The following is a 133677-nucleotide window of genomic DNA, read 5'->3' as shown; positions in this document are numbered from 1 at the left end:
TGCTAAAACTCTGTCTGATTCTATTCAGGCCTCGAAATCAACACATGTTTCATGTGCTTCAGTAGGTTGTCAAACCGATTATACATGGGCTAGGACTTCTGCTCCTACTTTGATATCTGCTGAAATTCAAGCGAGAACGCCAAAGGTAACTTCCAGTGCTGAAACGACGTCTTCACAAACCATTCAGTCAAAGGCAACTTCTGCGAAAAATACATCTGCATCTCAGATGCAACCATCAGTGAAAACTGTGAAAACTAAATCCAAACCAAACATTGAAAACAAAAAGAATCAAGGTAACAGAGCCCCAAATGGGTCGAATAACCAGGTCCAACTTTTAACAAGTTTGGATTTCTTGAGGACATGCTTGTGTCCGACCATAGCCATGGTAGGACACATAGCTTGTCACCCTCAAGGAAGGTAAGGGGTAGATCTCCTGTTCATCCGCCGAAGAAGTAATGTCTTCACCTATAATCCAATGGAATTGTAGAGGACTCCGGAATAATTTAAACAATTTACTATTAAATCAAGATTTTAAACCGTCAGCATTCTTCATCCAAGAAACTTATCTGAAACAGACAGATAACTTTGACTTCCGTCAGTTCAATGCATATCACTGTTTTTCTCCTCCGGGTGATAGAGCTTCAGGTGGATCATCAATCCTGGTGAGGAGCAATGTTATCCATAGCAGTGTTCCACTTAAAACAAATCTTCAAGTCGTTGCAGTTCGACTTACATTACAGGTTGCTTTTACTTTATGCTCTTTGTACATTCCGCCTTCATCGGCTGCCCATCTGCAAGTTCTTTTATGATCAGCTACCTAAACCCTGTTTAATCATGGGTGATTTAAATGGCCATAACCCGCTCTGGGGTGGCAGTAATACAAACACCAATGGTAAATTACTGGAGGATTTTATTTCAAACAACGATTTATGCATTTATACTGACAGTTCAAATACGTATCTTCATCCTGGCACAGGAACATACTCAGCTCTTGATTTGTCAATTACTGACTTCAACCTATTGAGTGAATTTGAATGGTTAGTCCACGACGACCTCTGTGGAAGTGACCATTTCCCAACATTACTAAAACCTGTGAATCAATCTGATGTTCCTCCATCATCAAGATGGAATTTTAATAAGGTTAACTGGGCTTTATATGAAACTCTTTGTCGTGCCAAACTAAAACCTGAACTTTTTAATGATATTCCTGATGCCATAAAATGTTTTTCAGATGAACTAAATAGCATAGCTGACGAGTGTATCCCAAAGTCCTCTTCAATTCCTCATGGAAGGAAACCATGGTTTAACAATGAATGCAAACAGGCTAGGAAGGCTCGGAAGAAAGCCGAGCATTACTTCCGTGGCCACGATTTAGACAAATTTTAAATTTTAAATGCTAAAGCACGACGTACTTTCAAGCAAAGTAAACGCCAATCTTGGCGAAACTATGTATCAAAAATAAATTCGCGCACGCCGATATCAAATGTGTGGAATATGATGCAGAAAATCAAGGGTAAGGGCTCTAAATCTAGTACTCACCATCTGAAAGATGGGAACCAATTATTGACGAACATATCAGATATTGCAAGATATTGGTGAGAAGTTGGCCAAACATTCTTCCTCATCTAATTATGTACCTGAATTCCAAAAATATCAAAAACAGCAAGAAAAGAAATCTCTTAATTATAATTCAGAAAATGGGGAAGATTACAACAAAACTTTTTCGATACATGAGCTTCATACTGCTCTTGACCAGGCTCACGATACTGCTTCAGGAGGTGATAACATACATTATCAACTCCTGAAGCACTTTCCTGAATCATGTTTAGAGACGTTCTTACATGTTTTTGATGACATCTGGACAACTGTTAACTTTCCTTCCTCGTGGCTTGATGCTATAATTGTTCCCATCCCTAAACCTGGACGTGATCATACTGATCCTTCCAATTATAGGCCCATTTCACTAACTAGCTGCGTTTGCAAGACCATGGAACGCATGATAAATAATCGACTTGTTTGGTACTTGGAAACCAATAACCTAATAACAGATATTCAATGTGGTTTTCGTAAAAACAGAAGTACCATCGATCATTTAGTGCGTTTAGAATCTTTTGTGAAGAATGCCATAATTAATAAACAACATGCAGTGTCGATCTTTTTCGATCTAGAAAAAGCATACGACACAACATGGAAACATGGTATTTTAAAAGATTTACATGACTTTGGATTACGAGGCCGTTTGCCTCAATTTATATGCAACTTTTTAAATGACAGAATATTTCAAGTCCGAGTGGGTTCAACCCTGTCTGACCATAGCAGTATATTGTCTGTCACATTCTTTAGTATTAAGAATAACAGTTTATCAAAAGTTTTAAATGGTTCAATCTATGGATCACGTTTTGTGGATGATTTTAATATTTCTTGTCGAGGTAAAAGTATACATACTATTGAACGGCAAATGCAGTTGTATTTAAACAAAATCGGGTAGATCTCCTGTTCATCCGCCAAAGAATTAATGTCTTCAGCCTTAATTCAATGGAATTGTAGAGGAATTAGGACCAATTTAAATGATTTACAGTTATTAGTCCAAGGTTTAAAACCGTCGGCATTTTGCTTACAAAAAAAAAACTTATCTGAAACAGACAGACAAATTTGACCTACGTCAGTTTAATGCGTATCACTAATTTTCTCCTCCTGGTGATAGAGCGTCTGGTGGATCATCTATTCTGGTGAGGAACAATGTTATCCATAGCCCAGTTCCGCTTAAAACAAATCTCCAGTCTGTTCGGCTTACATTACAGGTTGCTTTTACTTTGTGCTCTTTGTACACCCCGTCTTCATCAGGTGTTCAACTAACTGATCTGCAAAATCTCTATGATCAACAAGCTAAACCCTGTTTAATCATGGGGGGATTTAAATGGCCACAACCCACTCTGGGGTGGTACTAATACAAACGCCAAAGGTAAATTACTGGAGGATTTTATTTCAAATAATGACATATGCATTTATAATGACGGTGCAAATACTTACATCCTGGCACAGGAACATACTCAGCTCTTGATTTATCTATTTCGAACACTAACCTGTTGAGTGAATTCGAATGGTCAGTCCACGACGACCTTTCTGGAAGTGACCATTTCCAAACAATACTAAAACATGTGAATCCATATCACGTTCCTCCAATTTTTAAAAGGCTAACTGGCCTTTATATGAAATTCTCTGTGCTGACAAACTCAAATCTGAACTTTTTTTATGATATTCCTGATGCCATAAAAACAATTCAGATAAACTACATAACATAGCTGACGAGTGTATCCCCAAATCCTCTTCAATTCCTCACATACGAAAATCATTGTTTACAGATGATTGCAAACAGGCTAGGAAGGCACGGAAGAAAGCTGAACATTACTTCCTTCGCCATCCTATGGTGAACAATTTGGACTGTAAATGTGTCTATTCACAATTATGTGATAATCACACAATATCATTGGATAATCTTCAACTCAAGTGGGAATCTAAGCTTGATACTGTTTTATCCGATACTTATCTTGCTGACTGTTATACAATGATTAACGCTGTTACCATAGAGATTAAAGCTAGGAACTTTCAATTTAAAATAATGCACAGAATAGTCTCAACGAAGTCATTTCTTTGTGAAAGAGGTATTAATCAGGATGACATTTGTACTTGATGTGGCAGAGAAATAGAAACACTCGAGCACTTATTCTTTATATGTAAGAAAAGTAAACATCTAATCTCTCAGTTTGCAAACTGGTACAATTTGAAGACTGGCAGTCGACTCAATGTTGATAGCACAACGTTTTTACTGGGGGACCCTGAGGCAAGTGTATAAGTGAACAACGTTTTTATCATTATCAAGCAATATGTCAACAAAACAAGATATACCTCAGCGGAATTAAATTTCGATTAAATTATTTATTTTATAAAACATCGCTACCATTTGGAAAAATATATCTTTGGTGAAGATCACTCAGATTTCAAAAGAAAATGGTTATCTCTCTTTATTAAAAATGATTAAACCAACAAATTGACATGGGAGTTTTCTAATGCCTTGTTTACATGCACCCCTTTTACCCCCATTGGTATTTTGCCCCTGGGGGTAAATTTACCCACAGGGGCAAAGGGCAAAATTATGCCTGCGTTTACATGGTGGGGGTATTGATATTTCTTGTCACTTCTCTATAATCATGGATAACTATAGACGTTTGTCCAAATCTAGAAAACGGAAGAGATTCGTTCAAACTCTGTGCGTGGGTATATCACTAGAGAACGCCTTGTTTGGGAAAAGGAAAGGAGTAGATATTGGTGGGAAGTAACGGTACCACGTTTTGATGAAACTCAGTGTAAGGAAAACGTCAGAATGTCAAGGGACATGTTCCAGCGCCTCTGTGAAAAGTTCGATCTTCACATTCACATTAGCAGTGGCAATATACTACTTGGCCACAACAGTAGAAGATCGCATTGTTGGTAATCTGTTTAGGATTCACAGGTCAACAGTGTGTTGTGTAGTACATGAAGTGTGTTATGCCACTTGTACACACGTGTTTCCAGATGTTGTGAAGTTTCCTATAGGCGAGGAGCTAAGGAAAGTCAAATCAGGGTTTCAGGACAAATGGAAATTTCCTAACTGTGCTGGCGCCAGATGCAACACATAGCCCGATCATTGCTCCGCAACAGTTTCACGCCAACTACGTGGCCAGAAAAGGATGGTACTAAGTGATCCTGCTCTCTGACAAGTACTAGTTTACAAATGTGTGCATCAGGTGGCCAGGTAGAGTTCATGATTCCATTCTCTAGTTCAGAGATTCAAAGCTTCAGCAGATGGTGTCCCATGTTACCACAGTCCCCAGAGTGGAAGAAAAGAGTGGGTACTGCTAACAATGATGGTGACATGCCTGTCGTCATCATTGCAGATCCGGCCTGCCACATGTCTCACTAGCTCTTAACGCCTTACGGCAACAGAGGAACCCAATCAGATGAGAAGTCATACTTCAACTTCCGCTTCAGCAGTGCCCGGATGGTCATTGAATATACATTTAGGCGCTTCTAAGGAAGATGTAGACGCGTAACATGTGTGAATCAGACCACATGTTCAACCCTGACTGGCTGGATGAGGTTGATGAGGTACATGATGGCGACCAAGGACCACAAGGTCAAGTTGATACCACTGGACAAGAATGTTGGACATTGGATGGATGATGGATCGGCATATGGTTGAGGAGTGTTCATGATGAACTGTAGCATACGCAATTGGTGTTCTCTGTCAGAAACTTTCTGTCTTTCTCCTTTATCCAGTTTCCTAACTGCAAACTCTCTATTTTCTTTCCCTCGTCATTTTTCTCATTTCCCGCACAATTGTTTCTTTTCCAACTCAATCTGCCTTGCTTCAATATCTTCATTAGGTTTAGCAAACTAGTCCATGACAGTTTTCAAAGTTGTTTGCAGTTTGGGTTTTCTTTGTTTTCCTTTTTGTTTCTTTTCACATGATCATTTTGTTGGCCATTTTTTACATATTCATAATCTCCTGGCTCAGCAAGTTCGACATCATCAGCAATGTTGTCGGTAACATGATCATCAGTAACTTCAAGATCAGATATGTCTGTATCTGATGCAACTGACTGCTGGAGACTTTGAATGACCTTTCCAGGTGATGTCGCAGGTCTTGTATCCAAAATTTCATTTAGCTGTTCATAAAATGTGCAGAGTTTTCGGGTCTGTCCACTCCTCTTAAGTTAGAGCGTCTGCCGGAGTGTGGAAGGTCGCGGGTTCGATCCCCGACCTCGTCATACCAAAAAACGTTAAAATCTGGTACTTGTTGGTCCCTGCCTGGCGCTCGGCTTTAATGGGTACAACAAGGACTGGTCGGCTCGGAGTCAGTATAATGTGTCTGAGTGGGGTATTGATGCTTCACTGCGGCATGGTATCTCAGTGGGCTAGCACTATGAAACCAGCTTCAGTCTGGACTAGTACAAGCAGCCGCACATACACATACACACGCACGCACGTCGTCATATGAGTGAAATATTCTCAAGCACGACGTTAAACCCAATATTACCTCATCTTACTCCTCTTAAGTGAATCCCTACACTGTCTATATGATTTTTAAGTGTTTTCGTTCGTTCTGTGCATTGTATAGCCGTTTTCTCAAATCCAAGTTCATGCATTACTTTGTTCACCCTTGAATAAACAGCTGTATCAGCTTTTGAGGGGCTGTCCAGAAGGGACTGAATGGGCATGTCTCCGCAGATACTGGATGGGCATGTCTCCGCAGATACTAAGCAGACCCTTTGTCTCATCATCTGTCCAGAAGGGATTGGATGGGCATGTCTCCGCAGATACTAAACAGACCCTTTGTCTCATCATCTGTCCAGGCTTAACCATGTTGTAAATGCTTATTTATCGGAGGCATGTTGTTTCCAGTGTAGAGCTACAAATTAATGACAGGGTGGGTAGTGCATACCAACAACATACACACCAACATGTCTAGATTTGCTGGAAAACCATTCCATTATAAGAAAGGGTCTACAAATGTACCCTTGGTTGGATTTAGCTTGATAGACCGTTTACATGACACTTTTACCCCCAATGGGTAGAATACCCCCGGGGGTAACTGAATTTGCTCCACCTCTTGACCAGGGGCAGAATACCCCCTTGGGGGTATAATTTACCCCCCTGTTAGACCCGTTTATACGACAAAATTTGCCTCTCGGGGGTATTTTACCCCCGGGGGCAAAGGGGTGCATGTAAACAAGGTTTAAGCCGCACTCTGCACTCTTTCATCTTTTCTTATCTCTCTTTCCTTATCTCTCTTTTCTTTCCCATCTTTATAAAAAAATTGTTTATATATGTTGTGTATGTAACGCGAGAGAAAAAAGAAAAGAAAACAGCAGAATACAGGCTTCCACCATAAATTTCAAAAAATTGAATCTGAAAAATGTATACTGTAACTCGTGAAATGTGTTTTCAGCCTCTGTTCCGTGTGCAATAGCTCTGCCTGGCAGGGTAGCTTGTTGCTTGAGGGTTTGCGTGGGGACTGTGTTCCTTTTGCCACGAAAACAGGACGTGGCGCCATAGCCGCCGATGTTACATGCCGAGCACCTGTGTGCATAACGGCACGTCTGACCCCTATCGCAGGCGCCCCAATTAAAGTTCCTACACACCTCAGAAGACGCGCTGCTTGGTGTAGTTGGAGGATCTGGCTGAGTAGGAAAACGCCTGCTGCTTGTGGCTGGGGAGCATTAACTGCAGCCACAGCTGTCCATCAATGGCACCCCATGACCGAGATGGATCCCTCTCCATTGTTTGGCGAAACTGTAGATCGTACTGAGACCAACAGTCACCACCAAACCGTCTGGCGGCACCGCGGATCGTCTCCATGTACGAGAGCATTTGTTAGATCTTGTTTACATCCGCCTGTCACTCTATTACCACGCTGATGTATGTCAAGAAAGCAGTTGTCCAAGACCCAGTGTTTAACTGGCGGGTGGACTGCTGCTTAGGTTTAAAGACTACCTGGCCTGCAGTGTCGAGCTCCATTGTGAAGTTGGAACTCTCCTAAGACTTACAACTAGTCTCTGAAATGAACATATTTTACTGAAAAAAGTTCATACTAAAAAAATATAAAATATAATGAAAAGGAGCCCTGAGACTTTCTTCATTTTCAGAAGCTGAGGAAATCTATATTTGCCACATTTTCTAGACTTGTGTGGGCTTTCTTGGATATATTTGCTTCAGGGTCTGTACGACAGACTAGAACTCTCCTGTGCTGCCTGGTTCTCTGATGGCAATAGCGACCTCATGTCTATAATTTCCCCACGGTGGATTTTTTTCCCTCACTGCCTGTTTTACATGGAAACTTATGGTCTCCGCCCTGGAGTTGAGTGGCTGATTTGCCAGCGTCTCTGAGCTGCGTTAACCAGTGTCCCAGGGCTAGGGAAGGGTTGCCCCTGTGTGCTGAAGTGTGGCGTAGAGGGGAACCTGCGGTTGCTGTAACTCAATATCAGGCCCAGTACGGCGTGGGATCAACAACACTGGCAAAATATTAAAGTGTATTACACTCGCCAGGGAAGATTTAGAACTGTGCAATTGAATTGTAAATGCTGCCTATCAACCCATTTAGCGAAATAATGCTAAATGTCATTAAAGCAAGAATAAAATACATGTAACATCATTCTGACAAACATTTCTTTCAGACTGAAAAAAAACAACTTAGTGAACAATATGAAATTACTGTGAATGAAAAACGGACAAAATGCTTGTCATGATGATATAAATATACCTTTATATTCTAAATATCTATGCAATTTTGCAAACATGAACCCTACCTTTCATATTTGTCACACGTTTCAACGAAAAGATGGAAATCACTGTTATGAATTGTAATCCGAAAGATTTCGGTGTAAGTCGATGCAGTTCGCGTACGTGTTTACTGTTTTGTAAGGAAACCATTCGTCTATATAGAACATTTTCTTATGGATAACAACTTCTTTATTTCGTGAGTGCGACTTTCGATACTGGTTCTTGTACCTTTGTCAAACAAGAGTGGTACATGAACTGGAGGATGTATATATAAATACTGAATATAACAATGACACAACATAACTGACAAAGAAACACAACATAATTGCCATAATTGGTTAAGCAGTAAGCTGGTGAAGCCAGTGAGTACACAAAGGGTAGTGAATGGAAGCCAGAGATGTACAAATACAGGGAGAGTTACATTGAAGCTGGTGTGTATACAATAGGTAATATGTTTATACAATAGATTGGACTTGGTGGAGGAGTGAATCAAAAATTGTTCTATATTGTACGTCTCAACTTCTAAAATGCCACTGAAACAATTTAACCATTCAACTGTTGGACTTTGGTAGAATCGGTCTCCACTCTCATTCATACTCAGGAAGCGATGTTCCTTCACATCCGTTGCGTTTTGTTGTACAGCATTTTCAGATACAGTTACCTTGCGTTGGTTAATTGTACAATTGAAGGTTTTAGAACTTTCCCCCTAACGTTCATCCAGACACCGGATTAAACAACTTGACATTGGAGTTCCATACTAGACCAGCAATGATTCTGTTCTCGGACTCTGTTATTGGCATGAAGGCTGTGTAGACAGCAGTCTGGCGGTAGACTTGTATAGTCAGAATAGTCAAGTACAGATCCGTTTCGGCATCTGAGGTTATTAGCTAAATTATCATCACTTCTTCTTCCATCCAGACGACAGATTAACCAACTTCACGGTAGAGGTCCATACTTCTGACCCGATGACCAGCAACAACTCTGGCCTCCAACTCTGTTACTGGCATGAAGACACAGTAGGCAGCGGTCTGACGGTAGACTTGCCCTGTGCCGTCAACACTATCGGACGTTACGTCAGAATCGTCAAGTACAACTCCGGTCTTAAGCCTTTGACGTTGTGCGAAGTTGTGGTCAGAGGAACATCTTTGCATGGCACATGCAGCGGTAAGGAAATCCAAATGAATGGCCAATTGACTTCACTTGTACTTGACAAACAAGATTCGGTATTCTAGCATTACTAAACTTGAATCATACACACATCAATCCTGGAGTGACAACCTGGTTAAGGCAGTTGGTCCTGGGATCATTGAACCAATGTCAATATGTCAATACTTGAAACCAGCTCATTTCCGGCAAGTGTGTGTGTGTGTGTGTGTGTGTGTGTGTGTGTGTGTGTGTGTGTGTGTGTGTGTGTGTGTGTGTGTGCGCGCGCGCGTATGCGTGTTTGTGTGTGAAGGTAATACTCGCAATTCGTGCGTGCGGTCTTTCATAATTAACAACTTTAAAACCACAACGCTATAATACTTACATTCTATTTTTATTTACACATTATATAGATGGCGATTTGCTTCTGCCACTTACATCTGAATATATTTCAGAGTCATCTGTCGTGTTCAGTCGTCAGAGGACAGGGGCCAGAGAGCCTGACTACATCATCGCCAGTCATGAAAACATCGGGGAACTCGACTGTGCCAACATGTGTCTCAGAAAGGCTTCTTGCAACGCTTTCAATGCAAGGTCTCCGTCCGTGGGCGTGGGCGTGGTCAGTTGTGAGCTTCTCGCTGTGAACCTTAACCCCGTCAATGATGGATCATGGGACATATATGAGATTTTTATTTAAGTGTTATGTACTTGAAGGAAGGTAAGGCCTATGACGTGCAGCAGAGGGCGAGTGTTCAGCTTATTGCTGAGCAAGTGAATGGTTTGTACGCCACCTTCAGAACGTGCCACTGTTAAAAACTCTGGTGTTGTTGGACTAGTTATACGCAAACTGTGAGGATAATGACACCCTAGGACTGTACAACGGGACATATATTTCCTTGTTGAGATCAGATGATTGTATGTATACTTTTCCTTTCAGTTTTCTATTCATATGATATAACACGTATCCCTAACATTCAGATGATTCAAGAGAGTAGACATCTTTGGGTACCTCGCTGTATCAAACGCTTCATAAGAAGTCCATAAACGCTGCGTACATCCTACCTCTTGTAATCACGTTTTTTCAATAACAGAGTTAAATATGAATACATAATCTATTTTTGAATAATCATATCTGAAGACTCATACTCGAGATTCTACATTTTATTACATATAAATGTCAATATATGCATTCAATAAACCCAAAAAACCTTATAAATGAACAGGTTAGGCAGTTATTTGGAACGGCAGCTGGACCACTCTTGTATAATGGAATTATGATAGATTAAACCATTCATCTAGGTATCATAGTTCTAAAATACGTCATATTTTCCTCAATCTTATATAAATAATTGTGACTTTACAAAATAGGACTAAACAGCACATTTTGTATATTTAATTCAATAACGAGAATACAAAACGCTGTCTCAGTTAGTGTTGATCTTCATTTTCCAAGTGGTAAGATAATTAGCATTATGTGTTTAGCTTTAAGACTACATACATGCATGGTCCGTCCCAAGTCTGTAGTCTGTCAGTATCGATATACGCTCGTGTTGATCGCAAAGTTTTCTTGATAAGCCTTTTGTACTAACTGTTAAGACGACATGTCCGGAGAGAGAAATAAACATTACTCTATGATAACACGCTCTCCGAGAAAACTGTTCGATAATTTAGTAATTTCTGCATTCTCAAGTCTTTCAAAGCTACGAGGTAATCTCAAGATTTAGATAGTCAGCGGTGTAGATTAGCAGCATTTGTAAGTATTCTTTAAAGAAGTGACCGTTGAACGTGCCACCATATCACGAACTCTGAGAGCATCGGTGGTATATATAACGGCCTTTATTCGGGGTATTTCACTCATGAAATGCACAGAATAAGGACTGGCCACTAATCGATGCTTCTCTTGGTTATTTGAAGGTAAGCCATGTTCATTTCATTCATTGTATGTTCTTGAATTATGTTAATATGTTCTCTGTTTTCTGTGGCGTTCCATAATGTTAGTTTATACCAATATTATCATTTAAACTATGCAGTATTGATTAAGTACAACAGGGAATATTTTTATCATAGTTGTGTCAGACCATGTAGAACCAATGTAACAATTTCATTTACATCAAAATAGTTTACAGTATAATATAGTAACGTTAAGACATAATATAGGTTCAGTAAATCACAATTACATATAATCGGGCTCGTGGAAGCAAAGTAATTCTTGTGCACGTGTTTTATATTTTATTGCGTGTTTACAATCAAAGTGAATGTCAGTGAATCATTTCTAAATGATTATTATATGTGTTTAACTCAAATGTTCCATGCTACCTTTCATCAACCAACGTTTAAACAATGTACATATTATGTGAAGTTGTACTGTACACGCAAAACTAGTGAGCGCACATAAACCTTGTTGTTTTATTCAGTAGCTCACATATTGCTACGTTCTCAGTATCGTTAAGCTCTATTTATGTATACGTTGAACACTTTCAATAACATGCCGTTCGGCATATGATCTTTAGTAAATCACGATAGTCTAGATATTCAGATGTGGTCATATCATTCAACTAGCAGACTGAACATTTATGTTAGTTATGTATTCTTATTATTCTGTTTGAGTATTCTGTTGGATTGTAGCAAAGTCGCGCCTATCATTTACAACCTCCATAAACATAGATTATTATTTTAGCAATTGATAACACATGTACTACGTGTCTTGCTGATGAGTTAGCTCATCATTCTCTACGCATATCTCTCAGCTGCGCTATATCACGTGTATTAGGTTTTCCAATATAATATGAGTGAGTGAGTTTAGTTTTACGCCGCACTCAGCAATATTCCAGCTATATGGCGGCGGTCTGTAAATAATCGAGTCTGGACCAGACAATCCAGTGATCAACAGCATGAGCATCGATCTGCACAATTGGGAACCGATGACATGTGTCAACCAAGTCAGCGAAACTGACCACCCGATCCCGTTAGTCGCCTCTTACGACAAGATAGTCGCCTTTTTATGGCAAGCACACAATATAATATGAAGTGTCCTCACTTCAGTGTAATCTTTGCAATTGTTTATTGTAAGGTATATTGTCAGTAAGGTTTATGTAATTATTAATTCACATGATTTTCATATGTATTAATTGTCCAAGTTTGAAATATTGCTAATGTTTTATTATATATATTTCACTCATGAAATGCACCGAATAAAGACTGGCCACTAATCGATGCTTCTCTGTTATTTGAAGGTGTTGCGGTCCCAAGCTAATTCCCCGACAACAAATTCTAGGTATTATAAATTATCCTAGACCAAATATATACCCTAAAAAGATTACTATAACGTCACAGGACCGGGAAAGAATATCACAGTGTGGTGCATGAACCGTTCGTTGGTGGTCAATGAAAATCCAAAATATATGAACATTCGCTACACCACTCCTTACCTCAGGTAAGCTTTCAAAACGTTTTAGTGCAGACATGTGAAGGCTTGTTTCAAGACAAGACACAGAAGTGGCAAAAGTCTGCTGTCATTCCCTATCGTGACTTATACCACATGCATATGGTGTAGTAGGAATCTTACAATGGAATCTGCTTTGAGCAATGATTTCCTAAGATCATGGAAATGAGTATAATCAAATCCATATCTGTAATTGTCATTGTACTGTCCATCTTCGACATGGTATTACTTTGTACTGTGTTTACACTAAGAACATATACTATTGTAAAAAGTAGGGATATTCCATTTTGGGCAATATTATTTGGGAACCAAGTTGTGTGATTATACATAGGCTTATGTAAGACTTGGGTAATTGCTGTTATTGCGTAACAATTACGTCTCACGGGAAAAGGGATGGGCAAGTGTGTCTATTGCGCGAAGTGCTCCAGTCAAAGATGACACTTTGCCCCACGTTGGGCGCCAATGTAAGACTTGGGTAATTGCTGTTATTGCGTAACAACTACGTCTCACGGGAAAAGGGATGGGCAAGTGTGTCTATTGCGCGAAGTGCTCCAGTCAAAGATGACACAACACAAAAAGACAGTAATAATATATATTGAAATAAAAGTCTTGGTAACAGAGTTGCAAGTTCCGACTGCACAGTCCAGGTGAACCCTAAAAAACAAGCTGGCTTGTTGTCACCTCGACAGTGCAGGCAGAAAGAGCCATTTTACAGATACAATAATGAAAATAAATAATAATCCGACTGATATGTAGGATGTGACGACAATACTTAATAGGGGCAACAATATTATTAAAGGACAAATAAATACAATATTGGTACAAAAGTATATGTGCATATATGAGCACACAATCCCAAAGAGTATTTACAAAAATACCTTTAATTACATAACCCAAAAGAATCGTCACACCCCTCCTATCGGAGGATTTACATAGGGCCCCACCTGAGGTGAGGTGAAAGTCACATTAACTTTAGGGGCCAATGGGAAGTATAAAAATACATATATATACACAAAGTGGGGCAATATCTATACCCAACACATTTGGAATATATGATACAGAAAACCGGTTGATTGATATACACAATAGCCACGACAGGACACCTGGCCTGTACGACACATGTGGCTAAGGGAAATGGGGTATGACTGCCTGTTGGATGATCATACTAGTCAATATGAGGCTAGCTCCAACAGAATGTCGATACACCCAGTAGGTACACCACTTGGGGCTACCCAGGATAAACACCTAATTGTAGTAAGTAAATTGACAATATGTAATAAACGGATATTACATAATTTACATTACTACAATTTGCAGGTATATTATATTATTATTGAATAAACTGTGACTTCACTTTCACATCAAGTGGGAAAACATACTAAAATATTATTGATATAGTTGCATGGTACCGGTAGTCGATGCCATGGTTTCCATAGCAACAGTTTTTAGCCAATCCTCAGGGGCTATGTTGTCACATGACAGGGGCAAGAGGGAGCGTGGGACCCCAAGCCTGAAATCTTCCTCTTCTGCCTGCACTGTCGAGGTGACAACAAGCCAGCTTGTTTTTAGGTAAGAACCCCAGTTTGCTTCGATATTGCAACTGGGTCTTCTGTATTAAATTCCTATGTATAGTTATGTTGTTAGCAGGATAAGTAATTATCTGCGGGTTTTAAATTAATGTATTATTTAATTTGATAAATCACAATTAAAACAATTGTTGGGTCACTGTCATCAATTATTCTTGCTGTGCCAAACTGGCGAAAGGTCACTCATCTGTGACTGTCCAAACGTGCACTCGATGGCAAGAATAAATGACATGTACTCATTGTAATATATTTTCATCTAAAAATTCATTTTAGTAAAGTACTTTGTGTGTTTAGCATTAATTTGCTTATTTGACCTGCCAGTCAAAATTGTCTCTAGCTCATTGCTAAATTCAAAATTCCATTTATTTACAACTTGTTGCTGTTAACAACAGAACTCTTTTGCCATTTTAATCTAAATTAAACAGTGGCTGTATCACTGTCCCGGTTTCCAAACCATGTGTTCAGTTGGAGTATCACGGTATCAGCTGGAACCAATTAGTGGCGGTCATGCTCACTGACCAGTGCTGACCTCTCCACTGAGCAGCACACAGCCTGGGCTGTCTTCGGCTCTCCTCGGCATTCTCCGGCTCCCATCCGGCTCCATTACAAAATGGCTGCACCGGATGTAAACAAAACTAGGGTCCGTCGTCTGCTTCATGGTTATCTCAACATAGCATTGACTACCGGTACCATGCAACTATATCAATCATATTTTAGTATGTTTCCCCACTTGATGTGAAAGTGAAGTCACAGTTTATTCAATAATAATATAATGTATTATATTATATGGCCAATAATATACCTACAAATTGTAGTAATATAAATTATGTAATATCCGTTTATTACATATTGTCAATTTACTTACTACAATTAGGTGTTTATCCTGGGTAGCCCCAAGTGGTGTACCTACTGGGTGTATCGACATTCTGTTGGAGCTAGCCTCATATTGACTAGTATGATCATCCAACAGGCAGTCATACCCCATTTCCCCTTAGCCACATGTGTCGTACAGGCCAGGTGTCCTGTCGTGGCTATTGTGTATATCAATCAACCGGTTTTCTGTATCATATATTCCAAATGTGTTGGGTATAGATATTGCCCCACTTTGTGTATATATATGTATTTTTATATTTCCCATTGGCCCTTAAAGTTAATGTGACTTTCACCTCACCTCAGGTGGGGCCCTATGTAAATCCTCTGATAGGAGGGGTGTGACGATTCTTTGGGTTATGTAATTAAAGGTATTTATGTAAATACTCTTTGGGATTGTGTGCTCATATATGCACATATACTTTTGTACCAATATTGTATTTATTTGTCCTTTAATAATATTGTTGCCCCTATTAAGTATTGTCGTCACATCCTACATATCAGTCGGATTATTATTTATTTTCATTATTGTATCTGTAAAATGGCTCTTTCTGCCTGCACTGTCGAGGTGACAACAAGCCAGCTTGTTTTTTAGGTTTCACCTGGACTGTGCAGTCGGAACTTGCAACTCTGTTACCAAGACTTTTATTTCAATATATATTATTACTGTCTTTTTGTGTTGTGTCATCTTTGACTGGAGCACTTCGCGCAATAGACACACTTGCCCATCCCTTTTCCCGTGAGACGTAATTGTTACTTAATAACAGCAATTACCCAAGTCTTACATTGGCGCCCAACGTGGGGCAAAGTGTCGCAAGCGTTCATAGTACTCCTCAACGGTCAAAGATATACACTCATTGGCACATAAGGCATAATTTTGTATCTATACTCCTACCCTTAGTTGCCTTAGTCAACTAAGATTTCTCAGTACCTCATCTCCGATTTGTTGTCAACATGTCCTCGCTCACGAACTCTGAGCTCTTGGACACTATGTTGTCAATGAAAATTGACCCCAAGCGATCAATTGGAATAATTGGGCTCCCGGAGGAAACAAAAAACGGAGTCGGTTGAGGAGGAGTTGTCCCCTTGCTATGGGAAGGTGCGGGTTCTCCAGGTGCCTGATTCTATTCATCAGCTGCACCTCGTGGAGTTCACGAGCCCTCAAGTCCCTCTGAAGCTTGGGGACACTGTACTCATCAGAGAGGAGGAGTATCAAGTTATGAAAGTGAACTTGGTTCGGGAAGGATCCTCTCTAGAAGATGTCGTGGCCAGGGCAGTAGATCAGGCCCTGGACAGGAAGACAGCCCTGATGATGGAGGCGATGAAGTCGCAGATTCTGGAACAGTTCCAACTGCTATTACAACAGCTTCCATCAGCAACGACCAGCGCCGGATCCATTAAACCAAATCCACCAACTCCCACACCTGTTCTGGCGGCTAACGAGGTTGCTGCTGCCCACTCAGAATCCCCAGCCGCTAGCGACTCTAATGTTGCAAGCTCGAGTGCTGGGGTTGTGGGTAGCGGTAGCACTGTACGCCCAGACCCACAACAGGTGCTGGTGAATTGGGATCGTCCCTCATCCAGCTACTTCAGACTGAAGACCTTCTCTGGTGCAAGACCCATCAAAGCCGGAGAGGTAGCCTTTGAAGAATGGGCCAAACAAGCGAAGATCGTAATGGAAGATCAGGCCCTCTCAGAGACCGGGAAGCGACAGAGACTCCTCGGCAGCCTCCAGTCTCCAGCCTTCGATATGGCTTTAGGAATCGGAGAGGACAAGACAGCAGTGGACCTCGTCACCTACTTAGGGAAGCTGTATCTAGGATACAATGACGGAATGAGTACACTGAAGGAGTTCTTTGCCATGACACCCAGGCCTGCAGAAAGACCATCAGAGTACTTAATCCGCCTGGAGCTTGAGCTACAGAAGGTTTTGGCCCATGGGGGGTGTTAGACGGGAAGATGCCAACAGCACGCGCCTTCATCAGTTCCGGTCTACCAACAGGAACCAAAGTGTTTATGGGCTCCTTAATCTAAAGTTCCCAAAAGGATCATCCCCAGACCTCCCTGATCTCATTGATGCTGTCAAAGAAGTCGAGATGGACGATGCCATGTTCACGGCGAGTAAGGTTCGGAGTCATGTCCAGAATGCATCACCTGCTCTGGGCTCCTCAGAATATGAAAGCCTCAAAGTTGAACTTAAGGCATTGCAATCCTTGATGTCTAAGTCCCACATAACATCTGGCACGAAGACTTTAGATGCTCCAACCTCAAATCCCAAGGACACACGTTCCAAGGGCGGTAGGAGAAATAGAGTCTGGAGCTTTTGTCACAATTGTGGAGACTATAATCATCAGAGACAGGGATGCCAAAGTCCAGCGAATCCAGCTTTGGTCTGGGAACGAATGAAGGCAAGAGACGAAGAGAGACACAATCGCTCATCTAAAAAGAGTGATTTAAACTCCACCGGGCCTCTGAAACAGTAAAGGGACCAGAGGCCCAGACGATACCAACTCGTCCCAAGACAAACAATGACCACACGATATCTATTGGACCTGTATGTCTGCGCCAGAATTGTAAGATCGAGTTGCCACCTGAGAGGACCATGGAGCTCAGGGGGCAAGAATATTTCCCCATACCTGGAGGAAGTTGAGCTTCGAAAACCTGAGCCCCATCAAGTACCTCCCAAACTTAACATCATTTCAACAGGAGTGGACAATTCTGGCTGCATCATTGTCAAAATACAAAATTGTGGAAACAAAACTTTGACTATTGGATCAGACCAAGTGCTGGCTAGGTGTTACACCCAGGTCAAATCAGATCTTCAAAGTGAAACACCTGATGACCTCATAGGCTCACTCGTTGGCCCCGCTTGTGAATCAAGACTTAGGGTCGAACGAAAACCTTGTACTGGACTTCTGGACAGTGGTTCTCAAGTGACTACCATTTGCCGGTCTTTCTACAAGAAACATCTGTCCCATTTGCCAGTCGAAAGTTTAAAGAACATCCCATTGAAAGTAGATGGTGCCGGAGGTCAACCTGTTCCATATGATGGCTTTGTCCGGCTTACTATGTCACTGCCAAAGGAAGTTGCTGGTACAAATGAGGAGGTACATACCATCGCCTTGGTGTGCCCAGATACCTCCTTCTCTCGGAAATCCCTGTTGTAGTCGGCACCAACACGTTCCGGAGGATAGCAGAAAAATGCCAGAAGCGAAGAAATCAGCCCTATTTATGCACCCTGCCAATAAAGAGTGAAGTGGCCCACATCTTCAGCAGCATTGTTTCTGACCCTTCCGGACGCCTAGGAACAGTACGACTAACCGGGAGGAAAAGGATAATTGTACCAGCAGGACAAACTATGGAGATCCGCGGCACGGCAAGAAAGGTCAATATTCCATCTACTGCACAAACAGTTCTGATCCAGGAAAGCATTAACCATCAGCAGTTGTATGGAGACAGTCTTCAAGTCATGAATGCTGTTGTGTCTGTCACAGGAAGTGTCCCAAGAATAAGAGTATTAGTCCACAATGTATCATCTCGTGACATAACCATCTCTCCTCGGGAAAGCACTGGCTGACTTGTACCTCCCCCAGGACGTCACCCCCCTTGACTGGGTGTATAACCGTCTGAAGAAGGAAGAAGCAGCCAAGCCACCTGTTCACTGCAATGCTGCCCAGATGTCCACAGGGGAGTTATCACCAGAACTGAACTTTGACTTTGGTGACTCACCCTTGCCAAAAGAAGACAGGGAAAGGATCATCGGGAAGCTTCATGCTATGAGAGATGTGTTTTCTACTCATGATTATGACATTGGGAAGACAGAGCAGGCCACTCATGCCATTAAACTGACAGACAACTCACCATTCAGGGAGAGAGCTCGCCCAATACGACCTCAGGACTTTGAAGATTGTCGCCGCCACATACAACAGTCAATAGATGCCGATATCATTCAGCCTTCATCAAGTCCCTTTGCGAGTCCAATAGTCCTCATTCGCAAGAAGTCAGGAAAGCTAAGACTATGTGTGGACTACCGGAAGTTAAATTCTAGGACAATTCGGGATTCATATCCTATTCCAAAGGTTGAAGATCTCTTCGCAGCACTACATGGATCTGCATGGTTCACCCAGCTTGACGTTAAATCGGCCTTCTATGCTGTCCCAATGGATGATGAATCAGCAAAGTACACTGCCTTTGTGTGCCCATTTGGACTGTTTGAATACAAGAGAATGAGCATGGGTCTTGTGAACAGCCCTCTAACGTTTCAACGCCTGATGGACCGGTGTGTAGGGGACATGAATCTTAAGGAGCTGGTCGTCTACATGGATGACCTCATTGTCTTCGCTGAAGATATCCCCACACATGAAGATCGCCTGTTCCAGACTCTTGCTCGACTTCGCAAGTTTGGCCTCAAGCTGGACCCTGAGAAGTGCAAGTTCTTCCAAACAACTGTGACCCACCTTGGTCATGTGTGTTCCAAAGAAGGAATATCACCAGACCCTAACAAAATTAACGTTGTAAAGGAATGGTCTGTCCCAACCAACATTGGTGAACTGAAAAGCTTCCTTGGGTTTGCAGGGTACTACCGTCGCTTTGTGGAAGGATTTAGTCGTCTCTGCAAACCATTAAATGCACTGACAGCCGGCTACATTCCAAGGAAGACCATGCTTAAACTCGGAAGAACTCCTGGGAAGAACAACCTCACCCTGAAGACGCCTTTTGGGGATAAGTGGACAGAGGAATGCCAAACAGCCTTTGAGAAGATCAAGGAAAAACTAACCACTCCTCCTGTGTTAGGCTATGCTGACCTGTCTGCCCCCTTTTGAACTTCACACTGACGCCAGTGGCACTGGACTCGGAGCTGTCCTTTACCAACAACAATGTGGTAGCCTGAAAGTCATCGCCTATGCAAGCCGAGGTCTTTCTAAAAGTGAGGCAAATTATCCAGCACACAAGCGCGAATTTCTAGCATTGAAGTGGGCTGTTACTGACAAGTTCCATGACTACCTGTATGGTTCGGAATTCACAGTCGTAACAGACAACAATCCCCTTACATATGTCCTGAAGTCAGCGAAAGTTGATGCCATGGGATACCGATGGTTAGCAGCCCTAGCAGCCTACAACTTTAACATCAAGTATCGACCAGGAGTGCAGATGACTGATGCAGATGCTTTAAGCCGCTTGCCACAGGAAGCTCAAGAAGAAGATCTAGAGTTTAAACAGGACACTGAAAGAATAGACTGGTTGATTGCTCGGAGCACACCCCTCGATGCTCCAGAATCTGGAGTGGTGGAGTGTTCCTCATGCTCAATCCGGGCTATTCTTCAATGTCATGGCATTCACAGCAGTTCAGAGGGTAGGCAGCAAGGGAATCTCAAAGAAATAAGCAGGCAAGAAAAGAAGTGCATGGCATACTCTCAAAACGCTGTCATGTCCAGCACGGAAGAACCTGTTCTGGTGGAAGCTCTTTCCTGTTCCAAGAAAGCAGTTCCTGACAGTTTGGTCACGCCACCTACAGTCCATGATCGAGGGATGTCGTCAGTGGATTGGAAAACAGCGCAAGGCCTGGATTCAGAAATCTGTCAAATCATGTCAGTACTCCAATCAAAGGAGGGATCATGCAAAGCAAAGACATCCAAACTCCATCCCGACATGCATGTCTACCTGCGAGAACTGGAGAAGCTTGTTATTAAAGATGAAATCCTCTACAGAATGGTCACTGATGCCAAGGGTATAGAACGACAACAGCTGGTCATCCCCAAACAATATCGCAAGGAGGCAATTCATGGAGTTCATGATCAAGTTGGACATCCCTGCAGCAACAGCACTTTATCCCTTGCCCGCCAGAGATTTTTCTGGCCATTCATGGCTACCTCCATCCAAACTTATTGTTCAAACTGTGAAAGATGCATCAGGAGGAAAGCCAGGAAAGAAACTGCACCACTGGAAGCCATCTTACCATCTGTCCCACTTGAACTAGTCTGCATTGACTACCTGTCCATCGAACCAGACAAAGGTGGCTTTGAAAACGTACTGGTGATCACGGATCACTTCACAAAGTACGCAATGGCAGTTCCAACAAAGGATCAGAAAGCTACCACTGTAGCCAAAGCTTTATGGGAAAACCTCATCTGTCACTATGGTTACCCTCAGCACCTACTGTCGGATCAAGGACGGACTTTGAATCAAAAGTTATCAAGAAGTTGTGCGATATGGCTGGCATCAAGAAAATAAGAACGTCACCATACAATCCAAGGTGCAATGGTGTAACCGAAAGGATGAATCGTACCCTCTTGGATATGCTCGGCACTCTCAACCACAGCCAAAAGAAAGACTGGAGAAAATATGTTGGACCTCTAGCCCATGCATACAACTGCATTGTACATGACACCACAGGCTACTCTCCATACTACCTCATGTTCGGCCGTCATGCACGCCTACCAATAGACATGGTGTTTGGAACAGATCCTGACAGCAGGACTTCAAAAGGACCTCAACAGTATGTCAAAGATCTGCGGAACCGACTCCAGTTTGCATTCCAAGTGGCCAGGGAGAATGCCCAAAAGTCAGCGATTCGCAACAAGGGCTACTATGACCGAAAGGCTCATGCAGCAGCATTGGAACCAGGTGACCGGGTTCTTGTCCGTAACATTGGGGTCAAAGGAAAACATAAGATCGCTGACAGATGGAAGTCGGGAGTCTTCATTGTCGAACGTCACCAAGGTGAACTGCCTGTCTATGTTGTTCGACCAGAAAATGGAGACGGGCCCTCAAAGACTTACCATCGCAACCTCTTACTTCCTGTTGGTTCATTGCCCCTAGATATGGATGAACCAGAAAGACACCAGTGTCTGAGGCGGCCTGTTACCAGATCCAAAGCCCGAAATCAACAACCGGAGGACATCTTGGAATCCTCTGAAGACGAACTACACACTGTCAATGTATGGTACCCACAGCCTGAACCTATTAGAGCTGTACCCACTAGCAGCTTGAACCCTGAGGCTCAACCCTTTGAACCACAAGAGCAGGCGCTGCCATACTCACAACCTACTGTAGAGGAAGTCCCCGCAATCCAAGTGGTTCCCGGTATGCAGAATGAGGCAACCACTGCAGGACCCCTCACCTGGGAAACGGTTGCAGTGGAAGCTGAAGCTGCTCCATCAGAACCCATGGAGAGTGGGGACTCAGGAGAACTACATCAAAAAGAAGATAGGCTGCCTGAAGATCCGGACAATGAGGATACATCGCTCATCGCCCCTTGTGATCTGGTAGAATCCTCTGGTGGTGAGCCAGACCTATCTGAGAACTCTGTGGACTCTGCTATAAGTGATCCAGTTGCTGCGGAGGAGCCACTCCAGTCTCTCCCCTGTGAGGAGATTCTTATCATGACCTTGCCGGTAGCTCCTCGTAGATCCCAGCGCCAGCGACGAAGCACTAGGTTCTTTTCCTGGGATCCATTTACGAAGAAGTATTCTCAGGTCATACATGTGTGATACAAGAGGGTTACGAATGATTGTTCAGCTGAAGCATTGTTTAATCATGTATTTGTATTTATCAATTTCAATCCGGGTTACAAAATTTCCTTAAAGGGGGGGAGAGTGTAAAGGCTGGATATTTTGTCCTAGTCTTTGCACAAGTAACCCAATATCCTGCCCTTTACCAGTTATCTGATAGGGTTCTGGGGCTCAAGGCACTGGTGCCATGGTTTCCATAGCAACAATTTTTTAGCCAATCCCCAGGGGCTATGTTGTCACATGACAGGGGCAAGAGGGAGCGTGGGACCCCCAAGCCTGAAATCTTCCTCTTTCTGCCTGCACTGTCGAGGTGACAACAAGCCAGCTTGTTTTTTAGGTAAGAACCTCAGTTTGCTTCGATATTGCAACTGGGTCTTCTGTATTAAATTCCTATGTATAGTTATGTTGTTAGCAGGATAAGTAATTATCTGCGGGTTTTAAATTAATGTATTATTTAATTTGATAAATCACAATTAAAATAATTGTTGGGTCACTGTCATCAATTATTCTTGCTGTGCCAAACTGGCGAAAGGTCACTCATCTGTGACTGTCCAAACGTGCACTCGATGGCAAGAATAAATGACATGTACTCATTGTAATATATTTTCATCTAAAAATTCATTTTAGTAAAGTACTTTGTGTGTTTAGCATTAATTTGCTTATTTGACCTGCCAGTCAAAATTGTCTCTAGCTCATTGCTAAATTCAAAATTCCATTTATTTACAACTTGTTGCTGCTAACAACAGAACTCTTTTGCCATTTTATTCTAAATTTAAAAAGTGGCTGTATCACTGTCCCGGTTTCCAAACCATGTGCTCAGTTAGAGTATCACGGTATCAGCTGGAACCAATTAGTGGCGGTCATGCTCACTGACCAGTGCTGACCTCTCCACTGAGCAGCACACAGCCTGGGCTGTCTTCGGCTCTCCTCGGCATTCTCCGGCTCCCGTCCGGCTCCATTACAAAATGGCTGCACCGGATGTAAACAAAACTAGGGTCCGTCGTCTGCTTCATGGTTATCTTAACATAGCATTGACTACCGGTACCATGCAACTATATCAATCATATTTTAGTATGTTTCCCCACTTGATGTGAAAGTGAAGTCACAGTTTATTCAATAATAATATAATGTATTATATTATATGGCCAATAATATACCTACAAATTGTAGTAATATAAATTATGTAATATCCGTTTATTACATATTGTCAATTTACTTACTACAATTAGGTGTTTATCCTGGGTAGCCCCAAGTGGTGTACCTACTGGGTGTATCGACATTCTGTTGGAGCTAGCCTCATATTGACTAGTATGATCATCCAACAGGCAGTCATACCCCATTTCCCTTAGCCACATGTGTCGTACAGGCCAGGTGTCCTGTCGTGGCTATTGTGTATATCAATCAACCGGTTTTCTGTATCATATATTCCAAATGTGTTGGGTATAGATATTGCCCCACTTTGTGTATATATATGTATTTTTATATTTCCCATTGGCCCTTAAAGTTAATGTGACTTTCACCTCACCTCAGGTGGGGCCCTATGTAAATCCTCTGATAGGAGGGGTGTGACGATTCTTTGGGTTATGTAATTAAAGGTATTTATGTAAATACTCTTTGGGATTGTGTGCTCATATATGCACATATACTTTTGTACCAATATTGTATTTATTTGTCCTTTAATAATATTGTTGCCCCTATTAAGTATTGTCGTCACATCCTACATATCAGTCGGATTATTATTTATTTTCATTATTGTATCTGTAAAATGGCTCTTTCTGCCTGCACTGTCGAGGTGACAACAAGCCAGCTTGTTTTTTAGGTTTCACCTGGACTGTGCAGTCGGAACTTGCAACTCTGTTACCAAGACTTTTATTTCAATATATATTATTACTGTCTTTTTGTGTTGTGTCATCTTTGACTGGAGCACTTCGCGCAATAGACACACTTGCCCATCCCTTTTCCCGTGAGACGTAATTGTTACGCAATAACAGCAATTACCCAAGTCTTAAATGTAATTGACAACAGCAGTGCTTATTAATTTATGTATACTCAAAGCACAGACTATATTACTCCGGTCAATGGTTCAGTGTGCTCTACCACCCAAGCTGCCTGAGAGGCGCTTGAAGGTTAACAGTCATATGACCTAAGGTCACTTGCCTAAGGTGTGATCACATGTTTTACATTTGCTTCGTTGTGTCAAAAAATTTGGCTACTGGAAACTCTCCTGAAACTTGCATTTAGGTCACTTTCACATGTAAAAAATTATTCCAAAGTCGATTCATCCTCTTGGCGACAGCAGCTATCTGCAGTACCTGGTCATAAGTATTCGTGATTTTGGAAATGATGTTGTTTTTGCTAAAACGAATGCGCCGTTTAGATTCGCACCGCGAGACACATTCAGTGTTCAGAAACGCTGATTTTCTAAAAATAGATTCCCTGTCATGTGCCTGTCACGTGACATGCCTACAAGTTATCGTCTGCTTGTTTACTTCCGCTCTGGCAATGGTCTGCGCCAGTGGGTCGTATGAATCCACCGCTCAATCCGCCTACGAATCCACCAGGATTTCCACGTCTACGAACCAGTCTGGTCTACGAATTCACCTACAGCCGTAAATCACATGAATTGACAACTGACACAAAAGAATTGATTTTAAAATTATACAAAGAAGACAGAAAAATTACAGAAATTGCTCAGCTGTTGGATAGATCTTGGTCAACTATAAAAAGTGTGGTAATAAACTATCAAGCGACTGGTTCAGTTGAAAACAAGCAGCGAAACGGACGAAGAAGACTATTCACTGATCGTCGTTGATCAGGTGTGTCAAAAACAATCTTCGTGCAACATTTGGAAATATTACAAACAAATTAAACAAATATGACTCGAACATTCAGTGAGAGAGCTGTCAGAAGAAAATTTAATTTCCAAGGATATAAACGACGGATTGCCAAAAAATCAGTGTCAACTCGGGACGTTAACTTGAAAAAACGCAGATTGTGGTGTGGGGAATGCAGGAATTTCAAGGTTGATAATATTTGGAGTACATACATTTTTTCTGACGAAAGTCCGGTTGCTATATGAGGTGACAAGCGTGTGTATGTTTGAAGAAAGGGCGATGAAGTAAACCGGCCACATTTAGTGTGTCGGCCCTCGCAACGTACAGTGTCTTTGATGATACGGGTGGGGTGTCACCTTCACTCTTACCCCAGTAAATGGTAACATCAATGCTGCAAAGTATATAGACATCCTTGAAACAATCTTTGGCCAGTTACAGCCCGTCATTATACAAACGAGCCATATGTATTCATGGACGATAATGCTCCCGTACATCGGGCCAGAATTGTGAAAAACTACAAAGAAGAAAATGGTATTATTGACACAGAATGGCCCCCACAGTCTCCTGATCTCAATATAATTGAAAATATCTGGTTAAAAAATTAAGAGGCGGTTGCAACCCGTCGCACATCGCATCAACAAACCTGACGAACTTTACGCGGAAATTCTACGTGTGTGGGAAAATCTCTCACTGGATTATGTCAGAGACTTATATCGGACTTTACCTGACCGTGTACGGGAAGTGCTGCATATGAAGGGTCAACTAACAAAATATTTAAGGTAAGACTTTAAAGCGTTGTCAAGTTACACTGTTTTGAGTTTCCCTCCTTTTCCAGTGCGCATGACATCGTGAACGTCAAAATCACGAATACTTATGGCCAGGTACTGTATTTCCTCGGCATGATACGCTATACAGTGTTCATACCACCAGGGTTAGAATTGGTTTTCAGCAACCCATGCTTGTCAGGTTCCCTGACTTGGTCGACACATGTCATTACATTTCAATTGCATAGATCGATGCCCATGTTGTTGATCACTGGATGGTCTGGTCCAGGCTTGATCATTTACAGACCGCCTCCATATAGCAGCGTTAAACAACAACCCTACAAACCATTTGCCATGCAATCAGTTTTCCTGACTTTCATACCTTTGTAACAAGATCGGAGTATGATTTTACGCTGCTTTTATCAATATTCCAGCAAAAACACGGCGGGGGACACCAGAAATGGGCTTCCCACATTGAACCCATGTGGGGAATCAAACCCAGGTCTTTGGCGTGACAAGCGAACGCTTTAACCACTTGGCTACTCTACCGCCCCATATGTGATATGAACAATTTCTAAAAAAATGATTTCTCTATTTCCTATCTACTTAGAACACAGATTTGTACTATATAGGCATGTGGCCTGTCAGTTTTAACATAACATTCCCTATTCTAGGGAAAGTTACAAATTCTTGGTTCACTTATCCAAAATATTTGTGTTGCAGTGTGGGGTAAGCATCTGGGAAGCATTTCCTTTTCCACATTCCGATTTTAAACTAAATGTTCCTTGTGAGTAGTATGGTTGTATAATCTTGTAAAAAGTTAAACTATTAAAGAATAAATCTGAGACAGAAAGACAGAAACTATATTAAATACTCTTCACCACCCCGTTCCTTTCTTCTCTGCATATGTATCATAAAGTTCTCGGAGATGTACCAGCAATTGCTTGATACCAACTCGCTCTCGGGCTGACACAGCAAATATGGGCAGAGTCACATGATCTCGGAGAGCTTCAAGGTTCTTGTCAGCTTCAGGAAGGTCGACCTTGTTGGCCACAACAGCGCATGGTCTCTTTGAGAGACCTTCCTCGTACTGATCCAGCTCAAACTGGAGGTCATGTAGCTGTTTCCAGGGTTCATCAACAGAGAGGTCAAGGACATATAGAAGGCATGTACATCTTTGAATGTGTCGTAGAAATGAGATTCCGAGACCTCTGTTGAGATGTGCGCCGGAAATCAGTCCTGGTATGTCAGCAACTGTGAACAAAACATGAATGAGTGAGAAGGGGGCTGACAGACAACAGAGAGAGTGAGTGAGTTTAGTTCTACACCGCTTTTAGCAATATTCAAGCACCAGAAATGGGCTTCACACATTGTAGCCAGACAGACAACAGAACTCAAGTAAATATTTCTGAGCATGTTTTAAAATATCTGACACTCATCATTCTCACCACTTCCCCAAACTTCCAAAACAACCCACAACCACATACAATACTGTGCTTACAACCATTGATAATATCAATATAAATCATGAGTAAACAGAGGCTACACTCTTCTGGGAATGCGTTACCTCCCTTACATCAATAGCCCTACTTTGAACATTGTACGAGTAATACTGTGCAGATGAGGACATATGGTGAATCTGGTAAGATTGGGAAGACGGTGACAGCCAATTACCCAGATAATGTATGAGTATTGAGTATTTACTAACACAAAATCATTAACATGTGGAACTGATGTTGAAAAAATAAGTAAATAATTCTGCTTAACACATTGTTGTCACACAACCTGAAAACATTGATCTATGTGTTACAATCAGCTACTGCCTAGTGGATGAACCATCTGTCTTGACAGTGGTAGTTTGATCCTTGACTCAAACCTAACACAGAAAATGCTATTACCCAGCCTGGCTGCCGTTGTACAAAACAACTGTGGCCGAGATGATTTTATATTTGTTTTGTAAATATTTAAGAAATATTTTTAGAATACAAGCTAGAACACTTACACAGTATACAGAAAGTAACAATAGATTTACCACAGCAATTATATAACTCTTAAACTTCACCATAGCCACTGTCACTCTAATGACAAGCGCATTGCATTGTCTGCCTTGTCCCATATCCTTATTATGTAAGTCTCCTTACCTACAGTTCAACTTTATTTCATCAAGCAGTTGTCAGATACTACTCTTACAAGTCAGAGGTCTTACACATGTAATGCTGAGAAATACTTTGGCTTTTTGTGGACCGAGTGGCTGTGGACCTCACTTCTATTTATGCATATATAAGGTCAGTTTGTGTTTTGCTTTCATATTTATGTATTTATATATATGTCTGTATAGTTGTATATGAATAATGCATTGATAAAATATATTTCTCTGTTGAACCAACAAATTAACTTGCCATTGAGTGTGTGTTATTGACTAGTAGTTCATAATTAGTATATAAGTATATTTAAATGTTCAGATATTCTACTAGCTTTGAAGGTAATATAATTTCTCTTTTAATCCATGAACTTATGTCCTATATTTTTATTTCCATTTTTCCTGGTTGCTCATCATTGTGTAAAATTTGTAGAATATCCCGATTGGACACTGCCACCTTAATAAGCTGCCAGCTCATTGCCACACAGTGGTAAGTCAGGTGTACAGATATATTGACTATATATCTTGACAATTTGTGGAGACAGTAATGTGTCAGCTTCCTAAGTATACATTGTAATCTGCACGAGTTAATCTTTTCAGTTTAACTGTATCCACTGTTCCCTTTTGTATATTATCCATGTATAATTCATAGATGTTGTGTGATATGGCTGGTGTAATTAATTTATCAGATATTTTAATAGTAGTTTTGTATAATATTTACAGAGCTGGAAACTGATTAGTAAACTTTGTTTACACAATAAAGAGATTGCTGTCGACTCACAACCCAGTAGCTGTTCTGCGTTATTCTTTCAACTGGAACCTCGTCCGCTACTACACAACCTTAGTGCTAAGACTACCTTAAGAGTATGTTAAGGGAGTTATTGTCACCTTAGCGCTAAGATGACTTTGTACAACGGCACCCAGGTGCTCAGCAATAGCTCAGTCAGGGGACAAACTAGGGACTGGTGGGTACAGAGTCAGTATTTTGTGTCTGATGGTGCATGGTATTGCATAGCACTACAAACTGGAATAATCTTGAACCCATCTTGAACCACAATTTAAACCCCATTATGCTTCAAGTATTTATCCTTTCCATTTTTATCAGATTCCATGGGATGTGGATTTTATCGTCACATATAGTGCTGAGAATGTTCACAGGTTCACAAGTGTCTGCTTCAGACATAAGAGACAGGAGATTTATTATTGGGCTGGCAGGGAAAACAGGAGGTTAACAAAAACTAAAACTAATAATGATATAGCCACTCATATAGCGGTTAACTTCACACCGAAGGGACAAGCCCTAAACACATACAACACGATGGACATCCAGGTGGCAGGGAGAAGCTCTAAGAACATACAACACTATGGACATCCAGGAGGCAGGGACAAGCTCTAAGCACATACAACACAATGGACATCCAGGAGGCAGGGACAAGCTCTAAGCACATACAACACTATGGACATCCAGGAGGCAGGGACAAGCTCTAAGCACATACAACACTATGGACATCCAGGAGGCAGGGACAAGCTCTAAGCACATACAACACAATGGATATTATTACCCCTGATAACCCAAGATGCCTGTGAGGTGCTAGAAGGTTAACAGTCATATGACTTATCCCACCAGGAACCCAATTTCTACTGGGTAAACAGAAGCAGTTTTGAACAAACTCACTTGCTTAAGGTGAGATCACATGTATGCTTCGTTGTGGGGCAGGACAGAAGTTCTAGAGAGTCAAGCTGCCAGACATGGTCACCTATCCAAGGACTCTGTGACCAATGTTGCTTAACTTCAACTGATTTGCGGGTACACCTACAGAATAGCGGATACCTACCACCCTAACCCTAACCCTTACCCTAACTCTAAGTAAACCCGCATGCTTTCAAAGATGGCGGAAGGTAACCGGTATTCTGTAGTCTTACTGATTTGTGTCCCCCTCTATGCACAAGACTATACACCATCACACATGTGGGAGGGTAATGAATAATTCAACATGCTATTATAAAATATCAAGTGGTTCTGTAGTGGTTCTTCCTGGGAGGGTAATGAATAATTCAACATGCTATTATAAAATATCAAGTGGTTCTGTAGTGGTTCTTCCTGGGAGGGTAATGAATAATTCAACATGCTATTATAAAATATCAAGTGGTTCTGTAGTGGTTCTTCCTGGGAGGGTAATGAATAATTCTACATGCTATTATAAAATATCAAGTGGTTCTGTAGTGGTTCTTCCTGGGAGGGTAATGAATAATTCTACATGCTATTATAAAATATCAAGTGGTTCTGTAGTGGTTCTTCCTGGGAGGGTAATGAATAATTCTACATGCTATTATAAAATATCAAGTGGTTCTGTAGTGGTTCTTCCTGGGAGGGTAATGAATAATTCAACATGCTATTATAAAATATCAAGTGGTTCTGTAGTGGTTCTTCCTGGGAGGGTAATGAATAATTCAACATGCTATTATAAAATATCAAGGTTCTGTAGTGGTTCTTCCTGGGAGGGTAATGAATAATTCAACATGCTATTATAAAATATCAAGTGGTTCTTCCTGGGAGGGTAATGAATAATTCAACATGCTATTATAAAATATCAAGTGGTTCTGTAGTGGTTCTTCCTGGGAGGGTAATGAATAATTCAACATGCTATTATAAAATATCAAGTGGTTCTGTAGTGGTTCTTCCTGGGAGGGTAATGAATAATTCAACATGCTATTATAAAATATCAAGTGGTTCTGTAGTGGTTCTTCCTGGGAGGGTAATGAATAATTCAACATGCTATTATAAAATATCAAGTGGTTTTGTAGTGGTTCTTCCTGGGAGGGTAATGAATAATTCAACATGCTATTATAAAATATCAAGTGGTTCTGTAGTGGTTCTTCCTGGGAGGGTAATGAATAATTCAACATGCTATTATAAAATATCAAGTGGTTCTGTAGTGGTTCTTCCTGGGAGGGTAATGAATAATTCTACATGCTATTATAAAATATCAAGTGGTTCTGTAGTGGTTCTTCCTGGGAGGGTAATGAATAATTCAACATGCTAATATAAAATATCAAGTGGTTATGTAGTGGTTCTTCCAGGGAGGGTAATGAATAATTCAACATGCTAATATAAAATATCAAGTGGTTATGTAGTGGTTCTTCCAGGGAGGGTGATGAAAAAATGTACAAGGACATTGGTCCTCAACAGTCCTGTTATAATTTAGTGTGCGCATTCGGTGAATTGAAGTATCGTATCTAAAACAAGTATTTGACACTAACATGGCAATGTCCCCACTGCTAAAGAAGATTGAAAGATATTGGATACAACAGTGTATGAGATATCGCATTAACAAGAGTTTGAAAAGTGGTCAAAGTGTCGTGGTGACCTTGAAAACGAGGCCAAGGTGACCAAAATCGACTGGTGTCTGCGTAATCCACAAATTTAGGCTGTCACCAATTTTGAAGACATTGGGTACAACAGTTCATGAGATAAAAAAAATCAGCACGTGCGTACAGACACGGACACGCCTGAATACATAATATTTGAAAATTTGTGAATCGAATGTATTAGGGGTGACTATCAGGGGGAATGAAGTATTGCGATAGTCTATTGTGGCCAACTATTGCAATAGTTCCTTTCTCCTTGAATTGACTCATTTGAAGTCATTTCCCAAATGAAAATATAGGTCATATGAAGTAAAAACAAGCTGAAGTAGTTTCAGTTTCATTTAATAACTGACAAGAAACTTGAAATCCAGATCAAGTTTGTTTAAGAGGTAACAGGGGCAGACATTTCTAAATCAAAGTGAATGAATCTGGTACTTTCTGTATCGATAGTTTTTCGCATTTATCAAAAGAAGTCAGTTACTAAACTATCGATAGTCACATGTACTTTCTGGATCGATAGTTTTTCGTTTATACCATTAAATTACTATCGGAGACTCAACAATTGCAATCCATCGATAGTTTGATGCATCATTACAGCCCTAGGACATATCCCTTCATGAATTCAATTCACTTTTCAGGTCATTAGAAACAAATATTTACGCATATGTTTCAAAAAGTGTTTTTACTAATAACTTGTTTTGTCTGTTTGTACTCTACACATAGTTAGTTGTTTATCTAAGTGAATAAAAGAAAAATGGATTATGTCCCAGTTATGCAGTAACTCATGTACCGAAGTATATGTTTGGTATAGAAACAGGGGCTGAGGTATCATAAATGATATCCTGTTCAACATTCTCACCAGCGATCTGTTCGAAGTCATCATACATCACCATGCCGACATGAGGGTTGAGGGTTGTGAAAGGATATGATGCCACCTTTGGTCGTGCTCGTGAGATTGCCCGCAGAAGGGTAGACTTCCCAGCATTCGGGAACCCTATCTAACATAAAAAAATATTTGAATTTTAACGATAAATTGTTATATTATTATATTGTTATTATTCATAAATACTTATCCTATTTCAGGTTATACACTTTATCTTGTTCCTATGACCACAATCTGGAACAAGTTTTCAACCTCTTAAACACCTTGACCAAACACACCCCAGCTCCATCTGTTGATGTAGGCCTTCACACCTAACTCATGGAATGCATCCAGTCATACTCCACTTGATCATGTGACTTCTTTATCTTCATTCAGTTTCTCGTTTTCTGAGATTGAAGACGTCCTTTCCTTTGAAGATTCTCCCTTGACTATTCTAAGTGTTTCTATGTTGAAAACTTCACCATATAAGCAATATCAGTATGGAAGGGGTCTGCAAATAATCGAGTCTGGACCAGACAATCCAGTGATCACCAGCATGAGCATCAATCTACTTAATTGGGATACATGGCCATGTGTCAACCAAGTCAGCGAGTCCGACCACCAGATCCCATTAGTCGCCTCTTAAGACAAGCATAGGTTGCTGAAGAAAACATTCTAACCCGGATATTCACCTCGAATTTAAAGAATGGAACTCATGACCAAAACCATGTATCCTGGAAGCAAGGGGTGCCTATCAGCACAGCAACCAAAACCTTGTATCCTGGAAGCAAGGGGTGCCTATCAGCACAGCAACCAAAACCATGTATCCTGGAAGCAAGGGGTGCCTATCAGCACAGCAACCAAAACCATGTATCCTGGAAGCAAGGGGTGCCTATCAGCACAGCAACCAAAACCATGTATCCTGGAAGCAAGGGGTGCCTATCAGCACAGCAACCAAAACCATGTATCCTGGAAGCAAGGGGTGCCTATCAGCACAGCAACCAAAACCATGTATCCTGGAAGCAAGGGGTGCCTATCAGCACAGCAACCAAATCCATGTATCCTGGAAGCAAGGGGTGCCTATCAGCACAGCAACCAAAACCATGTATCCTGGAAGCAAGGGGTGCCTATCAGCACATCAATCAAAACCATGTATCCTGGAAGCAAGGGGTGCCTATCAGCACAGCAACCAAAACCATGTATCCTGGAAGCAAGGGGTGCCTATCAGCACAGCAACCAAAACCATGTATCCTGGAAGCAAGGGGTGCCTATCAGCACAGCAACCAAAACCATGTATCCTGGAAGCAAGGGGTGCCTATCAGCACAGCAACCAAAACCATGTATCCTGGAAGCAAGGGGTGCCTATCAGCACAGCAACCAAAACCATGTATCCTGGAAGCAAGGGGTGCCTATCAGCACAGCAACCAAATCCATGTATCCTGGAAGCAAGGGGTGCCTATCAGCACAGCAACCAAAACCATGTATCCTGGAAGCAAGGGGTGCCTATCAGCACAGCAACCAAAACCATGTATCCTGGAAGCAAGGGGGGCCTATCAGCACAGCCAGATGTATTACCTTCAACTACTGTCGACCAAGTCAAAACACTGGTAAGACGTATACATTCAACCTTACAATCAGGTTGCATCTGGGATCTGACAATAAACAGATCCTAGTATTTCTACAGGAAGAAACACTGAACTACAAATTAACACCACAGGCAAAATGGTCAAATTTAATTTCCAAATCATAAATGCATTCCAAATCAACCATTAAGAGAAAACTCCTCACCAGTCCTGCATGCGCCATTGTTTTCAGTTCTACTAGCAGAACTCGTCTCTGGCCCTCAGCACCTGCTTCTGCATATGCAGGGGCACGATTCTCATTGGACAGGAAGAAGTGGTTACCATGACCACCAGCACCTCCCCGTGCAGCCACAAAGTACTCCCCACTGGCCTCCAGGCTGGACAGCATCTTCCCATCCTCATCTTTCACAACAGTGCCAACTGGAACCTTGAAATTGGTCTTTCAAACTTAATTAAAAAATTTATTTATGTGATTTTCACCCCACCCATTTCCTTGTCAAACTCTCCGTCTGTACTATAAAACACCATATACTGAGTCAAGTCAAACATTAACACAGGCAGTATGAACAGTTTTGAATAATTACTCACTACGTCCATTTTTGTAACATTTAGAAGACAATCAAATCATGAATTCTTTGTAGAGAGTCAGGGACTGTTGAGCTAAGTATTTCAGCTGGTCTATACTAAGTTGCTCTTTTTGAGAATACACTCACTTTTTGCCTAAGCTAAACAATCTGTTTTCACACAGGAGCTTATTTACTTTGTGCTAAAATGCACGTGTTAATATATCTAATATTTATATATTATCTAAGACATATGCCATGTGCCATCAAAAAAGCATTGGGTGTGAGCACATATGCAAGTGTTTCTTGTTACTCACGGCACCAATAGCCAATATTTTCACTGCAATGTGCATGCGTGAGGGTACGTACAAAAATACAGAGAATGGTATTATGAGCATCGACCCAAGCTGCTGGGGCACACTGGCATGTGAAGCCACTTGGCCCAATAACCTGATCCAACTTACCGTCAGATTTGGTTTTACACCACTTTTAGCAATATTCTAGCCACCTCACCGCGTGACGAGTGGACGCTTTAACCACTAGGCTACCCACCCCACTGCCTCTCAATCCAACTTACAAGCATAGCTTGATTGGGACCAGTTCAAACCTGTCCCCAGTCCACTCATTCCCTCAGACAAGCACTGGGTGACTGGGACCAGTTCAAACCTGGAACGCCCACCAGTCCCCAGTCCACTCATCCCTCAGACAAGCACTGTGTGACTCGGGATATATTCTATGAGGGTCCTGACTTGAATCCAGTCCGAAGTGTGCAGTCAACAAACATACCAGCAGACATCGTCATCCTTTATCAAGTTAAGTTTTAAAATGTAATCAGAAGCGGATCTGTTTTAACAGAAACTGAACAGGCTTATCAGAATACACCTCCTCAAAACAACAGGTTTCTAGTTTTCATGAGTTCCAACCCCCACGAGAGAAAACGTTTGAGATGCCGGGATCCAAGGGCCATCATCCCTAACTGGGCTAATCAAACGTATAATTGCAAATTGCAAGTTACTGAAGACAATATATTTTGTGTGATTTTGAATGAATTTGTATTTCTATTTTTCATATGAACCCAGTTTAGCATGAGATTTATCAGTTTTGTCGTGAGAGCATGACATTAGTTATAAATGCGTGGGATTTGACAGGTATGCATATTTTGTACTCGATCAAAATATCAGGATAGAGGGTAAAATGATAGGAACTCCAGTTCTTGTGAATCATATACATAAAGTTACTGGTTAGAATAGGTTTTCAGCAACCCATACTTGTTATAGTAGGCAAGGGGGGTTGGGGTAGCCCAGTGGTTAAAGTGTTCGCTCGTCACACCGAAGACGGGTTTGATTCCCCACATGGGTACAATGTGTGAAGCCCATTTCTTGTGTCCCCCCACCATGATATTGCTGGAATATTGCTAAAAAGCAGCGTAAAACCATACTCACTTACTGTAAAGGGCAAGTAGCGGAATCAAGTGGTCTCACAAATATTGTGAATCATCGTCCCCAGCAGTCAAATATGATACCTTATTTCAAGCTGACCGTCACATCAAAACCTACCTCTACCATCAAGTGTTCTGCATTCTTGCCATGGCAGTGTCTGGCACGACCTTTGACACCACCCTCTGCTCTAATCACAGGGTCAAGGTCAGCCAGAGACTTCCTGTTTACAGAAGCTGCAACAATCATGTTACATACCTATAGGCATGTGCTTAGATCTCAGCCAACCACAAGATAAACCATGAATTTGGAGAAGAATGTGTATCTTCAGATTTTCAAATGTAATAGAATATTTCACACAAGGTTTAAATTGGTGAAATACATTGGCATTTTTCATAACACCAGCAATTTAGCAAGCATTCCAAACTGGAACTTTTCAAAAGTTCTCATTTTCTAAAATAATTTTTAATAACATTGCAAAGTAAAGTTTCATTCCATGCAATTATGTAAACAAAATCCCTAATTCTGTTGGTTCTGATATCAGTACAATACGATTCACCTTGACAAAGCTATCACAGTTATTATTTCTACAGGTATATCACAGGTATGTTAACGTAAATGAGGAAATCTTAAATTCCCATTTGGAATTTTTTCATTACAACTGGGGTAGACTTGGCACTGAATTTCAGCCTATGAGCAGGACAAGATAAATCTCTTAACACACAAAGTTTACCTAAACTTTCAACATGGTGAACACCAACATTTTCAACATCTGCACTGCGGTGATCACACTGACAGCAGGTCAAATATAATGTAAGGTTGTAAAAGACAAATAAACTAATCAGTGGATTGGACGACCATACTCTGCGTCTCGATTGAATGTCACGGCACTGGAATGTTACTCACAATGTTAATCACTGGCTTGTTGGATTTCAGTCGAAAAAATGACAGGACACCATTAGTTTTGACTTGATTACAGCATATTGCATACACCACGTAACACAAGGCTGTACAAAACCTACCCTGTCTCATAAATAACATGATCACAATCTGAACTATGATAATCTTCAGCAATAACAACCCTCACCTTTGAACACAACATGGCCTCCATTGCCACCATTCCCGCCATCTGGTCCCGCCCACTCTTTTCGAGGGAGACTTGTGAAGGCCATACAGCCATGCCCTCCATCACCACCAATCACCTCAACCTTCCTGAAGTCCACAAAATGTTTGGCCTGAAACCAACCAAAAAACACGTTATTATTTCTCATTATTTTGGTTGTCATGGTTTCCTTTGCTATAGCCACTACTCTACTGGTCAATATATGTCTTCACTGAATGCTCTCATTGGCGATTTCCATGTAGGTGGGAAAACACTATTTTCATATTTCCCGCAATAATCGCACAGGTGGAAATGGACCAGTGAGAGCAGTTTTCTGTTTCACAGTCGTTCAGAAATTTACAGAAACTCGATGTTTACTGAAGAGAGGCTAAACGTTTGTTCAAAACAGACGTGAGTTGAGTTGAAATGGGATTTAACAGCACACTTAAGAATATTTTGCTCATATGATGACGTGCATGGGTGTGTATGTGTGGCTGCAAGTACTAGCCCAGACTTGAGCTGGTGTTATAGTGCTAGCTCACTGAGACACCATGCACCAAATAAGCATGAATACCCCACTCAGACACATTATACTGACTCCGTGCCGGCCGGTCCTTGTTGTACCCATTAATGCCAGGCAGGGACCATATTTTAACATCTTTTGGTGTGACGCATCCAGGGATTGAACCCACGATCTTACCCTCTCCGGGCAGATGCTCTAACCACTACACCACAGAGGCGGTCTGTTCAAAGCAGAGGGTAGTGGTAATGAGAGGGTCAGTGCTCAAATATGAAATGCAATTGGACAAAATGAATACGATGAGCACAAAGGTAAAAGAATGGCCTACAAGCTCAGCACAGTTTTTGTCGAAAAACGTAAGGTTTGATTGAACCGCACCTTAAAATAGTTGGGCTGCCTGGTTTTCGATCAGGCTTTTAGCATCAGGAGTGTCATCCCTTTGTATATTTTATATCACGGCTTAACGGTAGAATTTTCTAAAATCTATGTTTCTCCACCAATTTCGTTCAAAATTGAAATACTAGTACGTAACATATACAAACAATATATGATTGCAATAGTTTAGATTTTTATCTTTAAAACCTACTGCCCAAACAGTGATTGGAACCCCTGTGAATATATCACTTGTTATGTGGCAGTGTTATTCATTGTGTAACAATGTTCCAAGTGTAATACATATATAGAACGTCATGCTAGTGCATTTGGATGTTTTGTATTGAACGAGACGATGTCATGGGTGCAGAGAAACAACGAAGTTCGAAGAACAAGTTGTTTCTCTGCACCCATGACATCTTCGAGTTCAATACAAAACATCCATATGCACTAGTATGACGTTCTGTATTTATTATATACCCTCAGATCTTGCATTAATCTGTTACTTAATAAAACATATCATAGCGTAGCAATGTAGAACCGGCAGGAGTTCAATTCGGAATCTGGGGTGCAATACAGAATTTGATGATGTCATCCGTATTGCACCCCTGTATTGCTATCCTAAGTTTACATGGGTATGTAATAAAGACATTTTCAGCGCATGTAAAGGTAAAACCATGAAATATATCTTTTAACAAAGTGGAAATGTATGGGTACACAGATTTCAATCTGTCTCTACTGTCTCTGTTCCTGTGTTGTTGGCTTGGTTTAAGGTTTGGGAAACTAAAGGAGTAGCATCAGGTAAAACTTATTGATACATAAACAAGGATTGCTCCCTTGCCCCATATACACATTGAAAACAACATCAGGGGCCCTTATTTAACAAATAGTCAGTGAGTGAGTATGGTTTTTTCGCCACTTTTTGTAATATTCCAGCAATATCACGGTTGGGGACACCATAAATGGGCTTAACACATTGTATTTGTACCCATGTGAGGAATCGAACACAGGTGTTTGGTGTGATGAGCAAACACAATAACCACTAGGCTACCCAACTGCCCCTATTAAATAAATAAGTGGCATTTACACTAGTGTAACCATGGTTATGTTGCCCAGATGACACGAGGATTTTGAGATAAAACATCACTAGACATAATGATTTTTCCATTGAAATTATAATTTCTATAAATATAAATACTTGCAATGAACCATACTAAGCCATGTATAATACATGTATCTGTTTTCTGTCAGCTAAAGTGAATTTTAAGGTGTCAATAGCCTTCATTTCACCATGGTTGCTGTAAATAACAGTGAGTTGTACACTGCCAACAAATTTACACATGATTTCGTTGAATTTACCGTAAACAATACTGAATGAAATTTGAATAAAATTAATGAAATAGATTAAAGACATAAATGAAGACATACAGTTATTAATAACCAGGCAGTGTAATTACATATTAACATTGTGTATTCAAATTAATATTAGTTGACAAGGTATTTTGGGTGCCACATGCTCATGGTAATGAGTGAGTGAGTTAAGATTTCTAGTCACATCAGCAGTATTTCACCCATATGGTGACCAAAACAAATTATACATTTATGACACATAAATCAAGAATATAAAAACCTGTTGAAGAACTACATTAAAAATAACCAGAAAATCACACATACAAATGTAAAACCAGCATGTAAATCTGAAACCATAGACAATACAACATATAAAACAAGCTAAGGAAGGATAACAATATATGGATGAACAACTTCTTTATTGCTGTGACAGCGACATTTCGGTGTAGGTTCTAACACCGTTATCAAGTAAGTGATGAACAGCATCAAGCTACAGTCGTCAACAACTGAAGGTAGATCACCATACTAAGGACCACTTATTTAATTATAACTGACCAGGTCAAAAAGATCCTTAATTATTTTTACACTGAAATATTGATCCCTTGTGATGGTAAAATCATTACAGTCAAGCAGGACATGCTTCACTCTGATTATTTCATCACTCACCTTTCAACAGGTACTCATGAGTATATCTTGAATGACTTCGTATTTATATAAATGTTGATTTCCAGTTACAATAAAAGTTCTCTGGTTGCATAGCATGCAATTTCCGGCCCTGCATAGAGGCATGAGTAATAGTCACAGCAGTGAGTCACCATGGTCATAAAGCCACAAACACGCAGAAAAAGACTATATACATATATTCACAGCCTCAGATGTCACCATTTCACTCAACAAATTCCAAAATTTTCTGAGCCCTCACCCCCTAAACCTACACCAATAAGGTTGCTACCTCCCCTACCCACACCGACAACACTGTTTGGTTGACCAGTACCTCATTGGGGCACCAGTGTTGGGAGTTGACCCACTCATATCTAACTGCATGGGTCCAGGACCCTATTCAGATAAATGCCACAAGGATCCCTGCATAAATATTGAGAACAATGACATCCCTTCATTACTACATATTTTTTATGGGCCCTTACTACATATCCATATGACCTGACACTCAAATACCTGGGATTCCTTGCCTTTTGCTTTGTTTGGATTAAGAGGCTTGGCTGCAAGATGACGAGTTTGGGAAAGTCGCACCAGCTGCCGCAGAGCTGTCGACAACAGCAGCGATGACCTTTTCATCTGCAACAACATCAGTAGATTAAAAGACTACATGCTAAAGTTCATTGTTTATTGCCTAAAACTTTTGTTGCAGTACCTGCTGTATATAGAAAGAGCCAATTTTCACAAATGTAGAAAGAGGCAATTTTCACTCTACGTATTAAGAGTCAATTTTCACTCTCTACTTAGAAAGATACTATTTTCACTCTCTACATTGAGAGAGGCAATTTTCACTCACTCATTATGTATTTTACTGATTTTAGCATCTGCATATGTTACTTCATCAAAAATCCATTTTATTTAAATACATTTTGAGACCTCTGATCGTGTAAAACAATCGGATCAAAGACTCAATTCCCTTTTTCAAATCAAAACTTTGAATATATATATATATTAGTCATTTTCATACATCCACACTGAAATCATCAGCTAAATAACTTCCACTTGTATATTCAATTTCATTCTGAATGGCTTATAACAGTTAAACCACTGTGTCTTACCCCGGAATAATATTACTGGCTATTATGAATCACTGTCACTTAATCTCTTGATAAAGTCGATGTTCAGTTAGTCTCAGTCTGTGTGTATGTTTATAACAGGTGACATGAAAATATTATCCCATACATGTATTTATTATGCACTGAGTTGATAAAATCATTTATATCAATGATTGATACCATCCTTTGCAAAGTGAAATGGGCTACTTAATGTCTGTGAATGGGCTGCTTAATGTCTGTGTGAAAGTGAAATGGCTACTTAATGTCTGTGAAAGTGAAATGGGCTACTTAATGTATGTGTGTGAAAGTGAAATATATCAAAAACTATTCGATCAACACCAGCATAGTTTCTTTAAGTTATCTGCATTAGCCCATGCCCCTATTGCCTCACCCTCAACCACGGGTGACGGCATTTGTACCTTTGGACAATACACAAAGTGAGAGAGAGTGAGTGCTTTATCTCATTTCCCTATATACATTCATCGAGAGACCTTAGTTGTCTAAACATGATATCTTTTCATAATTCACACCTCAACTGATTTGATTTGACTAGTGTGCATTCACACTAAATTGTATTACACTGTAACAATCGTTAAAAAGCATCATTTTAATTATATATCAAAAAGCATTTATAATAGAACCTAGTACGAATTTCATAACGTATTGAGTTAAAAGTGGACAACATGATCCATCGTTTGTCAAGGAATGATCTGCTTCATTTTATATTGTGGGAATTTAACTATGATAACTGATTGATCAGCACCTTTATGATCTGGCGATAGATTCACAGGCTTGTGCAAGACTCATAGCGTATCCGTGAAGCTTGTCACGTTACAGGTAAACTTCCTGACGAGTGACGGCACATGTAAGCCTAAAGGTTGAGGTCATAGGTCGAAAAAATCTCACTGCGGAATGCCTCCTAAAAGTTTCGATGTTCCATAACTACTATTGATTAAATTTTGACATCCAATGCATATCATTGGAACGGCAAAATGACTCTGAATTGCGTCAAATATGTTTTATAGTGTTTTCAGCAAATAGCTTCACCGTTCAACATTTGCTGCTGGACATAAAATCAGGCGAGGTCAGACTTCCGGTGTGTATTCCAGACGGCGGCCAGTAACACTAATCATGGGTCTCAAGTCAGAGGACGAAATTTTACACAATTCCATGACGGAGGACGACCCAAACAGTAACATTCAGTTTAACAAAGCTGCGAAACAAACAAGATGGGGCCCCCGGCACGCCGGAGCAAAAGAATTGGCGAGCCAGTACACGGCAGGTAGGTCAGCTGTCAAGTGTCAGAACTTGCTTGGCAACCTACAAATAATTCTGATAGTGATGCAAGCGCGCCAAGTACTCCATTGCATTGCTATAGAAATGATAGCTTTACATAGGTAATATTCCCGACCCTATACGTCATGTATTAAACAGTGTGTTTCGCAAAATCGTAGATCGCCTTTATATAACAATATGTTCACTTCCTGAATGTTATAGGCCAAGCTATGCTTACAATATGCATATTTGGGTTGTTTGTATCAACTGTTGGTGGATTGAATCAGCTGTGTTATTTGTGGATTGAATCGTTTCTCTAAACCGCAGGGTCTCGCCCATTATTCACCACTGCAGAATGTTCAGAATGGGATTACATGACTGATGTTAGTTATATAACTAGAGCGGTAGGATAGCCTTGTGGTTAAATGTTTGGTCGTGACACCAAAGACCAGGGTTCAATTCCCCACATGGACACAATGTGTAATGTTGTTGAAAATTGCACAAACTGGCAAAAAACCATACTCACTGTTGTATAACTAGTAATGGTAGCATAATCATTGCCAGTATTTGTTTTGACCACTGACACTCATTGAAATCCCAAATTATTATTTGATTTATTTTCTATTTCTAAACCCTACTGTTAAGTGCAAAACAATGATACATTGTGGACATTGATATACTGTAGTAAAGATAACTTTGACAATTGTTTTATGTGTTTCTGATCTCCAACCTCAACATGCTCAACCATAAACAGGCAAGTGGGTGAAAAAGAATTAAAAGTTAAATTTCTTCTGTAACTTATGTTATATTTGGGATTACACTTTCTCAGTAAAGGACAGATTCTAGTACTTTTGTTGGGTTGAGTCCCATCCGGGATTCGAACCCACACCCTCAGAGTCAAGCACCTAATCGCCAGCACACAAAGTCAGCCACCAAATCCACTCAGCCACCGCTACTTCCAATAGTTTACACAGTCACTGATCATGGTGATTGTGTAAACTATTTTATGACATTTTAGAGTTCAGAACCCTTGTTACCTGTCTTAAACATATAATTTAAAAGAATTTTGTTATTTTATGTAGGGTCAGCTGGAGATGGAACACACAGAAACGAATGTGGAAAGGCATTTGTGTGTGTATGTGTCTAAGAGATGATTATATGTTTTTCACTTAACATCTGTCCTTTATATATATTGCCCTTTACATTGCCCCTGTCAGCATTTTTTAATTTTAATGTTTAGATTGTGGCACATATGCTTTTTTTTCAATAATCAATATTCACATGCCACTTGTGAACATCTAACATATTGTTCAAGTTGTACTATTGAATCATGTATAGGTCAAATAAGTATGCACCAGCTTAAACCTTCAATAACTCAAGACTTTCTTGTATGACCATGTTGATATTCATCCAACTAGCAATGCATGTTTTCCAGGCAGCAGAAAAAAATGTCTAGGTGATTTAATTGCAGAGATCCAGCCTGTCACAGTGTCAGGTGTGATGTGAAGTTATGAATATGTAATTTGCAGAACATGTTGCATTACCATGATTATTCAAGAGAAATTAGGCAGGAAAAACAACTGGTATGCATTGTCATAAGCCTTATGTTACAACTTTCAGTTTTTGTCCTAAGATTCATTTCTATGCTTATACTATAGCAGCTAGTTCCAAGTATCCCAGGTGTTGCGGAGGATGGACCCCCTGTTTTGGTTTAAAAAACATTGTACATTGTATTTATTAACATATTATGGAACATGGATACCGTTTTAAGTTTTTCCCTCTGGATCTGATTTGAATGTATCATGTCAAGGTTGGAATTTCTTTGTTGTTCACAGTTGGTTAAAAAGTAATATTGGGAACACTCAGAACAAACCTGGTCTGGAAGACACTACAACATAGAATTGCTTTACCTTACATACATACATACAAACATTTGTATAGCGCCCATATCCAGTACATCTGCTCAAAGGTGCTTTGTTTTTCCTCGATCATTGGATGTCCATCACAACGGCACATCATATTTTCAATCTCAACTCCCTGGGGATCATACAACTCTTGCTGCCTACTAGGCGCACCGAGTTAATGTGGCTTTCCCATCCTTATGAGGTACCCATTCACAGCTGGGTGGACTGGGACACATAGTCACAGTACTTTGTCCAACTTTACTGCACGTTGCTGTACCCGCAACTAGGTGTTTGCACGTATTCATGTGGCCACCATCTGGTCATATGCCAACGGATTCGTGGGTTCTTTTAAGTGCACAGGGTTGTGTACTGTACACTAGGGGTTGTGACAACACTGAAAGAGTCTGCACACAAAGTTGACTCCAAGGTTTTTACACCCGGTCACAGGTGGGCTGGATCCCGGCACCTCCAAGCTCGCTGGATTACTAGTAGCCTGGCTGCCTTAGACAGCTCACCCACCGTGCCCCTTACATAAGTTCTCACATCCGGACCCCCTAAAGATTCAAAGTGATCCAAGTTCATGTGGATGTTAAAATTGTATGTTAGTATCGTTTTCAGTTTTTGAGTATGAGATATAAATAACAGCTGTGGGTATCATTATGCGATACATAATTTATATATTCCTTTTTAATCTCGATCCAATCAGTCTGATGTTCACTTAGAATGTTTAGTCTGGCGATGTGATTCATGTTCTGTGTTTGAACAGTTCACAAAAATGATGGGATGATATGAAAGACTGATGAAGCAGTCAACTTGACAAACAGTAACTTATATACCCAGTTATCCATCTAATACAACTTACAAGCCCAATCCAACAAACACTGTACCCTTTAACACATAGATTTGGTTCAGTATGTTGCACATTTATATTTGTGTAGGAAAAAGTAATTCTATTAAAGTATTATCGTGATTATGATTGATAAATAACTGATTTGTGCAAAAACAGCACTAATTATTGCCAAGTGTTAATTTGATCACATACATTGTACAAACACAGGATTTAATCATTAAATTGTAACAATTCAACAGACTTTTGATAGTATGTATTTTCTTTTCCATTTGTTCTATATGCATGATCTAATGACTGATGACAATATGTGAGGTCATTCAGCTGTACTGAACAATTGCAAGGCTCATGTAAACAGCAGACCTCCTGTCACCTTTCTTTGGATCACTTGGATGCTTCCAGCTGCTCAGCAGGTTCAGTAAAACCTAGCATGCAAGGAGAGTGTAGTGTTAGCAGTATTGCTGTAAATAGCACTTGTAGTTTATGGAGACTTTCAACATCTGTGCCATGTCTACTGCATGCAAAATAGGAGGACAGCCCTTTCACATACCAGGATTCTACGATACTGGGTTCAAATCTTAGACTACACGAAAATTATCAGGGCTCCAGAAAATGTTTTAGTACTGGATATTAATTGTTGTATTTGGTTATTCAATATCATCTGTACTTCCCTGAGGTAAATATATTCGGGAATTTCTCAGTAGGTAGATATATTTCTCAGATTTGTGATGGATTGTTCACTGCAGTAGAGGTAATGCTGCAGTCCATTGAAACAAAGATGGGAAAGATCACATGTGTGCAAGATGAAAAGTATGCAGTGGGTTATTACTAAGATTATGTATTTCCAAAGAAATATCATAGCAATGTTTTACAACACAGGTGTCCAGATTGCATTGTATTGTGATATGTTCAGAGGTAACATGTTTGACTGTGATTTACACTGTTTGTTCATGCATGATCCTATTTGCTTCATACTAGGGCCCAAAAAATATATCTTGCAGTTTTGTTGACAGCACTTTCACAATGTCAAAGTTATTGTTGTGAAGAAGCCTCTTGGGGAGAAACGTGAGAGAGAAGAATCGCTTCCACATTTCTGCCATTTTGTAAATTTATTTCGATGGGAAACACCAGCTGTGAACAAGTTGCTGCGTAAATTTTAATTTGAACCATTGAGATCAAAACAAAACTTGTTATAATTTTATCCAATATGATATTACACAGGATATATTTTTACAAAACATGTTATTAGAAAATTGTAAAGTGGTATATCAGTATAGAGCTGATGCCATGCAGTCCAAGTTATAACATCTGGCCCAGACTCGATTATTTATCAACTGCCGCCATATAGCTGGAATATAGCTGAATACATGTACAGCGTTAAACAACCAACCAACCAACCTACTTATTACAAAATATATTTTACTATATGTTGGTTTGGTTTTTTTCAAATTTTCAACCATATTTGTTCTCAGCTTGCCCACACAAGTACAAAGTAATTGGGTAATGGTGATGTATTTGGCAAATTATATTCACAGTACCACATTATAGAGGATTTCAACAAAGTAATAAGCACTTGCATCAGTCTCTGTTCTCCTCTTCCATGAAGCTGACAAATTATGATGATGATGATGATGATGATGAAACTGAAACCATGTTAATTGCAGAGTGTTACGGTTAAAAATTTGCCGTGACAAAAGTTTAAAAGTCCCCTTTGAACCAGCAAAATAGAACACAGACAAGTCTAAAATATTCAATAATATATTGAATAAACAATGAGCAAACTACAATGAATGACAATACAGATATCTAGTACAATGCAATTGAGTCACAAATCTAAAATATTGGGTGACAAATATAAAATATTAACTCACCAGAGTCTTGACATTCACAGTGAGAACAGATATACTGATTGAAGGTTGTTTACAATGACAACAGTTGAATATAGGCAAGCACGGTCAGTCTTGACGATGTTGAGCAACCTCGACGATGGCAGACAGATGTGTATAACTCCAGTGATGTGATAAGTCCGTGGCACAACACAACAACCAGCCTTTATATAGCTCTTACAGAGTTCTCGAGCATTCTAGCAAAGCTAGGCTGTGTCATTATCCACTCAGAAATAAACAAGATTGCCAAGGGAGGCTATCAAACGTGCTGCTAAACATACTATTGCCATTGAACATATGTGATGCAAGATGTGACACACAACCCACACTCAAAACATTTTAAACATAATATTTATCACTTAATCAATGTGATATTACAAATTACAAAAAAAAACACTCTCATAACAAGAGTTAAACCCAGAGTTAATTTCTACCTATGTCAATAATGATATCTGTCAATAAAAGGGCTGGGACGATTCACAGATGCACTGATACATCACGATACATTTAAATTTGATACAGCTATCGTATCGTTGACTTGTGTATAGATACAAAATGATATACAACATTTTTTCAAAACAGTATTATCTTAAACATGTGAAAGTACCTATTTAGAGAAAAAAACGCAAGTATGATATTTACTTGTTTGTTTATAACAATAGTGTTATTGTTATATGCAAATACCTTGAAATAAATCATTTTAGATCTTAATACTGTATCATTCTTTAAATTTGAGGTCAGTTTCCAGTATTACACACTCATATGACATGGATGATTGACCACTGTTAACATAATGTTCTCTCATATAATTAACGTTAGTTGATAGTGGATGAATGTATCCTTAATGTCATACTTTAACTCATTAAAACTCATATTTGTTGGAGCATGACAATATTATTTCAGTATTGCATTTTCATAATAGAAATAGGGCCTAGGGAAATATATATGATGACCGATCAAGCTGTGCTATATATCATATATCCAGCAATAGCTATCAGTTGTACCAAAATGGTATGCTCATAGTTATTGTTATTTCAGGTATATGTGTAAATTAAAATTGCAACGTAACATGATATTGGAATATATTATTCCTGATATTAAATTCATTTCTGATTCAATTCATTTTGGCCATTGTGTCAAGCTTTGTGGTGATATGTTATTGGGAGAAAAAGTGTGTTCTATCTGTTGTAGGGTGGTTTCCCTGTGTGGCACTTGGGTCTGTCACACATCACTGATTACATGTGCCACACAGGGAAATTGTGTGGAGGGCATGTGCCAGACAGGGACAGCTCACCCTTTCAGTTAGTTAGGTGTAACGAGGTATGAACTCATGTGTGGAGTACAGCACGTGTGAGAGAGACATTCAGTCATACCCTAACAATATTTACATTTTGAACAATATTTCTCAAGATATTTACTGAGTAAACTTCAGTATTTTTTGTTTATATGGTATTCAAATTCAGTTGAGATTGATAGATGTTTATCATTGTAATGTAGCAAATGCATGAACATTTTCTGTTTCTCGTCTTTGTAAATACTTACCTGAATGGTACTTACTAATTGGTGTTATTGCTACCTTATAGTAATAAGGTTAATCAAAGATGTTAATGCAGGGCTCCAGATAAGGGCCGTATCGGCGTATGTACGGATAAAAAATATGCACGATACGGAAGGAAATAATTGAGAAAACGTAGCAGATACGCACCACGACAATGGTATATGGGCTTAGAATCATTTACAGACGTATTTATCTGAAAAAATATTGTTTTATTGTTTTTTTTACCTGTTTACACAAGACAAGCAATGTTGTGGTGCATACATGAAACGAAACATAAGACTACTGATACTCCATTAAATTCCATTCAGTACTCTAAATGTACTCCTGTATTGAAAAAATCAGGAGTATGTACTCCTTATGTTGAAAAATTATCTGGAGCTCTGTGATGACCTCGCCTTCAATCAGTTACAGCTAGCTGCACACATGTGCCACACAGGGACATAAGAAACACTTGCATGCCACACAGGGAATCTTGACCCAGATCAATTAATTTGCCAAGTGCCACAGAGCGCATAAACCCTGTTGTAGGTTTGTGTCAGAATTCACATCAATTCATATTTGGCAAATATAAAAGATGCATGACATGTTTGTTTTCTACTGTTCCTTCACATGAAATCACTGAAGGATACAATGTAGCTTTTGACTGGACATAACACATGAATAATATTATGTATTATATAGTTGAGGGTGGCTGGGGTTTTTTTTGTGCTTAAATATAATTTTGGGAGTGAAGTCATTCAGCTATCTTGAAATTCATTTATCTATACAATATTGAAGAAAATGAAAGCGTATCTAATAGCAATTCAGCTGTATGTACGAAAAGTACTTCTGTTGTTAAACATGACCAAAAGCATACAGTAGACAGACAATATACATATTGAATAATTCACGTTCTAATGACATGTGATAAGTAATCCTACCAGGTGTTTGGACCTGGGTTTACGTCACACATAGCTAGTGGGTGAGAGTATTATTTTACGCAGCTTTTAACAATATTCCAACTATCACGGCGAGGGACACCAGAAATGGGCTTCAAACATTGTGCCTATATGGGGAATCGAACCCGGATCTTCAGACACTTTAACCACCAGGCTACCCCACCACTCCCTTGATATTGTGCCAAGAATCTACAAGCTCATCAATTATGCCTATCAGCTCCTCTGCAGAGAAAATAGTAAATTAGGTGCAAAATCACCATTCAAAATTGGAAATTGTTTGTTCTTCTAAGGATATTGTAGTCTATGTAGAGTGACCACCGACCTTTTTCAGCAGTCCAGTGTCCAATATACATCTTAGTTAATTGCCCGAGCTAGACAATAACAAGAGAGCTTGAGTGGGCTAGGCTATGGTGTTAGATAAAGCGCAGGGCGAGAATTATGCGAATTAACCAAGCAGTGATCATGTTGTGTAAAGGGCTATGACGAATATTGTAATGTAATAAGGTAAGCTGTGTATCATATGACAAAATATGATGACTAAAACTATTAATAAGAAAAGCAATTAATTATGAATTATACCGAGCATGTGATTGCAACAACCATACAAAATCTGTATTTGCCAAATGCTTGCTATTAAGACAGTGCCTGCAGGTGGCCCGCAGGCTGACATTTGAATCCTGGCTACGTATTTCTCTTTACGATCATAAATGGGTCACATACGGAATGAGCCACGATTTACTGTGCAGAGTTACATCACTTACTCATGCCGGGATTTTGATTCTCAGATTCACTGTCTAAGAGTTGTCAACACATATTGTCCATGCTTTTGTTTCCCCAAAGACTTTCTTTCCACATTTAAGCTGACTCTCTGACTTGGTTGACACATGTCATCGGTTCCCAATTGAGCAGATTGATGGTCATGCTGTTGATCACTGGATTGTCTGGTCCACACTCAATTATTTACAGACCGATGCCATATAGCTGGAATATTGCTGAGTGCAGCGTAAAACTAAACTCACTCACTCACTCATAAATTGCCAAAAGCTAAACACTTTCAGTATTTAAAAGGAATATTACTTTGACTGGTCATTTTTATTTATTTTGCCCTCCTGCCTTTAGGTTTTCTGAGGACAAAAATCCTTAAAACAAGAATTATAATTGGTCTGGCCTAAGCAAAGATTCAACCCTGAAAATAATCCATACAATGAGTGAGTGAGTGGCTGACTGTGGTTTTACACTGCTTTTAGCAATATTCTAGGCAGGGGACACCAGAAATGGGCTTCACACATCGTACCCATGTGGGAATCGAACGCTGGTCTGCGGTGTGACAAGTGAACGCTTTAACCACTAGGCTACCCCACTGCCCCTCCATACCATGCGACATGTTTACTATCTACATTGTGCAGACCAGTCTAAGTAAACTTAGGCTCAGTATTATTCGTTACACTGCTATACTGAGTCCAACAAACCCTAGTAGAAGGTCGTGTCAGCTAACATTTGAGCAACCTATGACCGTCCAATCAAACACGAGATGGCAGAACGGATTTAGCCAATCAGACAACGACTACTTGTTAGGGTGTGGCAGGACTTACAAAACGGTTTTTGGATTTTCTCTTCCCTGGTCGCTGACACTGATCTATCAACAAACGAAAATCCACAGTAAGCACAGATATTTGACCTGGCTACTATTAGCTTATATTCCCGCAAGATGACATCCTTGAATATTGACAAAAACGTTATTTTCAGCGACTGTTTACTCATTGCATCCTCCATGAGTATCACTCGGAAGCGATCGTGCGAAAATAGCATTCGGAATCGTTCAAGTTTTTTAGGTAAAGTTTCAAACGGTATACACATGTGCGAATGTTAACTTTCGCAATTTGGTAAGCTGTGTTCTGATTGGTCAGTCCAAAAGGTCAGCTGATGCGACCTTCTACTACTACTAGGGTTTGTTAAACTCAGTATAGCAGTGTAACAAATAATACTGAGCCTAAGTTTACTTTTTTAGACACTTGTACAGACATACCTTGAGCTGTCCATTTTCAAGTCATCAGGACAGTCTGCCTGATCAGTTAAAGTGTTTGATGGTCCAAGCCATAACATGGTGCTCCCAGGCTGGCTTCTAGACAAGCTTAGTTTCTGAAATGAACATGTTTTACAGGGGAGGAAAACAGTTCTAAAACTGTCTAGATAAAATTAAATAAATAGAAGCGCTAACAGGATCGGGTGGTCAAGCTCGCTGACTTGGTTAACACATGTCATCACATCCCAATTGCGTAGAACGATGCTCAGGATGTTGATCACTGGATTGTCTGGTCAAATGTTGTTGAGTACGGCGTAAACCTAAACTCACTCACTTGCACATGTATTTTCTGCCATTTGTGTCTGTGATTTATTTATTTAGGACTGATGGTCATAAATTTGTATGGATGTACCATCAATCCTTTAAATTTAGTGATACATCAATATCATAATATACAGAAACATTCACACCTATAATACATGTGGATTTCAATGTAAGATGGAAAAATACCCCCAAAGTTAGGAAATCTTGTGTTTTCTTCATGTTATTTGCTCGTTGTTTAGGTGGTTCATGATTTATCGTACTCACGCCATACTGATACAGCGTTTGTTGTTTCAGGGAAGCGACTGCAGGAGGTGGGGTGTTTCTACCTGACTCTTATACTGATGGCCTTCAATGGTATACAGTTGTTACGTTACTTTCAAATTGAAAACTGGTACTACATACTACCTGCAGCACGTAAGTATAAACTTGATGTTCTGTTAGTATTTAGCTTTGTCAGTGTTGCTGAGTGGATTTTGTGCCACCTGTAGAATTTTTCTAGAAATATAATCATAGGGGAAAATAAAAATGCATGTTTCCATGGTTACTGTGCAGATGTGGGCCCAGGTTTTTGGCTTGATTACCCAATGCATAATATGACTATCAAACATGTAATTTGAGATTGTGAGAACTGCGAGAATGGGTCCATGGGTTAGTATATGGTAGATTTACTAGAGCTAGAAACATAGAGGATGGTTTCCCTGGTGCATGCCAGAGAATACAAAAGGGTTTCCTTGTGTCATTAAAATGAACATTGATTTGACTTGTGTAATGCCTATGTGCTGCCATGCTAACATAAGATTGAGAAAAACTATTGATGGTGAAAGGCCAGAGGATGGCATGTTATATTGTGATAATGATTGTGGTTTTATTTGTTTCTAGTTCTAGGAATTTTATCAGCAGACTTTTTCAGTGGTCTGGTACATTGGGCCGCCGATTCCTGGGGCTCAGTGGAACTGCCGATTATTGGCAAGGTAAGACAAACTCCTTCCTGTGTAGTGGGATATATAACAGTAACACAAGAAGTATATGCAGTTTTATTGGTCCTGTGTTTGGATTATCAAGAGAATTAAGCGAGTCTTACTTTAAACACATGGATGGACGCATTAGACCACATATACATCATGTGATACTGCTGCAACAAATTTATGTTGCGGCCATGTTTAAATCTGCAATTTTAAAGAATTAAAACCAATTGATAGAAAACTGATGATTGACTGAGCTGGAGTTTACTTGTGCTCCCAGATGTCAGGTGACTTACACCTCTGACGATTACGGCACCTCTGCCTCCTCCAGCATCGGTGCCTATCCTGTCTACTATGTCAGCCCCTGTGCCTACGCCAACGTCTCCCGTTACTTCCACATCTTCGGCAGTCGACCATAGGTCGAGACCTCCGAGCAAGGCGTCTTTTTCTAAGGCGTCGTCTGCACGTAGCCGTTCCCCCTTGCTGTTTCGTTCACCGTCCTCAGAGAGAGACTTTGCCCCAGACTACGAGGAAGACATGAGCTCTAATCACCTTGGTTTTGATCACGTGTTTGACTGGATTGCTGATCGTTTAGTAGCCTCAGTCCCTTCACCAGGACCTGATGTTGTTGCAAAGTCGCTTACTATTTGGGACTCGCCTTCCTTAATGTAGCCAACACATGAGGCGGCCAACATGAAGTAGGTCAGGGAGATTCTATCTACACTTGATGAAGATTTCGCGGGGATGTCTCTCAACCCAACTATTAAAGCGCCTAGAGTCCGGCGTGATGACTATCCTATTCATGGCTTGGACTTTGCCCAGACAGTGACTAAGGTGGATGAGGAGATAAAACGTGTGACAGGCTCTTCTTCTGTCTCCTCCTATAAAGTTCAGGACAGAAGGGTAGCTGCTTTGGACTTAGAACTTAATCGTATGCTCCGCCCTATATCGGCATTGGCGTCAGCGACTGATGCCATTCACAGGATCTTAAGGAAGTAAATCCTGATCGACTGGATCATCTCACAACTATGATGCTATGGCAGGGCAAAGTGCTCACTGACCTGCGTGAGCACCTTCAGTCAGCGCTTGCCAACGCATGCGTAATTCGTCGGCAAAGCTTCCTCTCCTTTTCTTCATGGGATTCGGAGTTTCAACGGAAATTATTCCACCAACCCTGGTCATCGTCGACACTGTTTAACAACGCCATTCATGACATTTATCGGGAGGAGTGTGAATTTGCCAAAGGGGAGACTGCCTTGAAAGCTTTTCAAAAGGGACAACTTCCTTCCTCCATGCCATCCAACACCTACCAGCCTCGGCAACCGTCTGTTCGGCGTGCCAGAAACACAGCGCCGTCTCGTGGCAGGGGACGTTGTGCCAAGCCTAGATCAGACAGGGGAGGATATCAACGTCGCCGTGCTCCCGCCCAGGGCGATGCATACCTCCATGTTCCAATACGCCCCAGCGACAGGAAGTACCTGCGCTTTATTTTCAACAATCAACATTTCCAATGGGCTGTCCTCCCATTTGGAATTTCAACGGCCCCGTGGTTGTTCACGCGTATCACAACTCCTATTTCCGGTATCTTCATTTGAGGGGCATCAATTTCGACCTGTACCTGGACGATTGCCTTATGCACCTGTTAGACCGTCTGCTTCTTATACAACAACGGGATTTCACCCTTCGTCTGTTGCGCCAACTAGGTTGGCTGGTCAACTTGGACAAATCGGAGCTTGTCCCATCTCACTCTCTGACATTCATCGGAGGCCATTTCCAGACGGACAAGAACCTAGTTCAGATTCCTCTGGACAGGTGGGACAAGGTTCAGTCTCTAATTCCATGTGCGCTCTCCGAACCTCTGTCTCTCCAAAAGTGGCAGGCACTCCTGGGATTGTTGACGTCGGCGCAGGATCTTACCAGCAGAGGGCGTCTTCAACTTCGTCCTCTGCAGCACTTTCTTCAACCATACATTTGTCGGGCAGACATTCATCAACGGTTTTGTCTTCCACCTCAGTTACATCACTATCTTCTTTGGTGGACTCACCCATTGAACGTCTTAGAAGGAGTCTCTTTGACAGAGCGGCCTCCGGATTACCAACATTTCGTGGGACGAAACACCGTGAACACTGCATCCATGCAGGGTTAGACAGAAGCGGCCTCCGGCATTTAACTTACTTACGCGACCAGACAGCCGCCGCCTTTGGTCGGGTCAACACCAAAGCTGGCATATAAACAGTCTGGAGTTGGAGGCCGTGATCCTCGCTATTCATCACTGGGCGCATCGACTACGAGGAACTTGTCTTCTGGTGGCCACAGACAACACCACGGTGGTATGGTACGTCCGGAAGCAAGGGTCGACACACTCACAGTTTCTTCTCGATCAGACTTTTCGGCTCTTTCAACTGGTCGACGATCTCCACATTCTGTTGAGAGTTCGGCATATTCCGGGGTGCCGCAATATACTAGCAGACGCTCTCTGGAGACCCGACAGAGTTGCTCCCACGGAATGGATGCTACACTAGAGGCCTTCACTCTCCTAAGTCACGCACTGGGTTCTCCAAACATAGATCTGTTTGCCACCAGCCAAAACCATCAACTGCCAGTTTATGTGTCCCCAGTCCCAGATCCAGCGGTTTGGGCGGTGGATGCTCTCAGCCTATCGTGGGAGGGGCTTCACGCGTATGCTTTTCCGCCACCAGTTCTACTACCCAAAGTTCTCGCAAAAGTCAAGGAGACAACTTGCCTGCGGCTGATTTTGGTCGCGCCTTGGTGGCCGGCCAGGAACTGGTTTCCCGGTTTAAAAAGTCTAGTAGTAGGAGATCCCTTCCCTCTACCCACGTGGAGGAACGTTCTCGTGCACCCTCACAGCCGTCTCCCGCATCCTGCTCCAGATCGGTTGAATCTGCACGCATGGACCATTTGCAGAAAGCACTGAGTGCTAAGGGGTTTTCGGCCAGAGCAACCAAAGCCATTGCGACGGCGCACAGAACTTCTACTGGACACTTGTATGACGACAAGTGGCAGTCATTTGAACGATTTTGTGTTACCAGGAAGCAGGATCCGCTGAAAGTGTCTCCTCAGTTCATAGCAGACTTCCTACTTTATCTCCGAACGTCCAGGCGTCTGAAGGGAGGCACCATTGCCACGTATTTGGCGGCAATTAGCTCAGTTTTAGTGGTTCCCACTGACAGAAGGATTTCCAAAATCCCAGAATGACAGGCCATGCTTCGTTCGTTCAGACTTGAAGACCAGAAGTTGAGTTTCGTCCGCCGGCATGGAATCTCAACACTGTTTTAGACCATCTCCGTGGTGCACCTTATGAACCTCTTGAGAATGCTTCCCTCGCTGATTTATCCAGGAAGACGGCTAAGCTTTTGTCTTTAGCGACTGCGGCTAGAGTGAGTGAGGTTCACGCCCTTGACGTGACTAGGGTCAAGTTTGAACGTCTTCGTCATGGTTCTGTGCATTTGGGTCTGTGTTGGGATTTCATCGCTAAAAACCAACTACCAATTCAACGTGATTGACAGTTTTTCCATTCCGCCATTATCATCTATTGTTGGCACTGAAGACGATGCTGAATTGCTTTTAAGCCCGATTCGTGCGCTCAAAACTTACATTGATCGCACCAAAGGCGTCCGTGGTACAAGGAAACGGTTATTCTTCCCCTATCCCGGGCGTCACAGTCATCTGTCAGCAAAAACAATTGCCTTATGGTTAAGAACGACCATTCTTTAGGCATATAAAGCGGCTGGGCTGGACCCTCCTACGTCCTCTCATATACACGAGATTCGAGCACTTGCTTCGACTATGGCACTTCACAGTATTTGTATTGTGTCATCCATTATGCAAGGTTGTTTTTGGCGGTCGGACACAGTTTTTGCCAGTCATTATTTGCGTGACATGGCTGTCAAGGACGTTAACGATGTCCACAGCTCCGGACCATTGGTGGTTGCTCAGCAACTCGCCATCCCCTGAAGAAAGTGACCCTCCTGCCTTGTGTGTTCTTCCCACGGACCACCATGTGGGGAATGAGTTGTTTTCTTCAGAAACAACTAGGTATGTCAGTTAAGGATTTATCCTTGTATTTCAAGTCCATGCTTTTTACTGCATTCCTTAAGCTTCGCCAGATTTAAAATTAGTGGTTTCTTTTCATTTAAGACTCGGTCTTATTTGCGAATTACCACTACCTGATCGTCACTCGCTGATTCGCTGTCTGTTATAGGCGCATTACCAACGCTTCCCAGTTCTACGTATTTTAACATTGTCTGGCAAGCCATGCCTTTCGAGCCGTAAGCAAATAGTGCAGGAAGTAAGTAGTGCAGGATAAGTATACAAATATAAAAAATATTTAGATTTTACTAATTTGGATTGAAAACAAGCCAGTCCATTGAAATTGAAAGGAGATTTAGCATGTTTAGTGAGATGAAAGCCGGTGGAAAATCTGGACTTGATCTTACTTCAAATAATGCAGTAGCATTTCAGTAGGTGTTGCTGTAAGGGTAAACAATATGGTTCAGGATCTGTGAGACTGGTGTAGGACTGTAATCTGACTGGATTTGTTCCTTGCTCGATCATCATCAGTATTTTGCGGGTTTGTTTACACTAACTTTTCCAGTACCAGTGAATATGTATGAATGCTATGCAGCGTAGGTCTTGTTAACTAAGGAATCAAGCCTCCCCTTAGTCATGGGCATCTTCTTTACATACTGCTTCGATGTTGGCACTAGGTCTGCAACGATTCACCCAGACCTCGATTCTATTCGATTTTCGATAATGGACCCTCTGTTCAATCATTTTATATTCGATTTTTTATACAAGTAAAAACATTGATTTCATTTTACTCTCAGAGTCGGCTTTTTCAGCGTGAAAACCATCGTCAACTTGGCGATGTCTACTAACAACAATTTTCATTGCATAATTAGCCTGGCGTCAACCAATCATGTTTCGCCATATTTCAATGCTCGAAACTGGAGTCAAAGTTAGGTTCTGGGTGTGTCGAAATTTTTAAATAGGTATTCAAATAGTGATACTCAAAAAAACAGCGATACTGGTTATCAAAACTAACATGTCAGATTCGATTTTCGGTGAATCGAATTGAATCGTTACAGCCCTAGTCGACACCGTTCACTTTGCATAGTTCCTGGGGATGCCAGGAACCAATGGGTTTGAATCCTGGTTCTGAGGGTGATGTTTGTATTAACAGATTAACAGATTATACAAACCTGGGAAGTACTAATGATTAACAAGAAATGGAAGGAAGCTTTTTATTAATCAGTTGACAAAACATTCTTGAATGTTGGAATTAACCAAAACTCTCAGGTGACATTTTAGAATGGATATGTAGCACTAAAAGGGCTACACTAGGAATTAAATTCAAGAATTCAGAACTTTATCTTTTCTTTGGAGAAATCAAACATTTTTAAATGTCATACTGGTTGAGCTGAAGCTTTTTGTAAAAAATACATTATCTTATATAGATCTCTAAAATGAGAAGATACTTTGCATGAATATTTTTACATTTGCCTCACATGACATGCCTATTGCAACACTTTAGGGTCCAAGTGACATGGGGGTGTGACCCAGATGAACTGTGTGCCCTGTGACATGTTGACCATGCTAGTTTATGAACTTTGACACTGTGACAAGTGCCAGATGCCATGTCAAGTCTGTGTTATCAAGTGACCACAGCTCCAGATAAGCTGTGTATGTGCCTATAATGTGAAAAACAGATCATCAATACTAGTATCAGCTTTCTTTATAGTACCAAATGGTATCACAACACTGATTATTTACTTAATATAGCCTCTTCAGCAGCCATACTTGTAAATCTTCTCTCTGTATTTTCTTCATATTATTTGCCGGCGGTGGGGTAGCCTAGAGGTTAAAGCGTTCGCTTGTCACGCCGAAGACCCAGGTTCGATTCCCCACATGGGCATAATGTGTGAAAGCCATTTCTGGTGTCCCCGCTGTGATGTTGCTGGAATGTTGCTAAAAGCGGCGTAAAACTAAACTCACTCACTCATATTATTTGCTGATGAAGTGTTTGCATCACATTTTTTGTATGTAACAATAAGTTGACAACTGGTTATTATTGGTAGAAAACATCATTAGAATTGCCCAGAGTGAGCCAAACTATATTGAGACCCTGAGAGATAACTAATAATAGCCACTGTGAATGATAGCGTGTATAAACTCATCGAAGGTTCAAAAGGTTCAAAAGCCTATGTGTTAGCCAGCACATGTGGCACATGTGATAAAACAAATGTAATAGGAGAGCAGTAGGCTAGGTTTAGAGTCGACTTAATGCCCCCATCTCTTGTATGGACATATTATAGCTCTTTGGAAAGCTTATTGTATGTAGATTATGATGTGGTGGTCAAAAGTGGTCCCATGTTTCAGAAGTAGAGGTCACGTGACAGCACCCTGTTTTGTTTTGTTTTTCCTCTCAAGTCAGTTGCTCATTATACAATCTGTAATGATGAAATACAATGAAGCATACATCAGATACTCTTTAATGAGTTTACCTGGAGCTAACGAACTACCCCAGTCATTGAAATTTGTCAGAAATAATGTTTCTTTGTTTTTTAAATTGTTTGATTTTTTAGTAAAACTTTGAATTAGTCAATTTAATTCTTCTTCATAATGCATACAAAGATTATACTTTTATCATTATTTCAAATATCCTATTATGAAATGCAATGACTCATTTCACAATGTATTAATGCCCAGAAAGTAACAATAAAAAGTATACTTTCCAGAAGGTGCGCACAGTCTTGATTTTGGACATTTTACCCTACCAAACTCCTAAATTCGTTTCAGTCTTGAAAAGGCCCTAATGACACATTACTTAATGAACGTTTAATGTCACGTTAATGCTTCATTAAAGTTTGATACAACTGGGTCCAGTGATTTGCAATAAAATGCAAAAACTTGTCAAGTATTTGCTTTTGCAGGGAGCTAATACGTAATAAACCTACCTTGCAGTTACAGTGGGCGTGGTAATCTCCACCGCAAAGCAAAACTAGCCCAGTGCAGCGATGTAGCTAAATGTTATTTCCCCGAATGGTCGGTGACACATTTGACCAAGCTTGTATGTATTCAACTACTTATGTGTTAGATGTGTTTCTATAGTTCCTTAAAATTGTTGAGTGGGTCTTGAATAGCCCCTGAATAGGCCTTAAAATTGATAGCTGAGGATCTGAACGAACCCAGTTCCATTTTAGTTTAAAGAAACAAACTGACTGTATATGTCATCAATGGCATTTTTAATTTGTAATTTATGAACAGTTATTTTGGTGAAACAATTGAAGTAAAACTGACTGTATATGTCATCAATGGCATTTTTAATTTTAATGTACACTTTCATTGGGGAGTTGGAGGACTGACACAAGTCTTTGAAGTGTTCATGTCTCTCTTCTTCATGGCTTTCTTTAGTTGGTATAGAAAGAATACTCTGAAAGATGTAAGGGTGTATTTCTGGGAATCTCTTGTGGTATCATGGCAGATTTATTTGAATGGCGAAATGGAATCTAAGAAGATGACATCCTCATGACAAAGTTTATTGAATGTCAGCAAAATAAGTCTTCTCCAACCTTTGCACTTTGACTAAACTTTATCGTGGCGCTACAAATCATATTGCAGAACATAAGGCTGAGAGAGAAGGTAACTGGGACCTCCACATGCTTACCCAAAATGCATTGCTCCCACATTTTTACAGTGCAAATCCAACAAACTATGATTGTTGGCTACCAGTCGATATTCTTGACATGGTGTACCTACATGATGCTGTCAAAGATACATTTGAAACAGGACAGTTCCCTTTGACGTAAAAAACCTGGACGATAAAATGGACTGACATGGGAGTCGACAGAAACCACCTGGGATTCAAAGAGTGAAGGTGGACTTACTAGCCTAACATGCAAGACATCGGCACTAATTCGATGGACTCTGACCAGAAATACCATAGGTGATTATACGTCTAAGCTCACAGAAAGAGGTAGTATGTTAAGCATCAGTGAAGACAACACCCATGAGGTTTGCAAGACGGCCTGTATGAAGAACATATAAGTGATCTAATCAAACACATTCAGAATGACTAATCCCTTAAATACAGATTCTCATCCTGAAGTTTTTCTGAACAGCGCAACAGATTTACATGCATCAGCTGAAGTGCAACAGTCGCTTCTGTTCATGAAAGGAACAGGAGAGAAATTGTTTTGAAAGATTTGTAAATTCTGCATTGACAACAGATACAAGTCGGAGCTTTTACACTCCCACTACTAGATCAGGTGTCCAAACATTTACTGACATGACAAAGGCAACTAATTCAACAGCAAAGTAGGAAACATCTTGACTAGAAATCATATTTCGTCGCGCTCTGTCACTCTGGAAACTGTTCTCAGGCCTCCTATAGGTTCCGTTTTAACTTCACTTTTCCATGAAGAAGGCGCCATGAGGAAATCTGCAAAGAGTGACCTTGGATACTAACTAGAGAGTGAAGTGTCAAAGCATAATGAAATATCTTCAGGTACATCCAGTCTGACAGTCAAGATGGCATGGCAGTACTCCAAATGATGTCAGGGAACATCTTTTCCAGTTTACAACTCAGCAGACTCAGCTGATGTACTGCTTCAACAAGCAGATATTGTTGTAGATGTTTTAATAGGTACGACCATAATGAGTCCATAATGAGTACGACCATAATGAGAGAGAAACAGAAGAAAGATAGAAGATCCATGCAGCCGGTATCAAATAATTAGTGGTCGATGTGTACCACCATGGAAGAAATCCATGAACGTTGACATAAAAGAAAAACAGTCCCTGGTTAGAGTTCTTTGTGACTAAGCAGTACTTCATGGCCTGGACCATATTTGTGGACATCCAGAAAGATGTTGATGCTAGCTGTGGGATTCAGCAATAGTGACAAGACTGGTTAAAAGGAACAAGATGCCCTCTCCATGAAGAAGCAGACCCCTGTATAATTCTTCATTACAAACATGTAGCTATATGGAATTTGCTTCGAGGTCCATTCGAGGCCGGATCAAACTGAAAACACCTGCCAGTGATTTTACTTGTTTTTAATGGCAGGGTCGAGTTTAGAAGATGCATTGTCTGCAGTTAGAATCATCACAACACAATTATATGAGCCTAAAGGAAAACATCAAGGCAGACACAGTAAACTGAACACTCTGGGAGCACAGAAACGATGTGAGTCTTGCATGTGCCTCCATGCGAATACAGTTTCACATGACTTGTACGACGTGCATGTTGGCAAAGCAGAGTATGGATATCTTTCCGTATTGCAAAACAGGTTTTGGATCTCCCTTGGCCATTGGCTTAAGGAAAGAGAATGACAATCTGGAGCATGTGTACTTTCAAGGGGTGATGGCATAAGAGATACCACAGTGTTGTCTCTGCTCCTGAAAGAACTGAAAATTCGGACTGGACGTTTCGCCTCCAAATAATGGAACCATATGCCTAAACGTGCACTTGTCAGTGAGATACAAAGTGGCTGAATCAGTTGGAAAAGTAGACATTCACAGAACACAGAAAGCTGTAGATAAACACTGACAATGCTGTATGAAAATAACCTTGAAAGATTTGCAACATCGTGCACCTCAAAAGGTTATAATTCTAGGAGTCAAAAAGGAATATGTCTCATTTCATTGCAACGTTTGAAGTCTTTGCCCTAGTGTTATCTGATATTTTATAAAAGTTTCCTGACGAAATTGATGCGTAAATTTCCGTAGCGGACGATTTCCCCCAAAATATGATTTTCAGGTATTTATCTCTATTATTGTCTTTTGGTTATTTGATTAAATATAAACAATTCAGAATATGCCTTAACACCATTGGTGATGGAAACTTAACAAAAAATTGAAGGATTTATATATCTAAATTAAACGTCGTAATTATATATTTTGGGGCTTTGGTGGGATCACGTGACATGATTCTTTTTAAAACTGGACCATATCTGGCCACCACATCATGGCCTATGTTAAAGTAGGTACAATAGGCTTTCCAATGAGCCATAATATGCCCATACAAGAGATGGGGGCATTAAACTCCTTAATTTGGCCACTTTTCTTAAAGTCGCTGCTCTCCTATAAGTGATCTATTGATGTAGTTCATGAGTAAGAGTGAGAGTGAGAGCAGAACATGAGAGTGCGTGACAACCCTGAAGCTAAAACCTTCATAATTGTGTGCGAATCCACACATGTTCAATGCAATAAACTGTTGTTTCACATTGAGTTGTACGGGTGCGTAAGTCCCAAATCAATCAAAGTAAATTTAAACCTACTACTATTAATTTTAACTCACTCACTCACTCACTTGAGTTGTACAGTTCGTTTGTCCAGTTGTTGCTCTTGATTTCAGTCACATGATTGACAGGTACAAACTCGGCACTATGTTACAGAGTTTGAATAGTGCTGAGTGTGGCTTTAAACAAAAAACTTTACCCACATACACAGTCATCCATGGGCTCAGTTCAACATGTTCAGTGTTAGAGACTTCGAGAGTCACTACCTTCCATTGCTATAGGGGGCAGTGGGGTAGCCTTGTGGTTAAAGCATTAACTCGTCAAGCGCTGAAGGCCCAGGTTTGATTCTCCACATGGGTACAATGTGTGAAGCCCATTTCTAGTGTCCCCCATTGTGATATTGCTGGAATATTGCTAAAAGCAGAGTAAAACCATACTCACTCACTCATTCATTGCTATGGGAGCAGAACAGACTCCAGGCCCCGATTTCTCGAAACAAACTTAAGTTTTTACTCAAATTTCAAACTGAGGCTGACAATTTGAAACAGCTGAATTTTTAACTCAGCTGCATATTTTGAATAAAAAAGCCCAAACAACTTAAGTATTCTATTCACCAAACTCAAATTGTCTACTATTTTGAGTTTAATATCGATTTCAGTTCATTCTGGGAAATGCAGTTTCTCAAATTTAAGTCAAAACTCAGACTTTAGTTTGTTTCGAGAAATCGGGGCCAGGACCATCATAACACTGCACATGCACCCTCCACTGATTGTGAACACTCAGTGTTAGTGAGGTGTTTATCCATGCACTGGTTCAAGTAGTAAGTCAATATAATTTTTTAGTGTTGTCAATGACATGTTGATAGTGAACTGGGTATAGGTTATCATGGTATCATTGAAGTTATCAAGATAACGATGATGTTGATATGATGTGTGTCACACATGGCCGGTATTACAAGGCTGTTATCACATGGACATGTAATATAGAATGTCAGGACTGTGTGTATGTGACCTGTAGCACTTGTCTTAACATGTTCAATCAGTTCATAATAACTAGCTGTAACTACGTGCTGTACAATAATCTGTTTATATATGAGATCCAACAGTTGTTACACTCATGACTTCACAACAAATTGATTACATATTCATGGAAACCAGAAATTGATTTTTCATTTTGTGACGGCTAGTTTGTGTTGGAAGTTGAAACATGAATTCTCAGCTGTGACAGCCCTTTGGGTTATCCTTGGTGAGAATAGGCCACCGGCATCCTCTACTTGAAAGAGATGACTGTGTCTAGCAGGTTGTCAGATTCAGTTGATTGTGTATTGTAGTTCCTAGATGGCATGGGGAGTGAGTGGTTTGTACGCCGCTTTTAAGAATACAGTGGAAGTTGTCTAAACCGGCACTCGTCGGGACTGAAGAAATAACCCAGTTTAGACAGCGTGCCAGACTGTGGAGCTGACAAGGTTACCTCAGACTAGAACTGAGCTCATATTCACTTTTATTCACTTAATAACATAAACATGATAAATCAACACATTTGAATACAAATCAGACATTTTGGTTTGTTTCTCCTGAATTGATGATTTGAAAGCGATCCGGAATTGACAGCTGCCGGATTGCAGAGCTTTTATATGATGATACATGTACTAGACACGGACGGGACTGAGATTTTATACCGGTGTTGACAACTTGCTGGATGGGACAGCTTCCACTGTATGCAGCAATATCATGGACTTCACACATTGCAGCCATGTGGGGAATCAAACCCAGGCCTTCGGCATTACTAGCTAACGCTTTAACCATTAGACTAGCCAACGCCTCCCAGATGGCTTGGGACCTTGTTCATAGAATCAATCACTGGTTTGTGTGGCCCAGAATTGATTGTGTACAGGTTTTCATCAGATGGCAAGAATTTGAATGACTGATGCTTCAAACAATAAGCGTGAAAATGCCATAAATTGATGCCCTTGTTGACAATATGTCCCTAAACCCAGGTATAATGCAGTTAATAGCCTAGTGGTTAAAGCATTCGCTCGTCTGGCCGAAGACCTGGGTACGATTCCCCACATGGGTATAATGTGTGAAGCCCATTTCTGGTGTCCCCGCCATGATACTGCTGGAATATTGCTAAAAGCGGCCTAAAACTAAACTCACTCACTCACTTGTGTTTAATGTAACCGAAAAATGCCACATTGAACTTAGACCCCTTCTAATTATTGTTTTATGATACAAAAAAATGATACAAAAGTAGATTGAACACATCAAACTATGTCAGCTACAGCAATGCAGTCTGTGCAAATACTATTCAGAGTTTAATAAACCACACACAATTCTACTAGCCTCTGGCTTCAGACAAGCAGCTGAAGTCACAAATTGGGGCATCTGATGGGCTTAGGTTGGGGAGTGCAGTGTTACTTATCGGTAATTCTCATTCTATTTATAGTAACTCAGATGAAGAGATTATGTGTTTCTGAAGAGATTATGTGTTTCTGTTAAGGACACATGACATTTTATAAGGAACTGAATATTGTTGAAATCTTTGCGTCATATACCCGTAATAATTTTTGTTCACACTCTCCAGGATTGGTTTGCACCATCCATTTTTGATTACATCCTACATATTGCAGTGGCACAGGAACTCCTTCAGTTAAAATTGTCACTCAATTTCACCAAGTTTCTCCAGATAACTATATATCCTTTGAATTTGTAAAATTCAAAGTAAAACAGTTAAACATTAAAAAATAGTGTAAGAGGTATTAGTTTTTCTGAATAGTTATTAGTTACAGATGTAAATGTCCTTGCATAGGACACTTTTCATCAGTACTAATCTCTGTTCAGTACTTGGGATTATCATTTTTATATCATGATCCCCTCCTTTATTTGAAGAGTAGGTTTGTTATTGGTTGTGACATAAGTCGCTCACAACAATATTCTTGTATCCTGCAGGCATTTATTCGTCCATTCCGGGAACACCACATCGATCCCACGTCCATTACTCGCCATGATTTTATTGAGACCAACGGTGACAACTTTGCAGTGACTATTCCAGCCTTAGCCAACATGGCATTCAAGTTCCTGACCTACTCACCAGAGGAAATCATGGCCACCTACAACTGGGAGTGCTACGTCTATCTTTTGGCCATTTTTGTCAGCCTGACGAACCAGGTGGGTGATATCAAACACAATCAAGATCATGCAGTTCACTGCAGAGTTATGTCCCTTTCTGATGACATGCTTTATAGATCACTGGTCAGGCTCGCTGACTTGGTTGGCACATGTCAGTCATCGTATCCCAATTGCGTAGATTTATGCAAATCAATATATGCTTGTCGGACCAAAGTGATAATCATTTCCAAACTATGACTCTTTGGCATTTTGTCCCACATCAAACTGATATGCCATGCATGTTGTAGATGTTTATTCATGATTTTAGAAATATTCTAATTTAACTTTAATTCCTGCTTTGAAATAAGGGAAGAAGGTCATTTACTGCACTCTAAGAACCATGTTTTCTGACTCTATGGTGTCCTTTCCTGACCTTGATTAGAGATCTAGCCCCTCAACACTCAGGTAATGAGAGCCTGTTCCACACTCAGGGGCGGATACAGCTTTTTGAGAAAGGGGGGGTGCACACTATTGAGAAAAGAAAGGGTGCACACTTCATTTTTACACGAGTTTCAATGGTCATTTAACAAACTTTCAGCACAAAAGGAGGGTGCGCACCCCTGCACCCCCCCTCTGGATCCGCCTATGACACTTATAGTCCGTTTGGCTCAAAATCGGACAGATGAATTGCAATCTAACTCGAAAACTAATAAACATATAGTACTTAATGAAACGCTGATCATAATTAAAACGTCAGACCAACTCTGTGAGGTTTTTTGCAGAATTTATATCCTAAAAATAAAAAAGTTGTTTAACAAACTATCGTTAAAATATCGACACAATTCACTATGTGTTACGAGGGAGGAGTGCAGAGAAAGGGGCAGCCAGGTGTGCGAGAAAGGATGGAGACGGCACAGCACAGGTTAATGAATAAATAACTTGGTGGGCACTTGTGCACGTGCTTCTCTAACACCTGGCTGTCCCTTTCTCTGCACTCCTCCCTCGTAACAAATAGTGAACTGTGTCAAAATTTTAATGATAGTTTGTTAAACAACTTTTTTAATTTTAGGACATAAATTCTGCAAACAAACCACAGAGTTTGTCTGGTGTTTTGATTATGACCAGCGTTTCATTGAGTATTATATGTTTATTAGTTTTCGAGTTACATTGCAATTCATCGGTCTGCTTTTGAGCCAAACGGACTATAGATGACTTTGACTTTCTGACGTTTACATGTCCACTCACAATACTGTGATACAGTATAGAAGACATATGACATGAGAGATGGCGTATTTGACTGTGATATAAATAGGTACCTGTGTGCAACCAGCTGCTATTATATATAACCTTCTTGTTACAGTTCCACAAGTGGTCTCACACCTACTTCGGCCTGCCTCTCTACATCACCCTGTTGCAGGACCTGCACATCATCCTGCCCCGGAAACACCATCGTATCCACCATGTGGCCCCTCATGAGACCTACTTCTGTATCACCACAGGATGGCTCAACTACCCCCTGGAAATTATTCGCTTCTGGACCACCCTAGAAAACGTCATCGAGTCCCTCACAGGCCACAAACCTCGCGATGATGACCTTAAGTGGGCAAGCAAAAGTTGAAACTAGATGACGTCCTTACCTGTCATATCTCATCTGTCAGCTTCATCTTCGGTGTATGTTACATGACTGTGCTGTCAAGTTGCACAACTTGGTTGTAATTATTCTTCAGGAGTCATTATAAGTTATTCGTTAATCTGCAGATGCATTCTACTCCCTTCGCTTTAGTGGCCGGATATAGATATTTACCATACAGGATGTTGTGTTTTAAGGTATTTGTGCTACAACTGGCCTATACTTCAACTCACACTTATGACAGTTCCAGCAGTGAGATCACTTTGGTAACTAACCCCAGATGTATTTCTGTTATAGATTGTTATCACTGCTAGACTTTATGTTAGACTTGTGACAGTCATGTTTAGAAAGCATTTTTAATTTCTGTAACTCTACTTATTGTTTGATAGTTTTGATATAGGAACAGACTTCACAAGAAAAGTATGACATTCAGTTCCCCTCTGTTCTTTTGCAGTTGTAATTATTTTTCCGAAGTCATTATTAGTCATTACTTATCGACAGGGTTGATGTGTGTACTCTACTGTTGCTTTCATTTTGTTTGGCCTACTTAACTTGCCTGATATTTATTTGCCCTCCAGGTATTGTCATAAGCATCGTACAGTAGTTTTTGCTACGAGTGTCTGTCTCCACTACCATGCACAGACTTACGATCATGGCTGCGTAAAGATAATTGTGTGAGATTGGCTCCAAATTTATTCCTATTTCTGAACTGTTGTAATACATAATGTTTTTGTAGACTTACAGCAGTTGCTCAATTGCTTTTGGAAAGCTATATTTCTGTTTCAAGAACTCTACTTACTTATTTGTTTGCTATTAGATAATGAACACGATTATGATAACGAGATTCTCATCTTCATCTCTAAAAACTCCTGATGTAGATGTCATACTGACTCCTAAAGTTTCTTCACAAACTTTTGTTTTATTCTGTCAGACTCTACTTATTTAAGTTCTCTATCTGTAGTTTCAGTCATTTCTTAATTTGACATGTTATTTGTTCAGTTTCATTAAAATCTGATGTTTTATATAGCTCTCTTCCATAGCAGGTCATGCCAGGTTAATTTCATACTCGGCCAATCATGATGTATGCCTGGAAATGTTTGGTCCAAGAGAGCATTGGAGCAGCATATCACACTTCTGTATTTTAAAAGTGAATATTGACAGGTAGTTCTTGTTGCAGAGTGTGAGTTAGCTGTTCAGATGGAGAGGTGTCAAATCAAAGCATAGTTCTGATTTTCGTAAGAATATGTTACAATTCATGCATATTTATGCCACTCCTGAACAAGATGTGATTATTCGTTTGCATTGTATTGAAGATTACAGAATAACAAAAGTGTATTTTTTAATCAAATTTGTAAAGTATCAATTTCTTTGGCATGTTTCAAATATGTGTAGTAACTTACTTTCTGATTTAGAAATGAGAAAGTGAGGACCCATGGTCTCTAGAAGCTGCTGGCTTTGACTAAACTCTTTCAGGCCTTTATGTAAAAAAAGCTGAAACAAGACACAAATACATCAAAACATAAATATAAATTTATTGAAGGCCATAAGGACCCTCACAAAATTAAAAGTACAGGCCCAACAAAAAATCTCCTTGTCACGGCCTTACAGAAGTCCTATTTTGAAGTCTGGACTGACTCCTAGCCAGCAGTGTTGTAGGGCACAGTATGCTGTATTGATGAAGTACAGATTTAATCTACCTGTAATATTTCCATGTTCTTGGACTGGGATACTAACCAATCATTCTGTTTATGAAATGCAAATTATGTAGGCTGGTTACTCAAACTACATGTTATCATGTTATCATGATCATCACTTTTAGTTTTGCTATGTTTCAGATTTAGATGTGTTTTAAATTTTGACTTGATTACCTTGTTACACATACAGGCACATGTGTAAATTTTTAATCATATCTACTATTCTGTATGATGCATATCGTTAAGGAAATTTGAAAATATGTTTTTGCTCTACCAGACTTGTTACTTAAGCCTAGAAATGTTCTGAATTTTATGTGTCGTATTGAGAAATATTTTTTAATATTTAAGTGGATAATACTAATGTAATCAGCATTTTGTTTTCTTTTGTTTCCCCTTTCTATTTCATGATGTTTTGGGGGCTGTGGGGTAGTCCAGTGGTTAAAGCGTTGGCTTGTCACGTCGAAGAACTGGGTTCGATTCCCCACATGGGTACAATATGTGAATCCCATTTCTGGTGTGCCCTGTCGTAATGTTGCTGGAATATTGCTAAAAGCGGCGTAAAACCCAACTCAGTCAGTCATTCAGTCATGATGTTTTGATTAACATGCATGTAATATAGTGTGTTTAATTTTGTTTGTTTTAATATTACAGGCATCTGAAACTTTCAAACATTTGTAATTAAATGTGAACTATTCTGAAATCTTTGCACTGCTGTACCAATCACAAACTAGATTATATCTTTCAATGTCATTATCAGCTCCAAATATATTGTGTGTTGATGCATCATGAAGGAGGCGGCTATGTATGCTTGACAATGGGCTTTAATTCAATTGCAACGAGTCTGGATTGGTCTGATAAGTGCAATGGTTTGGTTCCAAATTACATCATTGTGACTGACCAATATGAAATCTTTAATAGAGTACTTCAGTGGATAAAAGAAACTTGGCTTTTCTGTACTTAAAATATATGTGACTATCAGTTGAAAAACATTTAGATCGAACTTCAGGAAATTTATTGTGTTGATTTATATTTTTGAATTTACCCATTTTTAAAAACAGTACTTCCTTACATATCTAAGGAAATGGTTTCTTTTGTACTTATGCCATCATGATGTTTTCATATCTTTTTCTAATGTCCAAAAATTTTCACATCATTACCAGTGAAATATCACAAATATTTGACAATGAACATATTTCAGTCAGCACAGAGTAAGTTCTTGCGATACTTCCTCTTTCTCTGACTGCTGAGGAAAATGTCTTGATCCCTCCAGTGTCCTGGTGCTTGGTGAACCGACGTGTACACCGTCAATATTCACACAACACCCACAGTGTACATGCACCGATGCTGTAGAAGTTCCTAAGGGTGATTATACAGACAGCTGTCATCATGCTACCTAGCTGATATTGTTTGTCAAGTTTTTACAAAAGTAGAATTACACTTCTGTTGGTTAAACCTGAAAAACAAATCTTCATAATAACTGAAATAGGGGCAGTTGGGTAGCCTAGTGGTTAAAGCATTTGCTTATCTCGCTGAAGATCCGGGTTCCATTCCCCACATGGGTCCAATGTGTGAAGCCCATTTCTGGTGTCCCCCACCATGATATGGCTGGAATATTTCTAAAAGCAGCGTAAAACCATACTCACTCACTCACTGAAGTGTCCTCTTAAGAATATGGCGAGAGGCGTGATATAATACTAATGTGAAGGTATGTTGTATTGATATATAACAGAAATATTGCACTACAGGTATTTCCTTTAGAACAGAACAAATATTTACAACAGCTAATGCAGTCAAGGTGTGACTTGGACATACAGAAATGTATAATGATACCAATTTGCCAAGATAACTGATGAAACTGTAAGAAAAGTGCTGCAATTCAAATGTTTTGAACTGAAAAACAGCAAATGCCCAAACCAATATGTTGTTCAGAAGATGGTAATTTTGAATGAACTAAAAATTAATCCCAACAGAATTGTTTTTACTAGAAATGATCATGAATACCTATGTCTTAATAAACGTTTACCCACCTTCACATAGAGAAGTAATCAGACAAGGTAAATTGTACATGAGGCATATATCGGTCAACAGACACACTTAACTCGGTATTGCCATTATGCTCTCTGTTTAATGACACAAGTACATCTGCTAGCTGCTATTTCCTTTGCATAAATCATGTATGAATGTACCTACTGCAGACACCACAAACAAGCTAGGTTCTTTGGGTGCGGGGACAACACGGCTATTTGTCAAGTTCAGAGTACAGTTTGAAATGTTGAACCAAGAGCTTTCAGAAGTCCTGTCTGATATTCCTCTGTGACCTGTCACCTTCTTACTGGTATGTCCACCATTATCCTGAACTTTTCAGTGTAGCCATTGTTTTTCCAAAAGTGGATGAAGCTGATGTTAGTTTTACGTGTATATAGATGTATGAAATGTTTGTAACACTGTGATGTTTTACAGTATTTGCATTTCTGTAATTCAGACACTTGATATGATATGGGTATTTTGTCCTTTCCACTAACATGGGTATGTGTACAGTCCAGGTGTGTACAGTCCAGGTGTGCACAGTACAGGTGTGTACAGTACAGGTGTGCACAGTACAGGTGTGCACAGTCCAGTGCACCAGGTGTGTACAGTCCAGGTGTGCACAGTACAGGTGTGTACAGTCCAGGTGTGTACACAGGTGTGCACAGTCCAGGTGTGCACAGTACAGGTGTGCACAGTACAGGTGTGCACAGTACAGGTGTGGTACAGTCCAGGTGTGGTACAGTCCAGGCTTATGAACAACAACAGTTATTGCAACTGTACTGAGGCATGATATTTTCATATCAATGAACATATAGAATTTCTAGCTTTTGCATGATGAGAAGAAAAGCATTATTGTATTATTGTATTTTCCATGTCAAGTGAAATGGAACAGTCCTTGTACTGAGTTGATAGGATAAGCTGTTATCTGTTTATGCATCAAGTATCCATGCTCTGTCATAGTACGAGACAAGCTTGAAGTGATGTGTAACTCGCAGCTTCTGTAGCAGTATTATGTGATGGTGATGGTGTTGTTGTTGCCGATGGTGATAATTGTTGACCAATAGCTGTGCTGGAACACTAGGTCTATTCTCAGAAGTCAGCGTGTATTGAGGGGTGTAGTGTTGAGATGTACTGGGAGGCTGGATCTGTTATAGACGAATAGCTTTAATAATACAGGTCACATCCGGATGATTTCACAATTCTTCTTTTCAGAGACAACTCCAATTAAGATCATTGGGAACATTAATGGTCTTTAATGATGGCCATTAGCTAATCTTCAGCCTCAGATGATGATGTACAAAACTAGTGTTGCCATTTGTTCCAGGTACAAGTATTTCTAACAATGAAAATTAAATCCCATTTCAAGTGAGTGTAAACCCAACAGTTATAGCAGTTGATCTGTTGACTTCAGTGTCTATTGTAACGCCCCCTTGGCTAGGATGGGATTTCCTGTTGTATCAGCCAGCACAGCTCTTTTAACACACAGTTAATTACCCAGTGAAGAAGGTTATCAAACACGTGCCTTGTGAAAGCAATATTTTGACATTGCAACTGTTTTCTAATTTTGCATGGAAGGTGTTTACAAAGGCGGAGCTTTTCATGTATAATTGTCATAAAATGTCTGAAGTAATCAAAGAGTGAGTGCTTGTTGTATTGTTGTATTGTTACTGTTGGTGTTGTTTGTGACGACTGGCTGCACAGTCAGATATGGACAACTGTGTGTCTGGATATGGTTAGTGTTTCCACACATGTATCAGGACTTGGCATTTATTGTTGGGGAAGGAAATAAGGATTGGGTCACCCAAAACATTTTGGGAAGGGTCATGAAAAAGATGTACAATTACATGGTGATGGTCATCCAACATTGTAGCAAGTTTTAGGGGAGGGTCAGTATTTTCTGTACCTGCCCCTCCACCTCAACTCGACATACACATCTCCGCTCGTAGCCCACCCACTTACCCACCCCTGATAAAAATGACTGGTCCCTTTGTTCAGATCGTCAGCAGATGGTTATTGTAATAATAAGTGATGACTCTGTTTCTATTTGTTGTCTGATGGTTTGTGTACTAGCCAAGCAAGTAGTTATGATATTTTTGTTTTTCAAGTTCACAGTTTCAGTTTGGTGTAGATAAAACTTGATCATCCCTGCTTGTTTACTCCAGATGTGTTAGAAGACTGATCTGTTTCATAAATACGAAAAACTGTATCAGATTTATCAACAGTTGAAGGTAATTTTCGAAAACATTTCTTGGAGAAGTAAACATGGTTAAGACAGTGGATGTGATAAAAGCAAGAATTTTATGGATGTAACCTTCTTTTTTGTGATGGACACGTTTCATGAGGTGATGAAGGACTAAGAATATATAGAATAAACGTCATGCCCATCCCAATAAAGAAGTTGACATCCATAACATTCTTGCCTTATATGTATCACTTCTAAATGTCCTTCAAAGACTCCAGTGGATGTGATAGTTTTCATATGCCCGGTGTTTGTGGATATTTATTTAAACCTTTGAGAATTATTGGCTATGTATGTGTTATGGATGTGGTGTTATGAGTCTACATATAGTACTATTGCCAAGAACAAATGTTTGTTGCTGCCTGTGATGATTCTTGAAGGAAACTCCACTCATCAGCTGTGAGAGACAGTTAAACACAAACCTGTCAAGTTTCTTTTTTATTCTCAGGGGAGAATACCTCTTTCCACCGTCAAAAACGTGTTTCTTACAAAATAATTTTTATAAAGTATATGGTGAGAGGTTTGAGATGTTTCAGTCTTTACCCAATTTGACCTCCCTGAACTCGTACTACTCAACAGAAGTATGGAATGCCAATTTTTTCTTGTATGAAAAACGTTAATCTGTTATGTGATGACTAAATATAATCATAGGAAAAATATCAACTTTCGTTAACTTCCTTTTAGTTGTATATTCATGCTGACTGTGTGATTGATCTGTACAAGTCATCCACTCCAGCAGTTCTTAGCAATTGTTTATTATCTATTGTATTTTTAAAAGAGTGACCATGACTTTGACCAAATTATGACTTCTGTATGATTCTAGAAGATAATACATATGTGTCTTCTTTTCTTTAGGCTTAACATTCATCAAGGTTTCTTCACAGCTAAAGTAACAAAATATTTCTAAAGCCAGACAAATCTGTTTTCTTGTTCTGGGGTTATACCAGCCTCAAATCTGCCTGCACTTTTAGAACAGCAAACTTGATAGTTTTGTTTCTACTCATAAGGAACTGGAATGTGTGGCAAGAGGGGTTCTGTATGGGTGTTTCAAGATGTAAGTCTTACTACTGGATATGTATTGCTTCTCTGATAATAACATGAAATGTCAGTGCTAGAGAATATACAGTCTTGATTATCCAGCTAAACAGATTCCATGTGGCATTAAAGCCCAAACAGTGCTGAAAACAATTTCTTGAAGGGATCACAGGAAAATCAGTTTAGACACCAGGTGTTATCGTGAGGATAAGCAGGAGCAGCCTACCGACAGCTCCAACCACTCACACAAAAAGCTTAAAATGTGTTTGTTCCCTGATGCTACACAGCAGTAATCCTGCTATACCACAGCAATGTGTGAACAAATGTACAATTAGTCATATTTGCTTGTATCTTCTATCTTGACATACAGAGAAACCTCATATATCTGGACCCCCCGCATTCAGGACAGTCTGCATCGAAAAATCTAAACGCCACTAAAGAAACATTTGCCAAGGAATTTATCTTATTTATTTTTCGAGCCAGAAAATTAATTATCTCTGTTTTTCTGTGGATAGGCTTGAAAATCTGTAAAACAAGAAGTCAGATTTGTCAGGTTTTAAATCTTTAATTTTGGTTTTTGTAATTGATGCCAGCTCTTGTTAATTATTTATTTCAACCTGTGTACTGTAGTTGTTGTTATATTGTAGGCAGATATCCTTGTTATGAGGATACATATTTAACATTGTAGATCATTGTGTTACTGGTGTACAAAATGTCATACATCAAAATTACTCATAAACTATGTTTTGAGAATTGCTATAGTTTTTAGGTGTGGCAGTCAGTTTTCATATTTTACTGTCACTCTTATTTTTCATTTCCTTTAAATTGATGAATATATTGTAATTATTCTGACTTTGGTTTTATGTACATTGAGCCTTCACTGTTTGCAGTGATGGGTTGACATAATCAGAAGCTGTAGTTCCCAGTGAGACGTTTGTATATTGTATATATGTCTATGATTTGTATGCTTTGTGAGAACGTTATAACAGCGTTGTTGTGTTAGGTCTCTCTACACAGTCCCTGTATTCAGAGCCAGGGAAATGATCAATTCCGCAGTGTTATTGGGCATTTGTTTTCATAAACTGATCTATTGATATATTGTAATTAACAAGAACAGTGATCGTTTTATTCCCATCGAATATGTCAATATGCTTCACTAAAAATATATTGTTGTGGCCATAGGCCTATTTTCAAGGTCTCTAACCATTTTGTTATAAAGGAGAGTGTATCTTACATTTGTTACTGGTTCTGGTATATTGCTTAGTAGTGAAACTGATCGTGATATTGTTTACCCTGCGAATTGTACAATGTACTGACCACTTCGTCTTAAGGTATTTTCTTCTTATTTGGAATGACCTTATCTGTTTGGAGATATATATTTATAAAGCAAGTATTTTTAATAATATATTGAATATACAATAAATTCTCCAACAGCTACTGAAAGTGTAGGGATAGGGGATATGATTTGTATTGTGATACAAAGGCAGTGATGTGATAAATATCTAGATCTGTGATGGTAATTTCTCTTCGGCCCTGTATTCATTACAGCCTAATGATTATGGATGTAATTGAAACACTCAGACATTATTGTTAAGCATACTGACGTCTACCAGTTCTGCAGTCGGTGCTTGATGTGTACCATATCAGTTAACTAGGCTGTAATTCTTCGTATCAGCCATCTGTCCACCACACTTCAAAAGTCTTGTGTTATTTGTTCAGATTTAATTTACAATTAATTAATGGTTAATATCAGAGCTCAAATTTTCGACATCAATGTTCAGAGCCATCCCCAGCACTACTTGTGTGTCCCATGTAATTTTAGATACTGAATCAAGAAACATATTGATAACCCCAGTCTTTTAGTAATTATGATAAATATGTACCGGTAGTACAGTACGAATCATATCCAACTATAAATAGCCATTTTAGTTACCATGGACACCAGATCCGATATACGCTTGACTCCAGTTCGTTGTCACAGAATCATGTATTAAAAGCATGTTACTTTACAGAAATTATTCATATGTGATATGTATGGCTTCTCCACCGGCTTGCATGGATTTGATTGCTTCTACACCATCAGAAGTTATGCAAACATTTCCTAAAGCAATATGTGTCCTGGGCCAGTAACTGCTTCCAGCATCATGATCATGTAACAGAGAAACTACAAACCGTATTCCATGAGCGTTACACATGTTTAGTTTTGACTACAAAGGTAAATTCTGTGAACTGCTTGTAGAGAGATCAGCAGTGTTCATATATGTATGTCAACAATAAACTTTGTATACAAGTTTGGAGGTGTTGTCAGGTTTTTTAATTCTTGAGCATGAGGCAAAAATGATAGTATTTTTGTGTTTTTTGCCTTATGTTTTAAAGTGAAAAGGGAGCACAAATTATTACAAAGGCAGTGTTTGGTTAAACACATATATTCTTAATGTCACAAATAATGATTGGCAGTTGGACGGATGCCACAGGACATGTAAAAACTACTTTTTCACTGTCATCCTTCTGAAAATTTAAATTTAAAACAACCATTGAAATTGTATATGTTTATTCGCAGTCATAATTAAGAGTCATCATGTAATGTACAATGTTACGGAAACATCAAGTGGCACATGGACAATAGTATGACCAGAACATGCTGCATCGCAAGTCTTCACATAATACATCTCGGGGCATCACAGTCAAACCGGAAGACTTCATTTGACTACAGTTAAACAGTCAGTTCAACCAAATAAAATGGAAAATAAAATGGTCAATTCATTATAACATTTGAAAATAAATCAACCCTGAATAAAAATATTGTCAGTGATATAAGAATATAAAACATTCCATTCCTAAAGTGCAGTTACAGTACTGGTTAGTGATTACATGTTTCAGAATTAAGTGTTCCTATGATGATGTTACGGCTGCGGCTGTATGCTGTTGCTGATTGAGCCTGCCTACCCCATCCATCTTGTCATCCAGTATCCAGTGCTACAGATAACTCTTTGGGTCACTGAGTTATGAACTCGCTTGTGTTCATCTCAATTGGGTATCCAAGTTTGCTTTGAGTAACCAAATATATTGTACCCACCTTAATCCAACTCAATTGGGTATTTTGCCATTTTCCATAAATTTGTATAAAAATAATAAAGTTAAAATGATGGTTTACGTGTTTGCTATTCATATTTGATCTGTAATATGAGAAACGATAAGAAAGACTACAAGTAGCCAAGTTCACATGTTGAAATAAAACATCTCAATATACCTCCGTTATTTTATCTATCCACTGGTGCGCAAGCTAAAATGTGACATTTATGTGTGTACGCATGTAAGATCAAACTTATCGAGTATTTTCAAAACTTCAAGCGTACTTGTACCCAATAGACTTAATAGGAATTGAGTTTTCATATAAATATTTGCGTAATTTACGCAGATATGCAGTTTATCTTTACCTCTGAGTATCTATCTGGCATCCAGGACAAGCGAATTGTAATCGGTGTACACAGCTGGTACATGTAAAGTAGGGATTTTCACATAGAAGGCATGACCATACATGCTCATAAGCTTGCAGTTGATTATTTTGTAATAATAAAAGAATGAAAATAAACTTATACTAATGCCATATAACATCTATCATGATCTTACGTACTGCACTGCAGCCTGAGGGATACAGGCCACAGCATTCAGTGTATCAAGAGTGGGACTTCAGGCATCATATTGTCACAATTCAGTTCTCTCTTTGAATCATTGTCTCTCCAGAGTGTGTATTCACCCTGCTAGAACACAATGTCAGTTAATGCAGAGTTGGGATTTGAACACCGTGTCATCTCTTTGGACAGTCATGTCGGCGTGTGAGGAATGCGTGTGTCTCTAAGGTCATGGCTTGGCGTGTGAGGAAAGCGTGTGTCTCTCAGGTTATGGCTTGGCGTGTGAGGAAAGCGTGTCTCTGTCAGGTCATGGCTAAAGAGTAAAGGCCAAGAAACAGTGTTAATTGTCTACACTATAAATTGATTTCAAATTACAATGTTCACAAATTATGAGTATTTCATTACCAAAAGTTAGGTGGGTTAGCCTAGTGGTCAAAGTGGTCCCCTTACTGAAGACCTGGGTTTGATTGCCCTTATGGGTACTATGTGTGAATCGTATATCTGGTGTTCCCTGCTGTGATCTTGCTGGAATAGTGCTAAAGGCAGCATGAAACCATAATGCTCCTTACAAAAACATACAATACTGAGGCTTGAATTTACTGTGGCCAGATGGCAAATAGTTTCTGAAACAAGATCTGTTATATAACTGAAAGACTCAAAACAAAATGTTTCTGCAATTATCCACAACTTTTTAAAGAACAACTAAGCTTTGCATGAAGCTATTCCCAGTTACATCAACAGGATATAAACATGTTATACAACCCTTCTACCTTTTATGTTTGTACATTGTAGAACAATGTGTTCAACATAGGGCCCTTGTTTTGTGCTTCTAGCCAGTCCTAGGAATGTATGTGTGGAGATCTGTCAAGTTTTTGCCTCCATGCTGACATAGATGCCCAGAATTTTTTGCTGTAGTTTGATTTAATGTTGAAAGCAGCAAATACATAATGTTCTAGATGAAGGCTGAAAGACAGTATCCTTGGCTCTGAACTTGTTTGTCTTCATGAGTACTTCATAGGTTTTGCATTTACAGCTTAATGGAGGAACAAAGTATAAACAGAACTTGGATCTGCGATATTTGTTTGCTGAATAAAATGTTACTTTCCTCTTCAGTATTGACAATTTTTACATGGAATCCAAACATTTACTTTGGCTGTTCCAGGGTCTACATGCCATTTGGGATATGTATTTGAGTGACTGGTTCTAAACGTCAGTTTTTGAGTCTGACAAGGGAGGAAAGCCATGCAGTTGGGAAGGTGTGTGCAGGTTGTCAGTGGTTACAGCGTGTGGAAACCTGAGAATCCTTAGTTTTACGCCACACGAAGCAATATTCCAGCTATATGGCGGCTGTCTGTAAATAATCAAGTCTGCACCAGACAATCCAGTGATCAGCCATGAACATCGATCTACGCAATTTGGCTGTTGTGTCAACCAAGTCACAAGTATTGTGTAGGTATTGTCACAGGTATTGTATAGGTACTGTGCAGGCAATGTGTGGGTATTGTGCAGCTATTGTGTAAGTTCTGTGCTGTTAATTTGCTGTTATTGTGCAGGTCTTGCATAGGTTTTATACAGGTAAGGTGCAGTTTTTTTCACTTATTGTGCAGCTATTACATAGGTACTGTGCAGATTTTGTCCATTTATTGTACATGTACTGAGCAACTGATTTCACATATATTGTGAAGGTATTGCACAAAATCACCAAGAATCTTAACAAATCAGATATTCGAAACCAGCAACCAACAGATACCATTTTTTTTGGTTTTGTGTTTTTGTTACTCAACACACAACAATTTTCAGCTATGCGATAGCTGTCTGTAAATAACCGTGTCTGGACCAGACAATCCAGTGATTGACATGAGTATCTGTCAACACAGTCAGGAAACGATGATATGAATTAACCCAATTAGTAGGCCAGAGCACCCATTTCTATCCTTGATCTTCATGTGGATGGGACCTATATACATGGGGTTATTACATGGCATACAAGTTCATGCTTCAAATTGACTTTGGAAAACATCACACAAGCCCAGTGAAGCATTCCAACAAGGTGATGGTCAATCACAGCATCCAGAACATGACATATTGAACACACATGGACATTCATCCTAGATACTCAACAGGGTATACGTTCCAATAAATCTCCACGAGTACCCTGGATGCATCTATGGCTCGACCCGATAATTTTATTACCTCCCTTTGCTGGGTTCGCCCTCTCACAGTAGCCAATCAGATAAGCCCTTACTACCGAGGTTGCCAGTGTCAACAGCAGCCGCAGCCGAGAAGGTTTGCTCGCTTTGTGACTCAGATTTAAAATCATACAGACAAATTGACAATTCTGAAACCTTAAAAAAATATATGCAAGAAACTCCTTATACCTCTTTCAGAGTACCTGTGCAACAATTGCGTTGCCAAGTGTAATCGGTTAAAGATGAAGCCAAAGTGAGTTATGATAGAAGCCTTGTGATTGGTACACTCAATTTCCCCTCGTAGACACCTGATTGGATAAAAAGCCAGCAAAGGGAGGTAATAAAATTAACGGGCCGATCCGTAGATGCATCCAGGGTACTAGTAGAGATTAATCAGAACATATACCCAGGAGATTATCGAGGATGGTGGACATTATGACCGATGATACAGAATGTTTCAGAAGCTTGTGGTAATGTCTCAAAAACACGTACAACAAAGTGAAACATTAAAAAAGTAAGGTCTATGAAAGTACTGTTACAAAACAACAAGATTAACTTACTTGGATTAATAAAAAATACTGACGCAATGCCGTTTCAGCACACTCAGCTTGATAACTATTACAAACAATGATCAGATGATAGTAATATATTTTATACCCCTAACAGCTTGCAACAAATGATATATTACTGACCTTATCCACAGTTGGGATCAAGCTCAAAATGCATTCATGTTATGATTATTCACACAGCACTGTGGCCTCTTCAGGTTAAACCTAAACATCATCTTTACATATGAAAATGAAATAAATATTTGATTTTATCAGTTGGGACAAGTTGATCACAGAAAACATTTATCAGCACTGTTCCACAAAGCCTGGTGATCTAAATGCCGATATTTTATCACAGATGTGCGACAGGAAGTAGCGTGACCAAGACTATGTTGCATGAGATCCAGGACACTTCATTCCGATATATTACTTGCAATACAATATCTTGGAAGTTAAAAATGAACTACCATCATTCAAAAATAATTTGGCACTTGACAAAATATGTTTCACTGAAATAATACTTCTGGCATCAAAAACCAAAAATCATAAATGGAAACATATACTGGTGAGCAGACTGATATGATATATGCTTGCTTGAAAACAGTGTTAGAACCTACACCGAAACGTCGCTCTCACTGTAATAAAGAAGTTGTTCATCTATATATCGTCATCCTTCCCGATATGATACACTTGACTTCAGTTCCAGCGACTGGCGTAGATGCTTGGTTTGTGTCTGTCAGAGAACCTACTCGCTGACACCCAACAGTTGGCAATCCATTTTTCCCCACGTAATACGTCGCATCCTCCATGATACGAGAAGGGGTCAAGGTCACCAATCCATCCAGTCTGCAATACCACAGATGGAGTATTTCAATTCAGTCAAGAATTGACAATGGTACAAGAATCTATATTGAAACATCACACTCACTAAGTGTAGGAGAAGTTGTTATCCAAAACATTTGTCATTATCGTACTTCCCAACTCCTAAAACGTCACTCAAAGAAATTGCCCAGTGTGCCAGCTTCATTAAACCACAGTGGAGTGGAGATGAAGATGAAGTAAATAAAACTCTTGTATTATCAAACTATTAGGAACCATTACTTTTAAATTTGACATAACCAAACAAAGTTCTAGACCACAAGTGGTGGAGACCCCAAACAAAGACCAGTTTCACATGGGTACAATCATTTCTAGTTCATCATGTTGCTGGAATGTTTGTTATAAACATAGACCTAGAGATATTATTAACTTCATATGAAGAAATGTCAGTTCTGTAGGCTAATGGCCAGTGAACAAAGAAAAACCCATAAACATGTGCATAGCAGGGCATTTACATGTTCAGAACATCACATGATCAATCAAGGTGTTACTTATAATAGTCCTTCCTGCCTGACAGACACACAGACAAACGGATGACAGAAAACAAAAGGTTCAGGTGAGCTTAACAAATAACACTGTCACAGATATAAGTAGGCAAATCTGAGCCAGCATCATTACGTCCGACAGAACATGACCTGACCTCCATATCTAGGTGGTTGTTGTACCACATGATGGCCGTCCCCTCTCGTGGCTTGATGACAACTGATGAATTATGGCAGTTCTGACTCAGGTTAAAGTTTTCACGTCTGGACAATAAATTCTGGAATGAAAAACAAAACAATTAATGTCTTAATAACACTTCAATAAGATATTGCATCAGTCATGAGTTTTACGACACAAAATTATTTAAGTTAATAAATTCTGTAGACTCTGCACTAAGGAAGATTGAAATTGAATCTGAAAAATAATTTTTCATCTGAATGCAAAAACTTACATTTTTGCCACAAAAACATTGCGTGTACAAAATCTTCGAGACATACATTATTAACACAAGCTAATATGCAAAGGTTAATGTGAATGCCCTACTTAACACTGATATGGACTTTGAACACACAAGACGTCAGCCAGGAGTGAAGATCATATTACCGACAGAAGAGGGCTGACTTATATCTCATGGGCCACTTTATGCAAGGACATGAAACCGAGAACCAAGATATACAAACCTTTTGGCCTTACTGCCGAAATATAAAAAGGACAATAAAGAATGTTGATACTGTGTTTGTTGTTTAATGCCAGCTGTTTCATAGTGGCGAATAAATAATCCAGAGATTGACATCATGAGCATCGATATATGCATTTATGAAGTCAGTTAGTTAGCGTTACCATTGATTCTAGTAGTCACTGCTTATAACAAGCATGGATTACTGAAGAACAGTTGTCCCTAACGACATTTAGCCTGGGATTACTGAAGACCAGTTCTAACCCAGATCTACATTAAGAGTCCAATTTGGTCACCTTTCCCAGCAAGCAGTGGGGTGCTGAGGACAAGTTGTGTACTGACTTCCCATGAGGGTAGATACTGTAAATTGCATTCACATCAGTGTTACATTGTTCCCTTGACTTTGAGGCGAATGTTATGCAAGTTATGTTCAGGTTTATCTTGAGGAATCAATCGCTCCATTACGGAAGTGGAGGGTGCTGGACATTTTCATGAAAAATAACCTACTTGTAGTTAATGAAAAACTATGAGATTTAAATTTGCAGAATATATGGACAAAAGGAAAAAAGATTCACAATCTGATATACAAATACATCATGTTCTTCCTATGAGATTGTTTTTGGCCCTTGTGTTCTTTTTTCAGGCTCATCTAGGAAAAAGGTGCAGTCAGGCATTACAAAGGTTTATTACCTACGAGGGCGAACATATCAGGGTTCATATTTTTCATACGATGCTCTAGGGCAATATATCACTTTGTCATGGTGACGTGACGTCATGAACAATGCTATGACGTCACGTTTCTTCTGTGACGTTGCATAGCCAGCCTATGTTTGAAAGTGGATTTTGGTTTATTTTCCTCAATTTGACGACTTCGGTAATAAACAGAATATTATATTCATGCCCATATCATACTATGTTTACGACACTCATGCCTAAATATCGGTATATCCCTCGCGCTCGCTCGGGAAATACCAAAATTTAAGCACTCGTGTCGTAAACATAGTATGACATGGGCACTCATATAATATCCTCTATATATAAGACTGTAATATTGGTACTGACACTTAAAGCTTCATCGTCCTGGTCTGCAACAGGGAAGACAGTCTCCCCTCCCTCTTCTACCTGGTTTAAGTACAACAGCACCGTCACATACCTGAAACTCAACAACAATCATCAGAATAACATTGAACATTCATTCTTATAGTGCGGCAACCAATTGAGAACGCTATGAATACAGTTGTCCGACATTTTTTGTCAAAGTCGTGGTGGCTGAGCAGGTTAGGCAGCTGACTTTGTGTGCTGGCGATTAGGTGCCTGACTCTGAGGGTGTGGTGTTGTCAATCCCGGATGGGATTCAACCCAACAAAAGTACTAGAATCTGTATTTTACTAAGAAAGTGTAATCCAAAATATAACATATGTTACATTTGACCACTTTCTAAATGGCATTGTGTATTCTTAGCTTTCGGCCATGGGAGCCGTGCCAATCAACAGTTATCAGAGGGTACACAAAGTCTGTGGTCTAGAGTACCAGTTGTCCGACTTTCATTTTTGTGGAGGCTGCAGTGGCTGAGCAGGTTAGGCATGAAATGAGCCACCCAAAAATGTCATCAGCGCTGTCTAATCTGTCGGTTGGATGTGTCTTGTCAGCAGTTAATCCTGCGTTGAAATTAGTGGTGGTCTGATTAATTGAAATAATCGAAGATTGGTTGCATTGACTAAACGACCAAGCAATCAATCATGTTTTCTCATAATCGAACACAAACAATTTTGGAACACTTGTTTGCATTAACAATATTTTTCACAAGGTTGGTTTTGTCTGTTACATTTCATACGCACTACTAGCTTGTTCCAAGTCATGATTGAAATTATCTTAAAGAGTCCACGTAATTTATGTTCCTAACACATCAGTCATCCTGTAAAGATGTGCAATTTGCCCCTAAAAAAACAGAAAGAACTACATGTTTTTTCTTTATGTTTTGTGCATTAAGAAACATAACCAGGAAAATTTGCTAACCAATTATTGTCGATGATTGATCGGTTGTAATGAACCAATCACCAATTATGAGATTTTAACCAATTCCCAGCACTAGTTGAAATAACAAGGGATTATGAGCATACAGCAGCCAACTGAGAAGAAACAAACCAAAATGTGATGTATCATGTTTATGTTATTAAGTGAACATGAGCCCAGTTCTAGTCTGAGGTAACCGTGTCAGCTCTACAATCCGGCATGTTGTCTACACCAGTTTATTTCTTCAGTCCCGGTGAGCGCCGGTTTAGACATATTCCACTGCCATTTAGAAAGTGGTCAAATGTGACATATGTTATATATGGGATTACATTTTCTCAGTAAAGCAGCGATTCTAGTATTTTTGTTGGGTTGAGTACCATTCAGGATTCGGTCAATTTTCATTTGGTTAAGTCAGGTTGGTTGGTTGCCAGTATTATGAACTCTATCCAGTTGATTTGATGAATGGGGTTCATCAGACAAAAAGAGTGGGTCCCCAAAATGGAAATCAATCCAACCAGCAGGTTTGTCATGTAGTTTATTCAGTACTTTGGCCACATGGCCTAATGTACAACACGACAGAATACAATTTGGCCACGTGTGGGACTTGGTATTAAATACATTTTTTAGATATAATGCAACAGATTTAATAACGTTCATATTTGTACTATTCAACAAAGGTTTCATACTTTGAGTAGCAACGACAGAATTGTTTGGCAAAAATCAAGTCTTTAGAGATGAATATTTGCTACCAACAAGTAGTACATGAAGGTCATCTTCCCTACCACAATAACAATGAGGACAGATTGTATTTAAGTGACTTACACCATTCTCACGCCTTTTCCTGTTTATAGCAAAATCGTGGAGTGATATTCTCATTTTACAGAAAGCTCTTCTCAGGTCTCCATCCTTTAGCGATGTTATATATATTTCCGGTTGTAGAAGGGATAACTTCACTTGTTTATAGTGCTCAAGAAAAAATTATTATTGATTGAATAATGCCAGTCTTGTAAGTATATATCAATGAGGTGCTGCTTGAACATGTAAAGAAACTGTTTCGGATCACCAACATCTTTAACCAGCCATACATAGGAATATCCAGTTACAAACAATAAACTTTGTACATTAGACTCCCAGGTGTGTCTTCCATCCTCGTCCAATTGTTTCAACATTAAATAACAATTGTGTGGATATCTCCGTGGATGAGACGAAGCCAATATTTAGTTACTTTACATTCGCCACAAATATGCATGGTGTAATGCCCAGTTTCTCCAAGAATCGCTTTATTTGCCGCAAAATTAACAACTCCTAAACATCTCTTGAAGTATGACGCATGCAATTTCTCTAAAGATTCCTGGTAAGCAGAACCCTATATCTCAGATGAGTACAGCAGAATTGGAGATATCTTGGTGTCAAACAATTTGTACCAACAGTTTTCAAGTTATTGGTTGAACAAAAATGTCTTCAGATGGATGGACAGAGACAATTCCTTGGTATAACTATGATGTTGCAACATTCTTCTAAACTAAATCATGACTAAAAACCTATAACAACATTCAGAGTTAAGTATTCAAATCTCCATTTTTCAAATTACATATGTAAGTACCCTTATTGATTATATCACCAAAAATAATGTATACAATGAAAAATGTTACAGTTTTGACCTAATCCTGGAATTCATCCTTCTACATCATCTGTTGAGGAAAGTGTAAACGGGCGCCCCATTTAACACAAAGTACACTCCAAGGTAACCATGGTAACCTCACCGACACAGCTGGCAGCACTGTGATGTAGCAGGGTAGCAGTCTCGACTCTGGTGACAACACGGCAGTCCATGAGCCATCTCCGGGCCCGAGTCCACATGAGCGTGGTAGTGTCCCCCCACGTCGTACCTCACCACCTGACAACAGAACAGTATCCCTTCAAGATTTTATGTCAATAATGTTTGTCTATGGGCTTTAAAATTAGCAATGGATTTGTGAAATGTGCGCATATGTTTTTTACTTACAGTTTTTACTTTTATGACTCCAGAAACACAAAAATATATTGAAGTCAGTTCTTATATATATATACATGTATGTCAACAATATAAACTTTGCAGACACATAAAAACAAAACTTTGACACAAACATTATATCTTCGACATCGTTTAGTAGTGCCAAAGCGCCACATAAGTCCTGTCGACCCAGTTGTTAAGCCAATCAGGAAAAAGGAGGGTGTGGCCTAATTATTTTTTGTTTCATGGCATGATAGACACAAAAGAAGTTGCTTTTTGAGTTAATGAAATGGCACTGATTCATATACATCTGTGAGCCAATGCCATCCCTCTTGAACTCATGGAGCTAGGTTCAAGGTTTCTCAAGAATGTACCCACTATAAAGTTTCTTTTAAAAAATCCATCGAATTCAGAAAAATGACTTTGAGATTTGTCACCCAGTTGCAATAAAATCTGCAGTCTGCAATCAACGGCAGTGATAACCTTGATTAATCCTACTTTACTATTTTTAAGATTTGAAGATCTTTGCAAAGTTAGGGTTTTTAGTGAGTCATCGTTACTCCTGGCTATCTAACTTCTTTCAGCATCGTTTCCCATGTAATTCAGTAAATACTTGCAGCTTTGATGCCTTTTTTGAATAATCATATTTTGGGTTCAATTCTCAATTTGAAGGGCCTAATAGAGGACACCTATGAAATAATGATAGACTACTAACAACATTACCTGTAGCCCCTCACTGTCATCAAAGAAGCGGAGAGAAAGTTGTGTGACTGCAGACAGCCTGCAAGATAGAATAACATCGATGTTCCACTAGTGTTCTGATGGTTGAAGAATACATAACACTGCATTCAACAGTAGGCCAGTTACAGTCAAAGTTACGGTTTTTAGGTTGTTGTAGAGAGTTGCATCAAAATGTTACCAACATGTTGTCAGGCTAAAGTACGTATACCCTCTGATATGTTTGTGTTTGGAGAATGGTACCTGGGCATATTTGTGGTTAGAAAAAGGTCCATGGGGAATATTTCACAGCATATGAGACACAACTCAGCAGGTTCATACTACAAGTTCTTTCTACAGTGTAGAAGCTTTTGTTAATTTCTTTTGAGTTCAATACATTTTCAACATTAGGTTCTCATCAGCATTTCTTAAAAGTGGGAAGCTATTCATATTATTATGATTTTTAAAATTGTTTTTTTTTATAAACTGCCACAAGCATATCAATATAACAGTTATTGATGGATGTGATTCTAATGAAGCAGTGACCCTACTGGAGGGATTTTGTACGTGGTGTGTTTCACCAAGTAAAGCAAGAACACACCACTTGCAGTGACTTTCTTTGTATTTTTAGGTATTTGATGACAATAAACACACCCAAGAGAGGGTGTTTAAAGTGAGGATTTATATAAGCATTTATAAAACACAGCAAAACATTAAGGCCAAAGATGTATTACATGGTTCTGTCAGGTCTTCCTTAGTCTTGTTTTTTTTAACTTATTATTTTGCTTTAAAAATATATTTGTATGTCAACAAATGCCTACTTTCAAACTGAGATTATGTATTGCTTAGAGAAGTACAACAAATTTAGTGACATATAAAATAATGAGAGAATGCAGGGAGACAGTCATGGGGCATTATGGTCAGTAAGGAAAACCAGAAGCACACATTTTTTTGTGAGTGTCCCAAATGATATATGGCCAGTTAAAGAACTGGTGTGTTTTACCTCTCTCTGATTCCCATCAAGATTGGGTCGTGATCTAGGTGTACGTATGTCTGCATACTAACTCGAGCAACGTCGGCGCAGGTCTCGGACAGAGTCAGGAGACTCTGTAGGATTCTGTTCAGCTGCCGAGAAGACTCCGCTTGCCTTGAGGCCATTGCTTATGGCAATCTGTCGGATGTAGCGGCACTCCGAGGAGGTCATGAAGTCAGGGATTTCTGTGTAAGGGAGATAACTCTGAAATATGATGCAGGATTGAAATCACAGCTATTTTTCCAAAATGAACTGAAACCCATAGTTGTCTCATAAGTAGACATATGTACAGTAAACTATAATGAACACACTTATAACGAAACTGATGGATATTTTGGGGTCCTGGTCGCTTGCTGTATACTGTAATTAACACGTGTATAACAAACTATGGTTATAACATACTAAAAGTAGTGGCACCTTTGAATTTGGTATAACTGTGTCAAAAATGACTGTTTTTGAAAGAATTTGAAAGTTCAAATTTGCAATAGAACTTACTTAGGAACCATTCAAAGTTTGTGCAGGGGCAGGCACAGTGTTTTAAGAAAGGTGGGTGCAAAGTTCATTTACAACCGTGTTCACGAGAGTTTCAATGGTCATTTAATAAACTTTCAGGACAAAAGGGGGTGGGGAGGGAAGGAGACAGGAGAGATCCGCCTATGTTATGTCAAGAGAGATGGGGGATGATGATTTTTTAAGATGGGTCACCCTATTTTTGTTCTAAGTATAGTGGGTCACCTATTTTGTTCTGGGGCGTATATAGAGGGTCATCAATTTTGTACACATGTACTAGTGGGGGTCCGGAATTTTGTACATAAATATATTAAAAACTTATGCTTAACAATTATGGATTATGGAGATGGGGGAGAGAAGTTGTCATTGATTGTCTCACAGATCATATAAACAGAAAACCCAGCGTTTCGACTTTGCTTACAATTTTGTAAAATCATCTAGTCAGTTTGACGGCAATTGCAACATATTCTCCAAGTGTTTATCGCATTACCAACACATTCCCACCTATGGTGAGGTGAGGTGAAATTGCTTAACGTCATGCTTGAGAATATTTAGCTCACATGGCGGCGTGCATCGCGTGTGTATGTCGCGGCTGCTTGTACTAGCCCAGACAGCTGGTTTCATAGTGCCAGCCCACTGAGATACCATGCGCAGTGAAGCATGAATACCCACTCAGACACATTATACTGACTCGAGCCGACCAGTCCTTGTTGTACCCATTAATGCGAAGCGCCAGGCAGGGACCAACAAGTACCATATTTTAACGTCTTTTTGGTATGAAGCGTTGGGGATCAAACCAGCGACCTTCCGCTCTCGGTGGGGCAGCTCTAACTTTCCACTACACCCGGAGGCGAATGATTACCCACCTATGGACACTTGTTGACATATGTTCATGTTCGATACCCTAATACATCAGTGACCCTTCAATAAACTTGCTGAGTATCATCGGATCCCATTTCCCATGAAATCTGAATTGCACTCTAATTGTACAATTCCGTAAGAGCCAAGATTTATAGCAGATCATGGCATTGCAATATTATTTTGTTTTGTCAGAACAAATATTGCCTCAAAAGTTTTATCTCACTTCAAACTTTTAAACTGCTCCTTAACATCATTCTGACTTCAGCCACATTGTTTGGTTGGACCTTATGTTACCATGGTTACATACCAAACACTGAAGGATTCAAAGCCAGAGTGATCCTTTCATGAACTTTGCCCTCCACCAGATTCAGTGATTCAACATGGCCGACCTGTAAATGACATCCAGTACCTTTATGAGCACATACACTACTCAAATGTAGTTAAGGATCACTTGATTCTTTCATACACCATGACAGATTAACCATAGTAACAGGAAACATTTGGGAGGTCCTTAACTTCTTTTGAGCAGTTACATATAAATGGAGAGAAATTCACTGTTCAATGACAATAACAATGCAAGATATCTGAGATCATTACTATGCTTCACAGCATTTGTTCTGAACCACAAAGGCCTTTTGGAGATTTTTTTCCAGAAAGAGTTAGAACTTTGTCTGCTTGGTGTACACTGAAACCTTTCAATTATCAGAGAATATATTAAATACATACTCTATTCACACCACTCGTATTAAAATGTTTTGAGTCACGATCATAAAGTCACTCAAAAAAACCACCTGATGGCATATTAATAAGTTAGACATGGAATTGTAGTTGTCAATATGAGTTAATTTAGCATAAGAGACAGGTTTGTTTGTTTGTTGTTTAATGCTGCACTCAGCAATACTCCAGCTATATGGCAGCAGCCTGTAAATAATCAAATCTGGACCAGACAATCCAGTGCTCCCAGTTGGTACTACATTCTAATTACCTGGCATGAGACATTTTTCTGCAGTTTTCATTATTTCAAATGTCTCTTTGGTGAAGCATTGTATCCCCAGACCCTTGGCTAACTTTCAGCATATTTATGAAATAAAAATAAATTCATCCCTAAATTATCAAATTATGTAACCTGTACAAGAAGCAAGCACATATTGTATACATACAATGAGGCAGCATTTGATATCACATCATTGTTATTCAAGATGTATTGAAGCAGCCTGTAAATAAGTTAGTCTGGGCTAGTGGTTGATGGGATGAGCACTGATCGTAGCACACACACAGGACTGACTGTTAAACCCTTGTTCTCATTTAGTTGGCTCCAATAATCATAGGCAACTCTGTATCCCTTTAAAATATGTTACATTTGCCATTACACTTTCTCAGTGATGTACAGATTCTAGTACTTTTTTTGGAGTCCGGGATTTGAAAAAAACCCACCCTCAGAGTCAGGCTCCTTAAGGGGTGGTGGGGTAGCCTAATGGTTAAAGCGTCAGCTCGTCACGCTGACGACACAGGTTCGAATCCACACATGGGCACAATGTGTGAAGCCCATTTATGGTGTTCCCCACCGTGATATTGCTGGAATATTGCTAAAAGCGTAAAACCCAACTCACTCACTCACTCAGGCTCCTTAAAGCAGCCATCTAACCCACTCAGCCACTGCATCTGAATCTGTACTTTACCAAAAAAGTGTAATAACAAATACAACATATGTTACATGTAACCCCTTTCCAAATGGCACTGTGTATTCTATAGCTCTTGTCTATCACCCCTGAAGATCAGATTAGAATTGATCTTCAGCCACCCATGCTTGTCGTAAGAGGTGACTGACGGGATCGGGTGGTCAGAACGATGCTCATGATGCTGATCACTGGATTGTCTGGTCCAGACTCCATTATTTACAGACTGCCGCCATATAGCTGCAATATTGCTGAGCATAGCGGTAAACAATAATCCAACCAACCAACCAACCCTTGTCTATCTGGTTCTATGCTTCGTGACCTGACACCAGTTTTCACCCTTACTGTAGATATGACTGAAAATATGATGAATAAAACCGAGGCATTACCTCTGTGTAATGAATGTAATCACTGAGTTTCTGACTGATGAGCATAAACATATATTGAAAAAAGCATACAAGCGTGGCCGAATAGCGCTTTTTTAGTTAATCCAAAAATATTATGCTTGTGTTTTAGGATGCTTAAGAACATTAAGAACATTTCTTCTTTTAAAATATTGCATGAACAATTTCACTAACTTGTTAAAGACACCTTTATCTCAAATAAAAGACATTCTCCACATTTTTAGAATGCCTCATTATAACAAGAATATATTGTGCCGTCGAAAAACGTATGAAGTCTGAAAACATACTAAAACATGAAATGCACGTTTTTAGTCATTAAAATACAATTTTTTCGTTCGACTGGGGTATAAATTCGATGCAGAAGGCAAGCACAGCATCATTGTCTCAAAAGCGACACCAGAAGAATGCCGAGATTGACAGAAAGCAGCAGCGAGAAAGAGCATTGGGAATGTTGGAGATGGCCACCACTCGACCGATTACCGTCGCTCAAACCCTCGGCTGTCACGGCGTAACAGTGTCCAGACTCTCGCCCAACTGATATCGACAGACTGGCCAGACTACTGATAGACCCAGAACTGGCCGACCCAGGGTTACAACAACACCACGCTTGAGGACCGGTACCTGCGCACATTGCACTTTGCGCAACCGTTTCCCCTGACGGTGGCGTCATCGGGCGGCGTTAGCGTTAGGTCGTCGTGTCAGTTGACACACAGTGACCAGGCGGCTTAGAGCTTTTGGCATCAGGGCCTACAGACCGTTCCGGGACAGCGGCTGACCCAGGCACATCGACAGAGACGACTGGAGTGGGTAACTGGCGAAAGTCACGACGATGGCAGCGACGTCAATGGCAGCGAAGTGCTCTTTAGCGACGAAAGCAGATTTCTCTTTATACCCGAAACGATGGCAGAAGACGCGGGTTTTATCGTCGTACTGGAGAACGACAGGCCGCCTGTTGCGTTCAGGAGGTCGTTCCCTATGGAATGGGAAGTGTGATGGTGTGGGGGAGGCATTTGTGGAGAACAAAAAGAGCGCGCCACTGGTCATCGTCAATGGCAACCTGGCGGCCAGAGGGTATATCGATGACATTCTTCGCCCCACAGTACTGCCATTTATGCGCAATCGCCAACAGGGCATCCTGCTTCAGCATGACAATGCAAGACCCCATGTGGCAAGAATTACACAGAACTTCCTTCAAAGCAAACAACGTTAATGTTCTTCCGGCCAGCATGCTCCCCTGACATGTCACCAATCGAGCACTTGTGGGACGCTCTTGATCGTCGTGTTCAGGCCGTCAACATCCCCAACAAACCGTCAAGAACTTCGCTGACACCCTCCAAGAAGAATGGGCGGAACATTCCACCTGCTGGCGTCAGGCGACTGGCGTCATCAATGCGTAGAAGGGTCTATGCATGTCTTGAAAGTAGCGAGGAGGCCATACTACCGCTACTAGAGTTCACCATAGTCATTGCTATAGACTTTTTCTTTAGCAGAAGTTTATGTGTAAAAAATGATAATGAAATTGCTGAAGTGTCGTTAAAAGAATCCTCTGTAACATTGGTACCATATCGTTATTTATAATTGTTGACAATCATCAAAAACTTTTTATGTCAGTCGTCTCAATAAACTTTATTGCATGTTTCTAGTGTTTGTGGTTTCTTCACAGGGTAATTTTGAAAAGTTGGTGGCGTTTCTTTTGTACTTGAGTTTATATTTCTTGGACTAAATGTAACCAAGGTGTATCATGACAGCTGTGGTTTTACCATGATGAAGCATTAGCAAATGACATAACTGAAAAGTACCAACAAGTAAAAAGGGGAGGTGTAGTGGTTAAATGACAGCTGTGATTCCCCACATGTTTTATCATGACAGCTGTGGTTTTACCATGATGAAGCATTAGCAAATGACTTTTTATGATGAATAACGTCAATTTACACCATTGGTAGGTCAAGTAAAAAGGGGCGGTGGGGTAGCCTAGTGGTTAAAGCGTTCGCTCAGCATGCCAAAGACCTGGGTTCGATTCCCCACATGGGTACAATGTGTGAAGCCCGTTTCTGGTATTCCCCGGAATGATATTGCTGGAATATTGCTAAATGCGTGTAAAACCACACTCACTCACTCACTCTAGTAAAAAGTCTCAGGATTTGTTAACTATTGTTGAAACACAGACTAGAGAGAGTGGCACTTGTCAAATTGTTAGGCTGGCTGCAACAACAGAAGGAATATGATACCTTTACTGGATCAAGTCTTGTAAGCTGCTCAGTTCTAGATTCCTGATCGAAACATTGATGATCTTTGATCTTGGAGTGTCCCCATTCCTGCGGGTTGTCCTTCTCACAGGAGCGGTCCTGTACATGGGTTCCTGCGAGGGATCCTGCGTGGGATCCTGCTGACCACAAGCAGCAGGTCGTCCATAGCAGGAGGATGCCCAAGGACTGTCTTACAGTCATTCCTGATCACTTCTCTGGCTTCATTGAATCTCTCCTCTCTGCCCCTACAAAATATATTTATAATATGATAGATATCTCAGATACTTATTTCAGAATACAGCAAACATTTTAAAATGAGATGAACAAAATATACTGATATGCTACATTTCAAGTACAGCATGGTTGGATTGAACTATCAATGTACTACTGGTCAAAATTAAGACTGACTGACTGAGTTTAGTTTTACCGCTTTTAGCAATATTCCAGCAATATCACGGCGGGGGACACCAGAAATGGGCTTCACACATTGAGCCCATGTGGGGAATCAAACCCGGGTCTTCGGCGTGATGAGCCAACGCTTTAACCACCAAGGCTACCACACCGCCCCTCAAAATTAAGAAAGATTACACAATACACAAGAAAAAACATATTTTTCATTAAAAATACTACCTCTCAGTTGATTGTGATTGATTGTTGTTGTTTAACGCCGCACTCAGCAATATTCCAGCTGTATGGCGGCGGTCTGTAAATAATGGAGTCTGGACCAGACGATCCAGTGATCAAGAGCATAAGCATTAAGTTACGCAATTGGGATACAATGACATGTGTCAACCAAGTGAGCAAGCCTGACCACCCGATCCCATTAGTCTCATCTTATGACAAGTATGGGTTACTGAAGACCAATTACTTTCAGGAACATTGGCTAGGGCATAACTGGCACCTCAGGCTGTTAACTCTTCATGGTTATTAAACGTTAAAAATTGCAAACCTGTGTATAATGATATACACAGTCTTGTTCAACCATGCAGTAGCTAAATACTGAATATAGTGAAACATGAGGCATGTGTTCCCAATGAATATTGTAGTATAATCATCAAATTACATAGTCCAGCCAGCTGTAGCTGAGTCACAAGTTAATTTGATGTAAATCCGATATCCACTAAACATATGTGAGTGCATTTTATGTACAACCTATATTGTTATTATATATATTATGTGTGACAGTGACCAGTAAATAAGTATGGTTGGGCTAGAGGTTGATAGCATGAACACAGTCATTATCATTTAGTTGAAATAGTTGATATGATTTTGGTTGGTTTGTTGTTTAACACCATTCAGCAATATTCCAGCTATATGGTGGCGGTCTGTAAATAATCGAGTCTGGACCAGACAATCCAGTGATCAACAGCATGAGCATATCTACGTAACAGGGATACAATGACGTGTGAATCAAGTCAGCGAGCCTCACCACCCGATCCAGTGTTAGTCTGATATTCTGATATGAATATGGACACTGTCACAAGTAATACACTCACATCTTGGCATTGGCTAACATGCACATCTAGAATTGGAAACGACCACAGGTAGATGATCTTCGTGAGCAACTATAGAGGGCACTGAGTCTTATGCTTTTTAGTAATTGAAATGACAGCTTTCAGATAATTTGGCATAAATCGTTTTTATTAAAATGTCCTCTTAAAAACATTATCAGGTCATAGAAAATAATCATAGCAGAAAAGTTTATTGATTTTCATCGCAAGTATCTAATCAAAATCTGATCAGTAATCACACATGCATGTGTATTATCAGCTGATGATGTAGGTGTATGAAGGGTGTCACGGGAACCTTGAACACTAACCTTAACGGGTGCGTATAAGTGACAGCTCCAGCGTGACAGAAGATACGTCATCACATGTGTATCTGCGACGTTTACAACAGATTCGATCTTTCACAAGACTTCTGTGTCGGGAGGCATTTGGCTACAAGTTCACAAATCCCTGCAATGGGAAGCTTATCGATTAGAGCCTCGCAGTACAGACGGGTCAGTGTGACATTACCCTACCGAATACAGCCGAACTATCACTGGCTGTCTACAGTCGAGCGAGCAACAGCCCAGATATCGTAGCTGCCTTGAAATGTCACCGGTGGGCTTACAGCAACACGTGTCATTGTTTACAAAGGGCGATAACTCTCACTTGTGACAACAGCTGCAGTTGACAATGTTGGTAAGAAACTAAGCGGCTGTAAAATCTGGTAAAAGTGCAGTTGAAACAGCGACTGTCGATAACGAGACAAATTAAAAACCAATATAAAATGCTTAATATCCATTGATGTGTCCTATGCTTGATGTTTGATGTCAGTTTTGTAAAGAAGAAAAAGATATTGAAATCATGAACACATTTGTCCGCGATCTTTTATTTGGCTATTGGTACAGGTGTATTTGTTTTTCTTTATGTTTCATGGAAGACGCTGGGTTTGTGAGAACCTAAATAGATCTGAGAGTGAGTAAGTGAGTGAGTTTAGTTTTACGCCGCGGTCAGCAATATTCCAGCTATATTGCAGCGGCCTGTAAATAATCGAGTCTGGGCCAGACAATCCAATGATCGACAGCATGAGCATCGATCTACACAAATAGGAGTGGGAGAGTTAAGATTTAAAGTCACTTCAGCAATATTTCAGCCATATCATGACTAAATCAAGTTATAGATTTATAATGATTAAAAGTAAATTATTAACACCTGCTAACGAAGGACAGTAAAACAACAAGACTAACACAGATATGAATTTAAAACTAGTAATTAAATCTAAAACACTTTAGCTATAGAGGACGATACAATATAAAAACAGGCTGTAGATCGCCAACATCTGAAGGTAGATCACCATACTAAGGACCATGGGGACTTACAGTGTCTTTCTACCTGCATGGACCCAAGTTGGATTTACACCATCCCTTCAACCGCTGGCGATTATACGAACATGTAGCCATAATTCAAAATAACAAAGATACTACGTTTAAAAATCCGGTAAGTTTAAATTTACTTTGAAGGTTTGGGGACTTACATACCCTCTCAAGGAGGACACTAATTAAAAAATCAATACAGTTAAGCAGGACATGCGTGACCGTGATTCTCTCATCACAAGGGATACAAACCGGATGATCCTCACCTTTTAACACGTATGCATGAGTATATCTAGTATGGCCAATAAGACATAGAGAATCTCACCCAAGTGTCTACTGATAGCAATTATATCAACTAGAGTTGATAAAGTTACAAATATCCGAGGCTTGCCGAGGATATTTTTACCTTTATCAATGAGTGTTGATATAATTGATATCAGTAGACACGAGGGTGAGATTCTATTTATCATCAAAAATCATTCTTCATTAGTTTTCAATCAAAAATGTACATCTCTCAACACTGTACTACCATTAGACTTGCAGTGCAGCGATGTCAGAGCATTGTGATGTCATCAAGTTGATGATGTCATAGCATTGTCAGGGCATTGTACCAAATCTACTGTCAAAACGATATCTCCTAGGAGATATCATACGATCTTACACAAGCGATATCTCCTGTGGAACACAGTTTTGGATGATAAATCGTCGTATCATGACCTCTTCCAATCTGGATTGACAACCCAAGTAGGTGTAACAATATAGGGTTTTATTTCATGTAATTTATTGATACCTACTTGAGTGTCCCACTTCTTCTGCATCAGATCACAGATGTACGATCTAATGGTAGCTTTGTAATCGGAGTATGGGATCAGAAGTGATGTTACAGATTTGTTGAGTGCTGCGCTAGCAGCAAACTCGACCATTGTGTTACCAGAGATTCCAACATGGCTGGGCAACCAACAGAGGACGATGTCGCATTGGCTAGTAGCAAGATCATTATATTCAATAATTTCTATTAAGTGGATGTTTACAAGAGACACTTTTAACAGCCTTGAGACAAGAACGAGAGTCAGAAAAGAATATATATTGTTAATGTTTAGGTGTCTTTGAATATATTGAAGAGCCGTTAAGATGGCGTTTGCTTCTGCTGTCAAAATAGAGCTGTTATCCGGTAATCTAGGAGATATTGTTCTGGATCCAATGACAGTGGGACAAGCCACTGCGCCATCATCCTTGGACCTATCTGTAAATAAGGATTTGTATGTATTATATTTACTTTTTAATTGATTATATTCTTGTTTATATTGTAATTCATTAGTTTCTGATTTCTTAAACTTTGTCAGTGTTAGGTCAACTTCAGGCCTGACCAGTTGCCAAGGAGGAGAAGAAAGAAGACGGGAAGGAGATATGTTTTCCAGCTCAATGCCGGCAGGAGAAATGAATGGTTTGATTCTTCGCCCAAGAGGCGGAACAAGAGGATTTGTTGTACAAATCGTCATAAAGAGGATTAAAGAGACAGTTAAATGCAGGGTTATACTCGTTAGAGTATAGTTTTGTAATATATTGTAAAGGTAATTTATATGGCGCTGTGTAAGAGATGGTTCATCTGTCTCGACGTAGACACTGTCGCGAATGACATGAATTTAAAGTTCTGTGCAACCTCGATATTTGCAAACGTTTTGATTGACAAAAGATTCAGAGATTGCTGTCTCCGTGCAGACTTGATCAGAAACAAGCCACTACGAAGATGGGTTACATTCGTAACTTCACCACACATTCCAGAGATAGCTTTGACTGATGACAAATGGATTGAGCTTTAATGGCAGAGAGATATTTATACTAGATTGCTCAATTTCATCTAGGCGTCACTTCTTTTCAAAACGAGATGAACCAGATTGTTTTGAAACCATGATAGGAATAATTGATTCAGCGCCCATGCTCCCCATCCACCACGGAATGTCAACAAGGACAGTGTCAATTAGCGCCGGATATCCAAGATGCCGACACTAGGGATACAGGGGTGTTATACTCCAGAGAATATGACATGAATAGCTGTATTTATCTGCAAATTTAATGACAGACTGGTTCAGCCATTGACAAGAAATTGGAGACAAAAAATTATTCAGAGGTCAACATCAGCAGATTGGCCCATGAGCCTCCGCCTTCTGGCATAAGACTCCAGGCAATTACGATCACTCAAAGCCCAAATAGAATATAACACCTCAAAAGTTCTAAACAAAACAGATTTTAGTACAGGAATAGACATGACCAGCCAATTGATAGAATCGGGCCCATTCTACCACCCGTCAAGGGTGAGGGCGATGTGGTGTGTTGGGCAAAAGGAACACGGTTCCAGGCTCCTATTGCCCTCAACCACCAAACTCCCGGCCTCACCTGACACAGGGGCGAAACCCACGGCAAAGAGGTTGCCCCATTCGGTCGCCTTTTACGACCAGAAATGGGGTGCTGTGGACATATTCGACCCCGGGTCCACACGGGGGCGAAGAGCTATTAGCGTTACCCAGCACCCACCGCGAGGACGTTGCTCCTCAAGGGTGCCTGGCTTACACAATTGGGAACCGATGACATGTTTCTACCAAGTCAGCGAGCCTGACCGCCCGATCCCGTTAGTCGGCTATTACGACAAGCCAGTGATTAAAGTGCTCGCTCGATCACACCTAACATTTGGGTTCGAATCCCAAATATAGGTACAACGTGTTAAACCTACTTCTGGTGTCCCAAGTCGTGATCTGGCAGGAATATTGTTAGAGGCAATTTGAAACTTTTGCGGCAATGTATTGTTCCTTTTTTTGCTTTCAAGCAACGATTACACAAGCAGGCAAATCAGAGGGATGCCCTGTACTGTTACACCACGCCACAGTCAGTGAACTACCCTGTACTGTTACACCAGACCACAGTCAGTGAACTACCCTCTACTGTTAAACCAGACCACAGTCAGTGAACCACACAGTACTGTTACACCACGCCACAGTCAGTGAACCACCCTCTACTGTTACACCAAACCACAGTCAGTGAACTACCCTCTACTGTTACACCATGGCATAGTCAGTGAACTACACTGTACTGTTACACCAGACCACAGTTAGTAAACTACTCTGTACTGTTACACCAGGCCACAGTCAGTGAACTACCCTCTACTGTTACACCTGACCACAGTCAGTGAACCACACAGTACTGTTACACCAGACCAGTGAGTGAACCACCCTGTACTTTTACAGCAGGCCACAGTCAGTGAACTACCCTTTACTGTTACACCAGGCCAGTGAGTGAACCACTCTCTACTGTTACACCAGGCCAGTGAGTGAACCACTCTCTACTGTTACACCAGGCCAGTGAGTGAACCACCCTGTACTGTTACACCAGACCACAGTCATTGAACCACCACGTACTGCTACACCAGACCACAGTCAGTGAACTATACCCAGTACTATTACACCAGGCCACAGTCAGTGAACCACAACGTACTGCTACACCAGACCACAGTCAGTGAACCACCCTGTACTGTTACGCCAGGTCATATTCAATTAACCACCCTGTACTGTTACACCAGGCCACAGTCAGTGAACCATCCTGTACTGTTACACCACGCCACAGTCAGTGAACTACACTGTACTGTTACACCAGACCACGGTCAGTGAACCACACCGTACTGTTACACCAGGCCAAAGTCAGTGAACCACCATGTACTGTTACACCAGGCCACAGTCAGTGAACCACCATGTACTGTTACACCAGCCCACAGTCAGTGAACCACCATGTACTGTTACACCAGGCCACAGTCAGTGAACTACCCTCCACTGTTACACCAGGCCACAGTCAGTGAACTACACTGTACTGTTACCCAAGACCACAGTCAGTGAACCACCATGTACTGTTACACCAGACCACAGTCAGTGAACTACCCTCCACTGTTACACCAGGCCAAAGTCACTGAACCACACTGTACTGTTACCCCAGACCACAGTCAGTGAACCACCATGTACTGTTACACCAGGCCACAGTCAGTGAACCACCCTGTACTGCTACACCAGGCCACAGTCAGTGAACCACCCTGTACTGTTACACCAGGCCAAAGTCAGTGAACCACCATGTATTGTTACACCAGACCACAGTCAGTGAACCACAATGTACTGTTATACCAGACCGCAGTCAGTGAACTACCCTCTACTGTTACACCAGACCACAATCAGTGACCTACCCTCTACTGTTACACCAGGCCACAGTCAGTGAACCCCCATGTACTGTTACACTCAGTCAGTGTACTAGTTACACCAGGCCACAGTCAGTGAACCCCATGTACTGTTACACCAGACCACAGTCAGTGAACCTACCCATGTACTGTTACACCAGACCACAGTCAGTGAACCAACCACTGCTACTCAAGTTACAGTCAGTGAACCTCCAGTCTGTGAACAGTCTGTGAACTACCATGTACTGTTACACCAGGCCACAGTCAGTGAACCTCCATGTACTGTTACACCAGGCCACAGTCAGTGAACCTCCATGTACTGTTACACCAGGCCACAGTCTGTGAACTACCCTGTACTGTTACACCAGGCCACAGTCAGTGAACCTCCATGTACTGTTACACCAGGCCACAGTCAGTGAACCACCCTGTACTGTTACACCAGGCCACAGTCAGTGAACCACCCTGTACTGTTACACCAGGCCAGTCTGTGAACCACACAGTACTGTTACACCACGCCACAGTCAGTGAACCTCCATGTACTGTTACACCAGACCACAGTCAGTGAACCACCATGTACTGTTACACCAGGCCACAGTCAGTGAACCTCCATGTACTGTTACACCAGGCCACAGTCAGTGAACCTCCATGTACTGTTACACCAGGCCACAGTCAGTGAACCTCCATGTACTGTTACACCAGACCACAGTCAGTGAACCACCATGTACTGTTACACCAGGCCAAAGTCAGTGAACTACCCTCTACTGTTACACCAGACCACAATCAGTGACCTACCCTCTACTGTTACACCAGGCCACCGTCAGTGAACCACAATGTACTGTTATACCAGACCGCAGTCAGTGAACCACATAGTACTGTTACACCAGGCCAGTCTGTGAACCACACAGTACTGCTACACCAAGCCACAGTCAGTGAACCACAATGTATTGTTACACCAGGCCAAGTCAGTGAACCACAATGTACTGTTATACCAGACCGCAGTCAGTGAACCACACAGTACTGTTACACCAGGCCAGTCTGTGAACCACACAGTACTGCTACACCACGCCACAGTCAGTGAACCTCCATGTACTGTTACACCAGACCACAGTCAGTGAACCACCATGTACTGTTACACCAGGCCACAGTCAGTGAACCTCCATGTACTGTTACACCAGACCACAGTCAGTGAACCACCATGTACTGTTACACCAGGCCAAAGTCAGTGAACCTCCATGTACTGTTACACCAGGCCACAGTCAGTGAACCTCCATGTACTGTTACACCAGGCCACAGTCAGTGAACCACCCTGTACTGTTACACCAGGCCACAGTCTGTGAACCACCCTGTACCGTTATAACAGACCGCAGTCAGTGAACCACCATGTACCGTTACACCAGACCGCAGTCACTGAACCTCCATGTACTGTTACACCAGGCCACAGTCTGTGAACCACCCTGTACCGTTATAACAGACCGCAGTCAGTGAACCACCATGTACCGTTACACCAGACACCAGACCCCAGTCAGTGAACCACCCTGTACTGTTACACCAGGCCACAGTCAGTGAACCACCCTGTACTGTTACACCAGGCCACAGTCACTTAACCTCCATGTACTGTTACACCAGACCACAGTCAGTGAACCACCATGTACTGTTACACCAGGCCAAAGTCAGTGAACTACCCTCTACTGTTACACCAGACCACAATCAGTGACCTACCCTCTACTGTTACACCAGGCCACCGTCAGTGAACCACAATGTACTGTTATACCAGACCGCAGTCAGTGAACCACATAGTACTGTTACACCAGGCCAGTCTGTGAACCACACAGTACTGCTACACCAAGCCACAGTCAGTGAACCACAATGTATTGTTACACCAGGCCAAAGTCAGTGAACCACAATGTACTGTTACACCAGACCGCAGTCAGTGAACCACACAGTACTGTTACACCAGGCCAGTCTGTGAACCACACAGTACTGCTACAGTCAGTGAACCTCCATGTACTGTTACACCAGGCCACAGTCAGTCAGTGACCAGGCCACCACAGTGAACCTCCATGTACTGTTACACCAGGCCACAGTCAGTGAACCACACAGTACTGTTACACCAGACCGCAGTCTGTGAACCACAGTCAGTGAACCACCGCCACCCAGACCGCAGTGAACCACCATGTACTGTTACTGTTACCAGGCCACAGTCAGTGAACCCTCCATGTACTGTTACACCAGGCCACAGTCAGTGAACCACACAGTACTGTTACACCAGAGGCCACAGTCAGTGAACCACCCTGTACCGTTACACCAGGACCCAGTCAGTGAACCACCATGTACTGTTACACCAGGCCACAGTCAGTGAACCACCATGTACTGTTACACCAGGCCACAGTCAGTGAACCACACAGTACTGTTACACCCACGCCACAGTCAGTGAACCACCCTGTACTGTTTACACCAGACCACAGTCAGTGAACTGAACCACTGTACTGTTACACCAGGCCACAGTCAGTGAACCTCCATGTACTGTTACACAGTCAGTGAACCACCCTGTACTGTTACACCAGGTTACACCAGACCGCAGTCAGTGAACCACTGTTACACCAGGTACTGTCAGTACACACCAGGCCAAAGTCAGTGAACCACCATGTATTGTTACACAGACCACAGTCAGTGAACAGACCGCAGTGTACTGTTACACCAGACCACAGTCAGTGAACTACCCTCTGTACTGTTACACCAGGCCACAGTCAGTGAACTGTTATACCAGACCGCAGTCAGTGAACCACATAGTACTGTTACACCAGGCCAGTCAGTCAGTGAACCACCATGTACTGTTGTTACCAGGCCACAGTCAGTGAACCTCAGTGAACCCATGTACTGTTACACCAGGCCACAGTCAGTGAACCACAGTGAACCTCCATGTACTGTTACACCAGACCACAGTCTGTGAACCACCAGTACTGTTACACCAGGCCACAGTCAGTGAACCTCCACTGTTACACCAGACCGCAGTCATGTGAACCACCCTGTACTGTTATTTACACCAGCCACAGTCAGTGAACCTCCATGTACTGCCAGTCAGTGAACCACCCTGTACTGTTACACCAGACCACAGTCAGTGAACCACCCTGTACTGTTACACCAGGCCACAGTCAGTGAACCACCCTGTACTGTTACACCAGACCACAGTCAGTGAACCACCCTGTACTGTTACACCAGACCACAGTCAGTGAACCACCCTGTACTGTTACACCAGACCACAGTCAGTGAACCACCCTGTACTGTTACACCAGACCACAGTCAGTGAACCACTGTTACACCAGATGTACTGTTACACCAGACCGCAGTCAGTGTGAACCACAATCAGTGTACCTCTACTGTTACACCAGACCACAGCTCAGTGAACCACACAGTCAGTGAACCACGCCACCAGTACTGTTACACCACGCCACAGTCAGTGAACCACACACTGTTACTGCCACAGTCAGTGAACCACACAGTACTGTTACACCAGTCACAGTCAGTGAACCACCCTCTACTGTTACACCAGACGCACAGTCAGAACCACCCTCTACAGTGAACCACAGTCAGTGTACTGTTACACCAGACCACAGTCAGAACCACCCTCTACCACCAGACCACAGTCAGTCTACTGTGTACTGTTACACCAGACCACAGTCAGTGAACTACCCTGTACTGTTACACCAGACCACAGTCAGTGAACCACAGTCAGTGAACACAGTACTGTTACACCAGACCACAGTCAGTGAACCACACAGTACTGTTACACCAGGCCACAGTCAGTGAACCACACCGTACTGTTACACCAGACAACAGTCAGTGAACCACACCGTACACCAGACCACAGTCAGTGAACCACAGTACTGTTACTGTTAGTGAACCAGACCACAGTCAGTGAACCACACCCTGTACACCACTGTTACACCAGACCACAGTCAGTGAACCACACTGTACTGTTACACCAGACCACAGTCAGTGAACGTACTGTTACACCAGACAACAGTACTGAACCACACACCAGACCACAGTCAGTGAACCACACAGTACTGTTACACCAGACAACAGTCAGTGAACCACACCGTACTGTTACACCAGACAACAGTCAGTGAACCACACCGTACTGTTACACCAGACAACAGTCAGTGAACCACACCGTACTGTTACACCAGACAACAGTCAGTGAACCACAGTACTGTTACACCAGACAACAGTCAGTGAACCACACCGTACTGTTACACCAGACAACAGTCAGTGAACCACAGTCAGAAGTACCACTGTTACACCAGGCCACAGTCAGTGAACTACTGTTACCAGGCTGTACTGTTACACCGTACTGTTACACCAGGGCCAGTCACCGTGAACCACACAGTCAGTGTACTGTTGTTACACCAGATAACAGTCAGTGAACCACACCGTACTGTTACACCAGACAACAGTCAGTGAACCACCCTGTACCGTTACACCAGGCCATATTCAGTGAACTACCCTGTACTGTACTGAAAATCATCTTGGAAATCATCTTCAGCTACATATACATAATTTTCTTTCATCTTTCCGTTGATTAGTTATCGAATGACACCTGATTAAGCGCCATAAGTACAACTTTATTTAATCCACCCCATAGACAGCCATGTTAACCCTGATTGCTACGTCTAATATATGCTGTTTTAATAGTTGCAGTGTTCTTAATACATGTAGTTTTCTGTTATATATAATGGCCGTTTTCTCTTGACCAAGAAGCCGTTTTCTCTAGCAGCGGTGACCGTTTTCTCGAGGGCGGTGGCCGTTTTCTCGAATTATGTTTTGGCCGTTTTCGCTGGAGTCCGTTTTCACTATAACCCGGAAAATTGAATGGAAATTATGTATATATAGCTGAGATGATTTCCCAGCTGGTAGATAAGTATTCAAAGCAATTCGACCAAAATTAAATTTATGAAAATTACTCTTGCAAGAGTTAATTAACATGCAAGTCTATGGGAATTTCACTAATGATGACTTACTTATTGCCAACTACTGTAGTTGCCCTGTCGAGGTGACAACTGGTGGAGAATCCGGGTAGAGTTTGAGATGGCTCCCGATCAACTTACCTCTATACTATATCTACTATACTCTATACTGCCTACTATATCCATCTCCAGTAACCAACTCAAGAACGAGGGGCGATGGGGTAGGCTAGCGTTCGTTCGTCACGCCGGGTTCGATCCCCACATGGCTACGATGTGAAACCCATTTCTAGTGCCCCCGCCCTGATTGTGCTGGAATATTGCTAAAATTCACTCACACTCATGAAGAAGTCATGTATGTCGACTGAAGACAACGGCCAGAACCTCTCCAGGCTAGGTCAAGAAGACAACGGCCAGAACCTCTCCAGGCTAGGTCAAGATCAGGCTCAAGAACAAGTAGCCGAGCCTTACCTGATCCAATTTTATTTTAACACTGTTGAGACAACCCCTTCAATATTTCTCTTGACCAGGCAAATATAAGCGACAAAACCCTTTCCACCTTCATTAGTAATCTGCGCCAAAAGCAGAGTTGATTGTACAATTGTGTTAATATCATGAAGATATATTTGTTTCAGCAGTAGTACAGCTGTATGATTTTGTTTGTAAACAAACGGGTCTGAACCAGACAATCCATTGATTGTCACCATGCGATACGATGACAGAGCATGTGTTTTTGAATCACTAAGAAATAGTGATGATACCAGGTGTTCGCGAAAAGGTGAGCGTATCCTGCCCCACCGGTGGCACCCGTCATAAACATATACAAAGTCTAGACATTTGTTTCCTCCACATGTCTACCATAAAACTTCTTGGAAGCTTTACTGAGGCCTTGAATGTTGAAACTTTGATCAAACAACTTCTGAGCAAGAGTGGCTTGACGCTTTTTGAAATCCTGATAAAAAGAGCACGCTCGATTGTACCTCAAACGTTGTGAAATGAAAACACCAAAGGTTGGAGTTGTTGGAATATTGCTCGACATGAAAGGCAAGTTGACTATTGGAAAGTTGAAATCATTCTTTTTGTCATACAGCCCATTGGAGAGTTTTTTGTCACTCTGACTGACTGACTGACTGAGTTTGGTTTTACGCCGCTTTTAGCAATATTCCAGCAATATAACGGCGGGGGACACCAGAAATGGGCTTCACTCATTGTACCCATGTGGGAATTCGAACCCGGGTCTTCGGCGTGACGAGCCAACGCTTTAACCACTAGGCTACCCCACCGCCCTTTTGTCACTCTGAATCTTTATGCTTATATCCAAGACGTCTCTGATCACAGCTTTCATTCTACAGAATCCGCCTCATGGTCACCTACAAGGCCGACATTGTGGACGAAGTATAGTTCATCATGACTTATATTGCCACAATCCAGGATATATATTGTGTTATTGTTGATAAGCGCAGCTGAGTATGTTCCATCATCTGTCACTTTCGACTTTCAGTTTCAACTCAATTTATTCAAGCTTGACGTCCAAGATTGACGGAACGGAGAGAAGTTGCCATAGCGACTGATTCTGGACAGCCTTTGTGCAAATAGTGAGTGAGTGAGTTAGTTTTACGCCGCTTTTAGCAATATTCCAGCAATAACATGTCCGGGGACACCAGAAATGGGTTGCACACATTGTGCCCATGTGGGAATCAAACCGGGGTCCTCGGCGTGGCGAGCGAACGCCTTAACCACTAGGCTACCCCACCCCTCCCTTTGTGCAAATAATTCAACAGGATAAATAACTTTGGGACTCAACGTATTGTTCGGGTTAATTCTGAGCTAGTTCCCAAGTGCGCGTTGGCCTACTGAACACTATACCATATCGTGGAGGCTAATGCACGGTACCTGGTCTGCTAGTCAGCTTCAGCAAGGTGGCCAGCATATGAATTCATTCACCACTTCGGGCTCCCACTCACCCAATCCCACTCACTCACTCACTCAGTCTCACTCACTCACTCTATCAAATGACAAACCGGGACCCAGTCCAACATGGGATCGATAATATTGATTATTACTGATTACAGCTAGGTAGTCATGGTAATACCCCAGCCACCCTCTTCATCCCCTCGAGGTGAAATACGTGTGTTTGTGTTTGCTTGCAATATAGCTGTGATAAATACATTCCCTGGGTATAGGAAGATCATAGTCAACATATAAAGGTTTGATGATGGGCTGCGCCAAGGTGTGGTGCATCTCCGTATTTGCACAGTCTACCCATGGATGTTTAATATACGTGATTTTCCTGGATTTGACATCCCAGTCAGGCGATTCTCTATGTCCACGGATAAATGAAAGCCCAAGGCTGAGTGTTCTTCAGTACTGGTTCGGAAGGGTGTTTTTGTTTTCTGTGTGTATATAGCAGCGGCTGTTAACATGTTGAAGAAATCTTGTTTGAAGGTGTACTTTGTTCATCGGTGAGCAATCAACTACCGAGTTCTAGACATTGTTAGAGTGAGTGAGTGAGTGAGTGAGATAAGTTTTTAGCAATATTCCAGCAATATCACGAGGGGGACACCGGAAACGGACTTCACATGTTTTTCCCATGTGTGGAATCGAACCCGGGTCTTCGACGTGACGAGTGAACGTTTAAACTACAAGGCTACCCCACCGCTACCCCACCCCACATTGTAAAAAGATGACGTCCCTTTTATAATGTGCCGAATTCCACTCCTAGTGACGCTGACGGCCTCCGTGTTGTAGTGGTTAGAGCGTCCGCCCGGAGAGCGGAAGGTCGCGGGTTCGATCCCCGACCGCGTCATACCAAAAGACGTTAAAATATGGTACTTGTTGGCCCCTGCATGGCGCTCGGCATTAATGGGTACAACAAGGACTGGTCGGCTCGGAGTCAGTATAATGTGTCTGAGTGAGGTATTCATGCTTCACTGCGGCATGGTATCTCAGTGGGCTAGCACTATAAAACCAGCTTAAGTCTGGGCTAGTACAAGCAGCCGCACATACACACACGCATGCACGTCGTCATATGAGCGAAATATTCTCAAGCACGACGTTAAACCCAATTTCACTTCACCTCACCTAGTGACGCTAAAGGTCAAGGTCAGTATCAAGGTAGATTTCTCAGCTGCCTGAGGAGTATACCTCCTCAATCTGTACGTGAAGCATAGGAACCTCAGACTTGTGAAGATCCGGGTTAGAATTGATCTTCAGTAACCCATGCTTGTCGTAAAAGGCGACTAACGGGATCGGGTGGTCAGGCTCTCTGACTTGGTTGACACATTCCACCGTATCCAAATTGGGTAGATCGATGCCCGTGATGTTGATCACTGGATTGCCTGATCCAGACTCGATTATTTACAGACAGCCGCCATATAGCTTGAATATTGCTGGGTGCAATTGCTAAACTCACTCACAGGAACGTCATAATCTCCATCTACAAAACACTGTCTCTGTACCTGTGGTTAACTTTTTTAAATGTTAGATCGATACACATCTCACATTTCAACTAGCAGACACACCAAGTTGTGTTGGAGGAACCTCAATCAAACTTGCTGTCTGAGCGAACTTGCCCCAATCACTTTTGGACACAATGTCCTATTTCACATCATTAGCAAGATGACAGATACACTTCTATCATATAAAATGACGAAACGAAAACATATTATGAAAATAATATTTATTATACCATAACTACGTGTACATTGCTCGAATCAAGATCTGGTAGAGCAATCATGTATCAATCGATGGCGAAACCTGATTTACTGCGGGTTCGGTAAGGGAGCTAACTACTTTCGAAACTAGAAAGGGAAAATTCCGGAGGCCTGACACCAGATCCTTCATTCGTCACCACTCGGCCCTTTCCGTAACCTGCAAATAGTTCAACTAGCCAAGGATTAATACGACTTTCTCGCGAGTGCAACTCAATGTGATCTGTCAATACTGCCACACGGTTGTGTCGACGTTGGAGGGACCTGCGTATACTTCGAGTTATCTGAGGTTCCTACAAATAATGAATAAAGGAAACATTCGGAGGCACCAGACTTTTACTTCGAGACCACCATGAGTTCGATACATGAACGTTCGGCACAGCGGTGTTTGAATGAACATGTATAGTACTGATGATGACAAGCAGCATGGCAATCTCACCAGAACCCGCGTCCAGGATTGTGTGGGGATGGAGGATTCAACCACAGGACATATTAATGCTATGTAACGATGCCCTGTAATTTGGTGGAGGTGTCGTTGATATCGCCATAATCTGGGATCAATGGCGGATAATGATTTAATGAGTCAACACCAGTGGTGGTCCGATTAATTGAAATAATCGAAGATTGGTCGTAGTGGCTAAACGACCAAGGAATCCATCATAATTTCTCATAATCGAACACAAACAATTCTGGAACACTTGTTTTCATTAACAATATTTTTCCTATGGTTGGTTTTGTCTGTTACATTTCGTAAGCACTACAAGCTCGTTTCAAGTCATGATTGAATTTATCTTAATGATTCTAAGAAATTTATGTTCCTAACATACTAGTCATCCTTTAAAGATGTGAAATTTTGCCAAAAAAAAACCAAAAGAAGTACATGGTTTTTTCCCCTTATTTTTATGTGCATTAACAAATTATATAAATGACGCTAACCAATTATTTTCGATGATTGATCGGTAGTAATGAACCAATCATCAATTATGAGATTTTAACCAATTCCCAACACTAATCAACACACATGATCACGCATATCTGTGTCCATTATGTATCTTCGGCTCATCCTCCTTCCAACTGACATACCAGCATCATCTATGGTTAAAATACGCACACGCACACGCACACGCACACACGCACGCATAGAGGACACAGACGGGACAAGCCCCTTTGAAATCATACTGACAAATATCCATCTTAGGATTTCGAATGTCATAAGCATGTGTGTATGATTCACTATCAAAAGGTTATGATGCCAGGTCTTCGCGAACAGGTGGGTGTTTCCTGCTCTGTACCAGGGTACAAAACTATCAGTTCTGTAAAGCAGCTTGGATTATCCAGGGTAATAATGATCAGATTCTGCGCTTTTAGTAGGATATCAAGCCTGGAAAAGGCGCGTTATAAATATTCTCATTATCGTTGAGTGGCTGGAATTGTTCTGTTTTTCTTTGACGTCATGGTGTTTTCTGAAGGGCCTTTCCGTGAGCCTTTCAGTATTGCTCGATGACTTCCTGAAAGTCCACATATTTCCCTAAACGATTTTTCAGTGCGAAATCAGAGCAAAGGCAACTAGAATCAATAATTAAAGCTGATCATCTACATTCGATCAGCCAATGAGATATTAACATCTGCAAAGAGATAACATAAAATAGGTTTCTTTTAAATCAACTCGTATTCAACAGTTCAAAAATATGTACATTCCCTTGATATCATCACTACTGCAAACACCGTTTAACCAAGATATGTACAACTGGACTTCATCATGACCCTAACGTATCAAATAGAAAACCACACTGTATAACACTGATGTACGTTGGCGGTTGAAGACAAAGCAGTCAACCATCCGGGGTTCGATCTTCCACTCACTCACTCACTCAATCAAACACTCACTCACTCACTTACACATTACCTTCACGGGATGTCATTACGTTGTGTACCATCCAAGTGTAGAACCCATACCTCAGACATCCCGCCATACAGATACGGATACGGATATATTTACTCAGTAAATACATCTTGGAGAACGCCAACCATTTCGCGAACACCTGGTGTCATCCCTGATTTTAAGTGCCCCATTAATATGCTATTTTAACTATTTCGCCTTTTACGCCTAATTGATTCTCTTTCAACTCTGATTACTCTCTCGATTGACGTTTTGAATTCCACTGTTTCCACTTTGAATTCCCTGCTTGTGCGATGTTTGTTGAATGGAAAATACCTTCCGGGTGATCATAATGGACCAGCAAACAGTGTTTCTATGGAAACACGGACATTATTTCCTCATAACACCCCGGGTGATCAATAAATACAACAGTGCCTGTATTACAGTAACTCGCTATATATATAAAAAGTAATACAGGTGACCTTTATGTATTCACTCGCTACAGATCGAGACTTTATCAACAGTGCGATAGTGATGTCCGCCAAACTGACCTAACCGTGGCTCTGTTACTATTTCGTTGACATGGTCACCTGGTTGAATGTTATTACAATGACTAATGTGTACAGAATTATCGGGCTACCCGTGTACGACAATATTTTGAAAAAACAGCAATAGCAAAGGCAATGACAAAGGTACTGTTTTGTGATAGGCCCATCTATAGGTATTTTCGACTCCAATACATTGATTGCGTAAACACATGAATGTAATAGCGTTCGAAATACGCGCTTGCGTGGATCTCGTCGGACTTGTACACACATTATGACCCGATGGAGGTGTACAGGTAGATTCAGTAATGTCAATAAACAACATTTTTGAAACAAGGGACTGAAGACGAATATTTTTGTAATGTCATACCATGGCATATGCACTTCTGGGTAGCTATTCTCGAAACGTTCGTAGCCCTACGAACTTCTTAAGCCCATTCTTAACACATTGGCTACGATCAAAGTTAAGAATTCTTAGGGCTACGAACGTTTCGAGAATAAGGGCCCTGGTGAATGAAACATTCATAAAAACAGTCTGGTATCTAAAGTGAGTATGACACTGTCGCGGGGAAACCCTTCATCAGTCAAAACAGTCCTGACAAAAGAAAGTCAAGTTCCAAAGACATGAAACTGTAATTAGAAAAAAGAAACAGACATCGTTTGAAGTATCTCTTATCACTAACAGCGTTCTTCTGAGCTGTCGCTGAGCGCGAATTACCGTAGATCCCCTTCATAAGTACTCGGTGAAGGTTTGTTCTGTGAGCACCATGGACACACTGACAGGGGGCTTGTGAAAGTAATGTTAATATATAACGCCAACGCTCGGCAGTAACTGGTGTCAATTATCCACCGAAACAGATTCAGTGAGGGATAGAAAGGCCAACTAGCATGTAATCCGAGAAGGGACATTGTCGCGTTGTCGCATTGTCGCCCTCTAAAAAACAAATAAAATGAGGCAAAATAAACCAAAACGCGACACGCGACAACGCGACTTTTCGCTCATTTGTCGCATTGTCGCGTGTCGCGTTTTGGTTAATTTTGCCTCATTTTGCTTGTATTTGAGAGGGCGACAACGCGACAATGCGACAACGCGACAATGTTCCTTCCAGGATTCCATAAACTAGTCATGAAAACTAAAACAGTAATGACACAGAGTCCCTATCCTCAAAGAGTTCGTAACGTTACGACAATAGTTTATCATGGACAGCACCCGTCATTGTTGCTCACAAGTCAAACCCCAAATGGACGGAAAGCTTTAACCATCTAGTATTGAAAGTCCGACTTAGTGACGGGTGCCGCTGGTGGGGCAAGATACGCTCACCTTTCGCCAACACCTGGTATCATCACAATGATGATGATTCATAAACACCTGATATAGGCGCAATTGTACAACGGACTCTATTTAAAGTTGAATTTCTTTATGGTTATAGCCATGTTCGTGGCTCTCTATTTGTGGTATTGTCTCTTTCATATACAAAATGACAGACGGCGGTCCGTAAATAACCGAGTGGGGACCAGACAATCCAGTGATTAACAGCATGAGCATCGATCTACGCTATTGGGATACGATGACATGTGTCAACCAAGTCAGCGAGCCTGACCACCCGATCCCGCAAGTCGCCTTTTTTCATCCTCCCTTGACAAGTACTCCTTTACTGACAGGACTCTCCCTGACCTACACATGGCTGTACACTCGTGCAGTATGTCCAATCGATATAAACAGACAATACACGACCCTGAACAAAAGTATCTAAGTGAGTGACTTCTCGCGGACAATGAAGTAGCTCTTAATAGATAATTATTGTTTGCATTATATTCTATGACCAATCCTGGCTTTTACAATTTATTAATTGATACTTATATTTGTCTACATAAAACATCAACCTGAAACTGTTTAATGAGTGTTCTTTTCCAGTGAGGCGATCGATGACAGGACGAAATCATTGCAAACATGTGTGTTTTCTGGTGCTATAGCCATTACAAAAGGCCTGAACGAAAACAAAATATATTCCCAGTTATGTAATTAACAGTGATTCTAGATTGTTTTAAATGGAAAATGAAAAAACAAACATTTTCCAACATTTGCTACTACATGTCTACAATAGGAAACTAGCTTTCTAACGTTGACGTATGGCAATATGTTCAATTTTCAATTTTTGAAAAGCGAAAATATAATGCAAATGTTTATCGTTTCTTTTTTTCCCATTTACCAATTTATGATTTTTCATTAGAATATCTCTGAATAAATAATATAAAATACCACCAGGATTAGAACAGAGATATTATTGTGTCTTTAAATTATAACCTTTATTACAAATCAAAGACTCACTCTTATAAATCACACAGTAATTTATACGTAGAAGACGAGTATATCACCTGAAGAAGGGGCAAGAAGTAGCCCAGAAACGTCGTGTTATACAATAAAGAAAAAGTTGCCATCCATATACTCGTCTTATTTATTCACCAACTTCTAAATGCCTCTCAAGAATCTCACTTTTAAAGAAGTTGTATAAAAAACAAAAGCTCTGGTACAGGTTTGAACCCAAGCAGAAAACGCAACATGGTTCCGATGACAACGCAGCTGTTCGAAAATTTCGTACGAGTCGTGCATTTTATAAAACGTGAAAAACTTATTTCTGGGACATTGGTCTAAATGCACCTGATTGATTGCGGCATAAACACCGATGTTGTACAAAGCAAGTATGCAGTAACTAAGAAATAAAACACCACGAATATGCAAAGGCTTACGCAAGTGCAAGGAGACAGGGCGAACATGGAAAATGATTTCTGTTTGTACATTAATTATCATAAATCTTACAAACGTCTTTGTTTCTATTTCTTGGTAAGGGAAGTCTTTCTTTTGCCAGGTAGTTTACTTGGAATCTGCTTCAAAATCAAATCGTAACCCCCCTGGAGTCTAGTTCGAAAATTACCTCCCTTGAGTTTACGTCTCAGTTAAGGAGTAATCTCCCTTGAACCCACTTGAGTCCTGTCCGGAGGTCGTCTTAGCAAAGACTTCCCATCGTTTCTACTTTTAAGTCTTCTCAAAGACTAACTCTAATAAGAGAGCTGCCTCCTGGTACCTTCTAAATCAAAGAGGTCTTCCCCGAAATTTAGAATAACCAATCTAGGTCGATAATAAAGCGTAATCACATCTACTTCTAGAATAATACCTCCCTGAATTTAACTTCCTAATCAAGGGGGTACTCCTGAGTGTTCATGCCACGTTTAACGGTATTCAGGTTATACCACTGGTGAAACCACAAACAGGTGGCATACTACTACAAGGTACTACAAGCTTACATTAGTCTAGAGAAGATTCTCACTGACCGATGACCGTACCTAAAGCCAATGCCTTTTAGCTGTTCAAGAAGTAGATTCCTGCAGCCTTGCAGCAAAGGTACACAGCCCTTTTCAACAAGCTGCTCCCTTGCTACCCACCACAAAAACAACACAGAAGACGATACACAGATGCGATATTTCAATCTGTGGCGTTACATAGTCAACAGGATATAATGATTTTCTTCAAGGAATTCATCCTTAACCATTACTTTGATATAAAACATACACACCCACCGCACGTGAACTTGCACAAAGACACCCACGCACAAACATGTATAATTTGGCAAACCAGTGTTCAGTCATCTGACCCTGTTCCGACAGGTTTCTATTCCCTTTCAAGGGATATTACGTATTGGGGGAAAACGTAGTTTACAAAAGAAAAGTAAACATATCTTATTCTGTTCTACTCCCAGCGTTCCGTGTATATACTATATCTGTCTTTGTCCACATAGTCAGCAGCATTGATCCAAAAATTGGCAATCCACTTTTCTCCATTCCTGACATTACATCCGCCATGAAGAGACCGTCTGTGCAGTGGCCCGATCCAGCCAGTCTGCAAACACAAACACGACACTCTTGAACACGGTACCGTGTCAATAACCATTGTTCATACCAGGAAACGTATTAAAATCCCACTTCGTTATATTGATCTCACCTTCTGTCAAATACTCAGTCTTTACGTTGTGTAAACGTTTGTTCTCCCCCCGACAGGCAGTTCCTGTCCGACAGTACTTGGGGATTATAAATAGCGACTGACGTTCATTTAGAGTCCAAAGTGATTCTAACGTTACAATTATTAAACAATACATATATTACTCAAAGCTGTAGGTACGAGGAGATCGTCATGCTTTGTTGATGAGGCGGTGGGGTAGCCTAGTGGTTAAAGCGTTCGCTCGACACGCCGAAGGCCCGGGTTCGATTCCCCACTTGGATACAAAGCGTGAAGCCCATTCCTGGTGTCACCTGCTGTGATGTTGCTGGAATATTGCTAAAAGCGGCGTAAAACTAAACTCACTCACCCATGCTACGATGATCGCAACTGCCTCAGCTAAACACATTCTTATGATCACTTTACGCGAGAAGGACGGGTATTCGTTCCAACAATATTAGTGCTACAATGATCGTACTTCGCATATCCTTACACGTTTAGGACGGCTACTATTAGGATGGGACTTCGTTGAACATAACGATGCTTGTTTACGCATATTTTTCATCATATATACTGACGTACAAAAGAAAGTATACATCTGGGTTTTTTTATATTATTTTCGAAAAGAACGACGTAACTATTTTGCAATGTATTTTTATTGTGACTTATGTGTCACATTGTGTACGAAAACCCTTTTCAGTGTTGTGCGTAGGATATCATGAAAATCATGAATCTGTTCAATCGTTGTTATGCGCCAACAGTACAAAACACATTCGATAGAAATTGTTAGTGGTATGCCTGTTTAAGGCACACATCACAAGGCCAGTAATTTTATCAGCAGTGGAGCAAGAATGAGCCACTGGAGATGGGGGTTTCGAGCAGCCAGTTGCGAGAACGTTCGGCTGTACAGGGCGGACTATCATCAGACAAATTAGATGCGTCCATCAGGCTGGCCAGATATCTGAAAGTCCCAGAACTGGAGGACCGTGAGATGACCAGCACCTGGGTAATTTCCATCTGCTCATAGTGACGTCATCATCATCGTCATCATCATCATCATCATCATCATCATCATCATCATCGTTGATTCACCGCATCAGCAAAATCACAGGAATGATACTGGTGCGTGCTGTCGACATCAGTGCCTATTGACCATTTCGGGGTATGTGATGAACCTTTCAACATTGACTTAATCTTCTACGTTGGGAACGGGTTACTATGGCAACGTCGCAAGTAGGTACGGACCTGTGGTGTTTTGGCAGCACGTATAGAATGTTTGTGACTTGCAAGTCACAATCAAAACACTTTTCAAAATATTTATGTTGTTGTTGTTTTAAATATTCCCATAGCACCAGGTGAGTACCTTCGTTTATACGTCAGTTCATTTGTTACACACCTACGATTGTCTTAGCACTACGACCGGACTTACGACGTAGAAGGAGAACTTTGTCTGAACACGACTAATGTTATCAACTCAATCATTAAATATGGTGCATCATTACTCACCTTCTCCTCCTTATAATGATTGTACCACATGACCGCCTTGCCCATCTCCGGGGTCACGGCGACAGGTGCACGGTGACAATTTTCCGTCAGGTTAGTGTGTTCTTTCTGTAAAATGATTTACAAGCACATATATATATTCTGAAATGTCAGCGAGGTTACATTTTCAGATTCATGTTCCCCATAGCGAATAACACGCCACGCCTTTCTACCCCACGTGAACATGCAGCCACTACAAAAGACATTAACCACTTAGCCTTGAATTTGATGTTTATATTGCTCAATGTTCAATTAAAAACAATGTCCATAATTATTGGAAATTTCTTATTCCCACTATATCACCCACCTATTCCTACTTTATGACATACTATACAACACCAGTGGGAAGCGGTGAAGGTATTCTGACCCATCTGTGTAGCCATCATAAACACATGCACAGGCAAGTCAATTGTTCACACGGAAGCACAAAGTCATTCTAGTCAGACTGGGGAGTTGCATCAGACATCCAGGCAAGAATTATAGATGTCAACTTCTCTATTTTGAAAATAATGACGTTGACATCCATACAATTCATGCCTATTTGTGTATCATCTCTAGTTTGTCACTGTTGAGTCACATGTGTAAAACATCTTCCGCATGTTGATCGCAATCATAATGTTATAGAGTTGTAAACCCGTGAAGGTCCGGGTTAGAATATTGATCATCCGTAACCCATGCTTGTCGTAAGAGGCGGCTAACGGGATCGGGTGGTCAGGCTCGCTGGCTTGGTTGACACATGTCATCGGTTCCCAATTGCGCAGAGTGGTTCTCATGCTGTTGATCACTGGGTTGTCTGGTCCAGACTGGATTATTTCCAGACCGCCGCCATATAGCAGGAATATTGCTGAGTGTGGCGTAAAACTAAACTCACTCACTACAGAGTTGTACTAACGCGTTGTATCTACTACAGTAACCATCAACAGAAAGGTCACCGATCCATTTGGTCGGCTCGTACTTGTAAGTACTGTCGTGTCCTGTAACGCGGAGTCACAGGGTGTGCCTTGAGATCAGTGTTCATAGAAGGGTTTTATGGAACACACAACATACAAAATGTTTGAGGGGGGCACATTCTAAGAGACGTTAAGCACGATTTTGTTTGTGTTTATACTCATGTTTGCTCTGACTGCGAGTAAACATAACATTACACTGGCATAGCGTATGTGTGTAGAAAGTACTGTTACCGATATTCTGAAATCGTGATCCTCGTCTGCGACAGGGAATGCTGTTTCTCCCCCCTCCTCGACGTCATTCAGATACACCAGCACCGTCAGATATCTGCAACGACGACCGCAACTTTCTTACGTTACAATAGATGTGTAAAATGCAGGCATAATTAATCTATTATGATGTTTTAAAGCAAATAAATGCACAAAGAGAGAGAGACAGACAGAGAGAGAGAGAGAGAGAGTCAGGGGGGACACTGGGTAACCAATCTTTGGGCCAACTGAGTGCAAGAGTTGGGTTTTACGCCCCTTTTAGCAATTTTCCAGCAATATCACGACCGCGGACGCCCATAATGACGTGTGGTTTGTGGGGAATCGACCTCGGGGCTTCGGCGTGTCGAGCTACCGCTTTAATCACTGGGCTACTCCTTGGGAGTCAAACTCGAGTCCCAGTTTAAACCACAGCGCTACACCACCTCCTGTTGCGATGTATAGTAGAAATTCACTTTGTGGAATGGGCGAGGTCGTAAACACCATTTCTCTGTATTGGACAATGACAGCGTCGTAGAGAAAGTACTCCGTGAACGACGTTACACGGCGAATCGTCTCTTACATGGTGTCGTGTAGAAAACTGTTGGCCAGGTCTCCAAGTGTTTAGCTATATGAGTACGAATGGCGTGTTTAACGCTTCCATGGGATCGGAACAAGATGACACCGAGACAAACCACTCGTTAGCCGGTGGCAGTCATGTGTTATTTGGTACTAATACTAAACTGGAACAATCACGGGGAACAATGCGGTAATAAATCTTATCTTATAACACATGTGTTTGATGGTGGATAAAGAAATTATAAACTGTTGTGATACAGATAACAGTTGTATTTTAGACCTTGGTCAGTTGGCAGTGTTTTGGCGTTGTTTTTAGCTCAGTAACGTTTTGTTTTGTTTCTTTAGGGTTGTTGTTTGATCTTTATTGTTAAATCTAAGCTAACATTATCCAGGCAATTTAATATAGATTCTGACTGCCTAGACAAGACACTGGTAACATAACCAGTATGTACTACCTACCTACACAGGACACTGGTAACACAACCAGTATGCACTGCCTACCTACACAGGACACAGGTAACACAACCAGTATGCACTGCCTACCTACACAGGACACAGGTAACACAACCAGTATGTACTGCCTACCTACACAGGACACAGGTAACACAACCAGTATGCACTGCCTACCTACACAGGACACAGGTAACACAACCAGTATGCACTGCCTACCTACACAGGACACAGGTAACACAACCAGTATGCACTGCCTACGTACACAGGACACAGCGGTGTTTGGTGTGAGGGAACCAGGTGTGGTGACAGCATGGCTTCCCCTGTCCCACATGCCTGGAACTGTCGTAGTGGCTGTGGTAGTGTCCACCTTCTGTGTACATCACCACCTGGGAGGAGAAGACATCAGCATTACATGCTATTTACATATACCCATTGTAGGATGATGCACAATCACACACTGTGTCCATGCGACCCATTACTACAAGAACAGGGTGCTGGGGGTCTGTTCTGTCCGGGGATTAGTAGCTATACCTGCACAGGTTAATAACCCCACCCCATCACCTGCACATGTTATCTACCCCACCCCCTCACCTGCACAGGTTAATAACCCCACCCCATCCCCTGCACAGGTTATCTACCCCACCCCTCACCTGCACAGGTTATCTACCCCACCCCTCACCTGTACAGGTTAATAACCCCACCCCTCACCTGCACAGGTTATCTACCCCACCCCTCACCTGTACAGGTGACTATCCCACCCACACAACTGCACATGTTATCTTTCCCTCCCCTCACCTGCACCAGTTAACTATCCCACCCGCTCACCTGCACATGTTAACTATCCCACCCCTCACCTGCACATGTTATCTATCCCATCCCTCACCTGCACCAGTTAACTATCCCTCCCCTCACCTGCACATGTTATCTACCCCTTCACCTCACCTGCACAGGTTAATAACCCATACCCCTCGCCTGCACAGGTTCACTACCCCACCACCCTCACCTATACAGGTTCACTACCCCACCCTGTCACCTGCACGGGTTAATAACCCAACCCCCTCATCTGTACAGGTTCACTACCCCACCCCTCATCTGCACAGGTTCACTACCCCACCCCTCACCTGCACATGTTAACCACCCCACCCCTCACCTGCACAGTTTCACTACCCCACCCCCTTACCTATACAGGTTCACTACCCCACCCTGTCACCTGCACGGGTTAATAACCCCACCCCCTCATCTGTACAGGTTCACTACCCCACCCCTCACCTGCACAGGTTCACTACCCCACCCCTCAACTGCACAGTTTCACTATCCCACCCCTCACCTATACAGGTTCACTACCCCACCCCCCTCACCTGCACAGTTTCACTACCCCACCCCCTCGCTTGCACATGTTAACCACTCCCACCCCTCACCTGCACATGTTAACTCACCCCACCCCGTCACCTGCACATGTTAACTACTCCCACCCCTCACCTATACAGGTTCACTACCCCACCCCCCTCACCTGCACAGGTTATCTACCCCTTCACCTCACTTGCACAGGTTAATAACCCCACCCCTCACCTGTACAGGCTCACTAACCCCACCCACACCACACCCCCGTCACCTGCACAGGTTCACTACCCCACCCCTCATCTGTACAGGTTCACTACCCCACCCCCTAATCTGTACAGGTTCACTACCCCACCACCTCACCTGTACAGGTTCACTACCCCACCCCCTCATCTGTACAGGTTCACTACCCCGACCCCTCACCTGCACAGGTTCACTCTCCAGAACAAGGTCGAGGGGGATTCCGGTCAGTACTGATATCCTGAAACATGAAAACAAAACCTGTACAGTAACGCACACAGTATACAGCAACGTCCTCACTGTATTTCCCCAACAGTTGCCAGTGTTGACAATAATGACAATATTACCCACCTGGGTTGAATAATAACAATTATCTTATATGCGAATTTAGGTGATCCCGAAAAGCCAAGTGTTATGGAGTCATATGGTCTTAAACCATTAAGTGTATCTTTGCCTCTGGATATTACCTTAACATGTTGAGTGCGTTGAATTTACGCCGCCTTGAAAAGTATATAATGGCGTGTGAAGTTAATGACAAGAAGATCCAGACCGTCGCGGATACAAACAGCACGAGTGCAGTTATATGTTGACATAACTCGAGTGAACCAACGAATCGAACCCAAGACCAAGGATCATGGCAGCTACGTCAGACGCATTCATATACCTCTACAAGTGAGTGCATGGGTCACCTACTATTTGGTAATGGGCCTATATTCAGTTTAAAGAACGGCTGCGTATAAATAATCGAATCTGGGCAGGTAGAACACTGACTGAGAGCATGAGCACCAATCAACGCCATTATGGAGCAAGGTCTTCAAGATATTGTAAACCCTACCTACCCCATCCCATCATCAACCAACACCCACCCACAATACAAGTGCCATGGCTGTCGCCCGCCCCACTGTGTTGTGATACGTGGTAGTCACGTGAACGTGTGAAACTAGTGAATCCAGTTTGTATATGGATTCATCCCAATGTTAGCCGACAGATTCCATGGGAGTAAGGTGAGCCCAATGCGACAGAATGGAGTTCTACATGCATGTCGCAAATACCTGAGAATATTGTATTATCCGGGTCAAACAGAAGCACGCCGGTGTTCGATACTCTCTGAATCCGCCATGGTCTCGTTTTAAATCCCATTTCCTGGATACTATTATTGAGAGATATCAATAACTATACAGTGAATAGACACTTTGAACAAACAGTCCGCTTTAGTTTCAAAACTCTTATGAATTTCTATTGTCATGGTTCCGTGAACAAAAGCCTTTGGGAAGACTCCTACATTGATCTCGTAGCGGTGTAAATTGTAGTAATGGCGTCCTATTGTTAGAACAAAACATGGTGTTCGTGTTACTGTTGAATTACTGGAAATTGTCTTCCTTTGATCGGCAAACATTAGATAAAATAGACAGAAGCGAAACACAAGCGTGACTTTTGTATCTGCCATTATTGACAAAATTATTAGAAAGCGTGATACCCACGTGATAACGTATAATTTACTCGAGCGAACTAAGCACACGAACACTGTTCTACCTCGACTTGTTCATGTCAAATACCGCAGGAAGATTTGAGTTGAACAAAATTGCAATGCTTTTGACTTTTTGTTGCTTTTAATTATGTTTTAAAATTTAATCACGACGCTTGAGAATGTTTACATATCTATTATGTGATGCAATTTCAAATTGACAAAGAGACATTTGTCTCGAACATAAATCCCGAATCCCGAATTCGACCTTTAAAGACTTGTGTTTATTTATATATACTTGTTCAGTTGATGGCATGCTTCCCACAGTTTAGAAAGGTGTAGCGGAAGACGTTATGTCACGGTTCTGTAGCTCACTTGGATATTTTTCTAACTGCTCAAACTGTTAACAAGACAATATGTTTGTCAATGCCGGCATTTCAGTGATTTCAATATTCATATTGCGGATTGTCTGGCTCGCTATTGATTCCTGTTTCTAACCATCGACAGAGGAGGTAATTCTGGATGGACGACAGCAAGTATTTGAGAGACAGACAGCCTGCTTAGCGCAGCAAACCCAGGATCAGAACAGGCTTGAAAGGAAGACGGCTCTACTCGTTGGACCACGGTGAATTCCTACATTGGATGAGACCTGCCAGATACAGACAACAAACCGGCTTGTGTCGGGTACCTCAAGGTCAAGAGCATTCGCTGCTTGCCGTGAGGGTGATTCTGCGTCATTGAACCAGATGGCGTGAGTTGGCGTTCATTGTTTCAGTCACAGAGTTGCCTCGTTCAGACAAAAGTATTTACAGTCAAACGTTCCTCGTTTCTAGTGAGGTGTGAAAACAACATTTAACCATCTAACATAATGTATGAACTTGAGCAGCAACAGTAATTTAGTATCTAGAAGCAACGTCTACATGTTCCCGAGTGCAGGGGAAGCCTGTTGATTTAAATTATTTATTTTCCTTAAACCTACTGATCACAAAAGTGTATGTAATAAAGCAATATAATAGTGTTGGTATCTGGTTTTGTTTGCTTGTGTGCTTGTTTGTTGTTTAACACCGCACTCCTATATGGTGGCGGTCTGTAAATAATCGAGTCTGGACTAGACAATCCAGTGATCAGCATCATGAACATCGTTTTACGCAACTGGGATACGATGCAATGTGTCAACCAAGTCAGCGTGCCTGACCACCCGATCCCGTTAGTCGCCTCATAGGGCAAGCATTTGTTGCTGAAGACCGATTTTGTCCCGGGTCCTCACGGGTTGGTATATTGTAGGTAACTGTTCGTGGTGAACTATAGGCTGTTCGGTAGTAATGACGGTTTGATAGTATTATAGGTGGATTCGTATTTTAGGTGTCCCGAGATTAGTCACATCACCGCCTTGACTACTTCATGTCTGTCGGGAAAAAGAACCGAAAGAGCATCGTCAGAGCAGGCCACTGTCTGTCAGAAGTCGAACTAGTCTTCCTTACCGCAGGAACCTCTTTTGCAGACATCTACACACGAGGAAAATTGTAAACTCGGATAACTGTCCATCATTCATCTAAATCGTTCATTTACCGGAAGTATTCCCAGCCGACCTTGACCTTCACTCCAACACATCAAACTGACACGCCATGTTTTAGCAGAAATAGTGATGTTCCGTCCAACTTACTCTGTTGTCTAGATAATGAAATACATTTACATATTCGAGTTATCTGTATGCTATTATTTTTTTAAGCAAATGTTCTCACAACTTCTGGAAATGTTGGTTCATCTGTTTTAGCAAATACCCAAACTGTTCTCCCACCTGTGCCGTATAAACAGCAGATGACGTCCACCGCTGACGAAGGCAGTCTGCGCTACCCGTCCTGAAGCCTGGTCGCTGGTCTTGGCCTGCTGGGCCCCCATCTGCCTCGCCCCGCGGAGACCCCGCGCTCTGGCCTGGCTGATAATCAGGGAACACTCTTTTGTAGTCAGAAATCCAGGAATCTCTGTCAAAATGGAGGGGCGCCACCTAAATAAGTCAGTTTCTCTCACTGTGTGCCAGCATATGTAGGATTAATAATGACACTGATAGCCTAAAGTGATGCAATTATTTCGGGTGAAACAACAAATAGTCAACGAACATGGTGTTTGGATCAGTGTGTTCTCAGTACCAGGCGAAATGCTTTCTATAGCACCTCTATGGCTCTCTGGCGTCCAGTTCGCGGACGTGGTGTTTCGCCGTTTGGATCTATGTGTTAAATTCTGTAACAGGCAAAATGCTTTCTATAATACAACTATAAGGCTGTTCAGTTTACGGATCTGCGTGTTGTATTACGTAACAAGCGAAACGTTTTCCATAGCACCTCAAGGACTGACTGACTGAGTTTGGTTTTACGCCGCTTTTAGCAATATTCCAGCAATATCACGGCGGGGGACACCAGAAATGGGCTTCACTCATTGTACCCATATGGGGATTCGAACCTGGGTCTTCGGCGTGACGAGCCAACGCTTTAACCACTAGACTACCCCACCGCCCCAGCACCTCAAGGACTTTCTACCAGATCCAGTGTTTCGCTGCGACGGCATGGGTGTTCTGTTCTCATACAGTTTTATGCTGTTTATCAATAAATTCGCCAGAGCAGATTTCCATACAAACAAGCTTTGGAGTAGATTTCCATACAAACAAGTTTTTTTCCCAATTGCTTTCAGAGATCTTATAGATCTGTTATCTGCATCAAGCCTGCGTGTAATTCCTGAAAGGTAATCTTGTGAAAATAGACGCTAATTAAGAATCGATGTTATCCCTTGAAATATGAGATATTACCGCCGATCAGAATGTCAGGTCAATAGCGTTGGCACAATAGTCGTATTTATATTACAGTCTTAATATCCCCATAGCCCGTTTTAAGTCAATTCTGCATAATTACGTTTACCTGTCAATCAATAATATAACCTTGAAAACAGTCTGCAGTTCAGTTATGTTGTTATTGGTAACATAATTTATATGGAAAAAAACTGAAAACGAAATATCGTATATATCCGGCGCCATGGTAACATAAAAACGGCCTTGTTGTCACATTTACTTGCTGATGCATACCAACCTCAAATGCGCCCGTTGTAATGTTATTTATTATTCATATGGTTCAATATTAGCGATAAATAAACACATGTCAAAACTTAGGATATAAATATATTCTGTGGGGATTTTTTACCAAAGATTAGTACCCAGTATATTTTAACCGCGCTACCCGAACGCGCAGCGTACAAATCCGACCGTCAAGTCAACCTGTACAGGTGACGGGTTGGGATAGCTAATGATAAACCTCTGAATGACCAACTAGAATCTCATAGCTTCACAATACATGTATGTGATATAATCATGTGTATACGAGCTACAAGGCATTTAGATTGCCTCGTAGAACATAATTGTGCACGTGATGTGTTTACTGACGTAAGTGATAATGACGTCACAGCCATGATGACGTCAAGTTCACATAGCGCTCATGAAATGGTGTATATGTGCAATGTGGAAATTACTACTTTTTCTAGATTTATGTAATTTTCCGATCACTAGCTTGATACACCTATAAAAATATGTTTTCTAATATGTCTATAAATACTGTACTATGGGACACAAGGCCAAAAATACCGAAATCTCAAATTTCAAAAATCTATACTAGTACCCCTCCCGATGGACGTTTCGAAAAATCGACACCCAAACCTATCTTATCATCTGTACATGTGGCAAGATCTTAGGAAAATTGTATTTCTCGGCAATTTGCTTGGCTGACTTTTGTCCATTCTTACGAAAGAATTATATTGCTGCATGGGGACCTATTTGACAACCCGGAATCGTTGAGGTTGTGTAGGTGTAAAGTAGCTCACCAAAGACCGGTGGGTTCTGTGCCAACGTATGCCGCCAATGCGTGATGCCCGGATGTGACTGTATCCGCACTTTGCTTCCGGTCTGTTAAAGACACAGGAAACGATGCTTACAGCATTTATAGTGATTATCAAGGTACCACATAGACTAACATATGCTCAACATTTTTAGAAACTTCATATATTTGGTTACATTTGTGTGTATGCGTGTGTGCAGTGGAGACTAGAAATGGGCTTCACACAGTTGTTCAGATGTAGAGTTGCAGGACAAACCAATGTCCGCAGGTATCAAAGCTAGACGACCATACACAGAGCCTCGTGACACATTTTCATCGTGTCCGACGTTAACCATGGGTCCGTAGACATGCCAGATTCAAGCAGAGGAACAGGATCGTTGGCCCGAACGTCATGCGTTATTATTCCAATAATATGCTGCTATCCAAAGTTTGTAATTTGGCTGAGTAGTTCATCTGAAAGCCCGGAATGACTAAACAGAAGAATTTTGTTCCAGTAAAATCCATCATCGGTTATAATAAACAATCAAAGATATTTTATCTCACCGATGATCCAAGTGGTGAGGAAGCCTATTGGTTAAAGCCTGCGCTCGTCACGCTGAAGACCCGGGTTTGATTCCCCACATGGGTACAATGTATGAAGCCCATTTCTGTTGTCTGGGACCGCGATATTGCGGGAATATTGCTAAACGCGGCTTAAAACAAAACTCTCTCATTCACTCCAAGTGAGCCTTTTGCATCGCGTGTCTCCGTGTTCGTTTCTACTCTTCGCGATTACACCCAGCTAGTGTGTACGAGAACCCTTGTTCATTGCAACAATGTTGCTGTTACGTTGAGATTTCTGTTTTTCCAGCTCACCATGGGAAAAATCACAAAGGCATTAGTTCGTAACACATGTGACTGACTGACTTAGTTTTACGCCGCTTTTAGCAATATTCCAGCAATATCACGGCGGGGGACACCAGAAATGGGCTTAACACATTGTGCCCATGTGGGGATTCGAACCCGGGTCTTCGGCGTGACGAGCCAACGGTTTAACCACTAGGCTACCCCACCGCCCCCGTAACACATGTGAAGTAGCAGCATGCTTATGCTATCGGTACAGGAAAATAATACTCTCTTTGCATCTTATTTATAACATAGACAGACACAAAACAAAATATACAACCCTGATAAAAACGATAAAATCACCTACATGTTGATACTCAGAAATGTTCTGTTTAGATCCCAGTTTGGTGGCTCATGGGTGTTTCAGACAGTGATAACCAAGTATTTTCTGCATTCTTTCTCAATATTGTAATGACAATACCCAAATTGATCAGAACAACGAACAAGTTCATGACGTCACCCTCTAATGTGTTGTTAAATGTGAGATATGTTTAACATTTATCACCATTAATCGATGCATTTTACTTCCCTTAAAGTTCAATATGCGGTATGACGAAAGAAGTGTAGCTGAATTGAACAATCAATGCATTATTGTCATACATAATATACATTAAGTTACCGACTATTTCCCACGCAGATAAGAAAAAACGGCTTCGTCTCACAAAACATTGTAAAATATTGTAAATATAGAACGTCAGTGCAAAAGGATACCCAGACTATCCTGATATCAGATTCCATTTGGTGTAAAAGGTGAAAATAATGTGAACAGACCACTGAAAACCAGTGGTGACACCAGGGGTTCACGAAAAGAGTAAGCATCTCCTGTTCCGCCCGTGGCACCATTCACACAACTTGTCTTAACATTCTAAATACAACCGGATGACACATAGCAGTACACCTGTCGTGCGACAGCGGCCTATAAACAAACCAGACAATCAAGTGATCGATGAACCAGAAAATACAGCTGTTAATGTTGAATTACGGCACTCTTGAGAAGGGGGGGCTGTCGGGTGGGTTGTTGTTTGCACACTTCAATTTCACCCGTTTTCACGAGAGTTTCAATGGCATTTTAATAAACTTTCAGGACGGGTGGAGTGGGGTGGAGGGGTATGTTGCCCTCTGGATCCGCCTATGCAACAAAAATATTATTTTGCAGTTGACAAATGATAAATACTACTGAGCTCGTGTAAAAACTTCGGGGCTTGATTCCAGCAGCAAAGGCATCGACCCAGTTCAAGTGAATCTGAAATGTCAGTGCGAAAGAATACCCAGTCTTAACTATCCTTAAACTAGATACACTCTGAGGGCAGTTAGAAGTTGGACGAACAAGAATATATACTCATGCCAATAATGGCTGTCACCCCCTTCAATTATTTTTATTGGAGAGGGTGTGTGAGGTGGGGTTTGGGTGGGGAGGGGGGTGACAACCATTATTGGCATGAGTATATGTGCAGGACACCTTTTACGGATGGCAGTTTCATTTTACAGTGTGATACGTATTTACATACTGGGGGCGGCTATACCACATGCTGTCGCTCAAAATATCTTCTCTTTTTATTAATTTCGTTAAAAAGTCGGCTCTTTTGTAACTCGTGACTTACTCTGTATGATTATAATTACGAATAATAATCATAATAATTATCACTCGAACTCTCTTATTTTATTCTGTATTTTTTATATAATATAAATAGTAAAAATAGCAACACTTTTGGTAATGATGATGATGATAATGGCGATGAGAAGGATGATGATGATGATGTAATGATAAAAGGTAAAAGATAATTCGTTTTAAAAAATAGTACGAACCTTTCCTGGCCTGATCCAAGGCAAAACATAATCCCTGATTGTCGGTAATTTGCACTGACGAAGAATGAAGGAATATTGCTCGGGTTTCTCACATGTATTTACGGTAGCGTTCCTTTGCACGCGCTGACGACATGTACAGCATCACCCAAGCGAGCGGCATTTTGCGCGACATCATTCCCGACGGCGTATATCTCCTCGACTAACCAGCCGACCGACCGCCCTCTTGTGAACGTACAGGTTATATCAATACTAGCCTTGTCAACCCTACTCCCTTCTCTCTACGGTATCATCGCCTCCTCTCTTAGCTTCACATCAAACGGGACGATAAATAAATAGTTTTCATCCATGTATATTTTGATAAAAACTAAAACCGGTTTGTTTTGTATTCAATTCTGGGTATATCGATGTTCACACCAGGGGTGCATACAGAACAAACCTTTCTCTTTAATTGTTCGATTGGATTTATTATAATAGTCCTTGATGAAAACTTACAACAGCCTGCTTATACTTATATTGACCTGTGTGAGTGAGATTCCCCATCAGCGTGCTTCAATAGGTCTTTGTATTATCTGTTGCTAGGATATATATTCATAAATCGTGTTTACACATAACCTTTAAGCGGTGCGTTATAAAAACATTGGCAATAAAGCGCATGTGATTGTTGTCAGCGAGCCTGGGTTGAAAATCCAATGAAGCATTATCAACCATGAAATACTGTCAACAAGCAAACTGCTAAGGATATTGATAAACAAATGTTGTTTTGGTGTTTGTGGTCTATGCTATTTGTTCAATAGAAATTTGCCTCCCTGGCAATATCTATATGTTAGGAGGTTTGGGTTGTTTTTGTGTCACTGTCTATGCAACGTAAATCCAAGCGTATTTCTTTATGACGTCACCTTCGATTATTGTTTATCTTAGTCGGCGCCTTTTATCTCTTTTATACAAGCCTGTTATTGACCTACAAGATATCAAAGGGAACAGACAATACAACATTCTGATTGACGGAACAACTATATTAAAAATTGCTCCTGAGGCACTGACAATATTCAAGACCAGTGAAGAATTGGTCTTCATCAACCCATGCTTGTCGTAAGAAGCGACTAACGGGATCGGGTGGTCAGGATCGCTGACTTTGTTGACACGTGTCATCGGTTCCCAATTGCGTAAAGCGATGTTCATGCTGTTGATCACTGGATTGTCTGGTCCAGACTCGATTATTTACAGACCGCCGCCATATAGCTGGAATATTGCTGAATGCGGGCGCTAAACAACAACCAAACCAGGATATTCAAGCAAGAAAAGAGTGACAAAGTAGTGTCCCTTGGCGATCGATTCCAGTGGCCATGGGTAAAAGTGGCGCAAGAACCCACGCATATATTTCATTTGGACTGAGCAAAGTTTGGTGAGATATTCCTGGCGGTTGTGGGGCGGTGGGGTAACCTAGTGGTTAAGCGTTCGCTCGTCACGCCGAAGGCCCGGGTTCGATTCCCCACATAGGCACAATGTGTCAAGCCCATGTATCCCGTCGTGATATTGCTGGAATATTGCTAGAAGCGGCGTAAAACCCAAACTCACTCACTCACTAAAGCCTAGTTTCAGCATTTGCCATTTAACGCCGATTTGTCTTGGCACAATAGTGGCGCCATCCCGTGGTAACACGAGTTATGCTTCATGACAACGCGAAGACCAATCAAATCACTGTTCATATTTCAAATGGCTTCAAAAACAGCGAGCGACCTGGTAGATCCAAAAGCAAAAGGAGTTTAGATTTCAACCAAGGCAGACAAACAAGATAAAATAACAGTTTTAAAGGTAATTATTTCTGCTGTTTCACTCTTAAGCCCCATTCACAGTCACAAACTTTACTCATGTAAGTAAATCTGCACATGTGTAAATATACATACGTATGTAATAGTAAATTTACTTTGCGTTCACATTGAATTTATGTAGTGTGAGTAAACTTGAAAGTGTAAATAATAAATGTAGTAGATTGTCTCATTTTTTCTCTGAACTTCAACAGAGAAAGATGTTCTCTTATCACTGGCGCTTAAGAAGACCAACACAGTATCAGATATGTACTGCTCTTGCAATAGGTCTGTCAGATAGACCTTTCTGGAAGAAAGAAATACAGTCTGTTTGGTGGAACGACATGAATGAAACTAGTGACGACAAAGACTGGTACGATAATGTTCGAATGAACAAAGGGGTTTTCGATCTTTTCTGCACACAACTGAAGGATTACTTAAAAGCTAGTGACCAAGCTGTTCGACAACCTTTGATGTATTAATGAAAGTCAGAATATAGAACTATGGGAAATTTGTTTGGCGTTGGGAAGTCCACCGTTTGTAAATGCATTCATGAAGTTTGTCAGACCATATGTGATGTTTTGCTTCCGGAATATGTAACTTTTCCCCTAAATGAAGATGACATGACACAATTTACTCACAGTGCAAATTTGCACATGTGTAAATATACTTTGGCACCTGGTCCTGACCACATGTAAATTTGCTCCTAGTGTAAAGTTACATACATGAGTACATGCGTTCACATGACACATTTAAGTTTGCTCATGTGTGTATATACATAAGTGTGCAAACAGGTGCATGTGAACGGGGCTATACAATAATAGAAGCTTACGGACAACCCATTATCAGGCAACATTGAACATCAGAACATGAAACCGGCTGGTGGTCATGGTTGTCGGGTGGAGGATTGGGAAGTTGAGAAGTTTAAGTCTGTGTTTCATTCCTGGATGCATTGTGTGGAGCCGATTCTTGGTGTTCCCCGACCATGGTGCTGGTGAAGTACCGCGAAAACCCAACTCACCGGTTAACAGGTCCTTTAATATCTTTTCAACGCCAAACACATATACTGATTAATTAATATACACTCTTAAAAAACGCATATGTGATTTTGGGAATATTGGACTCATGTAGCTGCTATAAACACAGTACAAATATACTAGTTCTTTCATAAACGTCATCTTTGTGTGACTGTAAACAGCTTCAGCGCCAAAACGCGGCAATTTTAACT

General features: G+C 40.9%; 4 protein-coding genes and 1 long non-coding RNA gene across 5 annotated transcripts; 2 read left to right on the top strand and 3 right to left on the bottom strand.

Moving 5' to 3' along the window:
* Nucleotides 1-27318: 27318 nt before the first annotated feature.
* LOC124273800 (mitochondrial ribosome-associated GTPase 2-like) lies at nt 27319-42533 on the bottom strand. The gene is made up of 7 exons (XM_046709109.1): nt 42302-42533; nt 40943-41062; nt 37510-37657; nt 36543-36658; nt 34629-34850; nt 32838-32976; nt 27319-27723 (listed from the first exon to the last, which is right to left on the bottom strand). Exons 2-7 carry the CDS (start codon nt 41060-41062, stop codon nt 27347-27349), a joined length of 1122 nt encoding a protein of 373 aa, XP_046565065.1. The 5' UTR covers nt 42302-42533; the 3' UTR covers nt 27319-27346.
* A 67-nt stretch (nt 42534-42600) lies between these two features.
* On the top strand, nt 42601-70467 carry LOC124273801 (plasmanylethanolamine desaturase-like). Its single transcript, XM_046709110.1, has 5 exons — nt 42601-42820; nt 52588-52707; nt 53173-53264; nt 66465-66683; nt 67984-70467. The coding sequence occupies exons 1-5, from the start codon at nt 42670-42672 to the stop codon at nt 68239-68241; spliced, it is 840 nt and encodes a 279-aa protein (XP_046565066.1). The 5' UTR covers nt 42601-42669; the 3' UTR covers nt 68242-70467.
* Nucleotides 70468-70505: 38 nt separating this feature from the next.
* Nucleotides 70506-77542, top strand: LOC124273802. The gene is made up of 2 exons (XR_006897743.1): nt 70506-72505; nt 72723-77542. It is a non-coding gene; the product is annotated as an uncharacterized LOC124273802 (long non-coding RNA).
* A 3868-nt stretch (nt 77543-81410) lies between these two features.
* Nucleotides 81411-97171, bottom strand: LOC124273774 (transmembrane prolyl 4-hydroxylase-like). The gene is made up of 9 exons (XM_046709084.1): nt 96929-97171; nt 95092-95354; nt 91091-91172; nt 89383-89597; nt 88386-88443; nt 87433-87566; nt 84719-84809; nt 83138-83257; nt 81411-82464 (listed from the first exon to the last, which is right to left on the bottom strand). Exons 4-9 carry the CDS (start codon nt 89535-89537, stop codon nt 82315-82317), a joined length of 708 nt encoding a protein of 235 aa, XP_046565040.1. The 5' UTR covers nt 89538-89597; nt 91091-91172; nt 95092-95354; nt 96929-97171; the 3' UTR covers nt 81411-82314.
* An 18600-nt stretch (nt 97172-115771) lies between these two features.
* On the bottom strand, nt 115772-130845 carry LOC124273773 (transmembrane prolyl 4-hydroxylase-like). The gene is made up of 8 exons (XM_046709083.1): nt 130645-130845; nt 127940-128021; nt 125877-126060; nt 122797-122854; nt 121294-121421; nt 119992-120085; nt 118775-118879; nt 115772-117172 (listed from the first exon to the last, which is right to left on the bottom strand). The coding sequence occupies exons 3-8, from the start codon at nt 125975-125977 to the stop codon at nt 117023-117025; spliced, it is 636 nt and encodes a 211-aa protein (XP_046565039.1). The 5' UTR covers nt 125978-126060; nt 127940-128021; nt 130645-130845; the 3' UTR covers nt 115772-117022.
* Between the last annotated feature and the right edge of the window lie 2832 nt (nt 130846-133677).

Source organism: Haliotis rubra, unplaced genomic scaffold (genome assembly GCF_003918875.1).
Source record: "Haliotis rubra isolate DU_JTF1 unplaced genomic scaffold, ASM391887v1 Scf184, whole genome shotgun sequence".
In the NCBI taxonomy this organism is placed as follows: Eukaryota; Metazoa; Mollusca; class Gastropoda; order Lepetellida; family Haliotidae; genus Haliotis; species Haliotis rubra.
This window is presented reverse-complemented; position numbering and strand designations above follow the sequence as displayed.

What these genes read in the sequence shown, in the direction of transcription:
- LOC124273800 (XM_046709109.1), bottom strand. Translation starts at nt 41,062, where the DNA reads ATGAAAAGGTCATCGCTGCTGTTGTCGACAGCTCTGCGGCAGCTGGTG. An exon ending in CAAAAGGCAAGGAATCCCAG is followed by an intron (nt 37,658 to 40,942) that starts GTATTTGAGTGT and finishes GGTTGGTTTCAG; the next exon opens with GCCAAACATTTTGTGGACTT. An exon ending in CAGAACACTTGATGGTAGAG is followed by an intron (nt 34,851 to 36,542) that starts GTAGGTTTTGAT and finishes ACCAATTTCAAG; the next exon opens with GTTCCAGTTGGCACTGTTGT.
- LOC124273801 (XM_046709110.1), top strand. Translation starts at nt 42,670, where the DNA reads ATGGGTCTCAAGTCAGAGGACGAAATTTTACACAATTCCATGACGGAG. An exon ending in GGCGAGCCAGTACACGGCAG is followed by an intron (nt 42,821 to 52,587) that starts GTAGGTCAGCTG and finishes TTGTTGTTTCAG; the next exon opens with GGAAGCGACTGCAGGAGGTG. An exon ending in AACTGCCGATTATTGGCAAG is followed by an intron (nt 53,265 to 66,464) that starts GTAAGACAAACT and finishes TGTATCCTGCAG; the next exon opens with GCATTTATTCGTCCATTCCG.
- LOC124273774 (XM_046709084.1), bottom strand. Translation starts at nt 89,537, where the DNA reads ATGGCCTCAAGGCAAGCGGAGTCTTCTCGGCAGCTGAACAGAATCCTA. An exon ending in TTGATGGGAATCAGAGAGAG is followed by an intron (nt 88,444 to 89,382) that starts GTAAAACACACC and finishes TCTATCTTGCAG; the next exon opens with GCTGTCTGCAGTCACACAAC. An exon ending in AGGACGATGAAGCTTTAAGT is followed by an intron (nt 83,258 to 84,718) that starts GTCAGTACCAAT and finishes TTTTCATTCCAG; the next exon opens with AATTTATTGTCCAGACGTGA.
- LOC124273773 (XM_046709083.1), bottom strand. Translation starts at nt 125,977, where the DNA reads ATGGGGGCCCAGCAGGCCAAGACCAGCGACCAGGCTTCAGGACGGGTA. An exon ending in TGGAGAGTGAACCTGTGCAG is followed by an intron (nt 121,422 to 122,796) that starts GTGAGGGGTCGG and finishes TTCTCCTCCCAG; the next exon opens with GTGGTGATGTACACAGAAGG. An exon ending in ATCATTATAAGGAGGAGAAG is followed by an intron (nt 117,173 to 118,774) that starts GTGAGTAATGAT and finishes TTGTGTTTGCAG; the next exon opens with ACTGGCTGGATCGGGCCACT.